Genomic DNA, 141,466 nt, shown 5'->3' with positions numbered 1-141,466 from the left:
TATATGCTGCGCCCTGGGAAATGTTTCTTGTATGCTTGAAAAGAAGGTATGCTCTGCTGCTTTTCGGTAAAATGCACAGAAAATATCAATTAAATACAGCTGGTCTAATACATCTGTTTTCTTGATGATTTTCTGTCTGACAGTCTATTCATTAATGTTTATGGTGTGTTAAAGTTCTTTACTGTTATTGTCTTACTATTGATCTCTCCCTTTATATCCATCTATATTTGCTTTATGTATTTAGGTGCCCTTGCATTGGGTGTGTAGAAGTTTACAAGAGTTATATCCTCTTGTTCTATTGATTTCTTTATATTATGAAATGCTCTCTTTTTCTCTTCATACATCCTCTGTTTTAAAGTCTGTGTTCTCTAACTATTGCTTCTCCAGCTTTTATTTTCATTTCCATTTGCATAGAATTTGTTTTCCAGTCTGTGTGCTTTTCAATTTGAAATGGGCCCCATAGGCAGCATATGTACAAGTCTTGTTTTTTGTTTGTTTGTTTGTTTGTTTGTTTAATCCATTCAGCTACCCTATGACATTTTTTGGAGCACTTGGTATATTTCCATTTAATGTAATTATTGGTGGATATGTGGTTTTTTCATTTTAATAATTGTTTTCTGATTTTTAATTTTTCTCTTATTTTTATTGTTCAATTACAGTTTTCACAATTTCCACCCCATTACTCTCCCTCACCCTCCAAACCCCCACCTGCCACATTCAGTCCTCTCTCACAACACTGTCTTTGTCCATGGGTCCTTTATACATGATCCTTGCTGACATTTCCCCTTCTTTTTTTTAAGTATATTTTATTGATTATGCTATTACAGTTGTCCCAGTCTTTCCCCATTTTATCCCCCTCTACCCTGTACCACCCCACCCTCCAGCATTCTGCCCACCCTTAGTTCATGTCTTTGGGTTGTGCATATAAGTTCTTTGGCTTCTCTATTTCCTATACTATTCTAAACCTACCCCTGTCTATTTTATGCCTACCAATTACACATTTTATTCCCTGTACCTTTTCCACCCCATTATCCCTTCTCCCTCCCTACTGATAATCCTCCATGTGAGGTGATCTCCATTTCTGTGATTCTGTTCCTGTTATAGTTATCTGTTTAGTTTTTGTTTTTTAGGTTCAGTTGTTGATAGAAGATCAAAAACTATGAACTATAAGATGACAACAAACTCATAACAATTTCTTAGATAAGTCCCTTTAACATTTCATATAATAAGGGCTTGGTGATGGTGAACCCCTTTAACTTTACCTTTTCTGGGAAATATTTTATCTACCCTTCCATTCTAAATGATAGCTTTGCTGGATAGAGTAATCTTGGATGTAGGTCCTTGCCTTTCATGACTTCAAATACTTCTTTCCAGTCCCTTCTTGCCTATAAGATTTCTTTTGAGAAATCATCTTACAGTCTTATGGGCACTCCTTTGTACATAACTGTCTCCTTTCCTCTTGCTGCTTTTAAGATTCTCTCCTTATCTTTAATCATAGGTAACTTAATTATGATGTGCCTCAGTGTGTTCCTCATTGGGTCCAATTTCTTTAGGTCTCTCTGAGATTCCTGGAATTCCTGGAAGTCTATTTCCTTAACCAGATTAGGAATGTTTTCCTTCGTTATTTATTCAAATAAGTTTTCAATTTCTTACTCTTCCTCTTCTCCTCCTGGCATCCCTATGATTTGGATGTGGAGTGCTTAAAGTTGTCCCTGAGGTTCTGAAGCCTCTCTTCATTTTTTTGAATTCTTATTTCTTCATTCTGTTCTGGTTGGATGTTTATTTCTTCCTTCTGTTTCAAATCATTGATTTGAGTCCTGGTTTCCTTACCTTCACTGTTGTTTCCCCTGTATATTTTACTTTATTTCAATTTGCATAGCCTTCACTTCTTCCTCTATTTTGTGTCTGTGCTCAGACATTTCTGTAAGCATCCTAAATACCAGTGTTTTGAACTCTGCATTTGATAGGTTGGCTATCTCCTTATTGCTTAGTTTTTTTTTGGGGGGGGGGCAGTTTTGATTTATTCTTTCACTTGGGCCATATTTCTTTGTCTTGGCACATCTGTTACATTGTAAGGGGCAGAGTCTTAGGTATTCACCAGGACAGGACAACCCACTTCATTGAGTTGTGGTGCTGTCTGTGGAGGAGGGGTCAGAGAGGGGACAATGCTACTTGCTCCAGTCTAGCCCCACTTTCCAACAAACTCTCCTGTGAGGCTGGGAGTTTCTTCCACCTTTGCAAGCCCCACAGTATTTACAGCTAGAGGTTTTGAGTCTTTATTTTCCCAGTGAACCAGCCCCTCCTTGACTGCACAGTCTGCCACCTTACCACAGGTCCTCTCCAACCACTCAGCTGCCTGTCTCCCCATCTCCATCCCTTCTACTCGTCTGGATGAGTGTTTCTTTAACCCCTTGGTTGTCAGAGTTTCATGAAGATTGCTATTCTGGCAGTTCTGGTTGTATATTGTTTCTAAATTTGTTGTTATCCTTCTTTTGGTTGTATGCAGGTTTCTGCCTGTGCCTCCATCTTGGCAGAACTCCAATCCTCCCTCTTCCTTCACTTATTATTTCCTTCCTCCCTCCCCTCTGTTCACTGTCAGTTTGTTCTTTATTTCCATATCTCTTGTTCTATTTTGCTTGCTTGTTTTGTTGATTAGGTTCCACTTAAAGGAGAGATTATATGGTATTTGTCTTTCATCACCTGGCTTATTTCACTTAGCATAATACTCTCTAGTTCCATCCATGCTGTGGTGAAGAGTAGGAGCTCCTTCTTTTTTCTGCTGCACAGTATTCCATTGTGAAAGTGTACCATGATCTATTGATTCATTCATCTACTGATAGGCAGTTAGGCTGTTACAGCACTTGGCTATTGTAAATTTCACAGCTATGAACATTGGAGTGCATAGGTTCATTGGAATTGGTGCTTCAGGATTCTTAGGGTATAACCCCCAGTGGAATTGCCAGGTCAAAAGACAGTTCCATTTTACTTTTTTGAGAAAATTCCATACTGTTTTCCACAGTGGGTGCGCCAGTCTGCATTCCCACCCACAGTGCACTAGGGTATCTCTTTTCTCTACAACATTACCAGCATTTATTTTTTTTGTTGATTTGTTTATGATGGCCATTCAGACTGATGTGAAGTGGTGTTTCACTGTGGTTTTAATTTGCATCTCTCTGATAGCTAGTGATGCTGAGCAACCTTTCATGTCTCTGGGCCCTCTGTATGTCCTCCTTGGAGAAGTATCTGCTCAGGTCCTTTACCCATTTTGTTAATAGGACTGTTTGTCTTCCTGGTGTGGAATCATGTGAGTTCTTTGTATATTTTGGAGATCAAACCCTTGTCTGAGGTATCATTTGTAAATGTATTTTCCCATATGGTTCATTCCATTTTCATTTTGCTGATGTCTTCTGTAGCTGTGCACAAGCTTTTTAATTTGATAAAGTCCTATTTGTTTATTCTTTTCCTTGTTCTAAGGGGCATATTGGTGAAAATATAGCTGCATAGAATATCTCAGATTTTCCTGCCTATGTTCTCCACTAGGACTTTTATGGTGTCACAATTTATATTTAAGTTTTTTATCTATCTTGAGTATATTTTTTGGTATGGTAAGTTAGTGGTCGAGTTTCATTTTTTGCATGTAGCTGTCCAGATCGCCCAACATCACTTGTTAAAGAGGCTATTTTTACTCCATTTTGTGCTTCTGCCCCCTCTGTCAAACATTAATTGACCATAGAGACTTAGGTTTATTTCTGGGTTCTCTATTCTGTTCCATTGATCTATGTGTCTGTTCTTATGCCAGTACCAGACTCTTTTGAAACAGTGGCCTTGTAATATAGTTTTATATCAGGCATTGTGATTCCTCCTCCTTTGTTCTTCTTTCTCAAAATTGCTGAGGCTATTTGGGATCATTTATGGTTCATTATAAATTTTTGAAATGTTTTTTCTGTATCTGTAAAATATGCCATTGGTACTTTAATAGGGATTGTGTTGAATCTACAAATTGTCTTGGGTAGTATGGACATTTTGGTGATGTTAGTTCTTCGAATCCATGAACACGGTATATGCTTCCATTTATTTGTATCTTCCTTAATTTTTTCCTTTAGTGTTGTGTAGTTTTCAGAGTACAAGTCTTTTACCTCCTTGGCAAGGTTTATTCCTAGATACTTTATTGGACATTAAAGTATGTCCATTTTGTATGGACATTTTGGTGATGTTAGTTCTTCCAATCCATGAACACGGTATATGCTTCCATTTATTTGTGTCTTCCTTAATTTCTTCCTTTAGTGTTGTATAGTTTTCTGAGTACAGGTCTTTTACCTCCTTGGCAAGGTTTATTCCTAGGTACTTTATTTTTCTTGTTGCTATAGCAAATGGAATGTTTTTCCTGATTTCTGTTTCTGATGTTTCATTGTTGGTGTAAAAAAATGTCTTTGATTTCTGAATATTTACTTTGTATCTCACTGTTTTGCCAAATTCATTTACTAGATCGAGCAGTTTTTTGGTGGAGTCTATAGCAATTTCTATGTACACTATCATGTCATCTGCAAACAATGGCAGTTTTGTTTCCTCTTTTCCAATTTGGATGCTTTTTATTTCCTTTTCTTGTCTGATTGCTGTGGCTAGGACTTCCAATACTATATTGAATAGAAGTGGTGAAAGTGGACAACCTTGTCTTGTTCCTGATCTTAGTGGGAAAGCCTTTAGTTTTGTCCATTGAGTATGATGTTGGCTGTAGGTCTCTCATTTATGGCCTTTATTATGTTGAGGAATGCTCCCTCTACTCCCACTTTGATTAGTGTTTTTTATCGTAAATGGGTGTAGTACCTTATCAAATGCTTTTTCCACATCTATTGATATGATCATCTGAATTTTGTCTTTGCTTTTGTTTATATGAAGTATTACATTTATTGATTTGCAAATATTGTACCATCCTTGCATTCCTAGGATGAATCCCACTTGGTCACGGTGTATGATCTTTTTAATGTATTGCTGGATGTGGTTTGCCAATATTTTTTGTTGAGGTTTTTAGTGTCTATGTGCATCAGCAATATTGGCCTGTAGTGTTCTTTCTTTGTTGTGTCTTTATCTGGTTTTGGAAATAAGATGATGCTGGCTTCATAAAAAGAGTTTGGGAGTCTTCCATCTTCTAGGATTTTTTGAAATAGCCTGTGAAGGATAGGGGTTAGCTCTTCCTTAAATGCTTTGTAGAATTCTCCTGTTTAACCATCTAGTCCAGGGCTTTTGTGTGTCAGGAGTTTTTTGATTACTGCTTCAATTTCATCAGCTTTTATTGGTCTGTTCAGTCTTTCTGCTGCTTCTTCACTGAGTTTTGGAAATTATATTTTCCTATAAATGTGTCCATTTCACTCAGGTTTTCAAATTTCTTGGCATATAGTTCTTCATGGTAATTTTTTCCAATCCTTTGTATTTCTGTGGTGTCTGTTGTAATCTCTCCTTTTTCATTTCCGGTGGTGTTTATTTGGGTCCTCTCTCTTTTTTTCTTGATGAGCCTACTTAAAGGCTTGTTGGTTTTGTTTTTCTTTTCAAAGAACCATCTCCTGGATTTATGGATCCTTACAATTGTGCTTTTAGTCTCTATGTCATTTAATTCTGCTCTGATCTTTGTTATTTTCTTCCTTCTACTTGCTCTGGGATTTCTTCATTGTTTTTCTTCGAGTTCTTGTAGATGTAGGGTTAGGTTGTTTATTTGAAATGTTTCTGTATATTTTTTTTTTAGATAGGCCTGTATCACTATGAACTTCCCTTTCAGGATTACCTTTGCTGTGTCCCATAAGTTTTGGGTTGTTGTGAGTTCATTTTCATTTGTTTCCAGAAACATTTTGATTTCCTCCTTGATCTCCTTCTTGATCCATTCATTGTTTAATAGCATGCCATTCAATCTCCATGAGTTTGAATGTTTTTGAGTTTGTTCTTGAGGTTGGTTTCTAGTTTCAGTCCCTTGTGATCAGAGAAAATGCTTGATATGATTTAAATTTTTTTGTTATTGTTGAGGCTTGTTTTGTGTCCTATCATGTGGTCTATCTTTGGCAATATTCTATGTGCATTGGAAAAGAATGTGTACTTTGCTTCTTTGGGAAGAAGGGCTCTATATATATCAGTTAAGTCCATTTCATCTAGGACATTATTCAATGCCACAATATCTTTGTTGATGTTTTGTTTGGAAGATCCATCCATTTTTGACAGTGGGATGTTAAAATCTTCTACTATAATTGTGTTGCTGTCAGTATCTTTCTTGAAGTCCTCTGAGATTTTCTTTATGTATTTGGGTGCTCCTATATTGGGTGCATATATATATTTACAATGTTTAGGTCCTCTTGATGGACTCTTCCCTTGAGTATTATGAAGTGACCTTCTGGGTTTCTTTTTATGGCCCCTATTTTGAAATCTATTTTGTCTGATATTAGTATTGCTACTCTGACTTTTTTTTCCTGTCTATTTGCTTGAAATATTTTTTTCCAGCCCTTCACTTTCAATCTGTGTAGGTCTTTTGTTCTGAGGTGGGTCTCTTGTAGGCAGCATATGTGTGGGTCATGATTTCTTATTCATTCTGCTAGTCTATGTCTTTTGAGGGGGCATTTAATCCATTTACCTTTAAGGTTATTATTGATAGGTACTTATTCATTGCCATTTTTTCATGCCTGTGTTTTTCTCTCTCTCTCTCTCTCTCTCTCTCTCTCTCTCTCTCTCTCTCCCTTTCTTTTCTTAAAGCAACCCCTTTAGCATCTCTTGCAGAGGTGGTTTCATGGAGGTGTATTCTTTTAGACTTCTTTTGTCTGGGAAGCTCCTTATTTGGCCTTCCATTTTAATTGAGAGCCTTGCTGGGTAGAGTAATCTTGGTTACATGCCTCTGGCTTTCATTACTTGGAATATTTCTTGCCATTCTCTTCTGGCTTGGAGCATTTCCATCAAGAAGTCAGCTGCTAGCCTTATCAGTGCTCCCTTGTATGTAAATTCCTGTTTCTCCCTTGCTGCCTTTAAGATTCTGTCTTTGTCTTGAAATTTTGCCATTTTAATTATGATGTGCCTTGAAGTGGGCCTCTTCGGGTTCCTCTTAATTGGGACTCTCTGTGTTTCCTGGATTTGTGTGACTTTTTCTCTCATCAAATTAGGGAAGATTTCCATCATTACTTTTTCAAACAGGTTTTCTATCTCTTTCTCTTCTTCTTCTCCTTCTGGTATCCCTATTATATGGATATTGTTACACTTCATGTTGTCTTGCAGCGCCCTTACCACTGGTTTGTTCTTTCTGGGTCTCTTTTTCTTGTTCCTTCTGAGTGTTTTTTTCTACCTTGTTCTCTAACTCGCTGATTCGACCCTCTGCTTCATCCAGCCTGCTTGTAATTCCTTCTAATGTATTTTTTATTTCTGAGATTTTATTGTTCATTTTTTCCTGGTTTTTGTTTATAGTTTCTATTTCCTTTTTCATGCTGATGTAGTTCTCACTCAGTTCCTTGTAGTTGTCTATGAGTTACTTGAGCATCTTTATAACCATTCATTTGAATTCTATATCTGATAGTTTGGTCACCTCCATTTCATTTAGCTCTTTTAGTGGGGAGTCTTCTATTCCTTTTGATTGCATGTTCTTTTATTGTCTCTTCATTTTAGGTGACTATTTGTTTCTGTGCTTCCTTATGTTTTACTTTGCTAGCTGTCTTTGTTGGGTGAACTTCTATGGTGGGAAATCTATAAGGTTCAGTGGTGTGGTCTCTGATCACTTTGTCTGGATGCTCTAGGTTTGCCCTTTCTTCTGTTTGTGTGGGCTCTCTTGTTGTACTTGGGATTTTACCTTTTGGTGGTTTGTTTTTTGGTGGTTTTTCTCCTCCAGCAGGTATACTGATGTTTGCAGCTCCCACCTATTCTTGTATGTGATCAGTGGCAGGCGCTAGGCAAAATGGATTAAGACAGCAGGAGATTATTTTATGGGATTTAAAGTACAAGCAAGTGAAGAAGAGATAGGAGATTCTTTGGATGAGTATACCATTAACTGTTAAATTTCACGCAACTAGCCACTTTTTGTAAAAGAGATAAGACTCTTGTTAGAAGGGAGAAGGATTGTGAGCCAAATCCAGAAAACAGAGCACTTGTGCAAGGTTAGATGATGAGATATAGTGAGAGTAAAGGATAGAAAGTAGGCATAGTGTGAGAGAGAATAGAATTAGCCACAACAATAATAATGCTCAAGATTAAAGTGAAGTGGGCTAAGATCAGGGAGGGTTGCTGTGTAGTATGTACAATTGTATGGAACAACAACTATTTACAGTAGTACTAGAACAACAATATTATGACAAGAAATGTGTGATTTGGATAACCAGAACAGAAAGTGCCTGCTCAAGAGTTGTGTGTTATTGGAACACAGGTGAAGTGAAAGAAGGAAAATTAAAATACAATAAAGAGAGAATAAGGAAAACTAGTCAAACAATGCAATTAAACAGGGAAATAGAATGAGGAAAATTAAACATAAGGAAGAGAAATTGAAAATATAATAAAGTAAAAATGGTAAAAAAAATAATGACAAGATCATAATAATACACATACACAAAATGCCTGCTCTGTGGGATAGCAATGTGACATTTGTCTAAGTTTCTCAGTTTTAGGGGTTATCCTTGTGCTCCCCCTTTCAATTTGTCTCTGGACCCTTTGTAATTATGAGTCTTATTGTCTCACTTGGGGGAAGAAAAATTAAAGGGGAAAAAAAGAGGGAGGATCCAAAAAGGAAAAAAAAAGATAATAATAAGCCTCCTGCTGACCGACTTTAAACCTGTTCAGCAAGTTCTGCTGGTCTTCCTAGATGCCACAGGAAGAGGGGAGCTGGGCTTCGCTTTTCTCCCTTCCTTTCGTTCTGAGAGGATGGGGACCAGGTCTGGGTCACAATACTCACAGTTTCCTGGCCTCAGGCCCAGGGCTTCCATGAGCTGCCAGGCTCAAACCAGTCACTCAGCTGCTCACAGCGTGAGTCTATCTCTGGCACGAGACCAAGACAAGCAGGGCACATGGTTCTGCCTAGCCACTCACTCTGGGTGCTCAGTGTGAAACAGGCAGGGTTCAGGATTCAGCTCAGCTACTATCTCTGGGTGCACAGTGACAAACGAGTGGGGTACATGGTTCTACTCAACCACTCACTCAGTGTGCACAGCTGAAATCACCCTCAAGTTCCACTAGCCGCTGCTGGAGAGTTTCTTACAAAGCAGCTGCCCGAAGTTCCCAACAAGAGCATGGCTTTTCACACAGTCCCACTTTCCAACCAGTCTGGAGACTATGGGAATCAGGGTCCGACACAGCCCAGCTTCCCCCTTCTACAGGTGTTTCCTGGCATCCCAATTTCTCTGGTGCCAGCGTCCACAGTCACAGCAGATGTGTACCACCTCTGTGTGTCTCCCACTTTCTCTCTATTCCCCCAAGCAACTTCCAGCATTCAGGTCCCTCCTGGTGCCAGTTTGCCCTCCCTGCTCTGGTAAAGGAGGGGGCCAGTGATCTAATTCTCCTCCCCTATCTTGTGGCAGGTGCCATGCCAGGGGCTGCAGCAGCCTGGGTCCTGGCACAATTCCCAGGGACCTTACCATCCCAGTGTAATCTCACTGTATGTTTTCCAATGTCCTCTGCAATTTTTTGCCTCCAAACTTCATATAAGCTGGGATTTCATTGGCTGTTCACTCTGTTCCTCAGAAAATCAGTTAGGTGTTCCAGCTGGGCACAGGGAGAACCAGGCTTTGCTCCCACCTACCTCACAACCATCTTCCAATTGTATCTTTTCAATTTAGCATTTTGAGTTTCTTCAGATAAACACCCAGCAGTAAAATGTCTGGGTCCTTCTTTGTGTCTTGTTATAGACTTTGTTCTAAAGTCTGTTTTGTCTGGTATAAATATTGCTACTCCAGATTTTTTGTTTGTTTGTTTGTTTGACTCAATTTTCATGAAATACCTTTTTCCATACCTTTTCTTTCAGTATGTGTGTCTTTCAATCTGATGTTAATCTCTTGTAGACAGCATATGTGTGGGTCTTTTTAAAAAAATTTTTAAAATATATTTTATTGATTATGCTATTACAGTTGTCCCATTTCTCCCCCTTCATTCCCCTCTACCCTGCACACCCTCTTCACCCCCCTTCCCCACATTTAGTTCATGTCCATATCTCATAAGTTCTTTAGTTTCTACATTTCCCATACTATTCTTGCCCTCCTCCTTTCTATTTCCTACCTACCATCAATGCTACTTATTCTCTGTACCTTTTCCCCCTCTCTCCTCCTCCCACTCCCTTGTTGCTAACGCTCCATGTGATCTCCATTTCTGTGGTTCTGTTCCTGTTCTAGTTGTTTGCTTAGTTTGTTTTTGTTTTTGTTTTAGGTGTGGTTGTTAATAACTATGAGTTTGCTGTCATTTCACTATAGATGTTTTTGATCTTCTCTTTCTTAGATAAGTTCCTTTAACATTTCACATAATAAGGGTTTGGTGATGATGAACTCCTTTAACTTCACCTTATCTGAAAAGCACTTTATCTGCCCTTCCATTCTAAATGAAAGCTTTGCTGGATAGAGCAATCCTGGATGTAGGTTCTTGCTTTTCATGATTTGGAATACTTCTTTCCAGCCCCTTCTTGCTTGCAAGGTCTCTTTTGAGAAATCAGCTCTGACAGTCTGATGGGAACTCCTTTGTAGGTTGCTGTTCCCTTATCTCTTGCTGCTTCTAGGATTCTCCCCTTCATTTTTATCTTGGCTAATGTAATTATGATGTGCCTTGGTGTGTTTCTCCTTGGGTCCAACTTCTTTGGGACTCTCTGAGCTTCCTAGACTTCCTGGAAATCTATTTCCCTTGCCAGATTGGGGAAGTTCTCCTTTATTATTTGTCCAAATTACTTTTTCACTTGTTGCTCCTCCCCTTCCCCTTCTGGTGTCCCTATATTTTGGGTGTTGGAATGTTTAAAGATGTCTTGGAGGTTCCTATGACTCTCCTCATTTTTTTTAATTTTTATTTCTTCACTCTTTTCTGTTTGGTTGTTTCTTTCTTCCTTCTGGTCCACTCCATTGATTTGAGTCCCAGTTTTCTTCCCATCACTATTGGTTCCCTGTCCATTCCTTTGAGTCACTTAACATAACCTTCATTTTTTTTCATCTAATTTGGGACCAAACTCAGCAATTCTGTGAGCATCCTGATTACCAGTGTTTTGAACCTGAGAGTCTGATAGGTTGGCTATCTCTTGGTTGCTTAGTTGTATTTGCTGTGGAGCTTTGATCTGTTCTTCTGTTTGTGCCTTTTTTTTGTCTTGTCGCACCTGTTACATATGAGGGGTGGAGCCTTAGGTGTTCACCAGGGTGGGGCAACCCACATCGCTGGGTTGTGATGCTATATGTGGGGGAGGGGTCAGAAAGGGAACAATGGCACTTGGTCCACTCTCTGTTGGGTTTCAGTCCCTTCTGCTGCTTCCCCCAAGCAAACTGGGCCATTCTGGTGCTCATTCCCATGTGGGTGGGCATGTGTACATTCTAGGACCCTGTGGGTCTCTCCAACGAACTCTCCTGTGAGGCTGGGAGTCTCTGCCTGTGCCTCAACTCCCACAGGGTTTTCAATCGGTGTTTTGAGGTTTTATCTCCTGGTGCTGGGACCCTGGTAGCGAGGTCTGTCTCACTCCCCAGTTTTGCCTGGTTTATCGGTCTGGATGAATGTGTCTATTTTAACTCCTTGGTTGTCAGACTTCCATACAGTTCAATTTTCTATCAGTTCTGGTTGTTATTTTATTTCTAAATTGTTGTTGTCCTTATTTTGGTTATGTGAGGAGGCACAGTTTGTCTACCTGTGCCATCATCTTGGCCAGAAGTCTATGTGGGTCTTATTTAGTTATCCATTCAGCTATGCTATGACTTTTTATTGGAGCATTTAATTTATTTGCACTTAAAGAATTTTTGATAGGTATGTATTGCCATTTTATTATTCATATACATAAAACTTTTCTTCTTTTACTTCTTAAAGACGATCAAAAGTTTCTTGCGATCCTAGTTTGGTGGTGATGAACTCCTTTAGCTTTTTCTTATCTCAAAAGTTCTTTATCTGACCTTTGATTTTAAATTATAGCTTTGCTGGGTAGAGTTATCTTGGTTATAGGTTCTTACTTTGCACCACTTTGAATACTTTGTGCCAATTAATCCCTCTGGCCTGCAGTTCCTGTTAAGAAATCAGCTGCCCATCTTATGGGAGCTCTCTTGTAGGTAACTAACTGCTTTTCTCTTTCAGTTTTAAAGATCTCTCTTTGTCTTTAACCTTTGGCATTTTAATTACGATGTCTCTTGGTATGAGTTTTTTAGGTTCATTTTGTTTAAGACTCTCTGCACTTCCTGGACTTGTATGTCAGTTTCCTCCACTGGGTTAGGGAAATTTTCTGTTGTTATTTTTTTTAATAGGTTTTCAATCCCTGCTCTCTCTCTTCCTCTTCTGGCACCCCCATGATCTGTATGTTGTGAGACTTGAAGTTGTCCTAGAGGCTCCTTAAATTATCCTCATTTTTTTTGGATTCTTTTTTCTCTTTGCCATTTTGATTTGGTGTTTTCTGATTCCTTCTATTGAAAATTGCTCATTTGATCCTCTGCTTCACCTACTCTATTGTTGAATCCTTGTAATGTACTGTTACTCTTCATTTCAGTTAGTGTATTTTTCATTTCTTTTTTAAAATTTTATTTCGAGGCTTCCGGCCAAGATGGAGGCATAGGTGATCGCACTGTACCTCCTCGCTCAACCAAAACTAAGGACAAGAAGAATTTACAAACAAAAAACAACCAGAACAGAGAGAAATGAACTGAAGTCTGAATACCATACATCCAGTCTGGTAAGGAGGGGCAGAATCAGAGGCCTATGGAGAGGGGTCGAGTGGTCCCGGCAGGAAAAATCAGTGGCTGCCAGAAGCAGATGCTCAGGGCACAGACGGCAGTTGGTGGACCCCAGATGCGCAGGGGCAGCTGAAGGACCCGTGGAAGACCCTGGGTGTGGGAGGCAACGAGCAGACCCAGTGAGGCACGCAAGGCAGCTGGCTGTCTGCAGCTGCACATTCGCGTGCAGATAAACTAAGTGAAAACCGGCAGTGACACAAACTGAGCAACCCAGGGACCCAGCACTGGGAAACAAAGCCTGAAGGCACCAACTGAAAACACCTGTGGAAGTTGAGGCTGGGAGATTCTCTCAGCCTCACAGGAGGCTCCTTGGAGAAACCCACAGAGTCCGAGAGAGTGCACAAGCCCACCTGCCTGGGAGCCAGCACCAGAAGGGCCCAATTTGCTTGTGGGACGCGCCAAGGGGGACTGGAGCTCTGGTGAGAGCAGAGCAGAGCGGGTGCCACTGTTCCCTCTCGGACCACACCCCCACATACAACATCACAACCTAGCGACTGAGGTTCCCTAGCGACTTAGGTGTTCCCTAGTGAACACCTAAGGCTCCGCCCCTCATATGTAACAGGCATGACCAGACCAAAGGAAAAAAATAAAATTAAATTAAAAAGATGGCTCAAACAGAGTTAAAAGCCCCAGAGCCAGTTTTTTTAAGCGATTGAGAAATAGCCAACCTATCAGATGCACAGTTCAAAGCACTGGTGATCAGGATGCTCACAGAATTGGTGGACTTTGGCCATAAATTAGATGAACAAATGCAGACTACAATAAGAGAAATGAAGGAAAATGCACAGGGAACCAATAGTGATGGAAAGAAAACTGGGTTTCAAATCAATGGAGGGGACCAGAAGGAGGAAAGGAACAACCAAACAGAAAAGAATGAAGAAACAAGAATTCAAAAAAATGAGGAGAGGCTTAGGGACCTCCAGGACACCTTTCAATGTTCCAATATCTGAATTATAGGGGTACCAGAAGTTGAAGAGGAAACACAACAAGTGGAAAAGTTATTTGAACAAATAATAAAGGAGAACTTCCCCAATCTGGCAAGGGAAATAGACTTCCAGGAAGTCCAGGAAGCTCAGAGAGTCCCTAAGAGGATGGACCCAAGGAGGAACACACCAAGGCACATCATAATTACATTAGCCAAGATAAAAATGAAGGAGAGAATTCTAGAAGCAGTGAGAGATAAGGGGACAGTTACCTACAAAGGAGTTCCCATCAGACTGTCAGAGCTGACTTCTGAAAAGAGAACTTGCAGGCAAGAAGGGGCTGGAAAGAAGTATTCCAAGTCATGAAAGGCAAGGGCCTACATCCAAGAATACTCTATCCAGCAAAGCTTTCATTTAGAATGGAAGGGCAGATAAAGTGCTTCTCAGATAAGGTCAAGTTAAAGGAGTTCATCATCACCAAACCCTTATTATATGAAATGTTAAAGGGACTTATCTAAGAAAAAGAAGATAAAAAATATGAACAGTAAAAAAAGACATCAAACTCACAGTTAGTAACAACCATACCTAAAACAAAAGCAAACTAAGCAAACAAAGAGAACAGGAGTGGAACCACAGAAATGGAAATCACATGGAGGGTTAGCAACAGGGGAGTGGAAGAAGGAGAGGGGGGGAAAAGGTATAGAGAATAAGTAGCATGGACAATAGGTAGAAAATAGATGGGGGAGGGCAGGAATGGTGTGGGAAATGTACAAGCTAAAGAATTTATGACACATGGACATGAACTAAAGTGGGGGGGAATGTGGGTGGGAGGGGATGGGCGGGGGGAGGGGAGCAAAGGGAGAAAAATGGGACAACTGTAATAGCATAATGAATAAAATATATTAAAAATTTTTTAATTTCATTTTAATTGTTATTTAGTTACAGTTTTCTGTATTTTACTCCCATCCCAGCCCACCCTCCCAGTTAATTTCTGATTTGTTCTTTTTTGTGTGTTCTATCTCCATTTTTATGCTTCCTATCTTTTGTTGAAGTTCTCACTGAGATCACTGAGCATACTTATAACCAGTGTTTTGAACTCTACATTTCATAGATTGCTTGTCTGCATTTTGTTTAGTTCTTCTTTTTGGGGTTTTCTTCTGTTATTTCATTTAGGACATGTTCCTTTGACTCCTCATTTTGGCTGTCTCCCTGTGTTTGTTTCTGTTAATTAGGTAGAAACTATGTCTCCTGTCTTGGTAGAGTGGCCTGTCTTATATAGTAGGTGTCCTGTAGGGCCCAATGACACAATCTCTCAAGTCACCCACATTGGGCACTCAAGGTACCACCTCATGTAGGCTGTATACACCCTTCTGTTGTAGTTGAGACTTGATTGTTGTTGGTACATCAATAGGAGGGATTTGCCCCCAGGTTGATTGGCTTAAAGGACTGGCTACAACCATAGTGGAGGACCTGCTGTTCTGAGACCTACCCCATCAGACTCTGATGCCTGATGACTTCACCCCTAGACTGTGTCACTCTTGGTGCTCTGGCGTGATCCATAGTTGGACAGTGGGTGCACTTGCTCTGGGGACTCCTGGGAGATTCAGGCCAAAGTCAACTGGCACCTGTTCCCTGCCTGAGGCAACCAGCATAGTAACCTGTAAATGGTTGCTATTTGTGCTGAGTTTGGAGATACCCAAAAGAGCCCAAGCTGTTAACCAAGGCCTGCTGTTGCTAGTGCCAAGCCAGGGGTCACTTAGCAAGAGGTATGGGGCATGTTAAGCACCAGATGGTGCTTGTATGAGAAATTTTAGAAAAACTTGCAGCTTAAGCCAAGACTGGCTGTTTGCATGAAAAAGGAACTGGAAACAGCTTGGGTGGTTCTGAAAATTGAATGGGGAAGGGTCTCAGGGCAGAGAAAATAGTGTTAGCCAGGTTGATGGTATCTCAGATATGGTGCCAGATTTTTGGAGGGACAGCTCAGCAAAGGAACAATTGTATTTGCCAGCACTTTTGTCTGGTAGAAAGCTGGATCTTCATCCCTTACCTTGATGCCAAACAATTCATTTCTTTCTCGTAAATCCCTGATGCACCTTTTGAGCAGCTGACCCCACACTGGAGCTGACAGCCAATGCCTCCATGTATGTCTGTATGCAGGCCCTTTAAGAGGAATGCCAGGGACTCCAGAAGCCCTCTGTCTCCCTCAGCCACAATTCCCACTGGTTTTTACAGCAAGAAGTTATAGGGACTTCTCTTGCCAGCACTGGAACCCTGGGCTGAGGTGCCTCATGTAGGGTTTGGGACTCCTTATCCCTCAGATGGAACCACTGCAGCTGAGATATATCTCCAAATTTCTAACTACCACATGTGGATGTTCTGAGTCTCTGCACCTTCTTCTAGTCTCACAGTGGCTTCTTTGTATCCTTAGTTATAAGACTTCTGTTTAGCTAGATTTCAGGCAGTTCTCAGTGATAGTTGTTGTGAAGTTTAGTTGTAATTCTGATGTGATTGTGGGAGGAAGCAAGAGTACCACATTCACTAATGCTGATATCTTGACTAGAAATACTGATTGCTTTTATAGTTCTTCTCTGTTCCTTCTTTTATTCTCTTGCTCTCTTCTTTTATATATTGATGACAACATAGAAATATTGTTAAGATTTATTTATTGTACATCTTTTAGATTTTTGGCCTGTGGTTACCATGTTTTTCATATATATCAAGGCATGATTATAGAAGTCCATCTTGAGTTGATGGTTGCTGAAGTTTGCACATATTCTAAAATAACTACTATTTTTACTCACTCTTTTCACATTTATGTTTTTCTTATTATTGATCACTTCTTTTGTATATGTATGATTGTGTGTATCCCTTACTTTATTGTAATTACACATGATCTATTTTTATCTTTTAATCTTTGTTGTAGTTTTATAGTTGGTTGATCCACTGCTTTTACTGTTTGCTTTTGTCAGTGAGAAATTATTTCTTCCCTATATTTTTCTATTTATTTTTTATTTTTTCTTCTTTAATCTCTTTAACATTTCTTTTTTTAATGTATTTTATTGATTATGCTATTACAGTTGTCCCATTTTCCCCCCTTCACTCCCCTCCACCCTGTACACCCTCTCCCACCCATATCCCCCCCTTTAGTCATGTCTATGTGTCATACTTATAAGTTCTTTAGCTTCTAGATTTCTCATACTATTCTTACCCTCCCCCTATTTTCAACCTACAATCTATGCTACTTATTCTCTGTACCTTTTCCCCCTCTCTTCTCCTCCCACTCCCTTGTTGCTAACCCTCCATGTGATCTCCATTTCTGTGCTTCTGTTCCTGCTCTAGTTGTTTGCTTAGTATCTTTTGGTTTTGCTTTAGGTGTGATTGTTAATAATTGTGAGTTTGCTGTCCTTTTGCTATACATGTTTTTTCTTTATCTTCTTTTCTTAGATAAGTCCCTTTAATATTTCATAAAATAAGGGCTTGGTGATGATGAATTCCTTTAACTTTACCTCATCTGGGAAGCGCTTTATCTGCCCTAGCATTCTAAATGATAGCTTTGCTGGATAGAGTAATCTGTGATATAGGTCCTTGTCTTTCATGACTTGGAATATTTCTTTCTAGCCCCTTCTTGCTTGTAAGGTCTCCTTTGAGAAATCAGCTGACAGTCTGATGGGAACTCCTTTGTAGGTTTCTGTCCCCTTATCTCTCACTGCTTCTAGGATTCTCTCCTTCATTTTTACCTTGGCTAATGTAATTATGATGTGCCTTGGTGTGTTTCTTCTTGGGTCCAACTTCTTTGGGGCTCTCTGAGCTTCCTGGATTTCCTGGAAGACTATTTCCTTTGCCAGATTGGGGAAGTTCTCCTTTATTATTTGTTCAAATACGTGCTCAATCTGTTGCTTTTCCTCTTCTCCTTCTGGTACCCCTATAATTTGGATGTTGGAACATTTAAAGATATCCTGGAGGCTCCTAAGCTTCTCCTCGTTTTTTTGAATTCTTACTTCTTCATTCTTTCCTGTTTGTTTGTTTGTTTGTTTGTTTCTTCCTTCTGGTCCACTCTATTGTTTTGAGTCTCAGTTTCCTTCCCATCCCTATTGGTTCTCCGTGCATCTTCCTTCATCTCTTTTATGGTAACCTGCATTTTTTCATGTAATTTGTGCCCAAAATCAACCAATTCTGTGAGCTTCCTGATCACCAGTGTTTTGAACTGTGCATCTGATAGACTGGCAATCTCTTGGTCGCTCAAAAGGATGAGCCCTGGGACATTGATCTGTTTTTCTGTTTGAGACACATCGCTCCAGTTACGGTGAGGGGCAGAGCCTTAGGTGTTCACCGGGACTGGGCACCCCAGTCGCTAGATAGTGACGTTGTATGTGAGGGCAGGGGCGTGAGGGGGGAACAGTGGCAGTAGCTCCATTCTCCAGGGATCTCAGTCCCTTCCCTGGGATCCTGGGTTGCGCGCTCTGCCCTGGTTCACAATTGCAGCCTCACTGGGTCCAGTTGCTGCTTGCGTTCTCAGGGTCCACACGCTGGGATCTTGTGAGCCACCCGCTGCGATCTTGCACGCCCCAGATGGCTTACGGGCTCCCGGTTGCCTATGCAGCCAGTTCTCCCTGTTCTCCACGCTTGCGACTCGCGCCCGGCTGCTGCTCGTCTCCGCCCCTCCTACCAGTCTGGATGAATGGGTCTACTTCAACTTCTTGGCTGTCCGACTTCCATTCAGATAAATTCTCTATCAGTTCTGGGTGTTATTCTGCCTCTAAATTGTTGTTGTTCTAATCTTGGTTGTACGTCGAGGTACGGTGTGTCCACCTATGCCTCCATCTTGCCGGAAGTCCTAACATTTCTTGTCATACTAGTTTAGTGGTAATTAACTCCTTTAGCTTTTTCTTGTCTAAGAAATGCTTTATCTCTCATTCAGTTCTAAATAATAGTCTTGCTGAGTAGAGCAATCTTGGTTATAGGCATTTGCCTTTCCTCACTTCTGGCCTGCAAAGTTTCTATTGAAAATATCAACTGATAGTCTTATGGGAGATTTCTTTCCTCTTGCTGCTTTTAAGATACTCTTGTTGTCTATAATCTTTGCCATTTTAATTATGATATATTTTGGTGTTGACTTCTTTGGGTATATCTTGTTTGGGACTCTGCACTGTATATCCATTTCTTTCATCAAGTTAGTGAAATTTCAGTCATTATTTCTTCAAATGCGTTTTCAACCCCTGGCTCTCTCCCTTCTCCTTCTGGTATCCCTGTGATGTGACTGATGATACACTTGATGTTGTCTCAGAGGTCCTTTAAACTATCCCCATTGATTTTTTTTTTGGCTGTTCTGTTTGAATGTTTTCCACTATTTTGTCTTTCGGATCACAGATTCAATTCCCTTCTTCATCGAATCCGCTGTTGATGGTTGCTGAAGTTTGCACATATTCTAAAATAACTACAATTCTTACCCTTTTCACATTTATGTTTTTCTCATTATTGTTTACTTCTTTTGTATATGGATGATTGTGTGTATTCCTTAATTCATTGTTGTAATTACACATGATCTATTTTCATCTTTTAATCTTTGTTGTAGCTTTAAAGTTGTTCTAGCATTCTTTATTTCAGTTATTGTATTCTTTATTTCTGACAGTCTTTTCTTATGTTTTCTACCTCTTTGTTAAAGTTCTCTCTAAGTTCATCTACTCTTTCCCTAAGTTCATTGAACATCCTAATAACCAATGTTTTGAACTCTGCATCTGATAGATTTCTTGTCTCCATTTTGTATAGTTCTTTTTCTGTTTTTTTCTCCCCCCTGTTCTTTCATTTGGGACATTTCTCTGTCTCCACATTTTGGCTTGTTTGTTTCTATGTATTAGATATATCTACTACATGTCCTACTATCAACAGAGTGGTTTTAGGTAGAAGGTGTCCTGTGGGACCCTTGGTACAGTTTCCCTGGTCTCCTGAACTGAGTGGTGTATTGTGTGTGCCCTCCTGCCATAGTTGGGCCTTGATTGCTTTTGGCACATCAGTGTGTTGGTTTGACCCTCAAGCTGACTATTAGGGCTGGCCATGACACAGTTGACAAACGGGTGTGTGGGGCTGACTTCATGAAACAGGAGTCAATTTAGTGGGGTTCTTGTGTCAACCAAGTCCACCCATTGGGTGTGTTATTATAGATCTGATTGAGTGGGTCTCTGGTGTGATCTAAAACTGTCCATCAGATGTGTCCAGTCTTGGGAGCAGTTCCAGTCCAGGCCAATGTCAACTATCACTTGTACTGAGGTTGGGGCCTCTTGGTAAGAGCTACAAAATATCTGAAGCTGGCTGCCATTCACTCTAGGCTTGGACATACCTGGGAGAGGCTAAACTGTGAACCTAGGACAGCTGCCACTTATGCCAGGTTTGGGACCATTTTGTGGGCACCATGATATGTGCTGAGGAGAGATACCACTTATGATTGACTTGTGACCCCTTAGTTGAAGCTACATTCCAGATCAAGACTGCCTGCCACTTATGTCCTGCCTGGGGCCACCTGATGGGAGTTACAATGCAGTTGAGACTCCTTGACACTTGTGCTGGGCCTGGTGCTACTTAGAAAGAGCTACAAGGTACATCAAGGCCAGCTGCTGCTTATTTGAAGTTTGTGGCCTTTCAGAGACTTTGGAAAAGTCTGCAGCATGAGCTGAGGCAAGTCGCTTGTGCAGAAGAGCTCTGAAGAGGCTCCAGCCAGCTGGGTGGGTGAGTTGGGCAGAGCAGTGACTTAGAGAATCCCCAGGATGAACTGGTGTTAGCCAGGTTAATACAGAGCTCAGATGTGGTACCCACTTGTGCCAGACTGGTTGGGTGGAGGGAGGGTTCAATAAAGGAACAATGACACCTGCCAGCATTTCTGTCCCCAGAGAGAATTGTTCTGATCCTGCCCTTACAGCTCTTGACCTGAAGTTAGTCAATTTAGTTTTTCATATGCCCTTGACACTTTGCAAACTGCTATCCTTTCAGACCTGCAGCACATTCATGCAGTCCATTGTCTCTCTGAAACACAACCCTTGCTAGTTTTCACAGCAAGGTATTATGGGAACTCCTCTTCCAGGAAGTGATGCCCCAGGTTGGGGGGTATGGTGTGGGGTTGCAACATCTCACTCATTAGGAGGGACCTCTCTTCAGCCAAGATATTTTTCCTGATTCTTTTTTTAATCCTCACCAGAGGCTATGTTTTTATTGATTTGAGAGAGGGAGAGGAAAGAGAAGAAGAGAATCATCAATGTGAGAGAGAAACATCAATTGGCTGCTTCACACACACCCCAACCTGGGACCAAACCTGCAACCCAGGTATGTGCCCTGACTGAGAGTCAAACCTGCAACATTTTGGAGCACAGGACAACACTCCAACCAAGTGAGCCACCTAGCCATGGCTCCTTCTGATTCTTTGCTGTCACACTGTGGGTATAGTACTTGCAAATTCTGCACAGCCACCCTGCCCTCTGTCTTAATGTGGTTCCTTCTTTATATCTTTAGTTATAGGAATTCTGTTCAGTTTAGTCTTCAGGTGGTTTTCAATGATGGTTACTCTATAATTTAGTTGTAATTTTGATGTGGTCATGGGATAAGGAAAGTACAGTTTACCTACTCTGCCACTGGAATTCCATATTTTCTTATTTCCTTTTCTAGTTAAAGATGATCTTTTAACATTTCTTGTAAAGCTGAATAAATGAGATGAAGTCCTTTAGTTTTTACTTTTCTGGGAATTTCTTTATCTCTCCTTTGATTCTGAATGAGAAACTTGCTGGATAAATTATTCTACGTTTTAGGGTCCTTTCTTTCAGCATTTTAAAAATGTCCTGCCACTCCCTTTTAGCCTGTAAAGTTGCTAATGAGAAATCAGCTGACAGCCTTATAGGGTTTCCTTTATATGTAACTAGTTTTACTCTTATTTCTTTCAGGCTTGTTTCTTTACCCTTAACTTTTTTTAAAACCTTTAACTCTTGCTGTTTCAAATACAGTATGTCTTGATGTAGATCTCTGTTAATTCATTTTGTTTGGAACTCTGTGTCTCTTAGACCTGGATAGCTGTTTCCTTTCCCAGATCAGGAAAGTTTTCAGTCCTTATTTCTTTAAATAAAATTTCTGTTCCTTGCTTCTTCTTCTGGGATCCCTATAATGTTTGAGCTCTTGATGTTATCCAAGAATACATTATAACTAACCTTGGTTTTTTTAATTCTTTTTTCTTACACCTGCTCTGATTATTTGATTTCTACTACTTTGTCTTCCAGGTTACTGATCCATTCTTCTAATGTGTTATTCATTTTTTAAAATTATATTTTATTGATTATGCTATCACAGTTGTCAAATTTTTTTCTCCCATTTATTCCCCTCTACCCTACATCACCCCTCCCATCAACATTCACCCACCTTAGTGCATGTCCACTGGTCAGACATATAAGTTCTTTAGCTTCTCCATTTCCCATACTATTATTTACCTCCTCCTGTCTATTTTGTGCCTGCCATTTATGCATCTTATTCCCTGTAACTTCCCCCATTCTCCCTTCTCCTCCTCCCTGCTGATAACCCTCCATGTGATGCCCATTTCTGTTAATCTGTTCCTGTTCTAGTTATTTGCTTAGTTTGTTTTGTTTTTGTTTTTTAGGTTTGGTTATTGATAGTTGTAAGTCTATTGTCATTTTACTGCACTTGATCTTAGCCAAAAGGCTGTGAAGTGATAATGTCATTTTACTGTTCATATTTTTCATATTCTTCTTTTTCTTAGATAAGTCCCTTTAACATTTCATATAATAAGGGCTTGGTGATGATGAATTCCTTTAACTTTACCTCATCTGGGAAGCACTTTATCTGCCCTAGCATTCTAAATGATAGCTTTGCTGGATAGAGTAAACTTGGATGTAGGTCCTTGCCTTTCATGACTTGGAATACTAATTTCCAGCCCCTCATGACTGTAAATTTTCTTTTGAGAAGTCAGCTGACAGTTTTATGGGAACTCCTTTGGAGGTAACTCTCTTCTTTTCTCTTGATGCTTTTAAGATTCTCTACTTATCTTTAATCTTGGGTAATATAATTATGATGTGCTTCGGTGTGTGCTTCCTTGGGTCCAACTTCTTTGGGACTCTGAGCTTCCTGGACTTCCTTTGCCAGATTAGGGAAGATCTCTTTCATTATGTTTTCAAATAATTTTTCAATTTCTTGCTCTTCCTCTTCTCCTTCTGGCACCCCTGTGATTTGGATGTTGGAACGTTTAAAGTTGTCCCAGAGATTCCTAAGCCTCTCTTCATTTTTTTGAGCTCTTGTTTCTTCATTCTGTTCTGGTTGAATGCTTATTTCTTCCTTCTGCTCCAAACCATTGCTTTAAGTCCTGATTTCCTTCCTGTCACTATTGGTTTCCTGTGAATTTTCCTTTATTTCACTTTTCATAGCTTTCACTTTTTCCTTTATTTTGCAACCATACTCAGCCATTTCTGTGAGCACCCTGATTACCAGTGTTTTGAACTCTGAATCTGATAGGTTGGCTATCTCTTCATTGCTTAGTTGTATTTTTTCTGGAGCTTTGATCTGTTTTTTCATTTGGGCCATATTTTTTTGTTGTGGTGCATCTGTTACATAGTAATGGGTGGAGCCTTATGTATTTACCAGGGCGGGGCAACCCACATCCAGTGTTGTGACACTATATGTGGGGGAGGGGTCCAAGAGGGAACAATGCTGTTTGTTCAGCTCTCTGCCAGCTTTCAGTCACTTCCTCCACTACCCACAAGCAAATTGGGCCCTTCTGGTGCTGATTTCTGGGTGTGTTTGTGTATGTTCTAGGATCCTGTGGGTCTCTGCAAGGAACTCTCCTGTGAGGTTGGGAGTTTCTCCCACTGCCACAGTCCCCACAGATTTTTTCAGTCAGAGGCTCTGAGGTTTTGTTTCCCTGTTCTGGAGCCCTGGGTTACACAGCCTGTCTCACTCTCCAGTAGTTCCTCCTAGTTTATCCACATGCAAATGTGGGACTGCCCCCTCTACCACCAGCCATTGCATTTCCATAAGTCTTCTCCACTTGGGCTGCCTGTCTCTGCCCCTCCTAACTGTCTGGATGAATATTTCTTCTTTAATATCTTGGTTGTCAAAGTTCCATAAAGTTCAATCTTCTGGAAGTTTTGATTGTTTTCTTTTTAAAATTTTTGTTATCCTTCTTTTGTTTGTGCAAGCAGGCAAAGTGTATCCACCTATGCCCCCATCTTGGCCAGAAATCCAAATAATCTACTTTGGCCTTCTTGCACTAATGAACCAACAGGCCTCTTTGTGGTAATTAATCCTGATTTGAAAGGTGAAATTGGGTTGTGATTACATAAAAAGAATATGTCTGGAATGCAGTAGATCTTGTGGGGCTGGTACTCAATACTACCATAGAATGTGATCAAAGTTAATGAAAAGCTACAACAACTTGGTGCAAGCTGGACTAGTAATAGCCCAGACCTTTCCAGAATAAAGGTTTTGGTCATTTTGCCAGACAAGCAATCAAAACTAACCAAGGTACTTGCAGAGGGCAAAGGAAATATGGAATAGGTAGTGGGAAAAGTAGAAAGAAAGTGATAGATACCATTTATGACCACATGACCAGCTATAGAAATGAGAGCTATAGCTGAGCATTTTTTTCTTATTTTATTATAAATTTATTGGGCCCTTCTGGTGGTGATGCCTGGGTGGGTGGGTATATATCAACAAATTCTTCTTTTTTTCCTCTTCTCTCATTCTTCTATGATCTAAGATAAGATGTATTAATATAGCTCAAAGGTGAATTTGACCCACTAGAAAAGACTTGAATATAACCTTCAGATTAAATGACATAAAGAAATTTGTATCATATTTTGCAGAGGGGGTTAGCATGTTTCTGTTTTTCTCTTTGGTTTTTGTTTGTTTATTTGTTTTTGAAGGACAATGCTGTATGTTAATCAGAAGCATGATTTTTACTATTCTTGATTTGGAAGTTAAATATGTTTTTTAAAGATGTGGCTAAATGTCAGATTAACATGGATGGAATGTTGGGGTTTTGTAGTTTGTCCACTTACCTAATCTAGTACTACATTTCCTAGAACCTTCTGTTTTGTAAAGTTCTACTTTGGTGGATTTGTAATATTAACTTGGCAAAACTAAAACTAAACTTCCCCAAATCCCCTTCCCTGTTTGGCTCAGAATCTGAGTTGGCCAAAAGAAAATTTGCAGAAGATTTGGGAGGTAGAACTGCAGCAACAGGTATTATAATCTGAAGGTCATTATGGTCAGAGGCAATGAGAGACACAGAGGGATGTACCAGAACATACCAGTTTCCCCTTGCTCTTTTTCCTTGCTGTGATTCTCAAGCATCATGTCCACCTCACTTTCTTATTTCTGGCTTGGTTGACCCACAGGAACCCCAGACCACTTGCTGTGAATTCACAGAGCATAACAGTGAATGTCAACAGTCTTCTAAACTAGTCCCCTGTGTCATCCCATTCCAGCAACTTATGTGTCTCACTTCCAGATTTCCCTGAAAACACTAACTTGTTCACTTAGGCTAATGTTTAAGAAGGCCAATTAGTAATTATCTCCTAGATTTCTAACACTCCCATTTGGACCATTACTTCCCACATCTCCAATTATGTAAAATAGTGGCTCTCAAACTTAAGCATGCACCTGAATCACCTGGAGAGCTTATTAAAACAAATTTGCTGAGTCTTATCTCTACAGCTTCTTATTCAATAGATCTGTATTTGAGCGTAGATATTTGCATTTGTAACAAACTCCCATGTAATGCTGATACTTGATGATGTTGGTCTAGGGACCACACTTTGAGAGCCATTGGAGTAAGTCTACCTCCTATAACAAATTCCTGCTATATAATATCCACTGTAGGGGAATAAAATAAATTAAAAGCTATAAACATGCAATTAGGAACATTCCAGTATAGTGGATGGAGAAAAGGACTTCGGACTTTCGTTTTCTGCCAGTATGGAGCAATGGTGACCAACTGTACTCCCTTTCCTGAAACAATCAACCATGTATAATATATAAAGCACCAATTTTGAAAACATTGGACACTAGGCCATGAAAGACAGTAAAACCTGAAGATAAAAAAGACCAGACACATGGCTCACATCTTTGCACAACCACAACAAAATTACAGCTAAGATATAGAACAACCATCACTCAAAACTGACAGAAATTGAGTTGAATGGAAGTCTGACAACTACAGAATTAAAGAAACCACATCCATCCAGACTTGTAGGAGGGGCACAGATGCAGAACAGGCTGCTGCCACATCCATGTGTGATGTATAAAAATTTGGGAGGGATATTTTGGGAATGAGGAGTTCCAGCGCCACACCAGGCCCCCAACCTATGGTTCCAGTGTCAGGAAGATAAGTCCTCACAACTTCTGTCTGCAAAAACCAGCAGGGTTTGAATCAGTAGAAGAAACTCCTGGAACCCCAAGAAGTTCCTCTTAAAGAACCCACACATGGACTCACCTACTCAGACTCACTCCCTCTGGGCTCTGGCACCATGTGGCACCTTGAGGGGCACCAATAGCATGCAGAGGGAGGCTGAGGTGTCTGATATCAAGGTGAGCAGAGACCACTGTCCCTTTTCTGGGCCCTCTCCCTACATTTCCAGCAGACTGGTGCCTTATCTAAGATTCCATCAACCAGGCTAACACTATTTGACCAGACTTTGTCATCCCCAGAGACTCTGCCCCACCCAACTTACAGACCTATGAAAGTGCTTTTCCATATAAATTGCTGGTCTTTGTTCATGCTTCACAACTTCCTAAATTCTCTCAAATAAGCAACAGCTGGCCTCAGTGAGCCCCAGGTCTGGAATTAGCAGCATAGATTCACAGCTTGGCTTCACCTGGAAATCTCCAAGCCCAGAGCAAGTAGCAGCAATATCAGATTGCTGTGTAACTCAGGAAGGATGGTCCCAGTAAAAACAGAGGTAGTGTCTGATCTTGGCCTGAATTACCTGAGAAACCCCAGGGCCAGTACACCCACTGGTCACCTACAAACCACATCATAGCATCACCATGCTTCCCCTGCACAGATGATCATCCATGGAGGGTGGAGGTTATTGGCAAGTAGTCACAGCCAGTCCTTGAAGTTGAGTGGCCTGGGTAAATCCCTCCCATTGACCTTCCAACAGCAACCAAGGCTCAACTACAAAAGGAGGGTGTACTCAGCCCACAGGAAGGACATACCTCTAGTACCCAGCTTGAGTGGTAGGGGAGTCTGCGCCACTGGACCCTACAGAACACACCTACTATATTAGTCCACACTATCAAGACACAGAGTCAAAACAGCTCTACCTAATATATAGAAACAATCACAAGGATGCTGCCAAAATGAAGAGACAAAGAAACATGGCCCAAATGAAGGAACAGATCAAAACTGCAAAAAAAGAGCTAAGTGAAATGGACATAAGCAATCTGTCAGATGTAGAGTTCCAAACACTGGTTGTAAGTATGCTCAAGGAACTTAGTGAAGACCTCAGCAGCATAAAAAAAAGATCCAGTCAGAAATGAAAGATATACTAATTGAAATAAAGACCAGTTTACAGGGAAACAACAGTAGAATGGATGAAGCCAAGAATCAAATTAATGATTTGGAACATAAGGAAGCAAAAAACAATCAATCAGAACAAGAAGAAAAGAGAATCTAAAAAACAAGGATAGTGTATGCAGCCTCTGGGACAACTTCAAGAGGCCCAACATTCACATCATAGGGGTGCCAGAAGGAGAAGAGAAAAGGCAAGAAATTGAAAATCCATTTGAAAAAATAGTAATGGAAAACTTCCCTAGTTTAGTGAAGGAAATAGACATGCAAGTCCAAGAAGCACAGTGAGTCCCAAACAAGATGGATGCAAAGAAGCCTGCTCCTAGACACATCGTAATTAAAATGCTGAAAGTTAAATATAAAGAGATGGGAGGGGTGTGGGAGAATGGATGAGAGGTGAGGGGGTTAAGAAATACAAATAGGTAGTTACAGAATAGCCATGGGCATATAAAGTAACTACAGTATAGGAAAGAGAGTAGCCAAAGAACTTACATTCTTGGCCTGTGGACATGAACAAGAGTTGAGGGATTGCCTGAGGGAGTGAAAGTTCTAGGTTGAGGGGGGCAAAGGGGGAAAATCAGGACAACTGTAATAGCATAATTACAGTAAAATATAATACAATAAAGTACAATAAAATATAATTTTTAAAAAGACGAGACCTATGATTGTGATCACCCATCTTATTTCCTTGAGAAAATTTCCCAGCCATGATGAAGGAGGGGAATCCAAGTGGAGCTCAGCAAACTACCTAAGTTGAGAAAGCAGAGCTGACATTCTGGAAAGACCATGCAGACATAGCATGCAGCACAGAGTGCCATAGAGGAGAGAGCTGCAAAGAGGAAAAAGAAAAACCCTCCAAAGATGTGTAGAGTGTCCCCCTTGAGTATTGATTAGCTTAAGCATGTACTGAAATTATTTGAAGCCACAGAAAGAACCATCCAAAAGAATTAAGAACAGTGTCCAATGTTCACATGTACTTGGGAATAATACCTGTTCCCACCAGGCAGAATGGAAAATGCCATGATTCATGGGGCTTTGGGTAGAGTACTCAGAAAGGTCTTGCCTCAGTAATCAGAAATAATTAGAATGAGCACTGACATTGTCCCATGTAACAAACCTTAAAAAACAAGATCCAAAAGGATCTACTTTTTCCAAATAACATAACTGCATCCTGAAACAAAGTTTAAGAATATTTATAGGAATAGGCTCTCTGTGCCTCCTGTTTAACAGACAGCCCCCTCTTCCTGTGCAGTGCCAGCCACAACCCTGACACATGATGGTGAAGGTTGGAGTATGATTTGGCCATATTGGGCACCTGGTCAACAGAGCTGCTTTCAACTCTGGCAGAGTAGATATTATCACCATTAATGACCCCTTCACTGACCTCAAATACATTGTCTACATGTTCCAATATGATTATACTCATGGCAGTTTCAAAGTCACAGTCAAGGCTGAGAATGGGAAGCTTGTCATCAATGGAAAATCTATCTACATCTCCCAGGAGTGAGATCCTGCCAACATCAAACAGGGTGATGCTGGTGCTGAACGTGTTATAGAGTCCACTGGTGTCTTCTCTGTCTTGGAGAAGCTGGGCTCACCTGAAGGGTGGAGCCAAGAGGGTCATCATCTCTGCCTGTTATGCAGATGCCCCCATGTTTGTGATGGGTGTGAACCACGACAAGTATGACAACTCCCTCAAGATAGTCAACAATGCCTCCTGCACCACCAACTGCTTGGCCCCCCTGGTATCATGGAGGGAGTCATGACTATAGCCCATGCTATCACTACCACCCAGAAGACCATGAAGGACCTTTCTGGGAAGCTGTGGTGTGATGGATGAGGGTGCTTCCCAGAAAACCATCCCTGTCTGTACTGACATTGCCAAGGCTATGGGCAAGGCCATCCTTGAGATGAATGGGAAGCTCACTGGCATGGATTTCTGTGTCCCCATGCCCAGTGTGTCATCTGTGGATTTGATCTACTTTCTGGAGAAAGCTGCCAAATACATTACATCAACAGGTAGTGAAGTAGAACCTCCAGCCAAGATCCAGGTTGGGATGGGAACCCTTTCAGATTCTAACGTTATAAGGCCAATAAAATGTCTAAATGTCTCCTATAAATAAATAACAAACCTCTGAGTTTTCAAATTCCCCAAAAGACACCACCCCCACTTTCCCCACCCCTCTCAACCTTACCTGCCAACGAGTAAACTATTCTGTATACAGAAGATTTTAAATAGCCGTATCTGTGATAGCTAATTGTCTCACAAACTGGTAAGACTCTCCCCAGGCTTCTGCTCTCATCAACTCTAGGCCCATGCTGAGAGTTAGACTCCATTATAACCCATTCAGAGAGGCACAAGACCTGCTTAGGCACCAAAGAGTTACAAGATCTTGCTAATCTCTGTTAACAAGAACCTGAAGAGATACACATGGGAATGAATGATCAGCATGTTAGACTAGGAGGAATATGAGACTTGAACAAGCTGAATTCAATGACATGAGTGCATATTTTGGTTGAACCAGCCTTGAAGAGCATTTGTAACTTGCTAACTTGGCTAATTAAAGCCTGGACTTCTTGGTGGCCCACAGCAGTAGTTAAGAACTTGGAAATATAGTCTTTAGCTTAGTATCAGCATCATCTTGTTAGAAATGCAGGTCCTCAGATCCTAACCTAGACCTCCTGAATCAGAAACTATGGGGAAGTGGTCCAACAATCTGTGTTTAAAAGCCCTTCATGTGAGTGTGTTGTACAGCAAAGTGTGAGAACCACTGGTCTATAATCAATGAAGTCCAAATGCCAGGTCTTCCCTGACATAAAATCATCAGGGAAGGAGTCCTAAGGCTCCAGGAAATAAGTGTGTTGGAATGGATCTATCACTTGCAACCTGTTTTGCCTCCCCAACCTGTACTCTCTGGTAGGGCTGAAAGATACACCCCATACTAAGGCACTGAGAAGTGAACTGGTGAGACGAGGACCAGATCCTCAAAGAGTTATGTGATAGCCACTGGAGATGATAATGGAGATGTTGGAACTGGGTTCCCTAATTTAAATGGGAATAATGGACACTGAGTAGCAAAGGCCAGGTGCTTAACCATGGAGACAAGGTAAAGGCAGTTACCCCAGTGAGCCACGGGGCCTAAAAAGTCATCGAATATTTTGAAGAACCACATGTATCTGTGGCCATGACTAGATGATCACAAAGTCTCAAATAAGCTACTGCAACCTTCTAAAGTGCTGCCTACATTCACCTATGGCTTCCTGGGAGTTCCTCATGACCAGGTAATGAAGTAGCAGTACACTGTAAAGGTCAGTTTCAACAGTCCTGGAATTGGCCTGAGCTGTTTAGCTAAAGTAGTTGCATGGCACCAACACTTGGTCAAGGCATGAAACATAATGATTAATAGTGTTGCTTTGTAACTATGGCTCTGATGACTTTCAGGGAGGTTTGTACCAGTTGTCAACATTGTTTATTGATTACAGTGAAACTCATGATTTGTGCCTGGTCTCAGTGAGACCCCTAGAAGATGCAATGATGAAATTATTTGCTGAGAGACAACATCTGCAAAATTGGAGTGCTGTCCTACAATATACAGTATATGCCTTAAGTCAATAACCAATATGCAGCACTGTATTTCCCAAGATGGGATGTGTGGGTCCAAGAACCAAGAAGTAGAGAAGAGAAAGGCTCCTTTCACTATCATTCCTAACAACTCAGTAGAAAAAGTTCTGCTTCCTATCTCCCTACAACCTTGATGGTGTGTTGGAGATCCTGATACTCAGAGAAGAATAACTGTTACCAAGGAACACAGTCATGATTCTGATTAATGGGAAGCTAAAACTACCCCAGCTCATTTAGGGGTCCACATGCCACTGAACCAATAGCAAAGAAAGAGGCCAGAGTACCAGGTGGAGTTATTGATCCTGGCTACTACGGCGCTACTGAATGGGAACAAGGAGGACATGAGGGGTCTGGAATGAGGGGCACTTCTGAGGCAATAGTCCTGGTTAAGAGAAAACTATGGCAACCTAAAAATAAGGCAGCCAAGGGCTAAGAGCTTGCAAGAATAAAGATTCAGGTTCACCCCACTAGGTAAAGAACCCTGTCCAGAAAGGAGCTGGCAGAGGTTAAGTAAAACAGAGAATGGAAAGTGTAGGAAGGCAGCTAGAATTACCTTGGCCTTGGGGCCAGCTGTAGAGATAGGGACTGTAGCAGGCATATTTCATGAACTGTAATTGTTTTTTTTTTCCCTTCCTCTTTTACCTGTTACCTTATCTGAGGATCAATAGTGATTTCACCTGGGAGTATAACCAGTTAAGGTCATCCCACAATGATACAATAGCTGGTGGGACTTTATGCGTCCCTTGTGTTGGGAAGCCAAGCTTTTCCCCTGAGCAAGTCTGAAGTGAATTCTGAGGGGCCAAAGGGGTAGGCTATACCATTTCCCTATTGTTTACCCTTCTAGATCCTCCCCCTTGTCACCTTCTCCGCTCTTCTCTCTGCCCCAAAAAGCTAACCTTTGTGGTCCTCATCCTGTCCATACTGCATCCTGGCAGAGCCCCACAATAGATCAGAGAGAACAGAGAGTAAGATCAGGTTCTTTCTCCTCCAACCCCTCTCCAGAGCTGGTCGTGTCCTTCAATCAATGATCACATCTTCTCTTTCTGTGGCCTTGAGGTATAATTCTCTCCCTATGGATACCAGTAGCTATTTCCCCTCCACCACCCCCTCAAGCCTCATTGGTGTCAATGCTTGACTGCTACTAACCTTGGGTTGCTGCACTATCCCTGTGGTCCCCTGACACCCATGTCTCTTTTGTAAATAAACCCTCCTCAAATTCTTATTTTTGAATGTGCCATCTGTTTCCTGTTGAGAGAATGACTCTTGCAGTGAGTGTTACAGCAAAATTACTCTGCTAACAAGTTTCGTATCTGAACCTCAACTTGTGGTGTCCTGGCATTTCACCCCCTTTAATAGGAGCTATTGAGCCCCTCAGGGAGTCTGTCTCATGGTAGGCAAAAAAAAGTGAAATAAGACAATGTAATCACCTGGCACAGTGCTTAGAGCAGACAGACTCAAATTCTAGAAGTATCCGACCACCTCCCATTGCCCCATCACTCTCTTTGGTGTGCAGGCTCCACACAGCAAATAGGCTAGTGGGCTTTGGTATCTTTTGTGTTCTGTCATGTATGTTAGTGATTTGAGAAGGAAAGTGTTAAATTGGAGAAATTTTGCTAAAAATGACTATTTTAGTGAAGGCCTGAACAAATTCTGAAATTGTAATACACTTATAAAGAACAAGAAGGGAAAATATTTAATACCTTTGGACACAAGCAAACAAAACTGGACTCCAGGCACAGGAAAATCTTCTGTGGAGTTTGTGACACTTAAGCCCCAGGGCCCTGCCACAGTGGCCCTGCACCTAATTTTGTATTTATAAGTTGAATGTTTTTCTTAAAGAGGGCCCTCTGTTTAAGCTTCAGATCCACAAAATCTGGTGATCTATCCTGCTTGGAAGTTATTACTTTGGTCACCCCTCAAGGACACAGTGAAATTCTGTTGGGGGTCTATCAGAGGTCATTTTGTCTCCCAGCTCACGCATTAGAAGTCACACAAATTCTGGATGAATAAAAGCTAGGGGTCTCAAGTAGGTATGTGATGTGCTCCATGACAATAGCAAGGCTGTGGCCTTTGCCACATGACAGCTCTCTGTCTCTCTGCTTCACCACAATCAAGACATGTGAACATGTGGGATTAAAGACACAAACTCTCCCTCTGCTTCTACAGGGGCAGAATGCAGGACCACAGGCATACACCTTCCAGGGCATGGGTAGCTATTTGACTTCCAAGTGAGAACTAGTACATCATCACAACCATAACCCACTATCTCTAATCACTGCTGCTTCACTTCTATGATGACAGTTGTCCTCAGCTACACAATCCAGCGGCAAAAGACTCAGCTCTTGTTATTCAAAAAGAATGTTACCTAATTTGTATTAAAAGCCTAACATTTTGTGGCCCCTTAGGCCCTGAGATTCTGTGTATAAGAATTTATTCTAAGGAATACTGCTACTGTGCATAAGGATATGAATACAAGGGCATTCTCTCCGGCATTGTTTGTTATAGGAAAAAAAAGGAATAAACTTACATTTTTATGCTTATTAAGTATTTAGCATTAGAGAATTATTAAATAAATTATGAATTGTTAAATAAAGTATGATACACCTATATATAGTTGATACATCTCTATACCCTTGAACAGCACATGTTTGAACTGAGCAAGTCCACTTATACACATATTTTTTTCAATAAGTACACAGTTGGCCCCTTGTATTCCTGTGTTTTGCACCACAGATTCAAACAGTATCTTCTGTTTGTGGTTCAGAGTCCTCGGAGGCAGAGGGCTGGCCAACTATGCATTGTTCTATGCTATTTTCTATAAGGGACTTGAGCATCTATGGGTTTGGGTATCTGCAGGGGTTCCTGGAACCAATCCCCTGTAGACACCGAGGGATGACTGAAGTTTTGGGAACAGAAAAGTTAATACTCCAACTTTCTACTTCATGGAGGATCAGGACTCCTAATTCCCATGTTGTTCAAGGGTCAACTGTACACAAACATTCAATCATTATGTTGTACACCTGAAATTAAGATGATGTTATATGTCAACTATATCTCAGTTCTTTTAAAATGAAAAAAAAAGTTACTTGAGAAAGAAAAACAATTAGAAAGCAGAGTTTTCACCCTGGCTGGCGTAGCTCAGTGGATTGAGTGTGGGCTGCGAACCAAAGTGTCGCAGGTTCGATTCCCAGCCAGGGCACATGCCAGGGTTGCAGGCCACGGCCCCCCGCAACCACATATTCATGTTTCTCTCTCTCTTTCTCCTTCCCTTCCCTCTCTAAAAATAAATAAATAAATCTTAAAAAAAAGAAAGCAAGCAAGCAGAGTTTTCAATAGCAGCAATAGCAGACAGAAGTCAATGGAATTCTAAATTCCAAGTGCTGACAAAAACGAACTCATTCAAGAGTGTTTCAGTTATCTATTGCTGCATAACATATCTCCCCAAAATCTAGTCAGTGGTTTAAAACAAGCACCATTTCTTAGCTCACAGTCCTGTAACTGGGCAGGACACAATGGTGACAGCTTGTCTATGCTGTATGCGGTGCTTTGGCTGGGTTGGCTCAGCTAGGGCTGGAAGACCCCAGATAGCCTCCCATGTGTGGTGCCTCAGCTGAAGGTAGCTGGCTGGGACTCTCTCTCTCCCTTTGTCACCTTTCATCTCCCAGGCTCCCCCAGCTCTCCAGTGGGGCAATTGGACTTAGTTTCACAGTGACTAGTTCCCAGGCTAGTGAAAGTAGAATCTCCCAAGTCTCTTAAGATTTAAGCCAGGATGTGGTACTGTGTCACTTGCACATTCTATGCGTCAAAGAAAGTCACAAAGCCAGCTGACATCTAAAAAGAGGAGAAATAAACTCCATTTCTCAATGGGAAGGGTGACATGTGCACTACAGAGATGAACAGTCAGAACTGTTGGTAGCCATCTTTGTTGACAATCCACTACAAAGCGTGAGAGTGAATTAAAGACCTTTTCAGTCAAAGATTAATAGAGTTTACCTTAGTATAATTGTTGGTGTTAGAGCTGCTAAGACTTTTATTTTAAGAGAAAAGAAACTTAATTCAGAAGGAGTGGGATATAAAAAGCAATGAAGAACAAATTGGTAAACATGTGGGTAAATGCATATAAGCACTAATTATGGAAACTACAACAGTGATGATAATGAATCGGAGGCATCAAAATAAGACAGACCTGAAATGCTGGTTGACAATATGGACGATGGGAGGGGTGATCAGAGTTAAAGTGTTCCAAAGACCCTTCTTCCTTAAGAGGATAATAGAATTTCTTTTTTAAAATTGTATTTTATTATTTATGTTATTACAGTTGTGCCAGTTTTCCCCCTCTGCCCCCCTCTACCCATGTCCATGGGTCATGCATATATGTTCTTTGGCTACTCTATTTTCTATGCTGTACTTTACATCCCCATGACTATTCTACAACTACCAGTATGTACTTCTTAATCCCTTCACGTTTTTCACCCTTCCTCTGGACTCTGCTCCCATCTGGCAATCATCAAAATGTTCTCTGTGTCTATGATTCTGTTTCTGTTCTACTTGTTTGTTTATTTTGTTTTTCAGAATCAATTGTTGATAGATATGCATTTATTGCCATTTCATTTTTCTTCTTCTTCTTCTTCTTCTTCTTCTTCTTCTTCTCTGCTTCTGCTTCTTCTTCCTCTTCTTCTTCTTCAAGAAGACCCTTTAACATTTCATATAATACTGGTTTAGTGGTGATAAACTCCTTTAGCTTTTTGGCCTGGGAAGCTCTTTATCTGTCTTTCCATTCTAAATGATAGCTTTACTGGGTGGAGTAATCTTGGTTGTAGATTCTTGTTTTTCATCACTTTGAATATTTCTTTCCAATCCTTCCTAGCCTTCAGTTTCTTTTGAGAAATCAGCTGACTGTCTTATGGGAGCTCCCTTATAGGTAACTAACTGCTTTTCTCTTACTGCTTTTAATATTCTTTCTTTGTATTTAACCTTTTCTAAAAAGTTTCATTTATTGAATTTAATGAGAGAGAGTGAAACATCATTTGGTTGTTCCACTTATTTATGTATTCATTTGTTGATTCTTATATGTGCCCTGACCAGAGATCAAACCCACAGTGTTGGTATATTGGGACAATGCTCTAACCAACTGAGTTACCTGGCTGGATAACTGAATTTCTGATTAACTTTAGAGTTAGAGTGCACATGAAAGCATGTAAAGATAAGCTCTAAAGAATAGAAAGGAGCCCTGGATTGTGTAGTTAAGTTGATTGGGTGACAGCCTGTGAGCCAAAGGGTCACTGGTTCAGTTCCCAGTCAAGGCACATGCCTAGGTTATGGGCCACATACCCGGTGGCGGGTGCACAAGATCAACCACACATTGATATTTCTCTCCCTCTCTTCCTCCCTCCTAACACCTCTCTCTAAAAATAAACAAAACCTTTTTTTAAAAGAATAGGAATGGAATCTGTAATTTCCAAGAAAAGAGATGAATGATTAAAACTAAAAAAAAAAATTAAAGTCTCAGTAACTTTTTAAAAATTGTTGTTCAAGTGCAGTTGTCTCCATTTTCACCCCACCATGCCCCCTGCCACACCCATCCCTGCCTCCCACACTTGAATCTACCCCCTTTGGCTTTATCCATGTGTCCTTTATACATGTTCCTTGACATCCCTTTCCTAATTTTCCCCCATTATCCCTCTGCCCCCTCCCCTCTGGTTACTGTCAGTTTGTTCTTTATTTCAGTGTCTCTGGTTATATTTTGCTTGCTTGTTTTGTTCCACTTATAGGTGAGATATTATGGTTTTGTCTTTCACTGCCTGGCTTATTTCACTTGGCATAATGTTCTCCAATTCTATCCATGCTGTTGCAAAGGGTAGGAGTTCTTTCTTTCTTTCTCTTGTATAAGAGAATGTAAATACATTTACACAATGTATCCCATTGTGTAAATGCACCATAGATTTTCTATCCACTCATTTACTGGTGGTCACTTAGGTTGCTTCTAGCATTTGGCTATTGTAAATTGTGCTGCTATGAACATTGGGGTGCATAGGTTCTTTTGGACTGGTGTTTCGGGGTTCTTAGGATATAATCCTAGCAGTGGAATTGCTGAATCAAAAAGGCAGTTCCACTTTTAGTTTTCTGAGAAAATTCTATACTGTTTTCCACAGTAACACCAGTCTGTATTCCCATCAACAGTGCATTAGGGTTCCTTTTTCTCTACAACCCCACCAGCTCTTATTGTTTGTTGATTTGTTTATGATGGCCATTCTGACCAGTGTAAAAGGGTATCTCACTGTGATTTTAATTTGTATCTCTCTGATGGCTAGTTATGCTGAGCATCCTTTCATATGTCTCTGGGTCCTCCATATGTTCTCCTTGGAGAAGTTTCTCTCCAGGTCCTTTGCCCATTTTTTAAATTAGATTGTTTGTCTTCCTGGAGTGGAGTTGTGTGAGTTCTTTATATATTTTGGAGATCAAACCCTTGTCTGAGGTATCATTTGCAAATATATGTTCCTATTCTGTTGGTTCCCTTTTCATTTTACTACTGTTTTCCTTAGCTGTACAGAAGCTTTTAATTTTGATAAGTTCTCATTTGTTTATTCTTTCCTTTATATCCCTGCTCTAGGGGATGTATCTGTGAAAATATTGCTGTGTGGAATATCTCAGTTTTTCCTGCCTGTGTTCTCCTCTAGGGCTTTTATGGTGTCGCAACTTATATTTAAGTCTTTTGTCCATCTTGAATTTATTTATGTGCATGGTGTAAGTTGGTGCTCGAGTTTCATTTTTTTGCATCTAGCTGTCCAGATCTCCCAATGCTATTTGTTCGAGAGGATTTTTTGCTCCATTTTATGCTGCTGCCCCCTTTATTGAATATTAATTGACCATAGAGACTTGGTTTTATTTCTGGGCTCTTTATTCTGTTCCATTTGTACATGTGTCTGCTCTTATGCTAGTGCCAGGCTGTTTTGATTACAGTTGCCTTGTAATATAGTTTTATATCAGGTATCATGATCCCTTCTACTTTATTCTTCTTTCTCAAAATTGCTGAGTCTGTTCAGTGTTATTTGTGGTTCCATATACATTTTTGAAATGTTTGTTCTATATCTGTGAAATATGTCATTGGTATTTGAATAGGTATTACATTGAATCTATAAATTGCTTTGAGTAGTATGGACATTTTGATTATATTAATTCTTCAAATCCATGAACATAGTATATGTTTCCATTTGTTTGTGTCTTCCTTAATTTCTTTCTTTGGTGTTGTAGTTTTCTGAGTATAGGTCTTTTACCTCCTTGGCAAGGTTTATACCTAAGTACTTTATTTTTCTTGTTGTTATAGCAAATGGGACTTTCCCATGTTTTCTGATTCTGATATTTTATTGTTGGTGTACAAAAATACCTTTGGTTTCTGGATTTAATTTTGAATCCTGCTGTTTTTCCAAATTCACATACTAGGTCAAGTAGTTTTTTGGTAGCATCTATAGGATTTTCTGTGTACACTATCATGTCATCTGCAAACAATGACAGTCTTGTTTGCTCCTTTCCAATTTGGACACCTTTTATTTATTTTCCTTGTCTGATTGCTGTGGCTAGGACTTCCAATACTATGTTGAATAGAAGTAGTGAAACAGACGTCCTTGTCTTATTCCTGATCTTAGTGGGAAAGCTTTTAGTTTTTGCCTATTAAGTATAATGTTAGCTGTAGGTTTCTTATATATGACCTTTATTATGTTGAGGTATTCTCCCTCTACTCCCACTTTGATGAGTGTTTTTTTATCATAAATGGTGCTGTACCTTATCAACTGCTTTTTCCACATTTATTGATATGATTATGTGATTTCTGTCTTTGCTTAGTTTACATGATGTATTACGTTTATTGATTTGTGAATATTGTGCCATCCTTGCATCCCTAGGATGAATCCCACTTGATCATGGTGTATGACCTCTTCAAAGTGTTGCTGGATGTGGTTTGCCAATATTTTGTTGAGGATTTTAGCATTTATGTTCATCAGCAATGTTGACCTGTAGTTTTCTTTCTTTGTTGTGTCTTTATCTAGTTTTGGAATTAGGATGATGCTGGCTTCATAAAGAGTTTGGGAGTCTTCTGTCTTCTTGGATTTTTGGAATAGTCTAAGAAGGATAGTGGTTAGCTCTTCCTGAAAATTTTTGTAAAATTCTCTTGTGAACCATCCAGTCCGGGGCTTTTGTATTCTGGGAATTTTCTTTATTACTGCTTCAATTTCATCAGCTGTTATTGGTCTTTTCAGGCTTTCTGCTTCTTCTTCATTCAGTTTTGGGAGATTATATTTTTCTAGAAATGTGTCTATTTCACCCAGGCTTTCAAATGTCTTGGCATATAGTTTTTCATAATAATTTCTTACAATCCTTTGTATTTCTGTAGTGTTAGTTGTAATCTGTCCCCTTTCATTTCTGATTTTGTTTATTTGGGTCCTCTCTCTTTTTTTCTTGAGTTTGCTTAAAAGCTTGTTGATTTTGCTTTTCTTTTCAAAGAACCAGCTCCTGGATTTATTTACCAAAAGGCTCAATAAGTTTGGTAAGAGCAGGGGAAAAAAAGAAGGAAAACAAACAAATGAAAACATCAAAATAGATAAAATAAATCCAAATAATAACCATACTTTATGGTGAAAATACATTGACTCTTAGATTACATTACTGTTTGAACATGCCTGTCTCATAAACATAGGGCAGCAAATAGCACATGATACTGTATAATATCCTGTACATGAAATTTTAAATTATGCAAAGCAACACAATGGTTCCTCAAAAAATTAAACATACAGTTATCACATTATCTAGCAATTCTAGTTCTGGAAATGAAAGCAAGTAATTGAACAGACATTTGTACACTCATATTCATAGCAGCATATTTGTAATAGCCAAAATGTGGAAACAACCCATGTCCCTCAACAGATAAATGGGTAAACAAAATGTGGCATCTGTATATATATATACAAGAGAATATTATTCAGCCTTTAAAAGGAAATACTCATGGTACAACATAGATAAATCTTGAAGAGACTATGCTTAGTGAAATAAACTAGACTCAAAAGGACAATTATTATATAATTCCACTTATAGAAAGAACCATAGATTCATAGAAAGTAGAATGGTCCCTGGCTGGCATAGCTCAGTGGATTGTGCGCGGGCTGTGAACCAAAGTGTTACAGGTTCGATTCCCAGTCAGGGTCCATGCCTGGGTTGCAGGCCATGACCCCCAGCAACCGCACATTGATGTTTCTCTCTCTCTCTATCTCCCTCCCTTCCCTCTCTAAAAATAAATAAATAAAATCTTTAACTAAAAAATAAAAAAATAAAAATAAAGTAGAATGGTGTTTGCCAGGGGCTGTGGAGAGGGGAATAAAAGGGTCATTGCTTAATGGTCACAGAGTTTCAGCTTTGGAAGATGAAAACGTTCTGGAAATGGATAATGGTGATGGTTGCACAACAACATGAATGTATTTAATACCATTGAATCATACACTTAAAAATGGTGAAAATGGTACATTTGATGTTATGTATGTTCATGACAATAAAAAAAGAACATGCAAAGCAATGCTATACATAATTTATAAGTATGTATGGTAAAAGTATAAAGACATGCATGGGAATGGTTAACTGTGAATTTAGGAGGGAAATTTCACCTGCGGGGCAAGAGTGAAAGCAGAAAAGGGTGGACAGGATATGTCAGTTGGATATGTTATGTTTCAGTTCTAAAAACAAAATCTGAAGAAAGTGGGACAAATCTAAGTGGTAGGCATACTTATGTTCCTTACATTTATACTCTAAGCTTTTCAATATGCTTTCAGTTTTTCATAATCTGAAGGAACAAGATATTTTGTATGCTTGTTAAATAAGAGTTGTGCTGTGCTGTAGGCCTGTCTGTCTTATACATACCAATGAGTCTCCATCCTAAGAATAAGCTCCTCCACCTTCATGTGGTCTGAGCAGCCTTCACTTATTTGCCAAGTCTGGAGCAGAACCTGGAAGTTGCCACATCAGAAGATACTTCCAGGCCCACCCTCTTCAGGCTGACCAAACCAATCTTTCCTGCAAGAATCCGCAAGAGTGGAAGGGCAGAGAAGCTGCCATCAAAGGCATTCTAGCCACCTACAGAAGCTGTGGGTGTTACAGGCTGCCCTCTATGGGAAGACGTGGAGCATTACTTTCCCTGGGTGGTCTCAGACCATGTTGGCCTGACTATGTGAGCACTTGCAGGGAGCATTTGCCTAAGCCAGTCTGAGGTTTGGAATTGATTTCCACACTGGAAAGGCTGTGAGAAATGTGATTGATGTTCATGCTTAGCATCACCTGACAAAGGCCTGTCCTTCCCTGTGAGAAATAATGAGAAGCCCTCTTTCTACCCTCATGAGAAAGCCCTCTTTCTACCCTCTGAGACATGTTTGCTATGATGAAGTCCCCATGTTTCTGACAAGAGTCTTCATTCTCCTGTACTGACTGAAGTCCTTTGGATGTGCTTTTTTGAGTGGGTCCCTCTTTCCCATCTTCATACTCATGAAATTGGCTGAGCCAAGCAAGAGGCTCTTCTGGACTCAAACCAGAATGTGGCAAGACACCACAGGACAGTCTTATTCTGTTGCCTTCAGGCTGATCTTTGCTTGTCTGACCTTCAGTTATTCAAGGCCACAGATTTGTGTTATACAAGGTTCAGAGCATGAGCAGTCCTGAAGAAGCAGCCCTGTAGTGATTGACTGACAAGGACGTCCTCTCTATGCCTGATGGTCCCTTAAATATACCTTCTGTCAATCCCTTGGGAAAGTTTGTCAGCTATGTGATATTGTTATTGGACAAGAACTGGCCTGGAGCCAGCCTGTAGTATGTGGGTTCTTAATCTAGTGTAGGAAAGATTTAAAAGCACAAGAGCCCAGGTGATTTTTTTAAAAAAAAATCTTCACCTGAGGATATGTTTATTGATTTTAGAGAAAGGAAAGGAGAAAGAGAGAAACATCATAGATAGGTTGCTTCCTGTATGCCCCCCAACTGGGGATCAAACTTGCAACCAGGGTTTGTGCCATAACTGGGAATTGAACCCACAAATTTTGGTGTATGGACAACATTCTAACCAACTGGACCAGCAGGGTGAGTCCGGGTGATTTTGAGGGTATATGTATTAAAGCCAGGGGCAGTGAGCCCTGGCCAGTTGGCTTGGTTAGTTGGAGCATCGTCCCATACACCAAAATGTAGATTCAATTCCCAGTCAGGGCACACACCTAGGTTGTGATTTCAATTCCCACTGAAGTGCATATGGGAGGCAACCAATGGATGTTTCTCTCTCACACTGATGTTTCTCTCTCTCTCTCTCTTGCTCACTCTTTGTCTCTCTCAAAATCAATAAAACCTATCCTAAAAAAAAAAAAAAAAAACTGGAGACAGTGAAACAAAGGAAGAATTTATGGTAGAAGAAGCAACAAGACAGAGCCTAGACAGTGCTCTGCTTTGACTACCTAGAAACATTATAGGAAAGGAGTAAGCCAAGGTGTGGCTGTTGTTAGTTCACTGGAAAGTCGGAGAAAAAAAGGGGGACTTTGCAGACAAGACCAAGGATAAGCCCAGGACAAACTACCATGGTCTATTGCCCTCCTGGCTGCAAGTCTTATGGGGACACTTAAAATTTAGGAGGAAGTAATATGTTCATGCTTGAGAAGGGGCATGGGTGTGCTCTAGAATGAACTTGCACTGATGTCCTTTGTTTTGACAGTTTCCTCTCTCTTCTAAGGGTAAGAATCTTAGGGGAGGATTTCTTCAGAATATCAGCTTTCCAGGTGTGTTTTTAATATGCTAATACATAAAAATGAGCATTTAAGGGAGTTTGAGATTATACTTTGGTCTGCTTTACTGTTTTATTTCCATCTCGGGTCTATCTGGCTTTAATGGAGCTTTTGTTATTTGTTCCCCTGACTTCATCTGTCCTTGGGTTTGGCTGGCAAAACGACATTAATTGGGTCTTTGTTACCTATGCCCCTGACCAGGGTGATTTATGCTATGTATCTCTGGTTAGGGAGGAGAGGTGTGAACCATTTGTTCTCAAGTGTTCTTGGTTGAGATGATGAGGTCTTGTGATTCACACTTGCTGGCTGTAGGTCATTCAAATTGTAAGGCCTTGTTTAATTTTCTTGTCTCCGGTTCCCTATTCCATTTGCCCACGACTTTTCCTAGCTTCTTGCTATCCTGTCACAATCTGAGGTCTGCACAGTGGGGTGGAATGAATAGTCTTCTGTTGGACCCTTCACTGCTAGAATGGAGTTACCTGGGGCATCTCTGCCCATTAGCAAAACAGCTGCTACCCTTGGCTAACTATCTGTGTACCTAAAATATATTATCTAAGTCTTGTAACTCTCTAAAAAAGATATTATCAGTCCCATTTCTTGAATGAGGAAGCTGAGGCCCAAAGAGATTGCATGACTTGCTTGCACTCATAGAGACCAAGTGTGGCAGACCTAGCATTAGTGTCTGAAACCCCACTCAGGGGCAGCCTTGGCCTCAGCAGTGGGTCCAAGTGGGTGGGGTGAGGGTCATAGGTCCATGGCCTTTTGGTTGGACACAGAAGCCCCTGAGGCCCTGGGTTCCTACACTTGCATGCAGCACTGATTGAGGAAAGTGAGTGGGTAGTGCAGCAGGAGTTTCACAGCAATGAAGGGCTGTCATGTTAAAGATGAGCTTGTACCTCGCTGCCATTTCACTGAACCACAACAGAAACTGCTTATGTGCAGGTGTGCAGCTATTCTAAGAGAAAGAATGACACACAGCTTTGTGTTAGAGTTCCATGGGTCTGTCAGAGCCCACCTGCCCTGAGGACCTGCATCTATCACGTGGTGGATCTTCAGGCTGCTGCCACAGTCCTGCCTACAGTCATCACAGTCCCTAAACCCTTCCTGTCCAAATGAGCCAAACCACGCAGGCTGATGGGATCTTTCTTAGATTTCAAATAGGTTTTATTATGAACTATAGCACAATACAGGGAAGTTGTATAGCAGTTTAAGAGATCATTGTAAAGCAGACACCTTGCAATCAGATCATGAAATAGAGTGTCACCAGCACCCCAGAAGCTAGAAGTGTGACTTTCCATTCAGCAGTCATGCACCATGCTGGACTCACTTCCAGAGGAGATTCCAGGAACTGTTTACACCACCACTTACAAGAAGTCTAAGATCTGGAGTTGATTTCCAATGGCAAGGCTGTGAGAAGGGTGGTCAGAGCATCTGCCTAGCACTACCTGATAAGTGGCTACAAATGGCAACAAATGGCTACATATGGCAACAAATTTAGATGATAGATAGATAGATAGATAGATAGATGTTAGGTCTTCCCTTTATACCTAGAGGTGGACTGAGGTCAGGTCAGGCAGGCAGGAGTACCCCTGTTACTGGGACATTAGAACATTGCTGGACATGTAATGGGAATGAAGGAAAATGTACAGACTAGAAGGCCTCAGAAGAAGGACCTGTTAGAGCCTTTCAGTCAAAAGTGACAGAAATCTGAAAACCAGTGCCTTAGGGGTTTGTTTTTTTGCAAATAATGAGAGCCCAGGGCTGTTGTGACTCTAAGGTGCCACGGAGGACACAGTCTCTCTCCAACTTTCTGCTCTGCCCTCTATTTATTTCTTTATTGTTGTTCAAGTACAGTTGTCTCCAGTTTTCCCCCACCACTCCCCCCTGCCCTGTGTGTCCCCACCTCCCACCCTCTATCCTACCCCCCCTTTGGCTTTGTCCATGTGTCCTTTATACATGTTCCTTGATGACCCTTCCCTTTCGGGTCCCCCCACCCCTTATCTCCTCCCCATCTCCTCTAGTTACTGTCAGTTTGTTCTTTATTTCAATGTTTCTACATTCCCACCAATAGTGCACTAGGGTTCCCATTTCTGCTCTGCCCTCTTAAGCTTGTGGTTTTTAGCCTCAGGTTCATTGCCATGTGGTTGCAAAGTGTCCTCTGCAGTTCCAAGCACTTCACCTATGCTCAGTGCAGGCAGGACTGGGGAGGGCAAAGGGCAAAGGACAAAGTGCAAAGCCAGCTAAGTCTTTTCCCTTTTAAGAAACTTTCCCAGGAGCCCATTCCAGGGACTTCCATTTACATTTCACTTGTCAAAAGTGGTTTCCTGGCCACCTCTAATTGCAAGGGAGCCTGGGAAATCAACCTTTTTTTTCTAATGATGGCCACATTGCTACCCTGAGAATGTACACTGAGAAGGAAACTAGTACTTCTTCCTCAAAGAAATACTTTGGGGTAAGGCAATGAGAACCATACCACCACCAGCTGTCCTCCAAGGATGGTAGGTCTAGCAAGTTGCTGAACTTTTGCTGAGTGAGGACGTAATTTGGGGCCCAGAGCTGAATTACTCATACACATGTTAAGAAAATCTGGGCAGCCCTGACTAGTGTGGCTCAGTTGGTTGGGTGGCATCCCACAAAGTGAAAGGTCACTGGTTCAATTCCGGGTCAGGACATATGCCTGGGTTGTGGGTTTGGTCCTTGGTAGGGGTGCATATGAGAGGCAGCCAATGTTTCTCTCACACATTGCTGTTTCCCTCTCTTTCTCTCTCCATTTCCCTCCTCTAAAAATAAAAAAATAAAAAATCTGTCTCACTCGAGACAACCTGAGTGCTGAGACTTGGGGGAGGACATCTGAGGTCAAGGAACTGACACCCAGGGACAGCCAGGCTAAATCCTTATGGGTTGAGGCCTGATCCAGATCCAGAGCAAAATAAACAAACATTATGTTTATCAATCATCCATAGTTACTCTATAGATGTCTTCCAAGTGTGCCAGTGCTTTTTAAATTTTGGATTTGTAAGAGATTTCTCCATATTAAGGATATCAATATGTACAGAGGATCTCAATAAAGAGGGGCACCAAATAGAGAGCCCACATCCCACCCAGGCTGAAGCTTCATTCAAGGGTGGAGCCCTGAACACTTCAGGGAGAAGGGAAGGCCCAGTAGTGGGGTCAAGTCTCCTCCTCACCACTCCGCACATGCACACAGGAATCACTTTGAGATTTACAGTCAGAATTGGGGACATTGCAACACTTAAAAATTGGGATATTACAGATTAAAATATGTATTTCTACCTTACTTTGAAAAATGGAAGATCTAGCAAATAAGGAACCCATATTACTTTATGCCAACTACCTTCTGCAGTAGAGAACTTCTTCACACAGAAATAGCTTCCAATTCACCTCAGTCCTCACAGTGGGGTCTCCTGGAATCCAGCCCTATTTCAAAAGTCCCTCCAGGTGATTTACAAACATTGATAATCCCATTGATGATGGGCCTGTGCAGGAGAAAGAGTATGTAACTTGAGAGGGTCACCAGGGAGCATCTGGATTTGGCTGATACTGGCTGTGGCAGTGGAACCCTTAGCCTACCAGGGAGATGCATAGTAGTCAGGGTGGCAGAAGCCCCTGGCCCTGTGCCCTGGTTCCACAAGGAGAGGAAGTTACAGTGGTTGAGGTGAGAACAAGAGGTTGGGCAGCCTGGGTGTGAAGAGGCAACCACAGACACAACAGCAGGCTAGTGCCTGGCCCAGATGCACCTGCTAAACTCTTTCTGCAGAAATTGCTGCCATATGCAGAAATGCGGCAGCATGCAGGATCTGAGAGCAAGCGCTTAGGGGCCCCAGCGTGTATGCATGCAGTCCTCAGGACCAACTCAGTCAGGCTCATCTTTCAGGCAACTGAAGGTTTAAAAACAAGTGTGTTTGATCCACACATTGATGTGGTTTGAACAGAGGAATAGGGAGAGGGGACCTGAGGTGCCCTTTTCTAGCTCCAGGCCCTCTCAAAGGAGTACCCTTGGATGCAGGGGAAATGATGCAGGGCATAGGCTGGTAGTCAAGGCATAGGCTGCAGGAAGCAAACCCCAATATAGTTACACTCCTCTGAGTCCTCCCATAGTGGTGTCCTCCTCTCCCCTTGCCAGGACAGAGTTCTGTTCCCCTCTCTGTAGGCCCTAGACCCCGGGTCATGGTGGTGTCCTGCCAGCTTCATTTGCCCTTTGCAGTCTTGCTTGTCCCTTTGTTACAGGGTGCAGCCAAGAGGGGGGACCCCAAATAGGCATTTGAAATGGGGTCCAGAACTCAAGATGTCCAGGAGATTTTAAGGTGTCTTCACCCCTTCCCCCACAGGTGTGAGTTGGAGGAAGGGGCACACAGAGCAAAAACATGCAGGGCAGCTTTGCAGCTAATCCATGGCATGGTCATTTAGCATACCTATAGCCTTTGGCTGGTCACTTAGATATGCTAAATAGCTATGGCCATGCTCAAGTCCAGGGGGATGGAAAGGAATCTCCCCACCAAGATGGGACTCGGGGGCAGGTCCCCTGAGTTACAGTGCCTGCGTGGGAGCTGGGAGAAGATTGGCTCCATGACATGGGGTGACACCTGCCCAGACCCACGATGGTGACCAGAAAAGCTAGAGAAGACAGCAGATTGAGGGCAAGTGTGCCCAAGTGGAGGAGGAGTCGGAAATGGGGCTGCAGAAGAAGACTGGCTCGGGGGATTTAAACCCAGACATGGCAGCCATTGAGGGGGAACCACGCGGCTTTGGCAGAGTGGGGACTCTCCCTTCCTGCAGCCCTAAGGAGGGGAACCACGCGGCTTTGGCAGAGTGGAGACTCCCACATCCCAGAGGAGGAGAACCATGCGGCCTTGACAGAGTGGAGACTCCCGTGGCCCTGGGAGAGAGGACCACGTGCCTGTGCCAGAGTGGGGACCCCCACAGATTTAGAAGGGGGGAACCACCACCTGGTTTTAGCAGAGATCCCAGCGACTCAGTGGAGGGTGCCGGGAACCCAGGGAGGTCTCCCAGTCGAGATGGAGGACTAACTAAGAACCAGAGGACTGCCTGAGCCATGGATTTCTATTTCCTTTCCTGAGATACGGTACTCTGGACTGGGCAAAGGGGGAAGGAAGGAAAGACTGTGTGTTTGTGGGTGTTTTTAGGGACTTTAGGATTTTTGATAAAGACATTAGGTCACTACTTTAAGTTAGTATAGCATTAAATAAACATTTCCTTTCCTTTTCACGAATCTCTGGCATTGAGAGACATCTCTCCTAGGGCGGTGGACATAACGGACCCGGGGCCTTCTTTCAATAATAGTATATCGTCCCAGGCCCCCCCCTTGTTGTGTTCTGTAACAGTTTTTGGCGACTCCGCCGGGACGATAATTGTCCGTGGCAGACCGACGCCCTCAGGTGTGAGAGAGTGAGACTTTGGAGTTTTCCCAGTCTCGAGAATTCCCCTGCATTCCTCCTGAGGGCATGGGCCGCCTATCATGCCTGGAAAGGTGAAAAGGAAACGAAACAGGGAGGGAGCAGAGACGTGAAAGTGTTTTGGTTGAAAACTTGGTTTCTGAGTGCTTTTTTTGGAATAACGGAGCTGGAATTGTGGGCGATAGCTGGGAAAATACCCGGTCTTTACGCAGTCTGTATTCTTCTAGCTTTGAATTTTTGCTTGCTTTGTTGGAACTGTAAGAGTAGTTCTGAGCGGGTCCCTAAGTGGAGCCCATTGGGTAGGATCCTAAGGGATTGGGAGAACTACTGTGCTAAGTCAACATACAAGAATCCCTTGACTAAGCAGTTAATGGTTTATTATTGCAACACGATGTGGCCTACTTATGTTTTGGGTGATGAGCTGAGATGGCCAGTGAATGGTTCTTTGAGTTACTACATTATTGCTAGATTAAAACAGTATTGCAGGCAATATGAGCTATCGGAAGAGTTACACTATCTTAATGCATTTATAATATTGCACAACAGCTTTGTGCCAGAGACAGAGAAGCGTGTGATGGTCGAGAAGGGAAAAGTGGTCTCGGAACCCCTCCCTGATGGACGAACACAGAAAGAGAGAGAGAATGAGGAGATAAACCTCATTAATGCTCTGAACCCAGGGAATGGGGGCTCACAGGCAGGGGGGACTCCAGTGGTGCTGAGACCTCCCCAAGAGGCGGGGGCCGCCATGACTCCCCAGCCCTTGCAGGTGGGAGAGGTCTCCACCACAGATCCGCGAGTTGGCTCCTCTAGCCATCCCCACCCGCATGTGTGAGGGGACCCCTTGGCTCTGGAAACCAGAGCCGATGGGCCGTCGCCATCTTTACAGGTGGGTGTATCCTGCGTTCTGCCTCCACCTTCACAGGTGGGAGGGGCCTGCGCACTGCCTGCCTCTGGGGCACCCCAGCCACAGGGGGTGCGGGTCAGCTCTGGAGTCACGGTGCCCCAGCAGGTGGGAGACGCCTGTGCTTTGCCTCTGCCCAGCCCCCTGCGGGTCCGGGGCGTGTCTGCGGGGCACCACACTCCGCAGGTGGGAGGGGCCTCCGAGAGGGCACCACCTTCACAACTGGTGGAGGTTTGTACACCTCCAGCCTCACACGGGGTGAGAACTACCACTGCTGGGGTACCTCCCCCTGTACAGGTGGTGGGAGCCACCTCAGTACTGTCTCCTCCCATAACTGGCCCTGAAGTGGAGATTGCAGAGCCAACTGCTTCACCTCCACCTGCTGAGGAATGTGTCTCACCCCCCAGAACTCGCCAGGGCACCTCCTATAACCAGGGAGCCTCCAAAGGTGTAGCCAGCCAATACCCTTTGAGGCAATACCCAATAGGCAGAATAAATGAAGAAGGCCAGCCCTCTGGTTACTATTGGGTTCATACTCTGTTCTCCACTTCCGACTTGCTCAACTACAGGAATGCCAATCCCTCATATAGGAGTGATCCTCAGAAGATGGCAGATCTTCTCAATGGAGGAATGGAGAAATGGAGGATGCCTCTACTTTTGCCACTCACCACCCAAACTGGGCAGACATACAGGCCCTCCTGAACATTTTGCTAACAGCAGATGAAAGACGGTTGGTTCTAAGTAGGGCTGATCAGGAGGCCCAGCGTCTCCGCGATGAGGACACCGAGGGAATTCTTAACCCAGTGGAGGCAATTCCTCGGGTGGACCCTAAGTGGGACCTGAATAGCAGAGATGGCTTAACCTCTTTAAGACACTATAGAAGGTGTATATTGGAAGGACTTAGGAAAGGAGTGCCCAAGCAGAGGAGTCTGAATATGATACAGACTCTCCAGCAGAAGCCAGATGAGGATCCTTCTGAATTTTTAGAAAGGATCTATCAGGCATATAGGAAATACACTGATGTTGATCCAGAGGCACCAGAGAATGTGAGAATGGTAAACATGACTTTTATTGGGCAGAGCGCTCCGGATATCAGGAACAAACTTCAGCATGTAGACGGAGTACTGGGAATGAGCTCCTCCCAGCTAGTGGACATAGCCTTTAAAGTCTACAATGCCCGGGAAGCAGGGAAGGCAAAACAGGTTTTTGGAGTTAGCCCAAGTAAACCAAAAGAAACAGGGCCCTGGGGCAGAAAAGGGAAACTCATCGGGTGTCCACCACCAGGCCAGAGGCAAAAGGGGCCCTATGGAGAAGAAAGGTGCACTAGGCCGTAATCAATGTGCCTGTTGCAAGGAAGAGGGGCACTGGAGGAATGAGTGCCCACATCGCAAAAGGGAAAATAAGAATCCAAGTCGAATGATGGTGAAGCAAGAAATGGAGGATGACAAGGAATGAGGAGGCACAGGGGCTCCATTGGATATCTCCCAACCCATCACTATTTCCCCACAGGAGCCCCGGATACAAGTGACTGTGGGGAATAAGCCAATTGACTTTCTTATAGATACAGGAGCCACATACTCAGTGTTAAACACAAAGTTGACTGAAAAAAGTACAAATGAAGTAGCAGTTACTGGTGTTTCTGGCCAGGTACAAAAACAGACATTCCTGCAACCTCTGGAATGTCAGCTTGGGGGGCAAAAGCTTACACACTGTTTTCTGTATATGCCTGATTGTCCCATTCCATTGTTGGGCCGAGATTTGCTGTGTAAACTGCATGCACAAATAACTTTTTCCTCCAAGCGACAGCAGCTGTGTGTGGAAGTCCCGCTGGAAAATGCCCTCCAGTTGCAGGCTTCCCTGACCTGTCCTGGAGGCTCTGGAGGTGAACCTTTCCCACCTGAGATCTGTGAGCAGGTTGATCAAACTGTCTGGGCTGATGGAACTCCAGGTAAAGCAGTTAACGTGCAACCCATAAAGATAAATCTAGAAGAAGGGGTGCGGGTCCCACGAAAGAAACAGTATCCCCTCAAAAAGGAGGCTTTAGAGGGGATCCAGCCAGTGTTGCAGAAGTTTTTGAAATCAGGATTAATTCAGCTTGCCGGTCACCATACAATACTCCCATTTTGCTGGTCAAAAAGCCACACTCAGATGAGTACCGGTTTGTACAGGATCTCCGGGCCATCAATGACATTGTCCAGGACATTCACCCTACTGTGCCTAACCCTTACACCCTGTTGACTTTGGTACCTGGGGATAGTAAATGGTTTTCAGTTCTGGACTTAAAGGATGCCTTTTTTTGCATCCCGATAGATGAGCAGGCTCAGCAACTGTTTGCCTTTGAGTGGCAGAACCCAGAGACGAAAGCCACGCTCCAATACTGCTGGACTGTGCTGCCACAGGGATTTAAAAACTCCCCAACAATATTCGGGGAAGTGCTGGCAAAAGACTTAAGGGATGTTCAGTTGAAATCAGGAGTTCTTTTGCAATATGTGGATGACTTGTTAATAGCCAGCAATAACTATGAGGACTGTTTGCACAACACCATCATAGTTCTAAATCATTTGGCAAAGAAAGGATATAAAGTGTCACGCCATAAGGCCCAAAGTTGCAAACAGAAAGTGGCATATCTGGGATTTCAACTGAAACAAGGTACCAGGAGTCTGATGGCAGATAGAAAGCAAGCCATTGCTATGCTAAAAATCCCAGAAAATCGAAGGCAGCTTCCTGGGTTCTTGGGAATTACAGGGTTTTGTCGGATTTGGATTCCAAGCTTTGGACTCATAGCAAAACCACTGTATAATGCCCTAAAAGGACCGGACTCTGAACCCCTAGAATGGACAGGGGATTGTCAGGTAGCATTTGATACCTTGAAGGAGAAGCTGGCTTCAGCCCCTGCATTGGGACTGCCAGACTTACAGAAGCCTTTCAAATTGTATATTCATGAAAGGCAAGGGATAGGACTGGGGGTGCTAACCCAGACCCTGGGAAATATCCCCAGACCCATAGCCTATCTCTCAAAGAAGCTGGACCACACAACAAAAGGATGGCCACCGTGCCTCCGAGCAGTAGCGACCACCTGTGACATCTTACAGGAAGCTGAGAAGTTTACCTTGGGACAACCTACTACAGTGTTGGTGCCACATCAGGTTCTGACTCTGCTAGAACAGAGAGGAGGATATTGGCTGACAGCAGGGCGTATGGAGAAATACCAGGCCATTTTACTGGACAATCCAAATGTTACTTTGCAGACCACTACAACCCTGAACCCAGCCACCCTACTTCCAGATATGGAAAGGGACTCCGCCCTTGAGCATGAATGCTTGGAAATAATTGACCAAGTTTATTCTAGCAGGCCAGATCTGATGGACCAGCCGCTGGCATCACCAGACTGGGAGCTGTATACAGACGGGAGCAGCTTCATGGACAATGACCAGCGATGAGCGGGGTATGCAGTGGCCACGGCAGACAAGGTAATAGAAGCCCAGGCCCTTACGCCAGGAACTTCAGCGCAAAAGGCTGAACTAATAGCCCTCACAAGAGCCTTACTGCTGTCCCAAGGAAAGAAAGTTAATATATACACAGATTCCAAGTATGCCTTCATGGTAGTCCATGCCCATGGAGCAATATGGAAAGAAAGAGGACTTTTAACCTCAGGGAACAAGGATGTTAAACACTCAGAGGTGATTTTACAGTTGCTGGAGGCAGTGAACATACCGGACCAGGTTGCTATAATGCACTGCCCAGGACACCAGAGAGATGGTTCCCAAACCAGTCAGGGAAACCACATTGCTGACAAAGCAGCAAGACAAGCAGCCAAGGAGTTGCCACGCCTAGCAGCCCTGGTTCCCCATCTGGACTTGTCAGAGTTTAAGCCTCATTACACAGAACAGGATGAAGAGCGGGCCCGTGAATGGGGATTCACTAATACTGATCCCAATTCTATGTGGAAGGTCAATTCCCATGGTATGATTTTACTCCCTGAGGCTCTAGTATATCCCGTCCTCAAGCACCTACATGAAGGGACCCACTATGGAAGGGATGCTCTAATGGATTTCATTAGGCCATATCTGAAGGGCCCTTATTTGCAAAGGACTGTCCATAGGATTAGCCAACCCTGTCAGATATGTGCCAAAAACAATCCTAAGACAGAGCGTGTTCCCACAGAAAAAGGAATACAATACAAAGGAATGTGCCCCTTCAAGGACTGGCAAGTGGACTTCACACAAATGCCTAAAACGAAGGGAAATTTCAGATTCTTGTTGGTCTTCGTGGATACTTTTTCTGGGTGGGTAGAAGGGTACTCCACCAGGACTGAAAAGGCAACTGAGGTGGCAAAACTGTTGCTTAAAGAAATAATTCCCAGGTTTGGACTTCCCCAGAGCATTCAAAGTGACAATGGACCATCGTTCACTTCAGAAATCTCTCAGAAGGTCAGACAGGCATTGCAGATACAATGGAAGTTGCATGCATCTTGGAGGCCTCAGTCCATAGGAAAGACTGAGAAAATAAATCACACCATAAAGAAGACTTTGGCAAAAATATGCCAAGAAACACATTTAAAATGGGACCAGGCACTCCCCATTGCTTTGCTCCGAATCAGAGTGGCACCTAGAAGTGGGCTTAAACTGAACCCGTTTGAAATAGTTTATGGGAAACCTCTCTGAGTTTCTGCTTTAGGTACACCCCCTCTGGATTTAGAGCATGAGGCATGAATTAAGCAATATGTACAGCATTTGGGGCAGACACTAACCATTTTGCACAAGTTTGCTCATTGCAGGTCTGTCTACCACTCTGATGAGCCCTTGCACCCATTCCAGCCAGGGGACCAGGTCCTACTAAAGACCTGGAAGAGCCAAGGCCCTGAACAGCAGTTGTCTGAACAATGGACTGGTCCCTACGATGTCCTGTTGACACTCATTCCTCCCTGAAGCTGATGGGAATTAAGCCCTGGATTCACCACACACGGGTAAAACATGCACCACCGAAGGGAGACGAAGACCCTACTGCTGCAGCTAAGGCAGAAAGGGAAAGTTGGACCTGCACTCCGGAGGAAGGTTTGAAATTCCTCTTCTGGAAAGAGACAACAAATCCCGGTACAGGGTGACAGTGTTTGTCATGTCATAAAAGTGTGTGTAAAGCTAGAGACTTTTAGCTGCCATGTACTGAGTTTAAGTATAGTCCTTCCCAGTGTGGGAAAGAAACCAGGATTAAAAGAGAATGATAGTTAAACCTGAGTAAGTAAAATTATGTATAAAGGTTGTGAAAGTTTTAAACCTGGAGTAGAGGAAACCTGAACTACTTGTTTTATGGTTTCATGGGAAAAGAGCAAATTTCTCACATTGGTTGCTTCTGATCAGAAACCTTCTATACTTTAAGACTTAGGAAAGGTCACCTATAACCGGTTGGGGAGTATGCCTTTGCCAGTCAGGACCCAGGAAGGGTCATTTGGAGCTGACGAGTGCTTCAGCCAGAGCAAAGGGGGCAAGTCTCTGCCATGAGACCGGACCTGAAGGAGCATGTCTCTGCAAGGCACCAATGGATGCATTGGTGCAAGAGAATGCTTCTACCTGTGTATTATTCCGGAACTCTATGTTTGGATTTTGCTCTGTATCTGCTCTGCAAAGGAAATTGAGGATCCCAGGGAACGTTGAAACTGTACACTCTGCAGGAAAGTGCACAAGAGAAAGTGTAAAATGTGTAAATGAAGAAGGCATATGAAAGAAAGATGAGAGGGTTTGTGAATGTTGCAGAAGGTCTGTGGAAGTGAAGGTTTTGAGAAGCCTGGTGGATATCAGGAGGGAAAGGATTTTCCTTCACACTTTGTATTTTTCTCCCTACCTGATCCCTCCAAAATTTGGCATTCTGAAGGAGTGAGTGATAATATAAGGTTTCTTTGCATAAAACCAGTAAGACCGGTCCTTAATAGTGGTTTTGTTAACTGAGACTTTGACTGGAATGTCACGCCTGAAGGAGGCATGTACGGGTTCTGGTCGTCACCAGAAAGCCCTGAGGACCTGGGATTGACTTGTGAAGCTGGCGTAAGCCCACGAAAAGCCTGGTACTTTGTTTGGTTGTGTGGTTCATGGCAGTCTTTCCAGGGAAGGAAGGAAGGTTGCTTTCCTGAAAAATGGCCAAAAGGAACCTGTAAGCACAACGGAAGCCTCAAGGATTTGAGTGAAACAACTAGTACAGGCGAAGCCAGATGACAGATGTGTGGGTCTGCTTCTGTGCCCCGAGGTGGGGGCGCGGACTGAGAAGTCAATCTAAAGGCTCCCTGTGTGAGTTCCAGCAAGGTAGACTCAAGGATCATAAGTGATCCAGGCTGCTCTTGGTGTGTTTATGCAAACAAACAGTCAAAATTAAAAGCGGGACTCAAAGTAGTCCTTTAATAACAGTGAGGGTGATCTTAAGGAGAAAAATTGTGGTTCAAGGAAAATCACAATGCTTAGTATTGGACATCAGAATGGTGCAGCTAACTGTCTTAAAAGTTTGTTTTCATTTGAAAGTTGAAACTGAGTTTGTAATATCACCAAAGATGTACAATTTACAGGTACGGAGGACCTGTGAAATTGCTATTGCTAAATGTTATTGCAGGAAGAACCTTGCAATTGAATGTCTTCCCAAAAGACAGTCTCACAGGCACAGAGACTGGTTTGGGGATTGTTGTGTGAATTAACCTGTGTGTTCTTCTGTTTTCATAGGGCATATGCCTATGACTTCATTACCTGAGTAATTGGTTGAATGAATGAGTGAATATAAACCTCGCTTTAAGGAGCCCATTTTCATCATCACCCCCTGAGACTCAAAGGTTTGGCTGAACTGAGTGGTTGGGTTGGTGAATGGTTTGGGCGGTCTGTGGGCTTCACTTTAGAACTAATTTTGCCTTTTCTGTCTTGATGGCTTGGACAGAAAGGGCCCAGGTATCTGAAAGGAGGGAAATCCTAACATATTCCCCTCAGCCCGAGTGAAGTATAGCGGGCCACAAGAGTTTCGGATAGGTGTAGCGTGCCTTGTACACCTTCCTCCAGATAAGCCATTCCTTACTTAAGTCCCTGCCTTTCTCATTTAGTGGTTATGATTTAATTGTGCCTTCCAGCTCTTTCCAAATCTGTCACCTCCAGAATATGACCAGGATGCCAACGGTCCAGTAATGCCAGCCTTTGGACACCGAGCCTGCGACTTCCTGGTGACAGCCAACTGACCAAGATTCTGTAAGGTCCCTCCCCTTATAGGAAGGACTCCCTCCGTGCTGCACCCCCCCTTTCAGGGCACCCCTGACCCATGGGTGGGTAAAACAACGTCCATTCCCAGCCGGAAGCAGTTACAAGAAGATGAGATCTTCATCCATTGTCCTTTAAAAGAATTTAAAGTGGGTGTATATCTGAAAGGAGGGATTGTTACAGGGTGCAGCCAAGAAGGGGGACCCCAAATAGGCATTTGAAATGGGGTCCAGAACTCAAGATGTCCAGGAGATTTTAAGGTGTCTTCACCCCTTCCCCCACAGGTGTGAGTTGGAGGAAGGGGCACACAGAGCAAAAACATGCAGGGCAGCTTTGCAGCTAATCCATGGCATGGTCATTTAGCATACCTATAGCCTTTGGCTGGTCACTTAGATATGCTAAATAGCTATGGCCATGCTCAAGTCCAGGGGGATGGAAAGGGATCTCCCCCCCAAGATGGGACTGGGGGGCAGGTCCCCTGAGTTACAGTGCCTGCGTGGGAGCTGGGAGAAGATTGGCTCCATGACATGGGGTGACACCTGCCCAGACCCATGATGGTGACCAGAAAAGCTGGAGGAGACAGCAGATTGAGGGCAAGTGTGCCCAAGTGGAGGAGGAGTCGGAAATGGGGCTGCAGAAGAAGATTGGTGCTGGGGATTTAAACCCAGACATGGCAGCCATTGAGGGGGAACCATGCGGCTTTGGACAGAGTGGGGACTCTCCCTTCCCGTAGCCCTGAGGAGGGGAACCACGCGGCTTTGGCAGAGTGGAGACTCCCACATCCCAGAGGAGGAGAACCATGCGGCCTTGACAGAGTGGAGACTCCCGTGGCCCTGGGAGAGAGGACCACGTGCCTGTGCCAGAGTGGGGACCCCCACAGATTTAGAAGGGGGAACCACCACCTGGTTTTAGCAGAGATCCCAGCGACTCAGTGGAGGGTGCCGGGAACCCAGGGAGGTCTCCCAGTCGAGATGGAGGACTAACTAAGAACCAGAGGACTGCCTGAGCCATGGATTTCTATTTCCTTTCCTGAGATACGGTACTCTGGACTGGGCAAAGGGGGAAAGGAAGGAAAGACTGTGTGTTTGTGGGTGTTTTTAGGGACTTTAGGATTTTTGATAAAGACATTAGGTCACTACTTTAAGTTAGTATAGCATTAAATAAACATTTCCTTTCCTTTTCACGAATCTCTGGCATTGAGAGACATCTCTCCTAGGGCGGTGGACATAACGGACCCGGGGCCTTCTTTCAATAATAGTATATCGTCCCAGGCCCCCCCCCCCCTTGTTGTGTTCTGTAACACCTTGACCTCTGAGAGAGTGGGGATGCAACCCAGGGCACTGTGCCCAACTCATCACTACCTCTCCCACTTTGGGCAGTCACTGCTGCAGACTTTAGAGAGTCTTTATAAGGTATAGCCACATGACATAGAGTTGAGAGAGGGTAGTACCAGCCACACCACCCTCAGAACACAGATCAGGATGCATTTCCTAAGAACACAAGTCTCCAGCACAGTCTCACCATCTAAGAGGGCCTGGTGACAAGTGAACAAGAGTGAATAGACAAGATATTGAGAGGCTTTCCCCACAGTTCCTCACCTGGGTCCCCCATAAGGGACGTAATAGTGATTCAGGATGTAGCTCTTTCCCCCCAGGTTCACAGAGATGTTCCTGTTCTTAGTCCAGAAGTCCAATTCCAAGGCAAGGGTCCCAATGTTGTCCCTGGGGGGGGAGCAGCCGGGCACCACCTCAGCCTAGGCACACCTCTCTATTCCCACCCTGGGAGGTCTTAGGTATGGGGAGCCTGCAGCACAGCACGAGGAGAGGGTGCCCACCGTAGGAAGGCAGTATCATTGGTGTAAGTCACATAGCGGTCCATCATGAGGGTCAGGAGTGGGGGCTGGCTGCGCTGCAGGTAGTACACTCGGGCCCCGTTGGGCACATGTCCATAGCTGCCGAGAAGGAGACTTGCTGACACGCCCCTGCCCAACCATCATAGCCAAGGCAAACCCAGTTCCAAGCCCATGGCACCTGCCTCTCCTGCACCCGGCCTGGAGGTGCCAGGTGCCCACTTACATTTGCACCAGGTCCAGGAAATTCTGCAGCATGCCCTTCACTGTCTCAGGCATCTCAGAGAGGAGCAGACCCTCCATCACCCAGTAGGAGTCCCTGGCAAAAGGGACAGCTCAGGTATCCCAACCATGCACCCCACTCCCCACCCTCTGCCCTGCATACCCAGGCCCCATCAGTGTGGCCCACCCCCACTCAGGTGACTCCACTTGCTGGTTCTGGGCTCCCCACCACTCTCACCCCTGCAGCTGCTGGCTGCTCACCAGTAGTAGAACTCCAGAAAGCGCCCGCCAGGCACAATGAAGGGGTGCTGAGAGTAGATCAAAGAGAACCGCTCTGGGTGGTGGAGGACCTCTGGCTTCACCTGAAGTCAGGAGACAAGGCACAGGGAGCCTACACCCCCCACCCCCCTTTCCCAGAGCCTGGAGGCCAGAGGAGTCTGGCCCAGTGGAGGCACTGGCAGCTGTGGGCTTTGGAGCCAGGAAGCTTGGACTTGGGATTGGGTTTGGGCTTGGGCTTGGGCTCTGCTGCTGCTCAGCCCTGTGGGCTCAGTCAAGGACTGGCTCTGGGAACCTGGACTGCTCACCCCCACGGGCAGGCCTCTGAGTCCCTGCTGTGCTCTGATGGGGACCCCAGGCTGCGACACTGTGGATGGGGGAGAGACATTCACACAGACTACGAGTCTTGTGAAGGAAAAGGGCTAGCGGCTTCGCTCTCAAGGGGAGCAAAAAGCTGTGGCCTCTGCCATGACAGGCCTTTATTTCCATCTCTGGGCACATTACATGATGGTCCTCATTATTATCCCCAGTTGGCTTTGGGTGGTTACATTTTACAGAAAACTAAGGAGCCAATGCCGCTAATCACATCACAGAGGAGGAATATTTGCAAATGAAAAGGCAAAAGTGGTTGAACCAGTTACACTCATCCTTGGAAGGTTTAGCATAGATTCTAGGAAGTTACTTTGCAGTAAATGTTTGCTACAAATCAGGGTGAGGGAGTTTTTTTAGCAAAAGCAAGACTCAAAGTGGCCTAGGCACATTGCAGGCCTGATTCCCCACTGGAGAACCTATCCGTGGGCATGGGTCCTGTGCATCTCCGAGTGGGAGCTGGGCCCACACCACGGAGAACGTTCTCCTACAGTGCTCCATGGTGTGCAGGAGCCCCGACAGCTCAGCCTGGCACCAGCAAGTACTCACCAAGCAGTGGCCACTACTAGGACCCAGGTTGGGGACCATTTCCACCACCTCCTCAAGTCTCTGCTACCACCACCAAGCCAGGCCCAGAGACTCGGGACCCCCCCCACTCTCTGGCCCAGGTCCCTTTCCCCAGTGAGGTGGATGTGGGTGAACATGGCTGAGGGAGAGAGCAAGGTAGGACCGGAGTGGAGCTTGCTGTGTGTCTGTGTCAGGTATTTCTCTGTTCCTTCCCTGCTAGTTCTGCATGAGTGAGTATGGCTTTAGCAGGAGAGAGGTTTTCAGGGGAACAGTGGAATGAGGCTCAGGTTTCCTTGGGGGCTGGCTGAGGCAGCAGCCCACACTAGCGAAGGAGCCCAGAGTTTCATCCTGCCTGTGGGTGTCAGGGCTCTGACGCCTGGGTGTGAGGACCAGTGCTGTGCAGCCTTGGGCAAATCACTGCTCTCTCTCTGAGCCTCAGATAAAACAGACAAAGTGCCAACAGAGGACTGTGCCGACCACAGGGCTGGGCCACAATCAGCAGTGGCAATGATCATTTCTGAGCAGAGGTGTGGCCTCAGGAGCTCAAGGAAGAGAGAGTTCAGCAGGACAGTGAACAGGAGTACAAATGGGGTCTATTCTTATCTTCACTCCCCTCCTTTTCTTACTGGGAAGGCCTTCTAGAGCCTATGAAAAGACCCCCTATTCCACACATCCAAAATCTCATGATTCCTCTCCCAAAACAGCTGCACATTTGTGTCCTCAGAGCTAGGGAATCCATACAGCCAGTGTTCTACCAAGGATGAATCTGGGGACAGGACAGTGCAGGTCCTGGGAGCTGCAAAGGACCACTTGCTCAGGGAATTCCAGGTCTTAGTGTTACAGGTGCAGCCAAGAGGGGGGACCCCAAATGGGCATTTGAAATGGGGTCCAGATCTCAAGGTGTCCAGATTTTAGGATGTCCTCACCACCACCCCCCAGGTGTGGGTTGGGGGAAGGGACAAATGGAACAGGGCCATTGAGAGCTGTTTCCCATAGCAACAGCTTTGCAGCTAACCTCTGGTGTGGTCATTTAACCTTTGACTGGTTGCATAAGTATGTTAAATAGCTGTGGCCATGCCCTGAGCCAGGGGAATGGAAATAACTTCCCCACCAAGACGTAACTGGGGGGCAGGTCCCCGGAGTTACAGCACCTGCATGAGAGCTTAGAGATGATTAACTCCTTGACGTGGGGCTGCACCTGCCCAGACCCATGATGGCAGCCCAGTAAAGCTGGAAGGATATGAGTTCTGGCCTGTGAGGCCAAGTGTGGGAGGAGTCGGAAATGCGTCTGCAGAGGAAGATTGGCGCGGGGATTTAAACCCAGACACAGCAGCCATTGAGGGGGAGAACCACGCGGCCTTGACAGAGTGGAGACTCCCGCAGCCCTGAGAGGGAAAACCATGCAGCTGTGGAAGTACAGAGACAATCACAGCCATTGGAGAGAGAGAACCACACAGCTTTAGCAGAGTGGAGACTCCCACAGCCCTGAGAGAGAGAACCACGTGGCTCTGGCAGAGTGGAGACTCCCGCAGCCCTGTGAGAGAGAATCACAATACAGCTTTAGCAGAGAACCACCACTCAGCTTTGGCAGAGTGGCGACCCTTTTCCTTGCAGTCGCTGAGGAGAGAAGCACGTGGTTTTGGCTGAGTGGGAACTCCAGTGGCCCTGAGAGAGAGGACCACGTGGCTGGAGCAGAGATCCCAGCGACACAGCTGAACCGAGGGAACCGAGGCAGAACCGAGTAAAACCGAGTAAAACCGAGTAGAACTGAGTGAACACGGTAGAACCGAGGGAGGTCTACCAGCCAAGATGGATTACTGGGAAGAACCAGGGGCTGCCAGAGCCGTGGACTTCTATTTCCTTTCCTGAGATATGGTACCCCAGACTGGGCAAAGGGGGGAAAGGAAGGACTGTGTGTTTGAGGGTATTTTAAGGGACTTTGGGATTTTGATGAAGTCATTAGGTCACTACTTTAAGTCTGTACAGCATTAAATAAATGTTTCCTTTCCTTTTCATGAATCTCTGGCATTGAAAGACATCTTTCCTATAGACGGTGGACATAACAGACCTGGGGGCTTTTCTTTCTCAGTAATAGCATATCATCCCAAGGCACCACCCTTGTTGTTGTTCTGTAACACTAGAAGCCCAAAATGTGGTGGGCTATAAGTAGGCATGTTTCCTTAGACCTTGGGGACAACAATAGGATGCCAAAGTATTAGACCTCTGGAAGTTCATGGGGCCCAAGGATAGGAGCCCTGGTTACTCCATCTAAACCAAATGTCACCGCAGGGAATGACTCTCAAGCCACGATGTACAGAAACTTGCGGGAACAGCGCTTGGCTGCCCTGAAGGCCATCCTTTGGGACGAAGAGAAAGGTGTCTGGTTTGACTATGACCTTGAAAACAGAAAGAAGAACCGAGAGTTTTACCCATCCAACCTTGCTCCTCTCTGGGCGGGCTGCTTCTCTGACCCAGACGTCGTGGACAAGGCTCTGAAATACCTGGAGGTGAGGGGGGCAGCACCACTTGCTCTCCCCTGACTCTGAGCAGTGACCTCTGGCAAGTGTCAGCCACCCCCCTCCTGTGCCTTAGCCTGACGGTCCCACTGCAGCCACCAGGGGGGCAGGTGTGAGACAAGAAGAGAAGGCCCAGGAAAGTGACATCTGGCTTTAGGAAAGCCCAGCCTCCTGGCTCCCGGCCCAGCCCCCACCCACAGTTGTAGTGATGTCTGGAACGTTGCAGGACAGCCAGATACTGACCTATCGATACGGAATCCCAACATCTCTCCGGAAAACGGGCCAGCAGTGGGACTTCCCCAGTGCCTGGGCCCCCCTCCAGGACCTGGTCATCAGAGGTAGGAGGCAGGGATGGGACATACCCCAGGACCTTACCGCCTGGGTGTAGAGGGTCAGCCTTCCAGGTACTGGGGAGTTGTGAACAAAGGATGCGGGGGGCGGGGGGGGCGGTCTTTCTCTGACTCCTCCGGCTCTCTCAGCCTCCCGCTCAGCAAACATTTATGCCCACCTCCACTTGTCAGGAGAATCAGCCCTCCACTCCCTCCAAAACCAGGCCCTGGATTAGAGCAGGTTCACCTGTGGTTCCAGAAAGGAGGTTGCAGGGCCCGGGCCTCCTTTCCTCCTTGAGAGAGAGGCTCAGGCCTCTGAGCCCCTTGGGGCAGGGGGCTCTGGAGGTTCAGGGTCCTGCCTCGGGGCGGGGGTTCAGGTCTGGCCAAGTCGCCTTCACCCTGGACTCAGGAAGTAGCTTTCCAGCTGGCGCAGAATTGGATCCGAACCAACTTTGATGTCTACTCCCAAAAGGCAGCCATGTATGAGAAGGTGAGCGGGCCCTGAGCCCATTCCCAGCAGTACTCCTACCTGTGGTGAGGTGGGGAATTCTCAGGCTTTGCAAAGCCCAGATCCCGGGACAGTGGTGGCACCCAGTGGCTATTCCTGGGCACTGCATGGGTAAGCGCCAGACTACAGCCCCTTCTCCCAAAAAGGCTCCCATTTCCTGCTCCTCCTAGAGGGCTGGATGGGGGGAGGGGGTGGGCTAGGGATAGTACTGACCTTAGAACTTGTCCTCTTGTCCCCAGTATGACATCGGCAATGGTGGACAACCCGGTGGCGGAGGGGAGTATGAAGTTCAGGTGAGTGGGCCAACATCCTACAGGGATTTGGGGGGCCCTGCTGTCCCCACAAGCTGACCATAACTTTTCCCTCTAAGCCTCCATTTCCTCCCATGTGTGTCCACAGGGAGGAGTCTGACTGGTACTCCTTGGTACCCCTGGGACTAGCTAGGCAGGGCCAGAGCCTCTGGGTAGAGATCCCACACACGTACCTAACAGCACTTGGGGCCTTCCCCAAGGGTCTTTCCCCACTGGCCATGCCTCTCTCCAGGAGGGGTTTGGCTGGACCAATGGAGTGGTCCTGATGCTCCTGGATCTCTATGGTGACCGGCTGAGTTCAGGGACCCAGACAGCTTTCCTGGAGCCCCACTGCCTCACAGTTGCCCTTCTGCTTAGCCTGCTGCCACAGTGATGGGCCTCACTGCCCCCTCTGCCTTCAGGTGCTCCTCTAGCTCCAGCTCCTGCCTCATTAAACCTGTGCATGAGTCCCTACCTTCTCCTGCCTCTTCATTCTCCATCCCTGGAGACCCCATGCCCTCCTATACGTCCCGCCCGTCCTTGGTCATAGTGGATGGGGACAGGGTAGGAACCTGGAGGTCATGGGTTAGGCCCTGGGTCCCTCCTGGAACATTTTAATAAAGTGGAAATTCTACTCTGTTGGGAGGACCTGACCCTTCTACCCCAGGTACCCCAGCCCAGTGCCCCACACAACTTGGCCTCCCAGCAACATACTTCAAATGCTTTATTGTTCTGTTGAGATGCTTACAAATATTGCAAATCACCCAGCCTGGACCCAGCAACCATGGCCCAGTGCTGGAGAAGGGAGCAGAGAGGTGAGTTCAGAACAAATCTCACAAACTATGCTTTTGAACCATTCATTTTAAGGAGTTCAAACTTGAATGTATTAGTCTGGATCATTGTATGTCCTTAGGCACTTTTGAAAGCAATAGAACAATAGCTGACATGTATGTTATCAGCTAAGTACTCAGGAGGAGAAGGGAAGAAAGCTTTGGTAAGACCACAGTCATTCTATGGTGACTGTGGGCATAACTAAAGATGTGCTCCACTCTGAAGCAACATCCGGCTTAACACTGAGGTTGGAAATAGAATTCACTGAAATAATCTAGCCAGTAACTCCTCAAATAAACAAACAAGCAGCAATTTTTAAAAACACTGGTAGGAGGAGGGGAGGGCAGAGGGGAGCCAGTACCCAAAATGTCCATATTATCTAAAATGTCCATTTCTTGCCAAAAATTACAAGATGTATAAAGACACAGGAATGTATGCACACACACTTTAAAAATAAGTAGAAAAGAGAAACTGCCTAAGAGAGACCAAATGTTAGATCTAAACAAAAACACTTCAAAGTGGTCATTAAAAAATGTGTCCAAAAAAACTAAAGTGAACTGATAAAAGAAGTAAAGTATAATGATAATGTTGCATCAAATAAAAAAAATAAAGAAAGAAATAGAAATTATTTTTTTTAAAAAAAAGAATCAAATGAGTGTTTCTAGTTTCTAGCCCAGCTTGGAAGTGATCAGAGTGATCTCTGAACAACAATTTAAAAACTGAACAAATCAAAAATTAACAACTCTTTCAGAGAGTTCAGATTTTTCAGAGAATTGAGATCACAGGGAAAACTGCCACCCCCCAAAACTGGAGAGACAGGAGAATACAGAGAATTGCAACTTACCAGAGAAAAAACTCACAAGCCAAAACCCATGCAGAAACCAGTACTAAGTTTGTTTTGACCAGTATATCATGCCCAGCTTTTAACAAAAAAATATAAGGCATATTAAAAGGCAAAGAAGAAAACAGTTTGAAGTGATAGGAAAAGTATCGGAGCAAGCTCAGATCTAGCAGGGATCTTGGAACTATTAGACTGAGAATTTAATTTAATTTAATTTTTTTTTATGGAACACTTCACAAATTTTCATGTCATCCTTGCACAGAGGCCATGCTAATCTTCTCTGTATCGTTCTAATTTTCGTATGTGTGCTGCTGAAGCAAGTATTAGATTGAGAATTTTATTTTATTTTTTAATATATTTTATTGATTATGCTATTACAGTTGTCTCATTTCCCCCTTCACTTCCCTCCAGCCTGTACCCCCACTGTACCCACCCACATTCCCCCCCTTTAGTTCATGTCCATGTTTCATACTTATGAGTTCTTTAGCTTCTACATTTCCCATACTATTCTTACCCTCCACTTATCTATTTTCAACCTACATTCTATGCTACTTATTCTCTATCCCTTTTCCCCCTCTCTCCTCCTCCCACCCCCCTGTTGCTAACCCTCCATGTGATCTCCCTTTCTGTGCTTCTGCTCCTGTTCTAGTTGTTTGCTTAGTTTCTTTTGGTTTTGCTTTAGGTGTGGTTGTTAATAATTGTGAGTTTGCTGTCCTTTTAATATACATGTTTTTTCTTTATCTCCTTTTCTTAAATAAGTCCCTTTAGCATTTCATAAAATAAGGGCTTGGTGATGATGAACTCCTTTAACTTGACCTTATCTGAAAAGTACTTTATCTGCCCTTCCATTCTGAATGAAAGCTTTGCTGGATACAGCAATCTGGGATATAGGTTCTTGTCTTTCATGACTTGGAATACTTCTTTCCAGCCCCTTCTTGCCTGTAAGGTCTTTTTTGAGAAATCAGCTGACAGTCTGATGGGAACTCCTTTGTAGGTTACTGTCCCCTTATCTCTTGCTGCTTCTAGGATTCTCTCCTTCATTTTTACCTTGACTAATGTAATTATGATGTGCCTTGCTGTGTTTCTTCTTGGGTCCAACTTCTTTGGGGGCTCTCTGAGCTTCCTGGATTTCTTGGAAGACTATTTCCTTTGCCAGATTGGGGAAGTTCTCCTTTATTATTTGTTCAAATATGTGCTCAATCTGTTGCTTTTCCCCTTCCCCTTCTGGTACCCCCTATAATTCGGATGTTGGAATGTTTAAAGATGTCCTGGATGCTCTTAAGCTTCTCCTCATTTTTTTGAATTCTTATTTCATCATGCTTTCCTGCTTGGTTGATTCTATCTTCCTTCTGGTCCACTGTATTGTTTTGAGACCCAGTTTCCTTCCCTTCACTATTGGCTCTCCTCCGTGTATCTTCCTGCATCTCTTTTATCGTATCCTGCATCTTTTCATCTAATTTGCACCCAAAATCAACCAATTCCGTGAGCTTTCTGATCACCAGTGTTTTGAACTGTGCATCTGATAGATTGGCTATTTTTTGGTCACTCAAAAGGATGAGTCCTGGGGTACTGATCTGTTCTTCTGTTGGAAACATGTCTCTCCCTGTCTCTCCTTTTCTTCCCATTTTTTTCTGGTCTGGTCGCTCTTGTTACGGTGAGGGGCGGAGCCTTAGGTGTTCACCGGGGTTGGGCACCCCAGTCGCTAGATTGTGGCGTTATATGTGGGGGCGGGGGCAGGAGCAGGAACGGGAGGAAACAATGGCGGTAGTTCCATTCTCCTGGGATCTCAGACCCTTCTCTGGGATCCTGGGCTGCGAGCTCTGCCCTGGTCCACAATCACCGCCTCACTGGGTCTGCCAGCCACAGCTTGCGTACTCAGGGACCACAGCTGTGTTCTTGAGCACCGGATGGCTTTCGCGCCAATTTTGCGCCAATTTTTCCCCGACCTCCGCGCGCCGCTGACCCACACCCACCTGGCTCGTCCTCTCCTGCCAGTCTGGATGTACAGGTCTACTTCAACTTCTTGGCTGTCTGACTTCCATTCAGATAAATCCTCTATCAGTTCTGGGTGTTGTTCTAGCTGTAAATTGTTGTTGTTCTAATCTTGGTTGTGTGAGGAGGTATGCCTCCATCTTGCCGGAAGTCAGATTGAGAATTTTAAAAGAACTACAATTGTCCAGCCAAGATGGAGGCATAGGTGGGACGCACCGTACCTCCACACACAACCAAGATTGGAACAACAACAATTTAGAGGCAGAATAACATCCAGAACTGACAGAAAATTTATCTGAATGGAAGTCGGACAGCCAAGAAGTTGAAATAGACCCATTTATCCACACCAGTAGGAGGGGGCAGCGCAGAGATCAGAGACAGTTGGGCACATAAGGCATCTGGGGGGCACATAAGGCATCTGGGGTGCGCAAGATCGCAGCGGGTGGACCCTGAGACCACAAGTGGCATCTGGCAGACCCAGTGAGGTGGCAATTGTGGAGCAGGGCAGAGCGCACAACCCAGGATCCCAGAGAATGGACTAAGGTCCCACGGAGAACAGAGCAACCGCCATTGTTCCCTCTCAACCCTGCCACCACATACAATGTCACAATCTAGCAACTGGAGTGCCCAGCCTTGGTGAACACCTAAGGCTCCGCTCCTCATCATAAAAGGAGCAACCAAACCAAAAGGGGGGGGGGCTCAAACAGAAGAACAAATCAATGCCCCAGAACTCATCCTTTTAAGCAACCAAGAGATGGACAAATTATCAGATCCAGTTCAAAACACTGGTGATCAGGAAGCTCACAGAAATGTTTGATTTTGGTCACAAATTAGATGAACAAATGCAGGTTATGACTAAAGAAAAGAAGGAAAATGCAGAGGGAACCAATAGTGATGGGAAGGAAACTGGGACTCAAAACAATAGAGTGGACCAGAAGGAAGAAAGAAACAACCAAACAGGAAGGAATGGAGAAATAAGAATTCAAAAAAACGAGGAGAAGCTTAGGAACCTCCAGGACATCTTTAAATTTTCCAACATCTGAATTGTGGGGGGTGCCAGAAGGGGAAGAGGAAGAGCAACAGATTGAAAATGTATTTGAACAAATAATAAAGGAGAACTTCCCCATTCTGGCAAAGGAAATAGACTTCCAGGAAATCCAGGAAGCTCAGAGAGCCCCCAAAGAAGTTGGACCCAAGAAGAAACACAGCAAGGCACATCATAATTACATTAGTCAAGGTAAAAATGAAGGAGAGAATCCTAGAAGCAGCAAGAGATAAGGGGACAGTAACCTACAAAGGAGTTCCCATCAGACTGTCAGCTGATTTCTCAAAAAAAGACCTTACAGGCAAGAAGGGGCTGGAAAGAAAGTATTCCAAGTCATGAAAGACAAGAACCTATATCCCAGATTGCTGTATCCAGCAAAGCTTTCATTCAGAATGGAAGGGCAGATAAAGTGCTTTTCAGATAAGGTCAAGTTAAAGGAGTTCATCATCACCAAGCCCTTATTTTATGAAATGCTAAAGGGACTTATTTAAGAAAAGGAGATAAAGAAAAAACATGTATATCAAAAGGACAGCAAACTCACAATTATTAACAACCACACCTAAAGCAAAACCAAAAGAAACTAAGTAAACAACTAGAACAGGAGCAGAAGCACAGAAAGGGAGATCACATGGATCTCCCTTAACAGATCACCTGTTAGCAACAGGGGGGTGGGAGGAGGAGAGAGGGGGAAAAGGTACAGAGAATAAGTAGCATAGATTGTAGGTTGAAAATAGACAGGGGGAGGGTAAGAATAGTATGGGAAATGTAGAAGCTAAAGAACTTATCAGTATGACACATAGACATGAACTAAAGTGGGGGATGTGGGTAGGAGAGGGTGTACAGGGTGGAGGGGAGTGAAGGGGGGAAATGGGACAACTGTAATAGCATAATCAATAAAATATATTTTAAAAAAGAAATAGAAATTATCAACAAGAACCAACATGAAATGAAGAATGCAATTTCTGAATTAAGAACACAGTAGAAGGAATCAAAAACAGGCTAGATGAAGCAGAGGATCAAATTAGCAAGCTGGATGACAAGGTAGAGAAATACTCCCAGAAAGATCAAGAAAAGGAAAAAAGACCCAGAAAGAATGAAGAGGCATTAAGGGAAATGCAGAACAACATGAAATGGAATATTATGCATACAATAGAAATACCAGAAGGAGAAAAAGAAGAGCAAGGTTGGAAAATCCGTTTGAAAAAGTGATGATGAAAAACTTCCCTAAGTTGATGAGGGAAAAAGACACACAAATCCAGGAAACACAGAGAGTCCCAATCAAGAGGAAACCAAAGAAGCCCACTTCAAGACACATCATAATTAGACCTGGCTACTGTACTTAGTGGATTGAGCGTGGGCTGCAAACCAAAGGGTCACTGGTTCAATTCCAAGTCAAGGCACATGCCTGGGTTGTGGGCTAGGTCATCAGTGGGGGCCAGATGAGAGGCAACCACACGTTGATGTTTCTCTTCCTCTTCCTCCCTCCCTTCCCCTCTCTCTAAAAATAAATAAAATCTTTAAACAGAAAAGACACATCATAATTAAAATGGCAAAATTCCAAGATAAAGACAGAATCCTAAAGGCAGCAAGCAAGAAACAGGAAGTTTCTTGGGAACATACAAGGGAGCCCCGGATAAGACTAACAGCTTTCTTCTCCATGGAAACGCTACAAGCCAGAAGGGATCAGCAAGGAATATTCCAAGTAATGAAAACCAAAGGCCTGCAAGCAAGACTACTCTATCCAGCAAGGCTCTCAATTAAAACTGAAGTCCAGCCCTGGTTGGTCTGGCTCAATGGATTGACCACTGGCCTGTGAACCAAAATGTCGCCAGTTCGGTTCCCAGTCTAGAGCACATGCTGGGGTTGTGGGCCAGGTCTTCCGTGGGAGGTGTGTGAGAGGCAACCACATATCAATGTTTCTCTCTCTCTCCCTCCCTTCTCCTCTTAAAAAAAATAAATAAATAAATTTTTTTTAAAAAGAACATGATTTTAAATAGATGATAGATAGATAGATAGATAAAATGGAAGGTGAAATAAGGAGTTTCCCAGGCCAAGACTCAAAGGATACACCTCCACCAAACCAGCACTGCAAGAGATGCTAAAGGAAAGAAAAAGAGTGAGAGAGAGAGAGGAACACAGGTATGAAGGAAGTGAAATGGCAATGAATAAGTACCTATAATAATAATCTTAAACATAAATGGAATAAATGCTCCAACTGAAAGACATTGAATAGCTGAATGGATAAGAAAGCATGACCCACACATATGCTGCCTACAAGAGACCCACCTCAAAACAAAAGACCTACACAGACTGAAAGTGAAGGGTTGAAAAAAAAATATTCCAAGCAAATGGACAGGGAAAAAAGTCAGGGTAGCAATTCTAATATCAGACAAAATAGGTTTCAAAATAAGGGCCATAAAAAGAGATGCAGAAGGTCACTTCATAATACTCAAGGAAAGAATCCATTAAGAAGACCTAAACATTGTAAATATATATGCACCCAGCATAGGAGCACCCAAATATATAAGGAAAATCTTGGAGGACTTCAAGAAAGATATTGACAGCAACACAATTATAGTGGGGGATTTTAACACCCCACTGTCAAAAATGGACAGCTCTTCCAAACAAAACATCAACAAAGATATTGTGGCATTGAACAATGTCCTAGTTCAAATGGATTTAACTGATATATATATATATATATATATATATATATATATATATATATATATATATATATATATATAGTCTTTGATCCCAAAGAAGCAAAAAATACACATTCTTTTCCAATGCATGTGGAATATTTTCAAAGACAGACCACATGATAGGTCACAAAACAAGCCTCAACAAATTCAAGAAAATTGAAATCATATCAAGCATTATCTCTGATCACAAGGGACTGAAACTAGTACCAGCCTCAAGGGAAAAAAAAAAACAACCCAAAACACTCAAATTCATGGAGATTGAATAGCATGCTATTAAACAATGAATGGGTCAAGAAGGAGATCAAGAAAGAAATCAAAAAGTTTCTGGAAACAAGTGAAAATGAACTTACAATAATCTAAAACTTATGGGACAGAGTGAAGTAGTCCTGAGAGGGAAATTCATAGCAATGCAGGCCTACCTAAAAAGGGTAGAAACGTTTCAAATAAACAACATAACCCTATATTTACAACAACTGGAGGAACAACAACAAAGACAATCTAGAGAAAGTAGAAAGAAGGAAATAACCAAGATCAAAAGAGAATTAAATGACATAGGGACTAAAAGCACAATTCTAAGGATCAATAAATCCAGGAGCTGATTCTTTGAAAAGATAAACAAAATCAACAAGCCTTTAAGCAGACTCATCAAGAAAAAAAGAGAGAGGACCCAAATAAACAAAATCAGAAATGAAAGAGGAGAGATTACAACTAACACCACAGAAATACAAAGATTGTAAGAAATTATTATGAACAACCATATGCCAAGAAATTTGAAAACCTGGGTGAAATAGACACGTTTCTAGAAAAAACATAATCTTCCAAAACTCAATGAAGAAGAAGCAGGAAGCCTGAACAGAACAATAACAGATGATGAAATTGAAGCAGTAATCAAAAAACCCAGAACACAAAGCCCTGGACTGGATGGTTTCACAAGAGAATTTTACAAAGCATTTAAGGAAGAGCTAACCCCTATCCTTTACAGACTATTCAAAAAAAGCTGAAAAGATGGGAATCTACCAAACTTTTTTTATGAAGCCAGCATCACCCTAATTCCAAAACCAGATAAGGACACAACAAAGAAAGAACACTACAGGCCAATATCGCTAATGAACATAGATGCTAAATCCTCAAAATATTGGCAAACCACATCCAGCAATACACTGAAAAGATCATACACCATGACCAAGTGGGATTCATCTCAAGGATGGTACAATATTCACAAATCAATAAATGCAATATATCACATAAACAAAAGGAAACACAAAAATCACGTGATCGTATCAATAAATGTGGAAAAAAGCATTTGATAAGGTACCACACCCATTTATGATAAAAACATTCATCAAAGTGGGAGTACAGGGAGCATACCTTGACATAATAAAGGCCATATATGAGAGACATACAGCCAACATCATACTCAGTGGGTAAACCTAAAAGCTTTCCCACTAAGATAAGGAAAAAGACAAGGATGTCTGCTCCCACCACGCCTATTCAACATAGTATTGGAAATCCTAGCCACAGCAATAAGACAAGAGAAAGAAATAAAAGACATCCAAATTGGAAAGGAAGAAGCAAGACTGTCACTATTTGCAGATGACATGATAGTGTACAGAGAAAATCCTATAGACTCCACAAAAAAAACTACTCGACCTAATACATGAATTTGGAAAAACAGCGAGATACAAAGTAAATATTCAGAAATCAAAGACATTTTTGTATACCAACAATGAAATATCAGAAACAAAAATCAGCGGGGAAGTCCCATTCGCTGTAACAACAAGAAAAAATAAAGTACCTAGGAATAAACCTTGCCAAGGAGGTAAAAGACCTGTACTCAGAAAACTACACAACACTAAAGGAAGAAATTAGGGAAGACACAAACAAATGGAATCATATATCATGTTCATGGATTGGAAGAATTAATATCATCAAAATGTCCATACTACCTAAAGCAATTTATACATTCAATGCAACCCCTATTAAAGTACCGATAACATATTTCACAGATACAGAACAAACATTTCAAAAATTTATATGGAACCAAAAATGACCCCAAATAGCTGAAGCTATTTTTAGAAAGAAGAACAAAGTAGAAGGGATCACAATACCTAATATCAAACTGTATTATAAAGCCTCTGTAATCAAAACAGTCTGGTACTGGCATAAGAACAGACTCATAGACCAATGGAACAGAATAGAGAGCCCAGAAATAAACCCAAGTTTCTATGATCAATCAATATTTGACAGAGGGGGGCAGAAACATAAAATGGAGCAAAAATAGCCTCTTCAACGAATAATGTTGGGAGATCTGGACAGCTACATGCAAAAAAATGAAACTTATTCACCACCTTACACCATACACAAAAATAAATTCAAGGTAGATAAAAGACTTAAATATAAGCCATGACACCATAAAAGTCCTAGAGGAAAACAAAAACAGGAAAATGTGAGATATTCTATGCAGCAAGATTGTCGCTGATGTGTCCCCTAGAGCAGGGACATAAAGGGAAGAATAAACAAATGGGACTTCATCAAAATATAAAACTTCTTCAAAGCTAAAGAAAACTACATTAAAATGAAAAGAGAACAACCATATGGGAAAACACATTTGCCATGATACCTCTGACAAGGGTTTGATCTCCAAAATATATAAAGAACTCACACAACTCCACTCCAGGAAGACAAACAACTCATTTAAAAAATGAGCAAAAGACCTGAATGTACACTTTTCCAAGAAGGACATACAGAGGGCCCAGAGACATATGAAAAGATGTTCAGCATCATTAGCCATCAAAGAGATGCAAATTACAACCACATGAGATACCACTTCACACCAGGCAGAATGGCCATCATAAACAAATCAACAAAAAACAAGTGTTGGAGTGGATGTGGAGAAAAGGGAACGCTAGTGTACTGCTGATGAGAATGGAGACTGGTGCAGCCACTGTTGAAAACAGTATGGAATTTTCTCAGAAAACTAAAAAATGGAACTGCCTTTTGACCTGGCAATTCCACTGCTGGGATTATATTCTAAAAACCCTGAAACACCAATCCAAAAGAACCTATGCACCCCAATGTTCATAGCAGCACAATTTACAATAGCCAAGTGCTAGAAGCAACCTAAGTGCCCATCAGTAAATGAGTGGTTCAAAAAACTATAGTACATTTACATGATGGAATACTATGCAACAGAAAGAAAGAAGGAGCTCCTATCCTTTGCAACAGCATGGATGGAACTGGAGAACATTATGGTAAGTGAAATAAGCCAGATGGTGAGGGACAAATACCATATGATCTCACCTTTAACTGGAACATAATCAACAAAAGAAAAAAGCAAACAAAATATAACCAGAGACATTGAAATGAAGAACAATCTAACAATAGCCAGAGGGGAGGGGGGAGGGGACAGCAGGGAGAAGGGTTTACAGGAACTACTATAAAGGACACATGGACAAAACCAAGGGGGAGGGCATAAGCAAGCGAGGGAGGTGGGTTTGGCTGGGGTAAGGGGGAGTGGTGGGGAGAAAATGCAGACAACTGTAATTGAACAACAATAAAGTAAATTATAATAAATAAATAAGAAAATAACAAGTGTTCAAGAAAATAGGTAAACTGGAACCATTGTACCATGTTGCTAAGAATGTAAAATGGTCTGACTGCTGTGGAAAACAGTTTGGTGCTTCCTCAAAAAATTAAGCATTGAATTACCATATGATCCAGCAATTCCACATCTAGATATATACTCAAAAGAACTGAAAGCAGGGTCTCTAAGACATTTTTATACCCATGTTTATTGCAGTATTATTCACAATAGCCAAAAGTTGAAAGCAACCCAGTGTCCAACAACAGATGAATGGATAAACAGAATGTGGTATGTACCTGAAATGCAATAGCATTATTCAGCCTTTAAAAGGAATGAAATTCTGATACATAATGACCCTTTAAAAGATTATGCTAAATAAAATAAGCCACACACAAAAGAACAAATATTGTATGATTCTACTTATATGAAATACCTAGAATAGGCAAATTTGTTGAGACAGAAAGTAGAATAATGGTTTCCGGGGGCTGTATGGGGAGCAGTCTGAGGACTTATCACTAAATACTTACAGAATGTGTGTTTGGGATTGTAAAATAAAGTTTTGGAAATAGATGATGGTGATAATTGCACAACATTGTGGATGTGATATACAGTAAATTAATTTGAGTTGTGCACTTAAAATGGTTGAAATGGCAAATTTTGTGTTATGTGTACTTAACAACAATTTAAAAAATTGTTTTAAAAGAAAGAAGCATTTAGCATTTGGAGACAGGGGTAGCAAGAAGGAAGTGGGCAAACTACCAGCCCAGGTGACTATTCCTGTGCAGAGGGATGTGACACTGTCAAAGGAAAGCACAGGGCCTTGGCTATCTTATCTAGTGGCAAATGGTACCAGGAAGGCCCAAGTTAGAGGGCTTCCCCATCTCAGTTCTCATTTCATTCTCAAGAATGAATTCAGGTGAGAGACAGAAATGAGGTGGTGAGTTTATTTATGAAATACACTTGAACATGACACTGAAAGCGGGCACACAGCTAGTCTGAGTACCTCGCCTTATTAGAGTTTTAAGGGTTATATGTAGGCAGCGCAGCCAGCATCCAAGCTCCCCATCCTCTTCCCTTCTCAGGATGATGCCATTAAGATAAGTTTCAAAGGTTTCCTTTCCCAAATAGTAGAAATGATACACACAGAATGTCAAGGCTCCCCTCCTCCTGGCTTATCATGTAGTCTCTCTTGTGACCTTTGGAACACCTGGCAATCTTATTTGACTGGGCTCAGGACTACCAAATTAATGAGTGAGACCTGTCTCCCTCACCCTCCTTGCCTTGGTTTGTTCTCTACCCTAACAGCAAACTCTGCCCAGGCACTACAACTGGCATCCTGGACAGCGAGCCTGAGGCATGAAGGAAAAACATACAATCACTAAGCTCAGATGGTTGGTGGGTGGCAGTATGCACCTTCCCCCCATCCCATGTGCCATTTCAGGCCCCAGTCATCTACCCTGGGCCATTGCTGCAGCCTCCTGACATGCCCCTGGACCACCCTAATGCTGAGGGGGGTCAGCTTCCCTAAAGCAAATCTAATCCTGCTGCCTCAGCTCACAAGTTTCTCTGCTGGTTCCCTCACTGGAAACCTGCTGCCTCCTTGGTTTGGCCAAGGCTATTTACAGGCTGGTGCCAACATGTTCCTCTGGCCTAGTCTCACACCCCTCCCCACACCAACCCCAGGTTCTGTCTGGCCATGCTGAGCCTCTCACATTTCCTTATGAGTGTTCTCTGCATACATTGAAAGGGTCTCCAGCCCACTCCCTTGGCAAACTCCTAAGTAATCTTGAAAACCCATTGTAAATGTCACCACTATGTTGGGTCTTCCTGACTCTTCCTCAGAAGGGATGGCTGTGCCCTCCTGCTGTCCCACAGCACTTCTTGTAGATAAATTGAGTTATACACTACACGTGGGACAGAATCTTGAGCTAGGCTAAAATGTTAAAGAAATGGTAACCTTCTGAGGTGGAGGTCTTGGGGCCATTCAAGCAACTGGCATCTTGGTCAAAGATGTGTGGCCTAATTATGTCCCTTGTCCTTAGGTGCCCACTCCCCCATCCTTATTCCCCAACCACATGACCCTGAGGAAGGGGCCTAAGAAGTGGTACTAGTTGAGACTGAGAAACAGAAGAGGAGAAAAAAGTACAAAATTGGGGGTGGGGTGGTTTCTGTGAACAAGTAGACCACATATAAACCAGGCACACAAACCCCTCAGGTGACCACGCCTCACATGTGGACTTTGGCTGCTCGGGTGGGGCAAGTGAGTCAGGCTGTGCCCCAGCAGGCAGGAGGTGCCTGAGATCGCTCATTTGGCTGCAGCCATAGCCAGCATGACTGAGAAGACCTGGGAGCTGTGCCTGCTGCTTCTGCTGGGGCTAGGGCTGGGGCTGGGGTCCCAGCAGGCTCTACCCCCACCCTGTGAGAGGTAGGAGTGGAGGAGGCAACGGGGGATGGAGCAGAGAAGCTGAGATGAGATCTCAAGCATTGGGGGTCAGACTTTCAGAGGGAAGGGAAGGAAATTCGGTTTTCTCATATAGCAGGCTCTCTGCCGGGCACTGACCTCTAGTGTGGAGAAAGATCCTGCCTGAAGTTGGCCTATGCATAGTGGAAGAACCTGCCACGAGCCTTCCTTCCTACCCTCCCTCCAAGCTGCTCCTTGAACTGTGCAGGACTGTTCTCAGGATTGTTCTAGGAAATGTTCTGCTTAATTTACCTAGCCTCAAAGTGAGATGGGGTATAAGGAACTGAAAGGAGATCCTGGGTTTAACCTCTGACCTCTGTGACAAAGGACAAGAAACTGCTTCCCAGAGCCACAGTTTCTACCTCCAAATAATAAAGGCAAGAGGCCCTGTCCTACCTCCCAGACTCACAGGACGTCATCCATTCTTTGTGAATATGGATTATCAAGCTTTCACTATGCCTTCTAGGGCTGCAGCAGTGAACAAGAAAAATGAGGCCTTTGCCTTCATCAACCTTACATAATAAGCAAGAAAATAGAAGCTAAATAGTGATAGAAGCACAATTAAAAGTGAAGTGAAGTTAGGGAACCACTCAAGGGAGTGGGTGAATAGAGAATGTTTCAGATAGAAGGGTAGGAAAAGTGTCTTTGAGAAACTGACATTAGAGCACAATCATGGAAAGAACTATACTGTGCGGATCTGGGACAAGACAGTCTAGCATGGGAACTGCAGTGCAAAAGCCCTGAGGTCACTGTTCAAGGACCAGGAAGAAGGCCTATGTGGTTGGGACAGAAGTGGTAATAGGCTGGAGGAGGCAGAGGCTCCAAGAAAGAGGGGCCCAGCGTTTGGGTTTCATTGGCAGGACCAGAAAGGTAAGAAGTGGTTCCATATGGGATATATTTTGGAGGTTGAGCTGATCAAATGCTGATGATTGATTCTGGAATATAAAAGGAAAGGATGTGTCTGGGATAATTCATAGATTTTATCCTGAGGAGTTGTAATAGGAATTTCAAAAAGGCTGTGTGATCAAGTTGGTTGCCAAAAGTAGAGACAAAAGACTGTCAGGAGTCCCTAAGCCCATCTCAGCTTCAGGGATTTCCTAGTACTCACCAAATGGTTATATCCATAGTACAGTTTATTACAGTGAAAGAGTACAGATTAAAATCAGGAAAGGCATATTGGACTCTGGCCAGTGTGGCTCAGTTGGAGCATTGTCACATCACCAAAAGGTTGCAGGTTCAGTTCCCAGTTAGGAGGGTACATACCTAGGTTGTGGGTTCAATTCCGAGTCCGGGTGCATATGAGAGGCAACTGATAGATCTCTCTCTCTCTCTCTTTTCCTTTCTGTCTAAAAACAATGGGGAAAAAAAAATGTCCTCAGGTGAGGACTGGGGAAAAAAAAAGGCATATAGGACAGAGTCCAAGAGAGAAAAAAATGTAAGCTTCCAGTGATCTTCTCCCAATGGATTTATACAGACACCTAATTTTTTCTAGCAATAGTGCATGACCACATCCATGAAGTATGGCCAACCTGGAAGCTCATCTGGACCTTGTTTTCCACAGATTTTATTGGGGACCAGTTACAGAGGAATGGAGTATCCACATGACTGACCTTAGTTACTCAGTCTCCAAGTCTCTAAAGATTAAAGAGACACTGGGTATTTCTTGGCCCCCACCATAAGTCACACTGTTAGCATAAAGTATCTGGCATGGCCTAAGGCCCCAGTTAAAAAAAGGCTTATCTGGCAGAGCAAAATATGAAACCTGAGGGGTTTGTGTGAATATCTGAAGTTGTAGCCAGTTGGTCAGAAATAGGGGTAGCTTGGGGACCCCTGGACTTGCAACTGGTGCCTGGAATGAAGGCAGCCATATTGGGGACTGTATCCTTGACCTGGTGCTGATGTCTGAGCTAAATGATTAGTGCCAGAATTATATTGCAATATTGCAGTTGGTGTCAGAAAACATGTGATTTACTAGAATGACCTTGACTCACTGAAACACGTGGCTTGGGAATAGCAAGATGAAAAGGAAGGGGTTGAGAAGCCTTTAATTCCTGCATGGCCACAGGGTCACCCATGGTTTGAAAAAGCAGTTGTGCTGTGATTGGTTACTAAAGGTAAAAGTTACCAATGGAACCTGGCTGGTGTAGCTCAGTGGATTGTGCACGGGCTATGAACCAAAGTATCGCAGGTTCGATTCCCAGCCAGGGTACATGCCTGGGTTGCAGGCCACAGCCCCCATCAACCGTACATTGATGTTTCTCTCTCTCTCTCTCTCTTTCTCCCTCCTTTCCCTCTCTAAAAAATAAATAAATAAATCTTTTTTAAAAAGTTACCAATGGAATTTAAAGATGATGGATCTAACTCCTGGGGTGTTGACTCACTGGATACATAAGAAAATACAAAATAATCAGGCCCTGGCTGGTGTAGCTCAGTGGATTGAGTACAGGACTGCGAACCAAAAGGTCACTGGTTTGATTCCCAGACAGGGCACATGCCTGGGTTGCTGGCCAGGTCCCCAGCAGGGGACGTGCAAGAGGCAACCACACATTGATGTTTCTCTCCCTCTCTTTCTGCTTCCCTTTCCCTTTCTCTAAAAATAAATAAATAAAATCTTAAAATAAAAAGAAAATACAAAATAATCAGTTAATGTTTCCTATAATAGCAAAATTGAAAGTGACAGATGGGCCAAGGTTAGATTCCGACCAGTCCAAACTTCACCTTCCCATCTCAGGGCCCCTGCCAGTGGCTTCAGATCCATTTCCCAAGAAAACAGTTATTTTGAAACAACAAATAACAAAGAAGAGAATGGGTTTAGACCAGAGATTTTCAACTTTCTTTTCATCTCATGGTACACATAAACTAATTACTAAAATACTTTTTTGTCAATCTGACAAAAAAATTAGTTATAGTTTTCAGTCATTCACATTGGATGACTATTGTTGTGTTGGCTATTGTCATTTTTTTATTTGACAACCTAAGGCAAAAGAGGTCAGTGCCCCTGACTAAATAGTCAGGCATTGCATGTTTTAAAAATTCTTGAGGCACACCAGTTGAAAACTGTTAGGATAGACAATGGAGAGAGTCAATGGACTTATCCCAGCAGGGAGACCTCTTTAAATGGTTATTAAGAAATGTTTGCTTTATTCACAGAGCAAGGAGAGAGTCAAGAGACTCATCCCAGCAGGGTAGAAATCTTTAAGTAGTTACTAAGAAGTGGGATGAATAAAGCAGCTGTTTACAGGGTCAAAACAAAAATCTTAATGCAGCACTCTTAGAGGTTGAGTGTACCAGTGGGAGACACCCCAAAATGAAAGGGCCATAAATGAATCTGCTTTATTCTCCCTCCTTTGGTGAACTTTAGAAAACAGCAAAGCAAAGAGGACAATAAGAGACCTGACCTCCAGTCTGCTGGGACAATTGTCCTGAAATTTAATCAGGATAAAGATTGATGAGAGGGTCAGAGTCCCTTAGATATGTCCCCTGCTGAGCACTCAAAGCTTTAGGCATATGAGTAGGCAAAATGGTTGGAGATTAGAGAAGTTTCTTGGACTCTGTGACATGAAAACCCTGTGCCCTGTGGTACCAAAAGCCACTAGTGATGCCCCTAACAGGGGCTACAATCAGATTGAGAGGATAATGGAATGCAAAAGTTGAAAAGATTAAGATAAAAGTTCAGATGAAATTTGGAATGTTTGAACAGACGTTATGTCACATGGTTGTTTCTCCTTATCCTAAATGTAGGGAACACTTCTCCTACCCAGTATTGTACAACGAAACCTGTTGGTGAAGTCCTAACAGGGTCACAATTCAGAATGCAAGGGTTGATAGAACTAAGGTTAAAAAGTGGTATGGATAAAAACTGGTATGTTTGAACAGTTACGTGAAGTGGTTGCATCTGTTTCACCTGAATGTGTTACAGGGATGGATATTGTGCCTGACCAGGGAATGTTTCCACTATCTAGTACTATAAAACAAAAGGCATGTAAATCTGCCTGTTGAGCAATATTAACTGGGCATTGCAAATGATTAATCAGTAAGGCTGTCAGAGTCCACATAGATTGTAGCCTCCTGTGCAGCACAGACTGGGAGTACAGCAAAAACCTGTGGGCACCTCCCAGCATGACTGTTGGGACTTTGGACTAAAGAATTGACAATTTCCATTTGAGGGGCAATTAGTAGCATGCTATCAGACATTAATTGAAACTGCCCCTATGATCACTTTGAAACTTGAATTACCCATAATATATTGAGTGATATAAATGCTCCAGGAGGGAGGGCAGTGCCCAGAAGTGTTCCATAATAAAACGGAACAGGTCTATGCAGGGGCATACTACTAGGGGAATGTAGAGCTACTCGGTGTATTCCGCAGCAGGTACTCTTTTCCCCAGGACTGACTTTGGAACAACCTGATGAGCTGCCAGACTCTATTGCTACTTGGACAGTACCCAATAAACAGCTCTCAATTGACCAGAAAGGAGCTGATGGTTTACGGATGGCAGTGCCAAGGTGAACAGAGAACATACTCTTTGGAAGGCTGCCACTCTGATTAAAGATGATAAAATCAAATTTGTTTGGTGAAATGAATTACATGAATTATAAACTGGTTGCTACTATGTTTGGGTTTTACCTACTCTCAGTCAGTGTCCTATGACCTGGTCATATGGTCAGGCAGAAGGGCAAAGGAAAATTGGTCTATAAAAATAATGCCCTTATGTTGCACAGTCCTATGGAAATCACTATGGGAATGTCAGGGACATAGTAAAATAGAAGACATTGATTACTATCAGAAGAACCCCCTTTCTTTGATCAGAAGGTAATTGGAGCCCTGGCTGGTCTGGCTCGCTGGCTTGTGAACCAAAGGGTTGCTGATTCGATTCCCAGCACATGTGTGGGTTACAGGCCAGGTCCCCAGTAGGGGGCATGCCAGAGGCAACCACACATCAATGTTTCCCTCTCTTTCTCCCTCCCTTCCCCTCTCTCTAAAAATAAATAAATAAATAATCAAATAAATAATCCTTTAGAAGAAAAGAAGGTAACTGGAGCCAGCAAGTGTACTCCTGTAGGGTAGCCACTTTGGTTCCTGAACTAAATGAACATTGGGAGCCTGCAGCAATGCAGCAGTGGGCTGGATCTGAATATATTCCACCTGTACTCTCTGAGGCACAAAACCTAGTAAGAACTGTTCTATGCACCAACAAGAGAGACAGACTATAGATGGTTATCAGGCAGGTTCTCTGGGGGAAATGACGTTCATACAGCTGGCAAGGGGGGACTGATGTTGGGAGACTCAGTCCTACAGAAGGCTACAGTGAGTCCTGCAGAAACATACACCTGCTCTAGACTGGACTTTTCTCACCCAGTAACCTGAAAACTTAGAGTCAAAAGACACTGGCATTTTCCTAGAGTTCTCTTTAGTCGTCAACAATTAGTCTAGCTAATCATCATATCCTAATATGAAAATGTCCCCCCAGAGCAATGACACTCAGGACTGCAGGCCTCCATTCAACTTTGTCAGGTTCCAAAGGCAAGTGTGCTCACGGCAAACATACCACATCTGTCCCCCCAAAAAGTCCAGCCATTATTAATATAATGAGAACAGTTTGCATGACATCAATGTAACCTGGCAGCCAAGGAGAGAGGACTGGAACGCACATGCGTGAGTTCACTGTACTAGTCAGTGAGGGTAGAGGGTAGAGGATGCCTTTGAGTGAGCGCGTGTACTGTCTGGCCATCACATTCAAAATGACAGCAAGTAGAACAAAAGATCTGCATCAAATTTTACATTAAGCTTAAACATTCCTCGGTGGAAACTATTCAGATGATTAAGAAAGCCACAGCCATGGGCAACTGGTGATTGGCAGCTTCATCACGACAATGTTCCGACTCATACATCATGTCTCGTGCAGAGTTTTTTGGTGAAACATCAAATCACCCAGGTGACTCAGCCTCCCTACAACCCTGATTTGGCACCCTGGGACTTCTGGCTTTTCCAGAAACTAAAATCACTTTTGAAAGGGAAGAAATTTCAGGCCATCAGTGAGACTCAGTAAAATACAACAGGGCTGATGGTCATTGGGAGAACTGTGTGAGGTCCCAAAATGCCTACTTTGAAGGGGACTGAAGTGTCATTGTCCTGTGTACAATGTTTCTTGTATCTTATATCTTCTTCAATAAATGTCTCAATTTTTCATATTACATGGATGGATACCTTCTGGACAAATGGCTTCACAATTTCAGGCATCTGGTATAACCATTCTAAAGACAGTATTAATCTCCTTCTTCTGATCCTCTCTTCTAGGCACCAATGTAATATTGGATTTCCCATTTTTGTTGCATACCCAATTAATCATCTCCTTACCCCCAGCTAGTAGTCCTCCTTCTACTTGTCACTGATGTTTACTAAACATTTCTACCTTGGGAGGAAACACAAGGTTTGGCCACTGTACAGATTCAGGTGCCAGCAGTGCTCCCCTAGAGTCCCCTCCCATTGATAGGATAGGGTTACACAGGTCCAGGATGAGGGGCTATTCCTACTACTAGGCGATGTAACTGCACTCACTGACAGTCTGGTTCAGGCAGATGGGCTGTAGGCATGGCCTGCCCCATCAGGCCCTCAGGAATTCTGACATATATGTTTAAAGGTACAATTACATTTTCTTGCTTAGGGATCATCCCTCCTTCTGGCACTTGTAGGTGTATTCCTGGTCCTGGAGACCACTGCATCAGGTAGTAAAACAGTAAGTCCAGATGATGTGGAAAACAATTGTATAGTCTTATCAGTAACCTCTCCTCAGAATCCTTCAGAAACAGAGAAGACTATCCAGTAGGGACCTTCCCTTGACCTCCCTCCACATGTTGAATGGTAGCACACACATGAAATTTTTGCAAGCCAGTCCTTCATGCTTTTTTTCTCCCCATTTAGGACAACAAATGTTTCAATTGCCTCTTCCAATTTTCTATCAAGCCATCACTCTGAGGACATATGTCACATTAATGTTCATTTGACTTGATACCTCTTGGCCCATTGTTGGAACTATGGGCTGTTCAAATTTGTACAGTATCTTCTGTTCCAATATAGTATTTTATAGTATTTTAAGCATTTTCATCTACAATCAGGTATGTGAAGCTGCTTTAATGTGCCCCTAAATTCCCATAGTGATCTCCTTGGGTTATGCTCCATATGGGCATTTCTTTAATGGTTCAGTTTGTCACAGCCTATCTGCCAGGCCATTGACCTCTGTCCATGAGTCAATAAAAACCTAAACCCAGCAGCTTTTATTGTTCAATTCTTCCATCACTGCAAAGGAAACAGCATGCAATTCAGCACACTGAGTTGATTTGTTCTTAAGTTTGCCAAAGCTTTCTATTAGTCAGTCAGAGTACAGTAGCCTTCCAAACAAGATACTTTGTACTACTTTGGAAGTACCATTAGTAAACTAGCTGTTTTGGTCAATAGAGATTGCTCACTACTAGAAATTGGGCACCTACTGGTGGCTCTTCAGGTCCTTCCAAAGTCCCAGCCCTGCAGGAAAAGAGGCCACCGGCTTTTATGTTCCCCTTTGCATTCACCAAGTAGTGTGTTCCTGTGCAAACCATTTCAATTTTATTAAGGAACTCTTTGGGGGCACTGCCTTCTTTATCAGTGTTTCTCTGATATCACCCAAGATACAATAGGTATTTCAGGTTTCAGGAATATTTTATGTCCTTTAATCATAGAGGCAGTTTCAATCAACACTCAATAGCAAACTAGTGATTGTATCCCAAATGGTACATACCGTATCTTACAGCTGGAAATTTTCTGATCCAAAAATCTCAGCAATTGCCACTGGGTGCAACTCACAGGCTTTTAACCGGGTCTTCACATGGCAACTGCACAGAGAATTGGTCCATTTTATTCTCATGTGTCACTTATTAAAGTGGCAACCTCATTGTGCCCATTGAGTATGTCATACTGTTTCAAATTAACAACCAACGTGGGCTCAAGTAATTGTTCAGGTCCTTTACTTCACAGAGACCCTCCTACTTCTCTCAGCCCTGTATGGTGCCACCACCCATAAGCCCCTACCACACATGTGCACATGCACACACATGGCACACACAACTCTTCTCAGTCCAGAGAATATGCCCCAGACTCTAGCTTTTCTTCTCCCCCCTCCCAATTCTCTCTGCAGCCAGATTTACTGCCATGGGGAGCTCCTGCACCAAGTTCAGATGGCCAAACTCTACCAGGATGACAAGCAGTTTGTGGACATGCCACTGTCCTCAGCTCCAGGTGAGGCTCCTTGGGGCCCTGCCTTCTCCTGAATCTTCCACCAAAGATAGCAGGGGCAAAGCCAGGCAGAGAGGCATCTGATCAGGGAGGGTTCATGGGGTTCCACTGATCCCTCCCTGTGCCTGTTGCCAAGATCAAGTCCTGCAGCACTTCAACAAACTGGTCAACACCCACAACCACAGCATCCCCGCTGATCAGCTGCAGGTGTTCCTCCAAGAACACTTCCATGCAGTGGGGCAGGAGCTGCAGCCCTGGATCCCTGAAGACTGGAAAGACAGGTATAACTCCGGACAAGAAACAGGAGAGGGGCCTTTGAATGGGGCTGCCTTCCTGAACTCTGCCAAGCCAATGTCCTTCCAGCCCCCGGTTCCTACAGAAGATCTCAGACTCCAAGCTGCGAGCATGGGCAGGGCAGCTGCACCAACTCTGGAAGAAGCTGGGAAAGAAGGTAAAAGTGTCTTGGGCCTGAGAGAGGGATGTGCCATTTTGGTGCCCACCCTGCCCCTACAGCAAAGACTGGGACTCATTTCCTGAGAACACAGCCTCCCACTCCTTGGGTCCTTGAAAAATTCCTCTCTAGAAAGAATTTCTAAGAGGGAGCAGGGGAACATCTACTTGTAACTCCTCACCTCCTCCCAGAAGCCCTCCCAGCCTCCCCGTAGGCAAACCTAGCCTACTCTGCCATCTCCTTACTGCCCAGTCCTGTCTCTAACACCACTTGGTAACAAACTGTTCACTGTCCTGCTGAACTCTCTCTTCCTTGAGCTCCTGAGGCCACACCTCTGCTCAGAAATGATCATTGCCACTGCTGATTGTGGCCCAGCCCTGTGGTCGGCACAGTCCTCTGTTGGCACTTTGTCTGTTTTATCTGAGGCTCAGAGAGAGAGCAGTGATTTGCCCAAGGCTGCACAGCACTGGTCCTCACACCCAGGCGTCAGAGCCCTGACACCCACAGGCAGGATGAAACTCTGGGCTCCTTCGCTAGTGTGGGCTGCTGCCTCAGCCAGCCCCCAAGGAAACCTGAGCCTCATTCCACTGTTCCCCTGAAAACCTCTCTCCTGCTAAAGCCATACTCACTCATGCAGAACTAGCAGGGAAGGAACAGAGAAATACCTGACACAGACACACAGCAAGCTCCACTCCGGTCCTACCTTGCTCTCTCCCTCAGCCATGTTCACCCACATCCACCTCACTGGGGAAAGGGACCTGGGCCAGAGAGTGGGGGGTCCCGAGTCTCTGGGCCTGGCTTGGTGGTGGTAGCAGAGACTTGAGGAGGTGGTGGAAATGGTCCCCAACCTGGGTCCTAGTAGTGGCCACTGCTTGGTGAGTACTTGCTGGTGCCAGGCTGAGCTGTCGGGGGCTCCTGCACACCATGGAGCACTGTAGGAGAACGTTCTCCGTGGTGTGGGCCCAGCTCCCACTCGGAGATGCACAGGACCCATGCCCACGGATAGGTTCTCCAGTGGGGAATCAGGCCTGCAATGTGCCTAGGCCACTTTGAGTCTTGCTTTTGCTAAAAAAACTCCCTCACCCTGATTTGTAGCAAACATTTACTGCAAAGTAACTTCCTAGAATCTATGCTAAACCTTCCAAGGATGAGTGTAACTGGTTCAACCACTTTTGCCTTTTCATTTGCAAATATTCCTCCTCTGTGATGTGATTAGCGGCATTGGCTCCTTAGTTTTCTGTAAAATGTAACCACCCAAAGCCAACTGGGGATAATAATGAGGACCATCATGTAATGTGCCCAGAGATGGAAATAAAGGCCTGTCATGGCAGAGGCCACAGCTTTTTGCTCCCCTTGAGAGCGAAGCCGCTAGCCCTTTTCCTTCACAAGACTCGTAGTCTGTGTGAATGTCTCTCCCCCCATCCACAGTGTCGCAGCCTGGGGTCCCCATCAGAGCACAGCAGGGACTCAGAGGCCTGCCCGTGGGGGGGTGAGCAGTCCAGGTTCCCAGAGCCAGTCCTTGACTGAGCCCACAGGGCTGAGCAGCAGCAGAGCCCAAGCCCAAGCCCAAACCCAATCCCAAGTCCAAGCTTCCTGGCTCCAAAGCCCACAGCTGCCAGTGCCTCCACTGGGCCAGACTCCTCTGGCCTCCAGGCTCTGGGAAAGGGGGGGTGGGGGGGGGGTGTAGGCTCCCTGTGCCTTGTCTCCTGACTTCAGGTGAAGCCAGAGGTCCTCCACCACCCAGAGCGGTTCTCTTTGATCTACTCTCAGCACCCCTTCATTGTGCCTGGCGGGCGCTTTCTGGAGTTCTACTACTGGTGAGCAGCCAGCAGCTGCAGGGGTGAGAGTGGTGGGGAGCCCAGAACCAGCAAGTGGAGTCACCTGAGTGGGGGTGGGCCACACTGATGGGGCCTGGGTATGCAGGGCAGAGGGTGGGGAGTGGGGTGCATGGTTGGGATACCTGAGCTGTCCCTTTTGCCAGGGACTCCTACTGGGTGATGGAGGGTCTGCTCCTCTCTGAGATGCCTGAGACAGTGAAGGGCATGCTGCAGAATTTCCTGGACCTGGTGCAAATGTAAGTGGGCACCTGGCACCTCCAGGCCGGGTGCAGGAGAGGCAGGTGCCATGGGCTTGGAACTGGGTTTGCCTTGGCTATGATGGTTGGGCAGGGGCGTGTCAGCAAGTCTCCTTCTCGGCAGCTATGGACATGTGCCCAACGGGGCCCGAGTGTACTACCTGCAGCGCAGCCAGCCCCCACTCCTGACCCTCATGATGGACCGCTATGTGACTTACACCAATGATACTGCCTTCCTACGGTGGGCACCCTCTCCTCGTGCTGTGCTGCAGGCTCCCCCATACCTAAGACCTCCCAGGGTGGGAATAGAGAGGTGTGCCTAGGCTGAGGTGGTGCCCGGCTGCTCCCCCCAGGGACAACATTGGGACCCTTGCCTTGGAATTGGACTTCTGGACTAAGAACAGGAACATCTCTGTGAACCTGGGGGGAAAGAGCTACATCCTGAATCACTATTACGTCCCTTATGGGGGACCCAGGTGAGGAACTGTGGGGAAAGCCTCTTAATATCTTGTCTATTCACTCTTGTTCACTTGTCACCAGGCCTCTGGGCAGGAGGGCCAATGACCTAGGCCCCTTCTTAGAGGGTGAGACTGGAAGCCATGAGTAATGCAGGGGCTGTGGGGCCCAAGGCTTGCTGAGTCAACAGGGCTCATCCTCAGCTTAGGCACAGAGGGCTCAGAGCCTTCCTGTGCCAGATGTCCACTCTTGTCTTGCCAGACCAGAGTCCTACAGTAAAGATGCTGAGCTGGCAGACACCCTGCCTGAAGGTGAGTAGCAGCAGCACGAAGGTAGCCAGGTGGAGCTGGGTGCCTGCTGTGGTGTCAGGCCCTGGTCTTCTCGGTGCTGTGTCTGTCCTCACAGGGAACCGGGAGGCTCTGTGGGCTGAGCTCAAGGCTGGGGCTGAGTCTGGCTGGGACTTCTCTTCACGATGGCTAATCGGAGGCCCAAACCCCAACTTGCTCAGCAGTATCCGAACCAGCAAACTTGTGCCTGTTGACCTCAATGCCTTCCTATGCCAGGCAGAGGAGCTAATGAGCAACTTCTACACCAGCTTGGGTGAGCAGGCCAGTAGGAGGGGAAGGGTGTGCTTGTCAGACTTGGGTCCCTACCTCAGCCTTGGCAACAGAGATGGAATTGGGGACTTGGGTGAAATGCCTCCACCATTTAGCCTGCTCAATACTGCACCCCCAGTGTAGGCAGGACAGGAGTACAAATGGGGTCTATTCTTATCTTCACTCCCCTCCTTTTCTTACTGGGAAGGCCTTCTAGGGCCTATGAAAGGACCCCTTAGTCCACACATCCAAAATCTCATGATTCCTCTTCCAAACAGCTGCACTTTTGAGTCCTCAGAGCTAGGGAATCCATACAGCCAGTGTTCTACCAAGGATGAATCTGGGGACAGGACAGTGCAGGTCCTGGGAGCTGCAAAGGACCACTTGCTCAGGGAATTCCAGGTCCTAGAAGCCCAAAATGTGGTGGGCTATAAGTAGGCATGTTTCCTTAGACCTTGGGGACAACAATAGGATGCCAAAGTATTAGACCTCTGGAAGTTCATGGGGCCCAAGGATAGGAGCCCTGGTTACTCCATCTAAACCAAATGTCACCGCAGGGAATGACTCTCAAGCCACGATGTACAGAAACTTGCGGGAACAGCGCTTGGCTGCCCTGAAGGCCATCCTTTGGGACGAAGAGAAAGGTGTCTGGTTTGACTATGACCTTGAAAACAGAAAGAAGAACCGAGAGTTTTACCCATCCAACCTTGCTCCTCTCTGGGCGGGCTGCTTCTCTGACCCAGACGTCGTGGACAAGGCTCTGAAATACCTGGAGGTGAGGGGGCAGCACCACTTGCTCTCTCCCTGACTCTGAGCAGTGACCTCTGGCAAGTGTCAGCCACCCCCTCCTGTGCCTTAGCCTGACGGTCCCACTGCAGCCACCAGGGGGCAGGTGTGAGACAAGAAGAGAAGGCCCAGGAAAGTGACATCTGGCTTTAGGAAAGCCCAGCCTCCTGGCTCCCGGCCCAGCCCCCACCCACAGTTGTAGTGATGTCTGGAACGTTGCAGGACAGCCAGATACTGACCTATCGATACGGAATCCCAACATCTCTCCGGAAAACGGGCCAGCAGTGGGACTTCCCCAATGCCTGGGCCCCCCTCCAGGACCTGGTCATCAGAGGTAGGAGGCAGGGATGGGACATACCCCAGGACCTTACCGCCTGGGTGTAGAGGGTCAGCCTTCCAGGTACTGGGGAGTTGTGAACAAAGGATGCGGGGGCGGGGGGGGCGGTCTTTCTCTGACTCCTCCGGCTCTCTCAGCCTCCCGCTCAGCAAACATTTATGCCCACCTCCACTTGTCAGGAGAATCAGCCCTCCACTCCCTCCAAAACCAGGCCCTGGATTAGAGCAGGTTCACCTGTGGTTCCAGAAAGGAGGTTGCAGGGCCCGGGCCTCCTTTCCTCCTTGAGAGAGAGGCTCAGGCCTCTGAGCCCCTTGGGGCAGGGGCTCTGGAGGTTCAGGGTCCTGCCTCGGGGCGGGGTTCAGGTCTGGCCAAGTCGCCTTCACCCCGGACTCAGGAAGTAGCTTTCCAGCTGGCGCAGAATTGGATCCGAACCAACTTTGATGTCTACTCCCAAAAGGCAGCCATGTATGAGAAGGTGAGCGGGCCCTGAGCCCATTCCCAGCAGTACTCCTACCTGTGGTGAGGTGGGGGAATTCTCAGGCTTTGCAAAGCCCAGATCCCGGGACAGTGGTGGCACCCAGTGGCTATTCCTGGGCACTGCATGGGTAAGCGCCAGACTACAGCCCCTTCTCCCAAAAAGGCTCCCATTTCCTGCTCCTCCTAGAGGGCTGGATGGGGGGAGGGGGTGGGCTAGGGATAGTACTGACCTTAGAACTTGTCCTCTTGTCCCCAGTATGACATCGGCAATGGTGGACAACCCGGTGGCGGAGGGGAGTATGAAGTTCAGGTGAGTGGGCCAACATCCTACAGGGATTTGGGGGGGGCCCTGCTGTCCCCACAAGCTGACCATAACTTTTCCCTCTAAGCCTCCATTTCCTCCCATGTGTGTCCACAGGGAGGAGTCTGACTGGTACTCCTTGGTACCCCTGGGACTAGCTAGGCAGGGCCAGAGCCTCTGGGTAGAGATCCCACACACGTACCTAACAGCACTTGGGGGCCTTCCCCAAGGGTCTTTCCCCCACTGGCCATGCCTCTCTCCAGGAGGGGTTTGGCTGGACCAATGGAGTGGTCCTGATGCTCCTGGATCTCTATGGTGACCGGCTGAGTTCAGGGACCCAGACAGCTTTCCTGGAGCCCCACTGCCTCACAGTTGCCCTTCTGCTTAGCCTGCTGCCACAGTGATGGGCCTCACTGCCCCCTCTGCCTTCAGGTGCTCCTCTAGCTCCAGCTCCTGCCTCATTAAACCTGTGCATGAGTCCCTACCTTCTCCTGCCTCTTCATTCTCCATCCCTGGAGACCCCCATGCCCTCCTATACGTCCCGCCCGTCCTTGGTCATAGTGGATGGGGACAGGGTAGGAACCTGGAGGTCATGGGTTAGGCCCTGGGTCCCTCCTGGAACATTTTAATAAAGTGGAAATTCTACTCTGTTGGGAGGACCTGACCCTTCTACCCCAGGTACCCCAGCCCAGTGCCCCACACAACTTGGCCTCCCAGCAACATACTTCAAATGCTTTATTGTTCTGTTGAGATGCTTACAAATATTGCAAATCACCCAGCCTGGACCCAGCAACCATGGCCCAGTGCTGGAGAAGGGAGCAGGGAGGTGGGATTAGTGTTAAGGCGGGAAGGACTGAGGCCAGACTGCTGAGGCCTAGTCCTTTGCTCTCCATTTTCATCATCCTTCTGTGGCTGAAGTAGGGAAGCTGGGCTTCCAGGCCTTCCTTCTTTGCTGCTCCTCTCCCGCTCAGGTTTTCTCATGGAGTAGCCCTCCGTCCCTGTCAGAAACTCAGCCCTTCTAGCTTTCTCAGTCATCCATATCACTTCTCTGGATCTAGATACCCTGGTTTCATCCCTTCTGGCTCTAAGGAAGGCACAAGTGGAAGGGAGAGGGCTCGCCCAAGGGGCCAACAGGTTGTATATCAGGGCCTAGAGACACAGGCTGGTACAGGGAGGTTTTCAGTTCCTTCCCACAGCATGAGATGCCCAGCAGCCTGGGCTGGAGAGATGATGGCACATGTACCCTCACATGGGCCCACAGCTTAAGCAGTGGGCTAAGCTGCTGAGCTATGGAGCCAACGTAATTAGTATGTAACCATAGCAATGAAGCAGTTACAGTGGTGACCATGGCAATGGGTCTGCAAAAAGGGTATGGGGCCCAAACCTCAAGGATAAAACTTGGTCTCTGACCCTTGAGCAAGGTAAAAAAAATATGAATGCGGGCCCTGGCTGGTGTGGCTCAGTGGATCGAGTGCCGGCTTGCAAACCAAAGGGTCACCAGTTCACTTCCCAGTCAGGGCTGGGTTGTAGACCGGTGGCAACACCGGTCCCCAGTGGGAGGCACTCAAAGGGCAACCACACAGTGAAGTCTCTCTCCCTCTCTTCCCCTCTCTCTGGAAATGAACAAATGAAATCTTTTTTAAAAATATGGATGTGGGAAAACAAAGGGGTAAGAGCAGGGTTTGAGATAGAAACTGCCTGAGCTGTCGCCCCACTCTGGATGTGGTACTGCTCAGCCCCAATGCTCCTGCAAAGGGGGCTGAGGCAAGAGGGAATCTTTGGCCAATTCTGGTACCATAACTGTCCTTTACAAAAGAGAACACAGGCCAAGGAGCACAGGACCCTGAAGAGTTATTGCAAGTGCTGGGCTCTAAGGAGGCTACAAAGCCCCTTCCCTACCTTTGATCTCCTGACTGATTCTTTAGGAAGCTCAAGCTCAGAAACTCCCAGAATGAGTTCCTTAGATAACATTGCAAACTCTTCTTATACAAAAGCACCAGTTATGTTCTACTTTCCCAGGGCCTCTGGAAGCACCCAGTGAGGTCTGGGGCCCAGGGTGTTACTCTGTCTCCAGGGGCAAGCAGAGCAGCAGGTGGTCAGGCATGGGTCCAGGAGGCCCACAACAGTCAGTTCATGAACTGAGTGTAGCCCTCAGCCCCGGTGACAATGACATCCATCCAGATGCGCATGGCCTCCGCAGATGGGGCCACCATGTAGTACAACCGGTCATGGGTCTTCACACAGAAGGTCAGGGCTGGGTTCGGGCTCTGCGGAGAGAAAGAGGAGAGTCTAAACAGGGCTTACCCCTGACATTCACAAGCATTCTCCTGCCCAGCCTCCTGGTCTGTACTTTCTCCTCTTTGTCCAAGACAACCTGGAGCTAAGGGCTGAGTCCTACACAGGCCTAAAACCTAGTCACAACCAGTCAAGTGGGCCTCAGGCTGAGATATTCCCCTCCTTACACCTGGCAACCCTTGGGCCCTGGCAAGGTCATATTATGCCAGGTGGGAGCACTGTTCCTTTACACCCCAGACATAAAAGAATGTCAAAAGAAATCAGACACAAAGGGTTGTTCCAGTGAAGACCAGAGTTCTCTCTGCAAAAGAGGGGCAGATGGACAAAGCTACAAGTACGATGCTGAGCCCTAGGACCCCAGAGATCACAGAGAGTGGGCATCTGAGGCTTGGAGAGAGGGAGGCTGACTTATACTGCAGTGAGGCAGATAACCAGGCTCAAATATCTCCTATTTATCAATCCTCTCTACCAAATCTAGTCTTCAAGGGCCCCCTTTTAGTCATCCCTTCTGCATTGCCCACCCCCATTTGGGAGACATCGTGCTGTCATCTTAGGAGAAGGAGGCAAGCCAGTCAAATTCGAGCCTACTGGGGCATCCTGCTTTCTGCAATCCACCTTCACTCCTCCCTCAGGCCTAAGGAAAGAAAGAGGGTTAAAGGGAGAGTAAAGGGTCAGAGGCAACTGAGGTATGAAGGTGTTAATATGCAGCAGTTCTAGTTACTGTACATAGGAAGGGATAGTTCTGTCACCATAGTGAAGCTGAAAAACCTCTTCTGGGAAGGGGAGAAGAGAGGAAGGAAAAGTTTACAAAGAGAGGAAGGGACGGGTCTGAGACTCTGAAGAGGGCAGGCTGGAGGCCTTTGCCATAGAGCCCACCCATTCCCCATGACCGGTCTCTTCTGCCCCTTCACCTTGGCTGCACTGCGCAGGTGATCGTAGTATACCTCTTCGATGGCCTGGAAATAGATGACCCCCTTCAATTTTGTCTCATGCTTGTCTGCAAAGAAAATAAGGACCAGGTTGAGGAGGCCTGTCGTACTTCAGGCCAAGCTTCACTGCCATGGAGTGTTTCCACCTGGGGAATGGGGTGATTCCCAGGGCTCCCAAACAGAACCCACATCAGTGCTCAGGCTCACACAGAATTACAGAGAATGCAAATTAGAACTCCACTGAGATACCGCTTCTCACCTATCAGAATGTCAAAAACATACAAAAGATATACAGCACACTTTTGTCAAGTATGTAGAGAAAAGGCTGTCTAATAAACAGCAGGTGGGAGTATATAAACTTGCAAACTGTACAGGTGATTTGGCCATACCTACCAAAATTGCTGTTTGTCCTTTAAGCCAATGATCACACTTAGGAAAATTTATCTTACACATGTGCAAAATAACAAACTTAAAAGATCGTTTCTGGCAGCAATATTTGTAGTCACAAAATACTGGAAACAACCCAAATATCCACCAGATGGAGGGAGACTCACAAATTATAGCGTACCACATGATGGGATACCAGACAGCTATTATATAGAATAATGTACAAATATCTGATATATAAATTCAGAAACAAATCTATACAATATATCCAGATATAAATATCTAGACATAGATATATTTGATGTAGAAAATTAGCAGGAAAACAAGGAATGTATTACAGGCTACCTTTTGTGTAAGAAAAGGAGTAAGAATACATGTTTGCATTGTTTATATTCCCTTAAAGCACTAGAAGGATACACAAAAGAGCAATAAAAGTGGTTATCTACAGTGAGTGGGGGCATAATTCTCAATTTAAACCTTTTTATATATTTTGATTTTCAAGTATATGAATGCATTCACCTATTGAATTCTAATATTTTAAAAAAGAAGGAAGTATTTAGCATATGAAGGCAGGGGTGGCAGGAACAAGGTGGGTAAACTACCAGCAGGATGACTTCTGGTTGGGAGGGACAGGGCACTGTCAAAGGCAAACTGTCCAGGTACTACAGCTGGCATCCTGGACAGTGAGCCTGAGGCATGAAGGAAAAACACAATCACTAAGCTCAGATGGTTGGTGGGTGGCAGCATGCACCTTCCCCCATCCCATGTGCCATTTCAGGCCCCAGTCATCTACCCTGGGCCATTGCTGCAGCCTCCTGACATGCCCCTGGACCACCCTAATGCTGAGGGGGTCAGCTTCCTAAAGCAAATCTAATCCTGCTGCCTCAGCTCACAAGCTTCTTTGCTGGTTCCCTCACTGGAAACCTGCTGCCTCCTTGGTTTGGCCAAGGCTATTTACAGGCTGGTGCCAACATGTTCCTCTGGCCTAGTCTCACACCCCTCCCTACACCAACCCCAGGTTCTGTCTGGCCATGCTGAGCCTCTCACATTTCCTTAAGAGTGTTCTCTGCATACATTGAAATGGTCTCCAGCCCACTCCCTTGGCAAACTCCTAAGTAATCTTGAAAACCCATTGCAAATGTCACCACTCTAGTGTACGGCTGTGCTCACTGTGCTCCCACAGCATCCATGCTCCTCTACAGAACTCAGGCTGAGTCTGAACCCTCCTTGCAATTCATAGATCTGCCTCCTCCAACACCAACTACATGCCTAGCACACAGTAGGTGGTCAATGAGTTAAATGAATGAGACCCAGGCACTGGGATACAGGGAAAAGTCAGAGATCCTTCTCTTAGGCACTTACAATTTAGTGGGAAAGAATGCATTTACCAATTGCATGACTTGGGTGTCCAAGAGGACAGCTATGTATCACAGGTGGTTGTGAGTATTGAGTGAACACGTTCAAAGTGTGCAGCAGAGCTGGCACATACCATGCAGCATCTGTTATTCCATCAATATGCCCCTTGGCTGATGTCACATGGCAGAGAGACCCTGTATAACACAGGAGTTATACAATGAAAGACAGGAACCAGTCTCAGTAAGATGGAGCCCGGAAAGGCTTCATTGGAGGTAATATCTGATCTGAACTCTACAGAATAGAAAGGAGTATTCTATCAAGTAGGTACAAGGAAAGTCCAGGCAAAGGCAGGGAGAATGGCAAGTTCAAGGCAGGTGCAGGCAAGTAACACTAATCCAGGGCCCTGATCCTATCACAGGCCCAACCTCCATCCAACACTTCCTCTTCAAGACAAGTACCCAGCCCCACCCTGGCCCCTGCCCATTCTCTCCATTCCCTTGCTTCACTGTAACAACTCAATCCTTCCTCTGTTTCCTAACCACCTACCTCTCCATGATCTTGTGCAATTTGGCTCCCACCCCTGTATACAGCAGAAGCCTTTCTCTTGTCAGGCTCCAATGCCTGAATTGAATGGCCTTTAGTTCCAAATCATTCTTAGCCTTCCTACAGCACCCACCACCACTAGACACCCCTGCTTACAAATGTCCACTCCTTTAGCTGGCTTCTTTCCATTACCACCCCTGTCTAAGCTTAGTCTCCTTTTGTTTCATAAAAGGAAGGTCATGTATGCCAAGCACCAGCTCAGCACCTGGCATGTAGATTACTGCCTCCTGCCCCTTCTACCTTTGCTGGTCTCTCTTTTCCCTCCTTCCTCACAATAGTGCAGCCCTCTCTCTCTGCCTTTTCTTTTCTAATGGCCTAGGTTCAATTTTAGCTCTGCCTCTTAGCAGCTGTGAGACTGTGAACAATTTACTTAACCTCTCTGAGCCTTTTAATAATATTTTATTAATTATGCTATTACAGTTATCCTGGTTGTTCCCCCTTTGCCCCACCCCACCCACCCAGCACCCGTACTCCCTCAGGCAATTGTTCATGTCCACAGGTCATGCATATAAGTTCTTTGGCTACACCATTTCCTACACTGTATTTGACATCCTCATGGCTATTCTGTAACTACCTATTTGTACTTCTTAACCCCCTCACCTTTTCACCCATTTCCCCAGTCTCTCTCCCATCTGGCAGCTATCAAAAACACTGCCTGTATCCATGATTCTGTCTGTTTTTCTTCTTTGCTTAGTTTGTTTTTTAGATTCAATTGTTAATAGATATGTATTTATTGCCATTTTAGTGTTCAGTTTTGATCTTCTTTTCCTTAAATAAGTCTCTTTAACATCTCATATAATGGTTTTGTGATGATGATGAACTCCTTTAGTTTTTTTCTTGTCTGGGAAGCTCTTTATCTGCCTTTTGATTCTAAATGATAGCTTTGCTGGGTAGAGCACTCTTGTCCATAGATCCCTGCTTTTCATCTCTTTGAATATTTCTTGCCAATCCCTTCTAGCCTGCAGTTTCTTTTGAGAAATCAGCTGACAGGCTTATGGAAATTCCCCTATAGATAAGTAACTGCTTTTCTCTTACTGCTTTTGATTCTCATTATCTTTTAACTTTTGACATTTTAATTGTCATGTGTCTTGGAGTGGGCCTCTTTGTATCCATCTTGTTTGGGATTCTCTGTGCTTCCTGGACTTGCATATATATTTCCTTCACCAAATTAGGCAAGTTTTCTTTCAATATTTTTTCAAATAGATTTTCAATTATCTTGCTCTTTCTCTTCTCTTTCTGGTACTCCTATTTTGTGAATGTTGGAAGGCTTGAAGTTGTCCCAGAGGCTGCATACACTATCCTTGTTTTTTTGGATGTTTTTCTTCTTGGTTGTTTTTTGCTTCCTTATGTTCTAAATCATTGATTTGATTCTCAGCTTCATCCACTTTACTGTTGTTTCCCTGTAACTTGTTATTTCAATTAGTATATCCTTCATTTCTGACTGGATCTCTTTTATGCTGTTGAGGTCCTCACTAAGTTTCTTGAGCATCCTTACATCCAGTGTTTGGAACTCTACATCTGACAGATTGCTTATCTCCATTTTGTTGAGCTATTTTTCTGGAGTTTTGTTCTGTTCTTTCATTTGGGCCATGTTTCTTTGTCTCCTTATTTTGGCAGCCTCCCTGTGTTTGTTTCTGTGTATTAGGTAGAGCTGCTATGACTCCCTGTCTTGGTAGTGTGCCCTAATGTAGTAGGTGCCCTGTAGGGTCCAGTGGCACTGCCTCCCCTATCACCCAAGCTGGGTACTCAAGGTGTGCCCTTTGTGTGAGCTGAGTACACCCCCTTCTTGTAGTTGAGCCTTGATTACCATTGGCAGATCAGTAGGAAGAATTTACCCAGACCAGTCAGCTGCAAGTACCAGTGAGGATCACTGACCACCAACCTCCACCCTCCGTGGAGGATCAGCTGTGCAGGAGCAGGGGGGTGGTGCTCTGATGTGATCTGTAGCTGTCCACTAGGTACACAGGCTCTGGGGTTTCCTGGGTGGTGCAGGCCAATGTCAGCCCACTTGTGTTCTGCCCAGAGCCACCCTGCCTGAGCTATAAAGCAATCTGAGGTGGCTGCTACTTGTGCTGGGCTTGGAGATTCCCAGGCAAAGCCTAGCTGTGAATCTAGGCTGGCTGTGGCTAGTGCCAGACCTGGGACCACTCATTAAGAGGTACAGGGGCTAGGGGCTGAAGCCAGTTGTTACTTGTTTGAGAGGATTTAGGATGTTGTGAAGCATAAGCCAAGACCAGCCATTCATATAGTCAAACAGCTTGGGTGGGTCCATAAATTGGGTGGGACAGTCTCAGGGGATCTCCAGGGTGGGGCAAACAGTGTTAGCCAGGTTCATGGAGTCTCCAATATGGCACCAGCCTGTTGCCTCTATGGCTGTTGGGGGAGGGCTCATAAAAGGGACAATGGCCCCTGCCCCCCTTCCAGTCTGGCAGAAAGCTATACCCCAGCTCTTGCCTTGATACTGACACTTCAGTTCCTCCCTATATGTCACTCATGCCTTTCAAGCTGCTATCCCGGTGCTGGAGCTCAGAGGGAAGAAGTCTAAGTCTGTGTGTGGGTTCTTTAAGGGGAACCTCTTGGGACTCCAGAAGTTTCTTCCACCAACTCAATCCCCACTAGTGGTTGCAGCCAAATGTTATGGGGACCTATCTTCCTGGCACTGGAACCCTGGGCTGGGGGGGCCTGGTATGGGGCTGGGACTCCTCACTCCTGAGATAATCCTCCCAATTTTTATCCATCACACATGGGTAAGGGACCAGATCATTCCGTGTTCCCACCCCTCCTACCAGAATGGATGGATGTGGTTTCTTTAATTCTGTAGCTGTCAGGTTCAGACTTCCATTCAATTTGATATTTGATGGCTCTGAGTGACGATTGCTCTATATTTTAGTTGTAATTTTGTTGTGGTTGTATGAGTACATGAACTGTGTTTGCCACCATCTTATCCAGAAGTGTCTAAGCTTTATTTTTTTTTATCTGTGAAGTAGGTATGGAAACAGTGCTTCTCCCAAAGATTATTATGAAGATTGAATAAAATTATACATGTAGAGTACTCAGCATAGCATGTGATTCATATAAGTGGTCAATAAGGATGATCTGCTATTTTATTATTATTATTATTATTATTATTATTATTATTATTATTATTATAACAGATTCAACTTTCACTCTGCCTCTGATCCTGACCTTTATCTTAAGCCTAGATGTCCTTGGGGTGCTTTAATCTCACATGCCTAAAATGAAGCTTTTCCCTAGGCCTGTTCCTCTCAATCCCCACAAAGTCTGTTCCCAGCCCAGGTGTAAACATGGGGACACTTGTATCTCTGCCTCTCCTGCCTCCCCACACGGAAGGCCCATGTGCTTATGGAAGACTTCTTGGAGGGAGTGGCACCTGGTTGAGGACCAGGGAGAGAAAGCAGGGCTCTCCAGGCCTAGGCCTCTCCAGCACCAAACTCTCTAGCCCTTTCCTTTCAGGCTCCCAGCCAGACTGTTCTTCCTGGCTTTGTGGTCATGTGGGACTGGGTGACTGGCTGGACAAACCCAGATGAGGCATCTGATAACAATGCAAGGCCCAATTAGACTTCTCTTTACTCTCTGCCATGGCAGCCAGCGATGTTCCAGAAAGGCATGTACTAAAGCAAAGGAAACATTGCTGCAGAGCAGATCCCCCAACACTCACAAAACACACAACATGCATCAAGAGGGAGAAGGGAAACTCGGTGGTTTTGAGCCACAGGGATCTTAGGACCGGCTGTTCCCACAGCACACTCCAGCCTTTCCTGACTAGGGGGTGATAGAGCACCCCATATTCTAAGTCCAGAGGGAATTCCAGGCATGGGAAACTAAGCTGGGAGAGTGAAGGGAGCAAGACAGGCCAGTGGGCCTGACCCCAAGGTTGTCCTGAGTTGTCCTGAGCATACCTTGGCAATGCTCAACTGCTTGTCTTGGAGTCTTTGAGGGAACTTGCTGAAGGGAAAATCCACAGGATTCTGTGCAGTCACAGTGTCTGTGCGTCCCTACAGCTTATCCACTATGTTTTAACTCTCTGTTCATGTTCATCATCTGCCTCCCTGACAGTAAGTTCCAAGGGAGAATGCTGCAGCCATCTTGCTTATCACTAGAACCTAGAACCATGCCTAAACCTTATTAGATACATAGTAATTGCCAAGTAAATCGATGGATGAACAAATAAATGGAGATGAACCAGGTACACCCTGTACATTTTCTGGAGGATGGGGAGAAGGATAAGACCCAGCCAAGCCTTTTGCCCCACAACTTGGAAGCTTGGCATCCTTCCAGAAGACCAGCTGTCCTAGGTGACAGAGCCCAGGGGTCTGGTTTTAGGGAAGCTATGTGGGAACTCACCCACATAATAGGAAAGGGTACGCTTGAGCCGGTCGAAGACAAACCAGCGCTTCTTCCATGATTTAATTTTGCCGCCCATCTTGACCAAGTAGCCTCGGCAGACCTGGTGGGAAGCAGAAGTAAGGAAGGACCCAAAAGCACAGCCCCTAAACATTTCTTCCCTGAGCAGCAACATAAGTGCCATCACTTCATCACTTGTGCCTGTATTCATTGAGGGCGGCAGGGGGGTGGGGGGTGACAGGGAGCTATCCTCAACATTTCTTCAAGCCAGAATACCAGGTCCTGGGACAGAGACTCTGGTGTTAGGTCAGGAACTGAGGCCACTATTCTGAGGACTGAGGAGGGGCCTCTAACCACAGGAGCCTGTCCCCAGCACACCAGGGCCATTCACGCCAGTACCTTGCTGCTGAGTACCACGTGCAGGCAGGTATCGACACCATGGCCTGAGGACTCGATGTGGGTCTTCAGATCAAAGTCCTCCTTCCGGACTGGCAGGTAGCGGGTCAAGGGTCGTGCCTGGGAGCAGAGGGAAGGGTCAGCAGAGTCTCCTCTCTTCCCCATCATTTCCTTGTCCAGGTCCCTAGGCTTCAATCCTCACTCCTGCCATTACTCCCTCCCTTCCCCCATGCTGCCACTCTGGTTTCACAGGGCTTGTGGCAAAAGCAGAGATCTAGCATGTCTGTGCTGGGCAGAACAGGCTTGGGCAAACTGCTGAGTGACTCTATGCCTACGTTTCCCCACCTATGACCAAGATACAGCCATACTTGTCTTGTCCCTGCCCCTCTTCTCCCTCCTGGGCTGAATGGAATAAAGCCAGAGGCCACATATGAACAGGCTCTGGGAAGAAAAACCCAATAGGAAATCTGGTCTCTGACTTCCTAAGGACCTTGTCTGGGTCATATCCCTTCTCTGGGCCTCAGTTTCCTTATATGTAAAACAAGGGCTTTGAACCACAAAATCAGTAAGGTTTGTTCCACCTCAAAAATTCTTATACTACAGCCCTGGCTGGATTGAGCTACCTGGCTGGTAGCTCAGTGGATTGAGCGCGGGCTGCAAACCAAAGCATCGCAGGTTCGATTCCCAGTCAGGGCACATACCTGGGTTGCAGGCCACAGCCCCCAGCAACCACACATTGATGTTTCTCTCTCTCTCTCTCTCCTTTCTCCCTCCCTTTCCTCTCTAAAAATAAATAAATAAAATCTTTTAAAAAAATTCTTATACTACAAAATGAACAACTTCCAGGGCGTACCTCCAAAATGGGCTGGCTCTACCCACTTCCCATAGCACACTGTTGGCCCCTGCAGCAATGCCTCAGTTCCATAAGAGGGAGCTAGAGAGTCCCAAAGTGGCCACAGACAGAGAGGGGAATTAGGCATTTGACAAAGATTCTAAGCACAGAGGTAAAACTCACAGTATCTGATTATTTTTTTTAATTCTCAAACCTAATTGAGGCAGCCTACTCCTATGAATTTATGTTGTTGCACCACAGGAAGTCGGGGACCTGTGATAGCTGGTGACTACTGGTAGTAGATCCCAAGGGACCCCTACCCGGGGGAGGTCTATGGAAACCCAATATAAGGAACAGCCTGTCTGAGTCCCTCAGGCTCTCACAAGGGCTAGGATCTGGGACCAGAGACAAGGGTACATTTCCCTACCCAACCTATGTTCTCCTGCTACCTTTGAATATTCTGCTCAAGTCTCTTACATAAGGAAAAAGTCCAGAGTTGTCTTTTGTACAGGGAAGGATTCCTGTCCCAAGGAGAAACTAATATAATTTTCTCTTGGAGATATAACCAACAGTCATAGCCAGGGCATCTGCTGGTGGTGGGGCCTGGAGCCAAAAGGTGTGGTGGAGTGAAGGTCAGGACTGCCATGAAGCACCAGGTACAGGAGGCCATCAGAGAAGTGAAGGGAGGCACAGCAGAGACTCGTGAAGCAGAGATGAAGCCCTTGAAAGAGGCCAAGGGGAGCCACCCTGATACTTGACTCTTGGCTCCCATCTCTGAGAGGCCCATCCAGTCCATATTCTCTGACCCTAGATGTCAGCAAGGTAGCCTGTCATGTCCCCACAACCCACCCACTCACAACATACACATACACATATATAGAAACACACTGGCTTAACAAGCCCCTGTTCCTTGGGACTGAATGAGTCTCAGGTAGAAGTCTGCTTGTGCTGAGCCAACAGTAATCTTTTTTGGAGTAGAGCAGCTTTTACAGCCTAGAAGAGATGCCCTAGAATGTCTCTACTCCTCCACAGCCTCACCCTCAAGCCAGTACCCACCATACCCCACTGCCCACTCACCTGAGAAAACTGTTTCTCCCGCATCTTGACCTCCTTCTCCACCAGCTGCTGCCTCCTAGTGCTCTCACTCTGAAGCTTCCGCTCCACCCGCTCCCGCTGCTTCCGCTCCTCCTCCAGGGCTTGATGCCGTAGCTCCATCTCCTGCTCCTTCCACCAAAGCCAGGGATCAGTGCCCACAGCTGCCCTCTTCCTCCATCCCCAGTTTCCCCCTCTCAGAAGAGGGCAGAGCCACAGGAGATGCCCCTCTTAGTGGGCAGCCTGGCATTCAAAGGCATCATCCTCAAAACCCACCCTTGCCATGGCTGGTGACACTCAGTTGGTTGGAGCATCATCCAGTTAACTGAGAGGTCGTGGGTCCGATTCCTGGTCAGGGCACATGCTTGAGTTGCAGGTTCAGTCATGGGAGAGGCAACTGATTGATGTTTCTCCCCCCCACCCCCTCCCTACCTCCCCCTCTAAGCATGTCCTCAGGTGAACATTCAACAACCTCTCCAAGGACCTTGCTGGTAAGGGTCAAGGCTTTCAAGTCAGATGGCCCTGCCTTCAAATCCTGGCTCAGCCACCAATGTGAACTGTGGAACCCTGACAAAATCATTTAAATTCCCCAAGCCTCAGCTGCCTCACGTGTAAAATGGGGCCAAGAATGCATATTCCTATTAGAATAATAAAAATTAAATAAGATCTCTGTGCCCATCACTGATTCCAGCAGGGAGGAAGCACTCAATAAATAAATGGGTCTCTTGTAATTGTTATCTGAATTCCTAAGACATTGATTATCTAAACAACTTTTTTTGACAGTGAATATATTCAGTGGTCCTTCCCTAATCACTAAGGCCCTTTGAAACTCCGAACTAGAGACAATGGTACTTAAACTACAAATTTTGGGGGAGAAAGGAACTTATGAAAGCCATTATTAAAACATCTTAAAAGTCATTAAAAGAAATCATTAAATACAGAGCATTTCAGTGATGTTTTATGTGTCTTAATCAATGATAATGACCTTTATATCATTAACTTCCATTTAGCAAGTCTTCTCAGCTTAAAACTTAGCAAAATCTCCTTCCTCCCCATTTGCCAATAGATGCTTAAAAATTTATACTCCTCTAATGTGACTACAACTAAAAGCCTTTTTTCCCTGGTGTTTGGAGCTGCTACCTCCTGCTCTCCGGGTTCTACTCTCTCATCTCAAAAGATGCAGAATTGACCAGTTGGTGGAGAAAGAACTTCTTCCACAGATCCCTTATCTAACCTCCTCCTAAGGCCTGGGTTTCCTCAGACTGGCTGTGTCCAGGATAAACTACTGGTCTCTCATTGGTGTGTCCCAGCTCCAGGTCATTGAAGGAGACATGACTTCCCTCAGCACCCACTTGCTCCCCAAGGTCCCCCAGGCCAGCACTTCTGCTCTGGCTTGGACATCTGGCAGATGCCTTCTCTTCTATCCCTATTCCTCAACTCTCAGTTGGTGCTTTTCCTAACCATCCCCAAGAGGAATGACCAGCCACTCAGGTAGACAGGAATCAAAATTCCCAAGGTGACAAAAACATCCACAGAAATAAACACACGATGACCAGAGGATCCCAACCAGGAAATTCATGGTTGGACAATGGTTACTGTGCTGCCTCCTCTTTCCCTACAAGGTGTGAAACATGAATCTCACCAAGCCTCCACATCCCCGCCTTTTTTCCTCAAGGGAATGTTACAATGATAATGTGGGTGAAAAGGCTTGGGATAAAACTCAGGCCCTTGGCAAGTAGAAGGCAGCACTGAGGCCCCATAGCCTCTGCCTCTGAAGCCCAGATCTACCTTACCTTCGACTCAACAAGCCGACTCTTCTCCGCGTGAGCTTCTTTCAGCATCTTCTCCATCTCCTCAATCTTGCTGGTATCCAGGCCACTTGTACTGGAGGAGGAAGAAAAAGAGTGGGTGCATCAAGTTGCTGAAAAGGCATCTGGCAGAGGCAGTAGGTCCATCGTGGGGGAGTGCAGAGTTGATACCTCAGGCAGGATGGGGTGGGGGTCAGGTACCTGGACACATTGTCAGGGGAGCAGGCTGAGTTTCCTCCTGTGGAGATGCTGGTTTCCATGCTGTCAGAGCTCTCCAGGCTCAGTGTGTCGTAGGCATGTTCACCCTCCTCCCCACGCTCCCGCCCAGCTGGCAAGTGGTGCAGAATGGAGTGGTGCATGAGTGAGGGGAAGCCTGAGGGGCCTGCCAAGAAGGGGGATGGCCCATGCAGGGCATCCCACTGGCACTGAGCCTCAGCTGCTGCTTTCTGCTTCAGCTCAGCCAATCTCCGCCGCTGCTCTTCAATTACCTGCTGCCCTAAAGGAGGAATAGGTGGGAGTCACAGGGGGCAACCCAGCTGTGTGGGGAGGACACTGACAGCATCACAGACAGAGAGAAGAATGGAGCAGGAAGAGGCTAACACTGGGCACCCACACCAGCCCCATCAGCTTCCCTGAAGCCCCCCACAGTTCCAGGGCCATCCAGCCACAGCGGCACAGTCTGGCTTTAGCGTCCCTTCTGCATCCTGAGCCCACACAGGGCACTGATCCTGGCCAAGTGGTGTCCAGGCAGCATGATGGCCAGGGGGCTCCAGCTCACAACAAAGGCATGAATAAGTGGGGACACATGCACCCACCCTGGGGAAGGGAAAATGAAGAGATGGTGGAAGCCCCATGAACACCCAGGATATCAATGCAGAGCCAGCAGTAATGCAGAAATAAGAGCAACAGCAGCAGGAAAGAAGGAAGGGGAAAAGGTAGAGCACAGCTGAGGTAGCAGAGAGCTCAGTTCAAGGAATGAGGCAGCCAGACACCCCACCCCAGCTCAGCCTGCGAGCCTGCCTATGGGCAGTGGGGGCCTGGACAGAATACATCATGCAGCTGCCTGGGCAAAGGCTGCCTGGCCAAAGCAATGTCCTCAGTGATCAACAGTGTACCTGCTGGGTTGTCAGTTAAGAGGGGTTCGGCAGGAAACAACTCAACTGGTGTGGGGGACCCCAGCAGAGGGCAGAGTAGAGAGGCACAGAGTGGGTGAGAGGAAACAGAGGCACAGACATGGGCTTTCAAAACAACCAAAATACATTCCAGCAACGAGGACTCCTGGGTCTCCAGAGATAATGTCTTAGGGAACCATTTCCGGAGGTCAAGTCCATCCCCCTGTCTCCAGACAGGGCAACACATATGCCCACTCAGGTCAAAAACCATTTCCTTTTATTCGCTGGGCCCTCTAGGAAAGATCTCAGCCTCCTGATTCCAAAACCCTATAGTCTCCTTTAGGCATATAATCTAAATCCTTTCTGCTCTTGCCTAGGTCCCAATGAAAGAAAAACATGCTGTGAAGGGTATGGGCATGAATGAGATATGGGGGAAGGCAAGGGGGGCAGATATCTAGGGCCCCCAGGAAAGCAGATGGGCTGGCATTACAGCCACTCACCCTTCTGCTGCAGGGCCAGCTGGCGCTTGGTCTCAATGTCCTGCAGTGTGGCTGCCAGGTTGCGAGGAAGGCTTCCTGTGCCATTCTGGGTGAGTAGAGCACCCTGGAGGGAGGGGGAACAATGGGACATGAGGCTCAAAAGAACCCCCGCCAAGGCTTTCATGGGTGACTTTGGCCTCTCCCCGTTGTAGGAGTCTCCATTACCCTACCACCACCATCCTCCTATGCACACAGCCCACCCACTGTCCTCAGACCTTTGGGGAGGGGCTACGACCCAGGGTAGCCACACTGAGCTGGGAAGAGGAGGAGGAAGAGCCAGAGGAAGAGGGAAGGGGACCACTGCGGTTACGGAGCAGAGGGCTGGTTGCTTCCCCATCCATCTTGGAGCGGTAAACCTAGAGGGAAGAAATACTGCCTGGTAAGTCCCAGCTCCCCTACTGTTACCACCGTGACCCCCCTCCCCTCGCCCCTGGTCTCATAGGCTGGGATCCAAGTTATTGCTCAGGTACCAGGCTTCTGTCTCTAGTTGACAACAACACTGAGCCTCCTGGGCCAGCCCAATAGGCAGATATTGGCAGCTGCCTAGCCTCCTTTCCAGACTTTTCTTTTTTGGGGCAATCCCTGGTCCAACCCTGCGTCTTAGAGAGAACTCTGTAAGTGGACCTATGCACATTGCCTAGGAAGAGTTGTACAGAAGACCAACTAGAGGACAAGGTTCCCTCTGGTCCAAGCTCTGCCACTAACATGCTGTGTGACCCTGGGCAATGCATCTCCCCAACCTGGGCCTTAGATTCCTTCTTGGAAAAGGAGTGGGAATGGCTAGACTGAGTAACTGCCAAGCTCATTCACAGCATTAATGTTTGGTGGATATGGTCTTCAGAGTTAAGAATCCTTAATTCTCAGCATAGGCTCTGCTACTTCCTAGATGTGTTGTCTTGGGTAGATTACTTATCTTCTCTGAGCTCAAGTGTTTGATCTGTAAAACGTTAACAATATCTAGTTCAAAGTCCTATGGTGATTAAGTGAATCAAAACACTAAAAAATCTCTAGCCAGCTGGGCACAAGGAGAGGTGCCCCACATTACATGAAACAAACTCCTCCCAAAGGGAATATGGAATTTCAGCTCAGATCAGTCTTAGAGGCACAATGCCTTCACTCAAGGACTGAATCTTGAATGGTGGGGTCTTAGGCACTGCAGCAGGTCAGTGGAATGAAACCTGGGGGAGAAGACTATCCAAATACTCCTTCCCAACCCTCTGGTCAGCAGCTTGCTGCAGGCTCAGGTAGGCCCAGGCCCTCCATGGCAACTCTGAGACTCAAGGTTAGGCATGTCCTCAGGGCTATCACTTCAAAGTCTTTGTCCCTCTCTGTCCTGCCTACAAGTGTCACCCCTGGAAAGACCAGGAGAGCAGAATGCTGGCAGTTCTCACAGGGTGCAACAGGCTCAAGAGTGTGTTAGGTCCCCAGACTGGGTGAGAAGCTCTGGGGTTGAGGACTGCCAAGAACAGAGCAGCAGTAGTCTAACCCACACAAGGCACCAAACAGATCTCAACCTGACCAGTGCTCCCAAACCCTCCCTATTGGACAGTCAATCATGTTACCTCGGGACTTATGAAACTAGCTCTCCAGCTTCCCAAAATGCCAGGATGGTTGCCCATGAGGAAACCCTCACTGCCATCTCAAGGTCCAGAGACCCCATGATGCCCTGGCTGGACTTACCCTCAACAATCTAAGGTTGCCTGTGTGACTAATGGATTGGCAGGAGGTACCCAGAGAGGTGAGGAGCAAGGATGGGGGAGGGATGGGCAGTAAAGAAGGGGGTTACCTGGAGTTGACAAAAAGCTTTGGTGGGCAGAGGCGGGGGGGAGGAGCGAGGGGAGGCTGCAGTGGGGCCAGTCCCTAGCCCGGCCATCAGCTCCTGGTACCATTGCTCTAAGTCTACAGCAGGGAACAGCAGCTTCTCCATCTAGAGGAGAGCATGGGGAGGGCAACAGGGTACAAGAGGGGAAGGATGGAGAGGAAAAATCAGGAAATGGGGGGAAAGAAAAAGGGAGAAGAAAGGGGAAGATTGGAGGAAGGTTAAAGGAAAGCAATTATCAGAAAAAGTGACAGGAAGGTGAGGGAAGCAGGCAAGGAAGGGAGAAAAAAGAACATAAAGAGAAGGAAGAAAAAACAGTTGTTGTGAATGTGCTAAGGGCACTGACCCATCCCCTGGGGCTGGCCTAGAGCTGGGAAGATAAGAGAGAAGTGTCAAAACACAGAGACAGTAATGGGCTGGGCATGGTAGGAACACACAGACCACCAACCTTGGATGAAGGTGTGAGAGAAGCAAAGGAGAAGGAAGAAAGCAGAATGGGAGGAAGGCAGGTGGTGGGAGCCAGGTCCTGGGAGGCAGGGGCTCAGAGAGGCAGGCCTGGCCCAGGGGCTGTAGGCACAGGTAAGGTGCCCCACAATGCCTTTCGCTACTCAAGCATCACACACTTGGAAGAAGGCCAGGACATGGGAAGGAATACAAGAGGTTCATGGGACTGGAACCCAAGAGATGGTATTGTCCATGGGCAAGGGAAGGGCAAGTGTAGGAAGCGCAAAGCAGAGGAGGCTTGCATAACCCAGGGAAGCCAGAGGCCTCTCAACAGGATGCCTTTGTGCTACAGCAGAAGGCCTGCTCCTGTGTGAGCTGTCAGAAGCTAGAGAAAACCCCTGAGCCTTAGGGAAGAGAGAGAACCATTCCCAGCCTCCTTTATGCCAGCTGCCCTTCTCCCTCACTGCCCCCAACCCAGGCCTGAGGAGAAATTGAGGGCATCCATGAGGAAGTCCCTGGGCACAAGCTGATACCTCCCTGTCAGGAAGGGGCTGGGTGAGCATGTGGGAGGTTGGGGGTAGGGGAGAGACTACGGTGGGTAGGGAGGGGCAGAAGCCTAGGGGGTCCAAGCAGAGCACAGCTAGAGAACCTCTGCCAGACTCATACTCCAAGGGTGCCCAGTGGGCAGGGAGGGGAGGCAGAGAAGTTAACAGGTTTAACCAGGTACCAGATACCCAAAGTTCACGTCTTAGAGCCATCATTCATTCCATACAAAATCTAGATGAGGGGTGGGGAGCTCAACTGTCCACTGTAACCACAGATGGCTGTGGGGGCAGTAAGGGTCCAAAAAAAGGGAAGGCAGAGCTAGTGTGTGTGGGCTCTTCTTGACATTCACTTCTGAGGCTGCCTTGGCATCTAGGTCCTGCTCCAAGCAGACCCTGAAGGCCCATCCCTGGGTTTGGCCTGGGCTAGGGGCAGGCGAAGAAGCCTAGGAAGGGCCTTCCAAGAACCCACCAGGACCCAACACCCTGGGCACCCCTACTGGGGCACACACACATAGCATCAAACACCAGTCACACCATTCCAGAGGGTTGCCTTGCACTCTATCTACCGGAGCAGTGGCTCTTAGGATTGAGGGTGGAAACACCTCTAGGGCTTGAGCAAGATGGGCTCTGAAAAAGAGGCCTTGGCAGGAAGCAGCGAAAAGCAAAACGGGCCAGTGCCCAAGGGTTAGGACTTGGAAAGATGCTAGCACATTACACTGGGGGCTGGAAGGCCAAGAACTGTCATATTTCCTGAGCATATCCTTAGAGCCCTGAGCTTATCCAGGTGTTGGGAGCATAGCAGGCATCTAAGATACACGCTGAGTCTATAGCCATACCACCCTGAATGTGCCCGATCTTGTCCAAAATGCATGCTGAATCAAAGCACAGGGTCCTGAGCTGGCCCTATCCAGGGGGAGCCCATTCTGGCCTAGCTCCAGAGGCCAACTGTCCTCCAGGGGTCGCAGAAAATGAAAATGAGCTAGAGGGTCCAGTGTTTGTGAAAACTGACAAATGGCATGCAGAATACACACAAATTAATATGCAAACGGATACTCTGATTTTTTAGTGGCTGCCCAGACACACGGACATTCACTCAAACTTACAAACTCTGGCCAAAGGATTATTGCTACACACCCTTCAGCTGGGCCCTTGAGAGAAGCTCTAGGCAAGAGCTCAGCAAGCAGGCAGACAGGCAGTGAACACAGCAGAGCAAGCAGTTAGCTGTGATTACCTCTTGTGCTTTGGGGCAGAGCTGAGTGAAAGCAGGTGGGGTTAAAGGGACAGAGGAGGCACCAGCCTTAGATGACCCTGGGAATAGGCTCAGAGCCGCAGTCCCCAGCTCATTCTCCGAGGACTCAGAGATGAGCAGTTCAGCCTATAGAAAGGGTACGTGGTAAGGGATCTTAGCTCTCATACTCAGCCCAGCCACCCCATCCCATTAGGCTCATCCCAGGCCTAAACTGCTCATGCAGTGAGGCAGGGAGGAAAGGAAAGGGTGCAGAAAACTAGGCATGTCCTCTTTGGAACTCACACACCAGGCATGAAAAAACTCAGGAAAGAATGGCTTAAGGGGCCATTCTTTCTAAATGCCCACTTCTGAACTAAGAGCCTAGTTCTAGACCAAGGCCCAGGGACTCTAAGATCAGGACCAGTAGAACCCTATGCTCCCCCTGAAGGTAAGTCTGCCCAGCCCTGGCCTTTTCCAAACCCCTGAATACCCCATCCTCTTCACAATGTATTCAGCCATCAAAAATAGTAAGATCAGTGGGCTCCTGGAAGCCTGAAAGGTAACTAAACAGAAGTAGCTGGTAGCCATAGAGGGTCCCAGACCTCAGGACCATTCCAATTTGCATTTGTCCCATTCAGGAAAATGTCCCCATACTCAGTCTCAGCCATTAGGGTGAAAGTACCACATGTTGCTTCAGAGCCTCCCAGGAGAACCCTTGGGCCTGAAACTGGGCTGAACCAACCATGTTACCTCTTTGAGGGTCGATGTGGTCTTTGGGAAAGGCCTGCCTCCTGTGAGTGAGTGGTATCTTCTTTCCAACATAGTCACTTTCTCCTTCTCCTGCAAGTCCAAAGTGGCAGAGAATCAAAAAGGAGTGGAGTGACAGCAAGGAAGCCCAAGCAAGGGGGGAATCCTGTACTACCTTCCTCCTCCCCCATCCACCCTCCCCACCCAGCTGAGCTACCTTCTGCAACAGCTGCAGGGAGGCATTCTTGTTCCGGGCCAGGCGTTCCGACTCCTGCACAGCCTGAGCCAGGATCTGCCCAGCCTGACTGTCCAGGATTGCCAGGTGCTCCTGGAGGACAGGGGGTTGGTCAGTCAGGCCCTGGAGAGACAGGGCTGAGCCCACAGTGAGGCTTGGCTATCTCTCCTGCCACTTTGAGAGACCCTGGCCTTGGGTGAAGGCAATCAACCAGCTCTCCTGCTTGGCCTCAACTTACCCCAGGAAAAGCCAGGTTGCTGCTGTGGTCAGCCCCTTCTCCCATCCCTGCCTTGACCAATGACCCCTGTGTCACCAGGCATACCAGCCAGAACCCAAGTCCCCAAACCTCCCTCCCCTCTAACCCCACAGTCAACAAGTCCAGAATCCTGCAGACACTGAACAGTCTCCAACTACCCCTTTGCCCCCATCCCACCTCCACTGCCACCACCCAAATCCAGGCCCTTTGGTTTCCTAGCCTGAACTTTTTCACCAGCCTCCTGCTTCCAACTGTCTCAGCCTTGTGATCCAGTCCACACTGCCACAAACACCTTTCTGAAGTGGTCTTTGAGGTTTGTTTAAATGGTCTTTGAGGTTTGTTTTTGTTTGTTTGCTTATCTGAATTTTCTAATCTCCCTAAGGACAATATGCATTACTTAAATCATTTTTTAAAAATCCACAAGTAAAGTTAGATCACTCCTGAAAATCCTCCAATGATTCCTCATTACTCCCAGGATAAAGCACAAACTCCTAAACCAGAACTCAAGGCTCCCAGAACTGGCTCTACACTTTTCAGCTCCCTCCTACCCTGAGCCCTCTGTGTTCTGAGTCCTGCCGTGTTGTACATTCAGCTGTGAAGTTGTGTACACTCAGGCCTTAAACTGTTCCCTTACCCTAGAAGAGCTATTCCTGTCTTCTTCACCCATCAAGGGCTTACTTATCCTCCAAGACCAGACCAAATGCTATCTTTTCTCTAACATCTTCCTTGATCACCACTCAATTTCTCTGTTTCTCCTGTGCTCAGATTATTTTGTTCCACCATTTGCCTTGTATTACTCTTACTTGTGAATATATGTCTCCATCAACACCACCCCACCCAGGTTGTCAGATCCAAGATCAGGGCCAGTGTCTTTTCTATCTCCACATCCCCAATAGGGCTTTAGCCAATGCCTGACTCAAAATCCATGTTCTTAAAAAAAAAAAAAAGTTAGTGAGAGAAAAGGATGGAGGCTGGGAAAAATGGGTGGGTTGGCTCCAAGAAAACTTCCTGAAAGAGATGGCATTAAACTACCACCATTAAAAGCAAGACATGGTAGAAAATTGTACTGCAACAACAATTAAAATACAATTTAGAAAAAAAGGGTGGGTGGGTTGGGATGGGAGTAAAAGACAGAAAATTGTACTGCAACAACAACTAAAATAAATTTTTTTTTAAAAAAGAGCAAGACATGGGAAAGAGGGAGGAAAGGAGGAAGCTGACCCAAATCTGGGGTCAGCCCAAGAAAAGACTGAAGCAGAGGAGGCAGTAAGCCTCGCAGCAAGATCTGCTGTTTACAATTTAGTGAGAACCTATTAGGACCCAGAAACTCTGCTAAATGCTTTGTATTTGTTACCTCCTTTTACCCTCTTATGAGGCAGGTGCCTTTATGCCCATTTTACTGATCAGAACACTGACATATTTAGGAGGTAAGGTATCTTAGCTGGTAAGTGGCAGAGCTAGGAGCAGAACCAGATCTATTGGACACCAAAGACATACTCTGAACCACTCTGAAACAGACTATAGAGGACAGGGAAGCACAGGGCAGCAGGGTAGATAGAAACTGGGGTGGGTGGGAAACTGCAAGCCAAGGATTAAAGAGGAGCAAGGCAAATGAGAAGCACAGGGAAGAATATGACCCCTAGGTCCCAGTGACAGAACTCCAATTTTCTAGGGGCCTGGGGTGGGCATGGGAAATGAGGGATCAGGAGTCTCATACTGCTGACCCCTCCCAAATTCCCTGGAGCTTATACTCACCGTGACCGGAAGTGATGGGATTAGCTGATCTAAGGCTCCCAGATGCAATCTCTCCATAAGGAAAGAGAAAGAGGCCAGAGAAGTGCCAACTCCCAAACCCAGTGCAGTATAGTATAGAAGGAACAGGGGCTTTGGGGCCAGGCAGGCCTAGGTTCCCATTCCAAGTCTGAAGCTTATAGATTGGGAAGTTTTGGGCAATTCTAGAGAGTCTCTGCACTCATTGTACAGGGTGGGGCAAAAGTAGGTTTACAGCTGTAATGCAAAACACAGCTTATTTTTGTATTATTATTAATTATTATAGAATTTTCCATATGAACAATTATAAACCTACTTTTTGCCCAATTCTATATATAAAATGGGGTAAGAGGCCTGGCTGGGTAGCTCAGTTGGTTAGAGCATCATCTCCATACACCAAGGTTACAGGTTCGACCCCCCAGTTAGGGAACATACAAGAATCAACCAATGAATGAATAAATAAGTGGAACGACAAATTGATATTTCTTTAAAATAAGGTAAGAGTACTGGGCTTAGGAGACCATCCTAAGGTCAGCATGAGATAATACAAGAGAGCTGCCTGACACATACCCATGTGCTTGGGAAAGGCTAGTTTTCTTCCTTTCATCACATCACTACTAAGAAGTAGATGCATTTATAAGGCAGAGCAGCTCAGCGAGAGAAGCAAGGGATCTGAATTCAGGGGGTGGTCCAGCAGCTCCCCACTTCCCACCAAACCCAGGCTAGTCTTCAAGCACACAACTCACTACTTTTTGACACCCCTCTCTGATCTCACTGTCCTCACCTCCCACCACTTACTCCAGCCAGGCAAATTGCACAGGCATGCATGTGCGCATGTACACACACATCTCAGCCACAAGCACGTGAGCTGCCTGAGCCCTCCTCCAGTTCTCCTTCTCGACATCTTCCTAACCCTTGCTTGACATATGCCTCCTCCCAACGTTACTCCCCACACTCACACACACACGTTTCTGCCCCATCACCCTGTCCTGCTCTGGCTGAAATCAGAAGCAATCACAGCATCTGGAGATCCAGGGCTGGCCAAGATACAATAGCCAGTCCCCTTGGTTTATGGCTCAGCTGACCCAGGGCAGAGCCAAGACTGAAACCCAGGTGATGCCCTCCCTCGGACCCCTGGCTGACTCTAATAATATCCAGGTCTTAGGTCTCTGGACACATCCCAGACAGAGAACCCTGCAAGGGCAGGAACAAGCCTACTGTTCAGCCTCTTCCATCTCCATCTTTCACTGCCCAGCCAGTGCCCAGTTCAGAATGTGAGCCCAATCTACTTTCCACCAAAGACTCAGGGAGTCAGGGTTTAATAACAATAGCCATAGTTTGCTGAGTGCTTACTATGATCATATCCTCTACTGTCTTCACATCATCTTGGTTTAATTCTCACAACAGCCTGTTGCTGTTCTCATTTTATGATGAGGAAACTGAAGCTCAGAGAGGTGAAGTTAACATTCATGAGATCATCAACTGGGATTCAAACCCAGGTCACTGGCCTCCAACCCCACCCAGGGAATGGGGCAGGACACACCTTCCTCTTGGTGATGCTGCGGAGCAGCTCAGCCTTGCTCAGGAGAAGCCCCTGGCTGGCCAACTCCCGCTCCTCCTCCACATGGCTCTGCCGCTCCAGCTGCTGGAACTCCAAGTCCTCAAAGAGCTTTGTCTCTGTCTCCAGAGCCTCTGCCTCCTTGAAAAATAATGACAGAGGGGGTTGGGTTGTGCTCAAAATAACACTCTGAGCCTGGAAGGCCAGGCCACAGAGGTGTTAGTTTTAGGGGCTAGACCTGGGAAAACTGGGGAACGACCTGTGCCCATCCAACCCCCTTTCCTCTGCTTGGCTTTGCCCCTTCCACAGGCATCACTGCCTGGAGCAGGAGAAAGGAGAAAACAGATCTCCCCAATCCTTCCCTGTCCCCTCCAAACCAAAGCACCGACCCTGGTGTGCTGGCAAGTACTTCAGGTGGTCCTGTCCCACCACTCGCTCTCCTCTCATCCGGGCAGGTGGCCCTCAGGGCTGGGGAAAAGGGGCTGGTGAAACTGACCCTTCTCAGCTGCTCCTGTAACTGTTCCCGCACTGACTCGGGGCAGTTATCGAGTTGCATCTGGAGCTTGGCGTAGAGAGCCTGGCGGGCCTCCAGGTGCCTCCGTCCCGTGGCCAGCTCCACCCTCTCCTGGTTGGTGGGAGGGGGAGAGGGCAGGCACAGGGGGAGAAACAGAACACACACTCCTCAACTCCGGTCCTGGCAGGCAGCAGGGGCCATGGGGAGGGGGCAGGGAGGGTGGGAGAGAGAAACAGGAAGTGGGGAATGGGGGTGGGAGAGAAGAGAAAAAAAAGACGAGGAATAGAAGAGAATAACCAGGAAAGGAGAAAGAAAAGAGCAGAAAGGGGAAATAAGAGGGGAAGAAGCAAGGAGCTGAGGTATAAGGCCTCAGAAGTACAGAGGATGGTGTACCACAGGCAGAAATTTTGGTCTCTTGGAGTCCCTTAAACCAGAAACATTTGGGTAGGTCCTAAGAAAAGGCCCTCTGTTTTCTCTCCAAAGCAGTCAAGGCTATAAAAGTGGTTCCACATCACAAATAGGGAGCTTCTAGCTCCTGTTCTTCCCCTTCTTCCACTGCCCAGAGACCAAAATTTAACCCTGGGGAAAAAAGGATGGACATGGTGAGGGTTAAATCCAGGGGATGGGTATGAATCAGGAGCTGAGGATATAAAGCTACAGCAGTGCAGTGGAGGGGACCCAAGCCCAACACCCTTGGCCTCCCTCCCTCCTGCCCAGGGTGGGGGTGGGGTGTTGGCACAGCAGGCTGAACTTCAGCAGAATGAGGGCTGCAATTAGTTCAGGCGTTGCCATGGAAACAGGTGGGGGATGGGTACAGAGTGGAGGTGGATGGCTCTGTCTGGGCCGAGATGACACCTCTGAGGGCAGGGAAGGGAGGGGAGGAGCTGGTGAGTCACCCCTCCTAAGGACAGGCAGAGGAGAAATTATGACTACTGATTCCAAAGCCAGAGTGGGGCTATGGGCTAGGGGCTGGAGAGGAAAGCTGAGTGAGACCACCACCACTACCACCTCAAATAACTGGGCCCAGAGAAGTGATAAAGTCCAGGCCTCCATGCAATGCCAGGTAAATGAGAAATGAGGTTCCTTCTGAAACCATGGGCTTCACCTGGGAGTACCTATGCTGAACCCTGCCCCCACCCACCCATATATTCCACCCCATCCCTGGAGAGGAAGACCTGATCAGTTCAGTCCTGGAATCTAAGTACTTCCCCATCTTTGGACTCAGCCTTTACAATAACCTATGTTCTAGATGACTTAGGGGCAGGAGAGGAGGAGAGGCTGCCTCTTCTTGAGGTATCTGAATTTGGGAAGCCCCAAGGGGAAGAGAGTGTGGCAGTGGCAGAGAGTCCCTGTCCCAGCCCTCTACAAGCCATGACACAACTATACCTCCTTACCCCCCTGCTCTGGAGGGAAGGTGGGTGGATGGCTGGAGGACAACAGTCTGTGGAGGAAACACCCAGGCTTTTCCAAATGGGAGGAGCTCTTCCCATTTGGAAAATGGAGGTTGAGAAGCTCCTCAGCCAAGCATTTCCCCAACCTTGTACCCACCCTACTAATTCCCCACCAAGTAAAGTTGAGCTGTGCCCCTTGCCTCTCTGATCTAAACCTTGGGGTCCCACACCAAGGAAGAAGGCAGCATTAGAGGGGAGAGGCCAAGGGCCCATGGAGTTAGTGCAAAAGCAGGTATGGCTCAGCCCCGGTTGGGTGGCACTGGCAGTTAGGGGCATGCGGAGAGCCCACGACAGTGACTGGAGGAAAGTGGGGGACGTTAGTGCAGGCCTGTTTGGTAAGCATGGAGTTAATTTGGCACAGAATTTGGGAGTGTGGTTTTGGGGGCCAAAGCCAAAGCTCAAAAAAACAGGAGTGTCAAAGAATTTTTAAGAGCTTCAAAATTGAAGGAAGGAGAAAGACACTCTCAAAAAATGCAGGAGGAAAATTAATTCTTGGGAAAATACTGTCAAGTCCAAAAACAGATGGCCCCTCTCCACTTCAGAGCTTTTTGGCACGCTGTAGGGCATCTTGGGCATGGCTGGCATGGACCCTGTGGGATGGAGTGGCCCCTGCAGGCTAGCACGAAATCTGAAATGGGCAGGGGCGGGAGCTGGGACCATTTGGAATGGGAGACTACAGGTTCTGAAGGCTCAGAGGGAGCAGCGTCCCAAGGGCCACCTCCCAAACACCACTTCCTGAGCACATAAAGCATGCTTGGAGAGACTCTCCAGATGGAGGGACCCAAACCTGAATCACACTCCAACACCAGTCCCTCAGCTCTGTGCTTACTGCCCAAGAAGAGGTTTTGGTACTTCCTAGAAGGTCCATGAAGAATCCAGAATGGCAGGCACCCAGGCACCCAGGCACCCAGAGGTAGCACAGAGACCCAGACAGAGGAGACCCCAGACACCAGCCCAGCCCACAGTGATGTCCAAGCTGGTACCTTCCACAGAGGACAAAGTCCCTACCCCTGGAGTGGCACAGAGACCACCTGGTCTATAGGCTGGATGACGAGGGGTGGGGTAAGGGGCCCCAGAGAAGACATTTCTCCTTCTCTCCTAGGCCACTGTTCCCCAGCATGAGTGAGGCCATGTGTTGGTTACCTTGTCCCTCTCCTTTTGGATGCCCGTCTCCAAGGTCACCAGCTTCTCCTGCAGCTGGTCCACTGCCTTCTGTTCCTTCTGCAGCAGGGCCCACTCTGCCTCCCTCTCCCCCTGCAGCAGCGCCTGCTCCATTTCTGCCTGGGAGCAATACCAGGGTCCACATCAAGGCCAGTCAAGGCAGCTGGACTCACACCACTCCTGGGGCCTTCACTCTGTCAGAGTCCTTGAGGCTTACCTCTCGGGCTGACTCCTGCAGTTGCTGCTCCAGCTCCTTTACACGGACCTTGAGCTGCTCCACTCGCCCCAGCACCTGAGCCCGCTCCTCCTCCAGGGCCAACACCTCTCCTTGGAGCTTGGAGCTAGGTGCATCTTCGTGCTGGAAGGGAGGGAAGCCATCAACTGGAGAAGTCTAGAGCCTTCCAAGATGAGACTAACAGAATGGATCCCCATTCCTCAGGGCACTTGGAAGGGTCAACTGGACTGACATAGAAAGCAAATTCCCCTCCCTGCATGGGGAGCAATACAGACTCATTTAAATGGCATAAAGATTTACCACTAAGCCAAATGGCTCAGTTGGTTGGGGCATCATCCCTTATACCAAAAGGTCACAGGTTCGATTCTGGGTCAGGGCACATACCTAGGTTGGAGGTTCAACCCCTGGTTGGGGCACAAATGAGAGGCAACTGATCAATGTTTTTCACATCCATGTTTCTCTCTCCCCCCGCCCCTGCCCCCTTCCTCTCTCTCTCATATCGATAAATATATCCTCCGGTGAGGATTTAAAAAAAGGTTTACTGCTGAGTGCCAGACCTGGGTGGGGTCCAAGGAAAGGCAGGAATAAAGCATATTTATAGCTTGGCAAACTAATCAATACCTCCCTCACTTCCTTGCCCCATTTCTACACTTCTCATACCTGATCCCATCTCAAACTGAATCCTTCAATCACGTCCCATCACTGGGCTTAACACCACCACAAATGCCTGCCTGCTCTGCCTCCTGTGGTTGCCCAGCCCTCACCCAGCCCACCCACTAACATCCCACCTCCTGCTGGGTGCTCTCAGTGCTACTGCACTCTTCCTTGAGATTTTCCTCATCTGAGCGTTCCACACTCTCCCACAGGCGCTGGGTGGTACCTCCAGGCTCCTCATTGCTCCGCCCACAGGTTACAATGGCCCCTGAAAGGCCTTGTGAGGGCCTCCGGCCTGCCAATGCCAATGCTACAGTGGCCTCCCCAATGCTGGGCAGCTCCCCAGCCTCAGGTCCCCCATCAGCCCGGCTGTACTCTGCACACAGGTTGAGGATGGTCTCCAGGCGCTGCCGTTCCTGGGAAGTGTAAACAGACAGAGCAGGGCATGAAGAGGAGGAGGCAGGGCTAGGGCCAAGCACAGTGTCCTGCCAAGAGAGAGAACTAGGACACTAGGGGCATGAGGCTCAGAATCAGGCCAGGAAAGTCACCCCCCACCCCACACAAGGTTTAAAGAGGCAGAGGGAATGAGACTGCCCAGAAATGAGCAGGAGAAAGCAGGCTATTGTGTCATCTGCTCACATGGCTAGCCCTCCCTGTCTTCCATTTTCCTTTCCCTTCTCATCCCAGGGTAGGACACACCCAGATGCACCTGGGAACACACACTGGTAAGCAGACTGAAGACCACAATGAGACACAGATAAACACTCAAGCATTCATGCTGACACGAATACATGACGATCCACGACACAAGGGGATATTAGAGACACTCCACACACCACTGACAGAGGACAAAACATGTGCCCTGGGCCTGTGTTAACAGGCAGGTAAACACAAAAACATCAGCCCTGACATGCACAATGCACACTGATTCACACTTACACAGTAAACACAGCCCAGCATAAAGACAGGTAGGTACTGACACAGAGCTGGAAAACAGACCCCTGAGCCCACAGGGACTTGACAAAGTTCACACAAAGAAGTACTCAGCATGCATACACCTGCCAGACAGACCTGGGACATGGTCCTCCTCATCTCTACCTCCACTCCAAGTCACTCAGGCAGCCCTCAACTCCTGGCTCCTTCTCAGCAGGGTGGACTGCTTAAATGCTCTGGCCCATGTGAGTGCTCCATGGCCCTGACACTTAGTCTGGCCCCTCCCCACACACAGCCCACCCAAGATATATCTCTCAGGGCCTAGGATATAAAGGAAGGAAGGTAAAATCATGTTCCAGGTCTGTGTCCCCCTTTCCCATTCATAACACTCCAGCCTCCCCCATGGCTCACCAGGGTCCCTCAACCTCAGCTGTATCCCACCATGTACAATTTGGCCATGACCCCCTAGACACTTACCCAGCTTCCCTGCTGTTGTTTGCCCAATTCCATGGCAAAAATAAAAATTAAAACAGGAACACCCTCAGCACCCAGGAGGCTGGGCCAGTGCCCCCACCCCTACCTCAGTGCCCAGATAAGCAGCCTGGTTGAGGTGGGAGGGGCAAGGCGGGCAGCCTCCAAGGTTTAAAGTGGCAGGTGGGGCAGGTCAGGGCTAGTGATGAGGTGTGTGCTCATGTGAGGGGTAGGGAAACTGAATGGAGGAATTGGAAGAAGCTGAGCCACGACTCTCCTTCTGCCAGGCTCACTGGTCCCTCGCCAGAATGAGCCCCCACAGTGGGCCAAGCTTTATTATCTAGGCAGTGAAGAGAAGATATAGTAAGAGAAAACTGGGGATCCTGACTCATCTCTCCCCACCCAACACAAACACACTGCCTGACATTTTTACCTCACTCAAAGTTGTCCCAACCTCTTCCGAAAGGGTCTCCAGACAAACCTCCTCAATTCTCATTCTCCTCCTCTAACTAATCTCAGGGCTCCTAAGCCCTGCCCAGGAACCTCATTCTTCTGCTCACAAGAGAGAATGGGCAGAATTCATTCCGTTGTATATGTGCTCAAGTGTGGACACACCAGCAGAGTGCCTTGAGTTCCCTGCGCTCTCTGGGAATCCAACCCTCACCCAGCTCAGATGCTCTCTCTAGGACAGAGCCACACCTGTGCCCCAAATGCCCACAACACATACAATCACACAGGCTGCCCAGATCAGGCCAGGGGCTGCCCATCCTGTTCTCTTCCTCTTTTCTGCCACCTACACTCCCAGATGATCCTGCACAGGCCAAGGTAAACAGCTCCTAGCCATTTATAGATGCCACAGTGAAGCAAGAAAGAAGGACCAGGGGCTTTTCCAAAGAACAAAACTTGGAAAGACAGGAAACTTGGGTTTGAATTCCAGCTGTGTAATTTGCTGTGTGGCCTAGGAAAAACCCATTCTGCTCTCTGGGCCTCAGACCTGCTTCTCAAACTGAAGAGTGCAAGGCCTCAACCATATACATGGTGTGTTTCCCTACAGCTTCAAGGTATTCAGGTAAATAACATGAAAGTATACACATGTAAACAAAAGTTGTGTTATAGACTAAATGCATAATTAGTATGAATTTAAAATAAAAGCCTTAGAGACTTCAAAGGAAGTTCTTCAGGGCATCAGACTCTTGAGATACCAGTCACTACGGTGTATCCTGGGGGAAGCTTGAGAAGCCCAGGTCCCTGGGCCCCTCCCATTCTGCCAGCTGGCTGCTCACATGCTGGTAGAGACCTTGCACTGGAGGTCAACAACCTCCCTGGCACCCACTCACCAGCCTCTCCATCTCCTGCTCCCGAAGCCGCTCTTGGCGCTGCCGCCGGTGGTACTCCAGAAGGTCATCCTCATTGTCACTGATCTCCGTGATGCTATTTTTCCGTTCTCGAGTGACAGGCACCTGTAAGTCTCCACTGGAGAGCTTCCTCCGGGCACGGGGGCTCTGCTGGGGCAACGCCCCAGTCAAAGAGCCCAAACTGTAGGCTGGGCTCAGCCTACCACTGAAGCTGCCCTTGCGAGGTGCCAGCGACTCCCCGAGTGTGGGCGAGGGGCTCCGTGTCCTACGGCCACGTGCCCCTAGTGTCAGTGAAAAGTCCTCTGGTGAAGCCCCATGGGCTGCCCAGCGCCGGAGCCGGGGACTCTCTGCCACTTCCCTGGTTCGTTTGGGATCTGGGGTGGTCCGAGAGGGCATGGGGGAGACAGCCCGTCTGGACAGAGATGGGCTCAAAGGAGGGAGTTCTCGCATACTGTCCAGGCCCCGCCGGCTCAGGCGGGGACTCTCAGGAGGCTGCAAGGTGCGCGTGGCTGACCCATCTGAAAATGTTCGGCCCACCAACTGGCGTGAGGGGCTAGTCCTCAACACCCGCTCAGTGCCTGGCAGCTCATGGAGATGGCTGGGAGGGCAGTCCTGAAGTGTGCCAATTTTGTTTTGGGGAATAGGGACTGGAGGCTGGAACTTAGGGCTGCCAGGAATGCTGGGGGATTGGCTGTGGGCACTGGAAGCTGGGTATTCACTCAGGCTGATAGCCACCATAGGCAGCTGCCCACCCAGCCAGGGTTTCTCAGTGGTTCTGCAGGCCTCTGCCAAGACAGTAGATGCAGGGCTGTCTGTCAGCAGACCCCGGAGGCCAGGGCTCAGAGGCCTCTCATTACCTGCCTTCCTGCCCAGCCAAGGGCTCTCAGAGGAGTGGCCACCACTAGGTGGGGACTGTAGGGGCTGCAGAACCAAATGGTAACTTGAGGAACGAGCAGGTATCAGCGGAGGTATGGAAGGTACTGGCTCATGGCCACTAGGTGAGTGGCTGGCACAGCTTCCACTGCTGGCTGGTGAGGAGAGTGGAGAGAAGGCTGGAGAGGTGTTCTCATAGCTGGAGCCCACAGACATGGTGCCGGGGCTGGTTGCGGGGGATAGCAGGTAACGACCACCATTAGCCATAGGCAAAAGTGGGGAAGTTACAGCAGGCTTCTTGCCAGTAGCTCCAGGTTCCTCTAGAACCAGTGAATCCATGATTTCCTGCAGGTCCTTCTCAATAGAGCTCACCAGGGAACTGTGGCTGGCATAGGCCAAAGGCCCCTGGTTTGCAGGCTGTGGGGTGTGGTTCCCATTCACCAAGCTTTCTGATTCTGCTAAAAGAAAATGCAAAGATGCCTCAGGTCCTGGTCTTTGACTTTGGGGAGGTCCATATACACAAAAGCAAAGGCCCTCCCCCACCTTTTCTTAGCAGAGTTGGGCTGCAAAGGCTCTGGAGAAGCCAGGAGACCTGGGTTCCAGTGCCAACTCTGCCACTGACCTGCTGTGTAAACTTACCCAAGTCACTTGCCCTCAGTTTTCCCTTATGTAAAGGAAGAGGATGGGTAGGAATCTTCTGGCTCTAACATTTTATGACTTAGGACAGAGTTAGCAATAATGCCAGGTACTCACCCCAAGACTAGGTTCTTCCCTGCCTTGGTTTCCCCAACATCCTATATCTCTCCTTCAGGAAGGGCAGGTGAACCTTTTACAAAAGGGAGGGGGGCATGCTATTGAGCTGTCAAGTTCCAGGAGGGGCCCTGGCTGGTGTGGCTTAGTGGATTGAGTGCCGACCTATGAACCAAAGGGTCACCAGTTCAACTCCGTCAGGGCACATTCCTGGGTTGTAGGCCAGGTCCCCAGTAGGAGGCGTGAGAGAGACAACCACACATTGATGTTTTTTCTCTCCCTCTATTTCTCCCTTCTTTCCCCTCTCTCTAAAAATAAATATATAAAATCTATTTTTTTAGAAAAGCCCCAGGAGGGATCCCAACCTAATAGGACATTAGGGGCTACCAACACAGTAGCCAAGACCCATGAAAAAACACACACAAAGCCTCCAAGGCTGACTGAATGAGTGAGGGGCATGTGCTGCACCACTTTGTCTAATCAGAAGCAAGTGAGGGGCTTGGCACTGATGGCTAGTTCCTGGAAGCCAGGCTGACCAGCAGGTAGGTGCAGCTCAGTGCCTCCAATTAACCTATTAAGCCACGCCAACAAGAGCCTCCCTGTGCCCTGCCTCAGCCCTGGTCAACCAACAGAGTAGCTGGAACCACTGCCCCAAACAGATGAGGGGTTGGCATGACAAGGCTAGGGTGGGGCAGGGTAAAGCTAACCAGGGAGTGGACTGGGAACTCAGGCATAGCCCCCATGAGACTAACTGGGGGGTAGAGAAAGAGACAGAAAAACCTTTACAAGACTGAGTTTGGGTCCAAAATTATAAGGACTATGTAGAACAACAGTCAGAGGGGTTACCATGGACACTGGTGATCCCAGTGACCACCCATCTTTCCTCAGATCCCCAGACTATCCAATTAAGCCACTGGCATCACCCTGCTAGGTGTACTGCCATACATGTCCACCTGTTCCAATACCATGTTGATACCTGCCATCCCACAGCCATCTGAATGCCTATGCAAAGTCTGGGATGGTAGACCCACTGGCAGCCTCCTGGTCTGCATCCCAAATCCCAGGCAGCTGGGCTGAGGGGAACTGTGCTGGTTCCCTGGGATAATCACCAACTCTCCTATGGGGGTCAATAATTCAAACCTAAACTGAGGCTGCTCCACTGAGTCATCAACTGGCATTATCAGGGCAGTGGGTGGGACAGGGCCCAAGGACATGATCACCAACAGGTAGGAACCACCAGAGCTTTCCCAGATTCAACCTAATGCTTCCTTCTGCCCACCTCAGGCCACATGCAAGAGCAAGGCTCCATTGTGGTGACACACGAGGACCAAGGTCTCAGACACTGAGGCAACATCTTCCAGAGCAGTGGGACACAAGCTGGCAGAGTCCTCCATCTCTCAGACTTGTGATTCCCCAATTCTAGCCGAGCGGCACTTCTTGCATCTCTCCCAGTGGCCAAAGTGCCTGGCATTCTCCACCAGTGGCCCATGGCAGGTGGCAGAAAGCCCAGATCATGAGTGTTGTCCTGCCCTGGCACTACAAGCATGGCTGGAGTGGGCAAGGAGGAAGACAATTGAGGGGGTACCAGCAACCCAGCCTCCTGCCCCAACTGGGTACCTACCTGGGCCAAAACTGTAGGGGGGCCCAGGAGCCCGGCCCCCTGCTGGAATCATGCTTTTCATCCACTTGGCTTCAGCTGGGTGATTAAAGCGGAGGAAGGTGGACTGACCCAGGCACAACATGCAGCCTTCAGAGAAAGAAAACGCTTGGAAGGGCAGGCAGGGCTAAGGCAGCCCTCATCCCACTAGCAGGTTCATCCCAAATTCCAAAGAGCCATCCCTACCTACATTCAGTGTCCACACCATCCACACCTGACCCTACCTGTAGTTAAGAAAGGCACTGGCAGGGCTCAAGAACACAGGCCAGAGTGGAAAGGGCACTGGTCCAGGAGTCCCAAGATCCAAGTACCAGTCCTAACTCTTCTTACTAGCTGTGAAAAGGTGCCTTCAAGTGAAGTCACTTCACCCCCCGAGTCCATTTTTCTCTCTCTTTTTTAAAGATTTTATTTATTTATTTTTAGAGAGGAAAAGGAGGGAAAAAGAGAGAGAGAGAGAGAAACATCAATGTGTGGTTGCTGGGGGCCGTGGCCTGCAACCCAGGCATGTGCCCTGACTGGGAATTGAACCTGCGACACTTTGGTTTGCAGCCCACGCTCAATCCACTGAGCTATGCCAGCCAGGGGTCAGTTTTCTCTTTAGAGAAATGAGGACAATACCACTGACATTGCAGCTAAGACAGTGCATGTGAAAGTGCTCTGCAAGTGGACAAAATTCTTCAGAGAACATAGACACTCTTGTCCCCCAACCTGACATGTACTCGTGCCTCTTGGATGGAAGGGTAAGCTTGAGAGGCAGTAATTTCTAGGATCACAAAAAGACTCTGAGATAGGACACAGAGAAAAACCATGGTGCCCCTCAGGGTACAAAATTTGCTTCCTGACTCCAATAGTGGGAGTGGCTACCACCCTTTTACTCTGACAATGTACCCTCTGGCCTGACATCCTCCTGCTCCTACGTTCTCCCCTGGAATGTAGCCAATGGGCCCAGCCTAAGCCAAGCACATTCCCAGGCAATAGACACAAGTCCAGTCCTGCCCAGGAAGTGGGAGTGCATGGAAGGTGGAGGGTATGCAGGAGCCAGAAAATGTAGCCAGGGGCACCTGAAGCATGCACAGCAGCAAGTGTGCCCAGAGACACCTAAGCGTAGCTGGCAGAGCTCCTCCTCCTGGCCACACAGGTGCTAGCAGACTCCTTTGAAAGACACTAGTTTTGGAGAAGCCAGAGATCCCTACAATTTGTTCACATCTCTATCCCCTGACCCCAGCCTCCTTCTATCTGCCCAATCTGGTACCACCTGGCACCCCAAGCTTCATGTCAGTCTAAGCTAAGACTGGCAGGGAAATCTACATTCCTAGACACTGAGACAGTTCAGGCCGCAAGGGCATGGGGCATCCCAGGCCACCTGGATATCTTAGCAGGCCCCCCACTGAGAAGCCTGTGGCTGGAACCCAGGGCATTGCCATGGGGGTGGGGAAACCTAGCAGACTGAGAAGCCCCTAGCAGATAACCACAGTGGACAAAGCCACCTACTTCTTTGGCACACCCACAGGCCCTCCCAGGCAGGGAGGCACCAACAGCAATTCTAATGGCTAATGGCTGGTTAGGAGAGGGAGAGCCTTCCTTGACAAGCCACCAGTCAGAGGAGCTGACCCCAGAGTAATCATAACCAGAATAAATAATAGCTAACCATCCATCCACCTAATTACAACCACAGCTGTTTTTAAAAGAACCCTGCCAGGCCTTTCCCCCTCTTTTCAGCCAGTTTGCAGGGTCTACACATACCCACTCAATCCTAGATTGATTGGGGAATCAGGAGGTTGGGGGTTGGGGGGGAGGGGCGACCCAAGGAGGGGAATCAGGAGCCTGATCACACAGTCCAATCTGGGAAGGAGGTGGGAAGTGTGAACAGATTCCAGCCCATCAGTGCCAGGCCCACCCAAGGAAGCTAGGGACCCTTAGCTGTAGCTCCTACAGCTGTGAGTTCCCTGCCCCCTTCTCTGTCCCTCACCCTCCTCCATACAGAAGGTGTGGCTATGCTGCCTCTGGCCTATAAATAGGTGATGCCAGGCAGCAAAACTGGATCTGTATTAATAGAGGGGGCAGGAGGGCAGCAAGACTGAGAGTAGCCCAGCTCCTGCCCAAATTAACTTTCTATTTGCACTCAGGGGCCCTGGTAATTGCCCCAACTCTAGTCCTATGCCCTCGGGGGCTTGGCCAGCCTATTTCTGGGAAAAACCCTCCTCTCAACTCTCTCCTGCCCCACATCTCCAAAAGTCAGCCTAATCAGGAAACCCAAGAATCCCTTTTCATCCAGGCAAAGTTTGGTCAGTGCCTCCCATCCCTAAAGCGGCTCAGGGCCCAGTGCTGTGCAGATGGGTGGTACGGCTACACATCTGGAGAGGGAAAAGAAAAAAAAAAAAAAAACAGGGCAAAGGAGAGGGTGCATCCTCTCTCTTGAGATGCAGAGGGGAAACAACACACACAGACACACTCTCACACAGGTTCACACACCCTCACAGAAACAGGCACACAGGCACAGGCAGACCTGCTCACACACTCACAGAGCCACAGTCACTGCCCTGCTGGCTGCATAAATAGAATGGACTGGCCAAAGGGAGACTGGGATAAAGGGAAGATGGAAGGAAGGGTCTTAGCTCTTTCCATCAGAGACCCCTCTTAGCCTATAACACAGGTTCCCCTCATCCTAACCAGGACCCTTCACCCCCATCCAGAGGCAGGTCCCATATACCCAGTGCTGGGGAAGATAAGGTCTGCCCCACTGAGGAGTGGCCCCACACCCAGACCTCCCACTCAGAAATGCCAGGGCTCAATCAAGCTCCCAAAGAGGGGCTCCAAGGCCTCACTGCCCCTGCTCAACCCCCTCCCAGCCCGAGCTATTCCACGCCTGTCTGCGGCTGGCCCAGGCTGAGGACTCACCGCCGAAACAGGCCCTCGGGACCGCTGGCTCCCACTAGCTGGAACCCTCCAGGTCCCAGCCCGACCGGGGCCTTTGAGAAGGGGTGCGGACCTCCCGCGCCAGCAGCTCCAGGATCGGAGCAGTTAGCCGCCAGGCAGCGAGCCGCCACCAATGCCCGGGGAGGTGCAGACAGGCCACCAGCGTTGGGGGAAGGGAGCCAGGGGGAGGGACAAAGAGCGGAGGAGGGGAAGAGGAAGTGATGGAGGAGAAAAGAGGGGAGTAAGATGGAGAGGGCGGGGCGGGAAGATGCAGGGAGGGTGTGGGCTCCAGATTCTGGTGCCAGGAGCAAGAGTAGAAATAGGGCAGGGTGGAAAGGTTTAAGGGGAGCCACAGAAGAAAAGGTGAGAGGTAGGTACAGAGACCAGAGGGTAAAGAGCCAGAAGGCAAGAGTGAGAATAAACGGGATCTCACTGAGAGCCCTCTGTGATAAGAAGTTCCCAGAGGCCTGGGATGGGGCCACATCAGCCCCTACATGGCTGGTCACCCTGGGCCAGTCACACCCTCTGACCTCATCTACAGAATGAGGAGGTTGGCTTCCGTAACTGCAGAATTTATAAGCTCTGACATTCCATGGGTCCATATGTCAGAGAGGAGAACAGAACTCAGAGGGATCCAGTTAAGTCACAAGGTCTAGCTCTGTCCCTGTCTGCTGTGTGACAAAGTCCTTCCTGGGCTGGGAGTTCAGGCCAAGGCAGTGCTCTGGGCAATGTGACAGCACTAAGTCTAGCTCCTGTCCCATCCTAAACACTTCTGCCATCCCAGCTCCCCATACTCCCAGCAGGTCACCAATCCCTACAACCCAAGTGATATCAAAACACTGTCCCTTCTAAGCCAGCCCACTTCCTTGGGTCCTCCCAACCACAGCCACCAGTTGTGCTAGCCCCAGCAGAGTTCTCCCTGGCTTTCTCACTTCAGGCTCCCATGTCCATAGCCCTTTCCATCTGGGAAATACAGTGCTACCTGCCTCTGGAACCCCTGGGGGCAGGCTGAGGTTCTGGGCCAGGCAAGCACCTACCACCCAGCCTGGGCCCAGAGTACCTCTTATTCCAGGGACCTGACCTCTGGACAACAGAACTATAAGGGACACATTGTGTTTTCTCAGACATCTCAGACACACTTGATATGCTCAGAGCTCACACAGCCCCACATACTTGCTCTCAGAAATACATCAACAATTGCTCACACAGACACCACTTAAGATACACACACTCTGAGTCACACAAACATTCCAGTTAAACATGCCCTGTCTCCCACACACATTTATTCTCACACATACAACCCCATGGGCACCAAGCCCCCTCTTATTACATACTCACTCAGGCACAGATATCCTTTCACTCAGTCCCTGGAGAGACTCCAGGTTGAAATCAAAAGTCAGCCTCTTAGAGGAATAATTAAGTGATCTTTCTACCCTTACTGAACACCTACCCACACTGCTATACACAGGCTCACACGCTCACATATGCATGTGCATCTTATTCCCCTTTTGAAGGAAAAATGAAGGACCATATATAGTCAAATGCAAAACAGGGGAAGCCTTTAAAAAGAAAATCTCCTCAGGAAGAGTGATTCATCAGTCTAAAAACTGTGATGGCCAGCTAGACAGACCCAGACAGATACAGAGGATGTTCACCAGCAAGATATAGGGCAGGAAGCAGGTACAAGAAGTGGAGAGCTCAGAGCTTTTGCTTTTTTTTCTCCTTCCTCTGAGCTTTATTAGTCAAAATCTTTATCAGTATTAGAGAACAGTTGGAGACTTCTCTCCCATTTTACAGAAGAAATAACTGTGGGTGGGAGGGGAAAAGGTTCAGTGTCCTGGATTCCAGAGGGAGGCAGCTAGATAACCCAGGAATTCTGGCTCCCCAGCCATGTTCCAGGGAGCTTCCCATGATGGCCCTCACACAAGCCTCTACCCACCAATGAGAGGCTCAGGGAGTGAAGGAAACATGGAAATAAGGGCTGGCAACAAATGCTGGCAGTAGATGAGGACCTATTGTCTAGACAGCCTGGGCCCTGAGTGTGTGGCTTTCTGGGCCCTCCCCTACTAGGTCCCCTCCAGGATCTTTCATGTGGCCTGGCCCTGTGGTCCCAGGGTAGGGCAGCCTAGAGCAGATTGAAGTTCCTCCTCATTTCCTTGGTCCTATTCCCAGATCCACCTCTTGCTCTGTAGAGAAGGCAGCACAGGATATGCCAAAATACCCAGGTACAGGAGTGGAATCAAGAGCTCCCTGGCTCTCTCACTTCAGGCTCCCATGTCCATAGCTCTAGCTAAAGGTTGGCATCTGCTTTCTACCTATCTCTCCCATGACCCAGGCATATTCCTGCTGGAAGAGCCCATCACTATTTGCCAGTCATGTTGTGTGCCTCACTAAGTTGCCAAGGGCTGAGCACAGTGCCCAGAATGATCCATCTAAGGCCTGGCCCAGCCAGAGTGGGCTCCTTATTATTTCTAGGTTAGCCCTCTGTTTTTCAAAGATGAGGGTCCTCTCTACAAGGCTGTATCAGGGGAACAAGACAGGGAAAATGATCCTCTTGCACATATGCCCAAAGATAGGTAGGTGGCCAAGTACTCATATATACATAAGAATATACACATGGACACTTAGGTACCATCAGTTCTGAATTCACTCCTGCCCCCTTCTTGAACACTCTGATCTACAGGAACACTCTGATCACAAGGAAAGAAACAAACAGAGATACACAAGTGCAAAGTCACCAACACATCCGGAGATACATAAACAAACTCCAGTTACACAGATGCACAGAGATAGCATATACACCCCAGAGTCATTCAGTTTCCAGGGAAACGCACTCCCAGGAATGTCTGGAGTGGGGCCAGGCAGGGCTGGGCTTGATGCCTTGCTCCAGAGATGAGACAAGGAAACCCTCAGCTCCTGGAGCCCAGGGGAGGGGGAGTGCTGGGGAAAAAAACACCCATTCCTTTGTGCCTCTGCCTACCCTTCCCCATGCTGCCAAGCCTCTGGGATAGGCTAACCTAGACAAGAAGGCTATAGGGATGGGAGGGTGAGAAAGGGTTAGGGTCAGAAGAGAGTGGGAGGGTACATACTTGGCAGGGTGGGCTTTTGGCTATGAAAGAATTGGGAGTCAGGGCAGGGGCACAGGAAATGCCTAAGAATTCCATCTTGGGTCAGGCTGTTCCTCTTCTCAGGAAGCTAAATGATGCACTGGGAAAACTGGTCAAGAGAAGCCACAGAACATTGGTTTCTCCATCCTGCTCATAACATAGGAGAAGAATGTTCTTGCCCATGAATGTGAGGGATTTGGGGCTGGGGGAGTAAGGGCTGAGCTTTCTCTAGCTTTCTTTGAATTCTGCCCCTACCTCTCATTGATGCTCTGTCTCACTTCCACTCACCCAAATCTTGGGGAAGATGCTCTCTTTGAGATTGAAGAAGACTATCAGCAACCAGGTGGCATCACAGCCAATGTCCCAAGGGGACATATGGTGGTTCCTCCTCTTATTCAGAGTCAGAGACCTTGAAGCCCTGAAGGAAACAAGGGCTTGCCTGCTGCTGCTGGTGGGCCTGACTCCCTGAAATCAGTTGTCCCTCCCGCCCCCATGACACTCCCAAGGGCAGGAAGAAAGGCTGGGTCTCCTGAGTCATGCGTGAAGGGAGTGGCATGTAAGGAGACTCCAAGGGGCCCTGGTTGGGCAGCTCAGTTGGTTGGAGCATCTTTCCACACACCAAAAGTTTATGGCTTTGATTCCCAGTCAGAGTGTGTATGGGAGGCAACTGATTGATGTTTCTCACATAGATGTTTCTCTCTCTGTCTTCCTCTCCCTCTAAAATCAATAAACTTATCCTCAACTAAGGATTAAGAAAAATAAAAATAAAGAGACTCCAAGGGGTGTGAACAGAAGGAGAGATGGAAACAGTGCAGTGAGTGGGATTTCCACTGCACAGGAGCTCCCAGCTAGTAAGAGATAAGAATTCCCAGAAAATGATTCCAGAACACCAGTCTTCCTGCTCAGAGTGAGGCTTAGCCCAAAGCTCCCATCCTCATGTTAATCCCACCTCTACCCTCCCAACCCAAATCTGCTTTTCTCATTTCCCTAATGTGATGATTCACCATATATATTGATGCCCAGGGCAAACACACTTCTTCTGTCAAAGTGCCACCAGGGCCAACCCCTTACCTGCCTGGTCACCATAATAACAAGGGGCCCAATTTTTAAAGCTCCTTTACAACAGTGAAATGGCCAATTGCTTTGGGAAATAGGGTGATAACCATATTCATGACCCAAAAACTACTGTTAACAGTTTTTTAGTAAAAGTGGGTATGTCCTGAGATTGCCATCAGATTTTGCCTTTCCCTATCCCCACCAAGAAGGTATTGTCTTCATCTCCCCACCTCTATAGCTTTTCAGACCACAACTCCCTTTTGGCATCACCGTACAATGCCATTGTTCACCTCACCAGTGCTCTAATTCCTCTCCCCTAGCAACTACTAATGACCACTGCACCACCCCTATGCCCTTTGATACCAGGAATTGGAACCTCTTCTTTCCCTGTGGTGTAGGGAAAAGAAGAGGACAGAGAGGACAGAAGAGGACAGAAGAGGGAGGACAGATGGAAGTGATCAGAGAAGAAAAGCAGGATGAAGACAAGCCTAGATGCCAGAAGGTTTTGGGATGTTTAGGCATATCAGATGCACTTAAACACCCCATCTCCGTAATAGGCACCTGAGATAGTTACCATGGCAACCACCACAGCAGTCTTAGCCAGCACTTATCATGCAGAAACTTTTAAACAGAGGCCCCCTCTGTTTGGAGGTATCAAACCTTACCCTGAGTGAGCCGGGTGGGCTGCTGGACAGGGAGCCCATCAATAGCACAGGCATTGCCACAAGGGTAGAGGGTAAGGGTGCCCTGCAGATTCTCGATGTAGCAGTGCTCAGGAGCCAGGCCTGGACCCTGCAGTGTGATGTCCTTGGCCGCAGAGCCAATCATTGTTCTCCCTAAAGACAAGAGGCAGACTGAGTTAGAGGGTTTGTCCGGCCTGAGGAGGCAGGAACAGGGCAAGGAGAGCCACACGGGAAATATATTTCTGCCTCCTACTCCAGGGAGAATCATTTCTCACCACTGGCCACCCCTTTTGGGCCCCTGAGCCTGATGGAAACAGTAGGTGGTAGAAGCTCTTCTCAGGCAGAGAAAACTCTGGACCAAAGATGGAAAGGCCCAGAGGGCACAGAAGGCTCCATAGAGTAAAGAAGGGGAACTTCTTTTCTGCAAACCTTCCCTGAGTCCCTCTAACTCTCCCTCCCTAAGTCCCTTGTCTCCTTCATGGTAGTCTTCGCTCTTTCTTTCTTCTTTCCCTCCCTTTTGCCACCTACAACCCTTGCCTTCCCTCACTCCCTCTCCCTTCAGTGCAGCCTCTTCCCTCACTGCTTCTGACCCTCCCCTAGCAGAGCCCCTAGGACTGGTATTTGAAGAATGTGAGGAATGTAGTGTTATCCAGACAAGTGCAACCAGGACAGAAGAGAGGAAGGCTGGAAGCTGCAAAGTGAGGGGGCTGTGCCAGGGCCTTATCTTGCTTGGGAGGTATGTCCCCTACTTCGATCTCTCCACTTTCCACTGGTATCTTCTCCCATGCCAGGCATTGCCCTGGACTCAGGCCCCCACTCTTCTTGGCCATTCTGGTTGTTACAAGTAATATGTTCTCCTGTTTCAGTGTTCTCCTCCTTATTTCTACACTGATCTTTAATCCTAGTCATGGAGCCAAATTATCTACCAAAGATGGCAGGCAGTCTGGAGAGGAATAGACAAGGGAAGCAAACTGGTGGTGGCACTACCTCCCAGTTGGGGAAGATAAACACTGCCAGCAGATAGTAGAAGGGCTCCAATGCATGCCTGGACCCCAGGGCAGGAATGTCTATAAGGATGGAGGAGTGGCAGGTGGACCACTCCTCAACCTACCTTCCTCCAGCGGCAGAAGGGTGATAGCTGTACTGAGTCGTCCACTTCCCAGGCTCACTAGATGGGGTTTGTCTGTTTGCACTTTAAGTCCTTTGCCTGTCTCAATCAGGTCCAAGGGTCCTTTCTGTAGTCAATGGGGGTGGAAGATGAGTACCATTAGAGACTCCAGACCAGCACTTTACACTAGTTCCAGTCACACCAGCACTCTCTCCAGCACTTGCCCTCTACAAAGGGCTCTTAAGGTGTCAAAAGGCTTAGCACAAATCTTGCACAGAGCATTATTCCACTGAAGTGTAGTTATATCTGAATCTAGGCCACTAACTTGTCCCACCGGATTTATCTCAGCTCTTGGCTTAACTACCCCTTTTGTCTATTAAGACAGAAACAAGGAGAAAGTAAGTGAAGTGGGGAGGCACGGGGTAAGAGAAGGGGGTGCTGTAGAGGAGGGCCAATCAAGACTTGTCCTGTAGACTTGTCTGTGGCAATCCACTTAGCCAGTGCTTGTCCCCATTAACTAAATCACAAGTGAGGGCAGAGGCATGGATTGAGGAGAGAAATACAGTGCAGGGTTAATCTGTAAACCCTTTCTGACTTTCAAAGGGTATTTTCTGGGTAAACCAATTCACCTAATTCAGATAAAGACTTAGCTGTTAATAGGCTTGGGACCTGGGGAAGAGCAGAGAAGAACTGTTCCTCTCATTCTCAGACTAGGATCATGGGTGGATAGAGGAACCAAACTCATCATCACTAACAGCGCTCTTGCCTCATGGCCCCAACCCAACTCACCTGCAACATGGCTTGGGTCTTGCATCCAGGGCCTATCTGGTTCCTATTCAGAGTGTTCATGGTCCTGGGTCTCTAGAGCTCCTGGGGACATAGCGGAAAGCAGGTGAGGTGGGGAGGCCAGGGCAGAAAAGGGAATGGAGTAGGCTCTGTGGTAGGGCTGTCAGGGGAGGGACAGCACCAGTCATTATCATTTCCAGCATGCTTAGGCTCAGGAGTTTTCTGGGAGAAGGTGCTGACACATCTTCAGGCACAGCATGGACACCACACCATATCCCTCTTGGCCCTTGCCGCTGTAAACCACAAAAAGCCCTATAAGGCCCAACCTATACGTCTGTGCTTTCCTGCCTCTGACACCCAACAGCTAGCTAAGGATCCTCAGACATCTGCAACTGTAAGCAGGGTGGGAAAAATTTACCTTAGTGGGGAAAGGTGAATCCAGGGCACCCCTCTCCAAGGACATGAGTAGTCAGAGGGCTGCCCGGTGGGTAGCAGGGCTGAGATAGAAGCCCCCAACCTTTCCTTTTCTTCTTCTTCTCCACTTTGTCTCTTTTCCCAGGGGGTCTCAATAGGATCTTTTCTTCTTTTTTAAAAATTTTATTTGTTGATTATATTTTTAAAAGGTTTTATTTATTTATTTTTAGAGAGAAGGGAGGGAGCGAGAAAGAGAGGGACAGAGACATCAATGTGTGAAAGATACATTGATCGCCTCTCGCACACCCCCAGCTGGGGACAGGGCCCAAAACCCAGGCATGTGCCCTGACTGGGAAGCAAACAGGCCCAGTTCACAGGCTGGCACTCAATCCACTGAGCCACACCACCTAGGGCTATTTATTGATTTTAGAGAGAAAGAGAAACATCAATTTATTTTGTTCCATTTATTTATGCATTCATTGCTTGATTCTTGTATGTGCCTTGACCAAGGAATCCAACCTGCAACCTTGGTGTATCAGGACAATCACCTAATCAACTGAGCTTCCTGGCCAGGGCCAGGATCTTTTCTTAAAATAGACCAAAGAAAAACTCAACCGGAACATTAAAAAATATTTTCTGGGAAAAAATAAAAGAAATTCAACCATTCCTGCTATCTCTACAGGGCTCAACTTCTGCACTCTCTCTTCTCCAGAAAGCAATCTTGCCCCCACACAATCAGGAACAAGAAAGGAAGGAAGGAGGGAAGGAAGGACGGGTGGACAAACCACTGGGGTGACTAATACTGGGAATATAGGACTTTTGGGATCTTAACCTGATTTGGTGCTATAGAAAGCATAGGTCCTTAGAAAAAAGGGTAAAATAGATTCCAGAGCCAGAACTTGAACTCTTTCACACTGGCTCACATTTTTAGTACCCGAGAAATAAGAAGAAGGACCTTTGTGTACTAATGTGTGCCTACATGTTCATCTCTTGATCAACTTGCTAATGTGAGAACTTCCAATTTGCTGCAGAAATGTTACTGGGGAAAGCTGAGAAGAATACGGCTGAAGGCAAGATTTCCCTCTATTCTCTCTTCTAGCCAACTACCAGCTGACTTTGAGAAGAAGTTGAGGCAGGAGTCAGCATTCTAAGGAGTGTCTGACCCTGGCAGTGGGGCCCAAGGGCCTTAGCCATAGAATTACTAATTTTACCCACCCAACTTCCACCCTTCCAGGTCTGTACTACATCACCTCCATCACCATTTCCACCCAAGCTCATAGAAGAGAGGCCAAGCAAGAACAGGACTTGGGGTCCATCCCAAGTCTGCCTCGGAAGAGAGAAGGCAAAGGCCATTAACCTACACCAAGAACCAAGCTGACCTGGTACCTCCTCAGGACTGGCAACAGAAAAATTTTCCAGGAACCAAGACTGATGTACTGCTTCTTTCCACTCAGGGAAATCCCTCAGCATTCTCTGATGGAGGAGAAGCAAGAGACAATGGGTTGAAAATTAGGAGTGTATGTAAAAGAGGAGATAAGAAAAACAAAACAAAAATGGTGAAGGAAAGCCATCATCATTTAATGTCTACCCTGTTCTTTATTATTTATTAGCTTTGTGATCTTGGACAAGTTACTTAACTTGTCTCTGCCACGTCATTCTCTATAAAGCTGGAATAATTATTTAAAATAAGATTGTATGGATTTAGTGCTTGCCTGGAATGGAAAGTGACAAATAAATGAGCATAAAATTTCTTTCTTCCTTTTTTCTTCTTCTTCTTCTTTGTTTTTGCCTGACAGGAATGTTCTAAAACTAAATTGTGATGATGGTTGCACAACTCTGTAAATATAGTGAAAATAACTGAATTTTAAGTGAATGTACACTTAAATTAAGTGAATCTTATGGTATATACATTATACCTCAATGAAACTGCCAGTTATTACTATGAGCTTTGTAACCTTGAACGAGTCACTTTACCTTTGAGAGCCTTAGTTTCTTCACCTGTCAAAAGTCATTATACCCTGCGAAGCAGCTGTGGGTGTATTCATTTATTTACACCAAAAAAAAATTTTTTTTTTCAAATGAAGATAGAGCCTGTAATGAGATAATGCTGAGGGGAACGAGAGTGATTAGATAAGAGTAGAGAAGGTAATTAAGAGATGAAAGGGACAGATGTGGGGAGAGGTGTACGGAGAGACAGAGAAGATAAGAAGAGATGTACAGATTGGAAGGTGCAAGGCTGTGGCCCAAGCTCGGAAACCTAATATAGGTAGGGTGGAAAGATACCAGAACCTACTTACACGGTGCCTTGACAAAGGGATTAGAGAGCCGCCACCTGGGGGCGCCCTGTCCCCGGACCCCACCCCTTGCCTGCAGGACGAAGCAGCGCAGCGCCCGGACGTTCCCCTGTGGCTGCCCGGCTTCCGTTGGACGCCGCTACCCATCAGCCCGGGCTGGATTTATTCTCCCCGCGCATCTCCGCTGCCTTCTGGGAAACTTTAGTCCGGAATGGAAAGAAATAGGCTGGAAGCTCAGGGGACAGGTCGTCGGAGCAGGGCGGGAGCCCAGAGTGGGGAAGGAAAGACCCGGGGCGGAGAGAACTGAAGGGCAAGGAAAGTGAGAGGTCTGCGGGAGGTTGGGAAGAAAGAGGTGGAGAGGAGGTATCTGGAGGGAAAATGGAAGCGGGAGACTGAGGGATGAGGTAAAAAGAGAGCGGGGGAGGGGAAAGAAAAGGGGCGACTGAGGACAGGGATCGTCAAGGACCTGGGGAAGCACCAGAGGGCACCGAAAGCAGTGGAGGGGACCCGGGGCGAGACCCGGGGCGCTGAAGGCAGAGGAGGCTGAGGGCAGCCAGTGTCCCCGCAGTGGGCGAGCGAGTGCAGCTGAGAGGACGTGGAGCCGGAGAGGGAGACGTGAGCATAGTTAGGATTCCGATTTTTATTCTGGTGGGGGTGGGAGTGGAGGTGGGGCGGGGAAAGTGCCGGTCTCCCAGTCGCGGGAGGAGCGGAGTGTTCGCCAGGTGGGACAAGGCCGCAGTGTTGGGCCGGCCCACTCCCCGCTGCCGCTAGACAAGCGGCCTTTCTTTGGAGGAGCGAGGAGAAGAAGCCACTTGTTTGTGCCGCGGGAGAAACGTGGCCCCACACACCGCCCGCTTCCTGCGGAGCAGCTGCGGGCAGGATTCTGCGGGTGTAGCGGCAGTGTGTGTGTGTGTGTGTGAGAGAGAGGGAGAGGGAGGGAGGGAGGGAGAGAGAGGGAGGGAGAGGGAGAGAAAGAGCCTCGAAGGAGGACTGTGCGTGTGGGGGAGATGCGTGTATGAGGAACTGCGTGTGTAAGGGTGCTTCCAAGTGGCGTAGTGACTGAGTGGCGTAGGGGCTGCGTGTGAGCGGGAACTGAGTGAGCGCAGGAGCAACAGGTGCTGAGGGCTGCTCTGGGTACAGGGTGTGGAACGTGCTGAGTTCTGGGTGTGTGTGAGGAAGGGTTCCTCACAAGTCAGGGCGATGAGACTGGGGGCGGGTGGCATGTGCGTGGGTGATGCAGGCCTGGCGCTGTGCCTCTCTGTTTTTTGGGACATCTGACGTGGTGGGGAGCTGTTTGTTTGTGACAGTTGCGATGAGTCAGCCTCCGGGACCGCTGAGCTAACGGGTCCAGAATGCAGCCCCGCCCGGCGCCCCCGATGTCCGCCGGCCCCGCGGTCTCCCAGCCAAACTCCAGCTCACGACCACCTGGGCGGAAACATCCGCCGTAACCTTGCGACCCCGGGCCCGGAGGCCCCTCCCAGCACCCAGCCTCCGCGTCCTACCACCCGCCCTCAATACCCTCTGCAGGAGAAGCCCGGAAGACCTGGCTGAGGCCGGGCTCCAGGGAACTCCGCAGGGGATTCCAATACAGACAGCGTGCGCGCAGGGAAAGGGGCTGGGAATCACTATTCCCACAACCCCTCTGGCCTCCCGAAAGACGTGGGGCTTCGGAGGGCCATGTCAGTGCCAGATACGCCCAAGAGCCCCTCCCGGACATCCGTGCTTTCAAGCCCAGCTCCTCACCCCTTCCCCGTCCATCAAGGCTGCTGGGCCCGGGACGGAAGAGGAGATGTCCCAGGGCTTCCCATCCGCTACCCCGCCACCGGCACGCCGGGTGCAGAGTTGTCAGTCCTATGGTCGGCAAGGGACGGGGGGCTCGGGGTTCAGATAGAAGGGACCCCGCGAATGTCCAGCAGTTCATCTGGGTACCCTAAGGAGAGTCTTGATGGGGTCGTATCAGCGTCACTCCACCCGGGGTAGAGCGCGAAGGCTCCCTCTGGCGGCGGCGGGGGATAGCAAAAGCATGCAGTTCGCAGGAGAGCAGCTGAGCCCACTCTCCACAAGTCCCTTTCGTACCCATGCCCTCACCTAAGGCACCTCCTCCTCCCCCAAGGGTTTCTTCTGGGGCCCCTGACCCAGAGTTTAACTGAGGGTTCTCGTCAGGCTTGGAACTTCTTATCCAGTCCCAGCCGGGTAGCAAACGGGACCCAAAGGTGTAGAGGGAAGAATTATTACCTCGGGGGAGAAGGGGACACCGGTCCCTTAGTCTGTCTGGCTTAGCTGCCACGGCCTCAGATTCAGGATACTGCTGCTTTTCCCCGGGAGCCCGCTGAGTAGGTGGAGAGAGAGTGGGTCCCGCCCAGGTTAGTTCCCGCCCCCGTCCCCTGCCCCACGTCCGGTCTTCCAGGCCAGCCAGAGAAGACGCCCTTGCTGGGCTGGAGCCTAAGGTCCACTCTCCACCCCAGCTTTCTCATAGGAGCAAGCCCCGCCCCCGTCCCACACACATACACGCCCAGCCAGTACAGTGACGGCTTTGTTTCTGCAGCTGGACTCTCAACTACCGCCACCACACACATACACACACACACACACACACACACACACACACACACACCTTCTCCCCTCCCCCTCTTCCTCCCCTTCGGAGTCTTAGACCACCCTCCACTCGTAGGCTTTAAGGCTGTCCTCCTCCTACACCACTTCTTTTTATTTTATTTTTAGAAAGGGGAAAGGAGGGAGAAAGAGGGGAAGAAACACAGATTGGTTGCCTCTTGTGCGCGCCAGTCCAGGTACCGAAACTGCAACCCAGGCATGTGCCCGAACCCGGAATCGAACAAGCGACATTTCAACACTTCGCTTTGCCCGACCTTGCTCAACCAACAGAGCAACACCGGTCAGGGCTTTAAGGCTCTTCTGAGGTGGTTTTGACATTCTTCTGTCTGTCTCTTTCCTAGTGCCCCCCACCCCCTTTTAATTTTCGATTCCTGAATCCTCCGTTGGCCCCCAGTGAACCTCACAGTGACAGCCCTCCAACATACAATATCCCCCTCCAGAATATTTGCTGCAGGTACCCAGATTGGCCGGTCACCCCTTCTCACCTTCTTCCAAGCCCCACCACGAAGAGCTGCAAATGGGGGTTGGTAGCCCTGCACATCAGGCTTCACGGATTTTTCTAAGGATAGGTGTAAGAAGATATTACAGTGCCATGCAAATTGTAAAGCACAAGAAAACTCCATGTAGTTCCACCCCAACCCCAACCTGCCAGATTACAATTGGGATGCAAGCTGTAGAAACAGTTGAGCACACTATCCTATAAGCAGTTGAGGTTTCTGTATGAGTGGAGGGTTAATAAGGAAGAAAAGGGGGAGGGGACTAAAAACCTAAAAGGAGCCTAGAAATAGCCTGGTTGAAGTCATTCTTCATCTCAACCCTCACCCCCACCCTGAAATCCTATACTGACAGTGGATTCTTACCTTGCAAAGCCAGCTCTTGCCCCAGAAGACTGGTTGGGGAGGCCCTAGGGAGCTGAATTCAGCTAGACTGAACCTCTTTAACACACTCTAGAGGGATTCCAGAGACTCTTTCGCACTGGAAGGAATAGAAAAACCCCAAGCTGGCACAGATAGCAGAAAATAACTGGTCCTCTTTGGGATGGACAAATCTTGTTCAGATTCGGTATCTTTAGTTTGTACCCTCTCTCCCTAATCCAGGAGCAGCAGGAGGCTGAACTGCAGGAATCTTTGGTTACTTACTGACAGGGCTAGCATTAGCAGGGGCGCCCCCTCGCTGCAGGCTGGAGCTCGCCAGAGATAGGCAATGGACACGAAGGGGGAGGGGAAGGATCAGCTTCCAAGCTGTCTGCGGTGGCCAACAGAACAAGCTCCAGCGTGCAGCCTACCAGAAAGCCCTAGGCTATGAGGGGTCGGTGGAGAGCCTCTTATTCTTCCTGTCTTCATACTGTTTGAGCCTCGTGAATGTATTTTGACTCTGGACACCTTGCATGAGGCAGATCACAACTGCAATTTTCAAGCTATTCTGGTGAAAGGAAAAGAAAAACCAAAACTGTTGTATCCTATGTGCCAAGACCCAGCATTTGAGGGAAGGAGCTCAGATTGGGGTACCTCAGACTTTTCACTTAACTCACAACTCCCAGCTCTTCTTTACAGTCTTAGTCAGGAGGAATTTCTGGGAATCAATCCTGTCACAGAGGTAACGAATGCTGGGGCAAGGAATTGAAATAGTACTTAGCTTTTCTCTGTC

General features: G+C 46.5%; 4 protein-coding genes, 1 long non-coding RNA gene and 1 other non-coding gene across 18 annotated transcripts; 3 read left to right on the top strand and 3 right to left on the bottom strand.

The window, feature by feature from the left end:
* Positions 1–44,825: 44,825 nt before the first annotated feature.
* On the bottom strand, positions 44,826–59,645 carry LOC123817719 (trehalase-like). Its single transcript, XM_045837556.1, has 6 exons — positions 59,607–59,645; positions 58,674–58,774; positions 58,417–58,509; positions 58,176–58,292; positions 57,940–58,062; positions 44,826–46,282 (listed from the first exon to the last, which is right to left on the bottom strand). Exons 1-6 carry the CDS (start codon positions 59,643–59,645, stop codon positions 46,189–46,191), a joined length of 567 nt encoding a protein of 188 aa, XP_045693512.1. The 3' UTR covers positions 44,826–46,188.
* Positions 59,646–61,918: 2,273 nt separating this feature from the next.
* Positions 61,919–62,528, top strand: LOC123817712 (trehalase-like). Its single transcript, XM_045837544.1, has 2 exons — positions 61,919–62,131; positions 62,367–62,528. Exons 1-2 carry the CDS (start codon positions 61,934–61,936, stop codon positions 62,526–62,528), a joined length of 360 nt encoding a protein of 119 aa, XP_045693500.1. The 5' UTR covers positions 61,919–61,933.
* Positions 62,529–62,850: 322 nt separating this feature from the next.
* LOC123819960 lies at positions 62,851–63,741 on the top strand. The gene is made up of 3 exons (XR_006785871.1): positions 62,851–62,959; positions 63,217–63,270; positions 63,521–63,741. It is a non-coding gene; the product is annotated as an uncharacterized LOC123819960 (long non-coding RNA).
* A 1,415-nt stretch (positions 63,742–65,156) lies between these two features.
* LOC123820089 lies at positions 65,157–65,259 on the bottom strand. Its single transcript, XR_006785887.1, has one exon. It is a non-coding gene; the product is annotated as a U6 spliceosomal RNA (small nuclear RNA).
* Positions 65,260–76,560: 11,301 nt separating this feature from the next.
* On the top strand, positions 76,561–106,212 carry TREH (trehalase). 3 transcript variants are annotated; one of them, XR_006785395.1, is made up of 15 exons: positions 76,561–76,689; positions 84,897–84,997; positions 85,131–85,275; positions 85,358–85,445; positions 87,162–87,262; positions 87,427–87,519; positions 87,644–87,760; positions 87,873–87,995; positions 88,237–88,286; positions 88,381–88,575; positions 89,129–89,346; positions 89,580–89,691; positions 90,104–90,169; positions 90,428–90,481; positions 106,161–106,212. XR_006785395.1 is itself a non-coding variant. In XM_045836891.1 (15 exons), exons 1-15 carry the CDS (start codon positions 76,595–76,597, stop codon positions 90,874–90,876), a joined length of 1,746 nt encoding a protein of 581 aa, XP_045692847.1. In that variant the 5' UTR covers positions 76,561–76,594; the 3' UTR covers positions 90,877–90,956. The 3 variants fall into 3 exon arrangements, 1 of the variants encoding a protein (XP_045692847.1); XR_006785393.1 differs by lacking the exon at positions 106,161–106,212 and adding an exon at positions 90,736–90,823; XM_045836891.1 differs by lacking the exon at positions 106,161–106,212 and adding an exon at positions 90,736–90,956 and having other exon boundaries at positions 90,057–90,169.
* PHLDB1 (pleckstrin homology like domain family B member 1) lies at positions 91,191–139,563 on the bottom strand. 11 transcript variants are annotated; one of them, XM_045836802.1, is made up of 25 exons: positions 137,210–137,687; positions 136,292–136,385; positions 134,502–134,582; positions 133,716–133,839; positions 132,587–132,757; positions 124,807–124,932; positions 121,545–122,893; positions 118,938–119,219; positions 118,132–118,272; positions 117,897–118,034; positions 115,285–115,413; positions 114,774–114,929; positions 111,187–111,297; positions 110,973–111,062; positions 110,226–110,369; positions 107,973–108,113; positions 106,402–106,542; positions 106,148–106,250; positions 104,737–105,031; positions 104,521–104,611; positions 102,713–102,859; positions 100,807–100,923; positions 100,408–100,510; positions 93,679–93,764; positions 91,191–92,739 (listed from the first exon to the last, which is right to left on the bottom strand). In XM_045836802.1, exons 3-25 carry the CDS (start codon positions 134,559–134,561, stop codon positions 92,599–92,601), a joined length of 4,386 nt encoding a protein of 1,461 aa, XP_045692758.1. In that variant the 5' UTR covers positions 134,562–134,582; positions 136,292–136,385; positions 137,210–137,687; the 3' UTR covers positions 91,191–92,598. The 11 variants fall into 11 exon arrangements, with proteins under 11 accessions (XP_045692758.1, XP_045692752.1, XP_045692775.1 ...); XM_045836796.1 differs by lacking the exons at positions 136,292–136,385; positions 137,210–137,687 and adding an exon at positions 139,442–139,563; XM_045836819.1 differs by lacking the exons at positions 136,292–136,385; positions 137,210–137,687 and adding an exon at positions 139,442–139,523 and having other exon boundaries at positions 102,713–102,853.
* Positions 139,564–141,466: the final 1,903 nt, after the last annotated feature.

This window comes from Phyllostomus hastatus, unplaced genomic scaffold (assembly GCF_019186645.2).
Source record: "Phyllostomus hastatus isolate PE091 unplaced genomic scaffold, TTU_PhHast_1.1 phas_contig_113, whole genome shotgun sequence".
Classification (NCBI taxonomy): domain Eukaryota; kingdom Metazoa; phylum Chordata; class Mammalia; order Chiroptera; family Phyllostomidae; genus Phyllostomus; species Phyllostomus hastatus.
This window is presented reverse-complemented; position numbering and strand designations above follow the sequence as displayed.

Bases quoted from the DNA above. Each gene is read 5' to 3' on its own strand.
- LOC123817712 (XM_045837544.1), top strand. From the start codon at position 61,934: ATGTACAGAAACTTGCGGGAACAGCGCTTGGCTGCCCTGAAGGCCATC. The intron at 62,132-62,366 runs GTGAGGGGGGCA...GGAACGTTGCAG, and splicing joins AGGCTCTGAAATACCTGGAG to GACAGCCAGATACTGACCTA.
- PHLDB1 (XM_045836796.1), bottom strand. From the start codon at position 134,561: ATGAACACTCTGAATAGGAACCAGATAGGCCCTGGATGCAAGACCCAA. The intron at 133,840-134,501 runs GTGAGTTGGGTT...CATTGACTACAG, and splicing joins AGACCCAAGCCATGTTGCAG to AAAGGACCCTTGGACCTGAT. The intron at 119,220-121,544 runs GTGAGTGGGTGC...TACACTTCCCAG, and splicing joins AGCAGGAGATGGAGAGGCTG to GAACGGCAGCGCCTGGAGAC.
- LOC123817719 (XM_045837556.1), bottom strand. From the start codon at position 59,645: ATGGTCCCCAACCTGGGTCCTAGTAGTGGCCACTGCTTG. The intron at 58,775-59,606 runs GTGAGTACTTGC...TCCTGACTTCAG, and splicing joins CTAGTAGTGGCCACTGCTTG to GTGAAGCCAGAGGTCCTCCA. The intron at 58,063-58,175 runs GTGGGCACCCTC...CTCCCCCCCCAG, and splicing joins AATGATACTGCCTTCCTACG to GGACAACATTGGGACCCTTG.
- TREH (XM_045836891.1), top strand. From the start codon at position 76,595: ATGACTGAGAAGACCTGGGAGCTGTGCCTGCTGCTTCTGCTGGGGCTA. The intron at 84,998-85,130 runs GTGAGGCTCCTT...CCTGTTGCCAAG, and splicing joins GCCACTGTCCTCAGCTCCAG to ATCAAGTCCTGCAGCACTTC. The intron at 90,170-90,427 runs GTGAGCGGGCCC...TCTTGTCCCCAG, and splicing joins AGGCAGCCATGTATGAGAAG to TATGACATCGGCAATGGTGG.